This window comes from Carettochelys insculpta, chromosome 3 (genome assembly GCF_033958435.1).
Source record: "Carettochelys insculpta isolate YL-2023 chromosome 3, ASM3395843v1, whole genome shotgun sequence".
In the NCBI taxonomy this organism is placed as follows: domain Eukaryota; kingdom Metazoa; phylum Chordata; order Testudines; family Carettochelyidae; genus Carettochelys; species Carettochelys insculpta.
This window is the reverse complement of record NC_134139.1, coordinates 210,902,876-211,037,648: the sequence shown is the minus strand read 5'-3', so window position 1 is coordinate 211,037,648 and position 134,773 is coordinate 210,902,876. Positions and strand designations below refer to the sequence as shown.

Below are 134,773 nucleotides of genomic sequence, written 5' to 3'. Positions count from 1 at the left end.
GGGGGACCTGACTGTTCTAGTGAGTTTCTCGCTCTTCACTGCGCTCTGCTGGCCATGTAACCCCTGGTGGGGCCCGGTTGTACTAGCAAGGTTCTTCTCGCACCGCGCTCTGCTGGCCGCGTAACCCCTGGTGGGGCCCGGCTGTACTAGCAAGGTTCTTCTCGCACCGCGCTCTGCTGGCCGCGTAACCCCTGGTGGGGCCCGGCTGTACTAGCAAGGTTCTTCTCGCACCGCGCTCTGCTGGCCGCGTAACCCCTGGTGGGGCCCGGCTGTACTAGCAAGGTTCTTCTCGCACCGCGCTCTGCTGGCCGCGTAACCCCTGGTGGGGCCCGGCTGTACTAGCAAGGTTCTTCTCGCACTGCGCTCTGCTGGCCGCGTAACCCCTGGTGGGGCCCGGCTGTACTAGCAAGGTTCTTCTCGCACCGCGCTCTGCTGGCCGCGTAACCCTTGGTGGGGCCCGGCTGTACTAGCAAGGTTCTTCTCGCACCGCGCTCTGCTGGCCGCGTAACCCCTGGTGGGGCCCGGCTGTACTAGCAAGGTTCTTCTCGCACCGCGCTCTGCTGGCCGCGTAACCCTTGGTGGGGCCCGGCTGTACTAGCAAGGTTCTTCTCGCACCGCGCTCTGCTGGCCGCGTAACCCTTGGTGGGGCCCGGCTGTACTAGCAAGGTTCTTCTCGCACCGCGCTCTGCTGGCCGCGTAACCCCTGGTGGGGCCCGGCTGTACTAGCAAGGTTCTTCTCGCACCGCGCTCTGCTGGCCGCGTAACCCCTGGTGGGGCCCGGCTGTACTAGCAAGGTTCTTCTCGCACCGCGCTCTGCTGGCCGCGTAACCCCTGGTGGGGCCCGGCTGTACTAGCAAGGTTCTTCTCGCACCGCGCTCTGCTGGCCGCGTAACCCCTGGTGGGGCCCGGCTGTACTAGCAAGGTTCTTGCACCACGTTTTTCACTGATGATTGTGTGCCTGCTGGTGGTGGGTTGGGCAAAATGACTATGCAGCAACCTCAGGTTGGTTTGTGTGCTTTGCAGCATTTGGGTCGTGGTCATGATTTGTGGGTCTGTGTCCCCGCTGTCGGTTGTGTAGCCGAGCAGGGAGGTGAAAGCAAAGTGCTCTGCCCTTGCAGCAGAAGTGAGATGCTGCTGCTAACTTCATTCTGAGCTCAGCCCTGAAATGCTTCATCCCCTCTGGATGCTCCATGCATGTGCTCCACCATGTGGTAGCATGAGTGGAGGTGCTACTCCAGCCCTGATGCGGCTCCTGCCCTTGGACGGCTTGTGCAGCACATTACGACTCCAGCCCCCAGGGCGGCTCGCGCGGTGCGGTGTGGCACGGCTCCAGTGAGCGGGCATGGGGCAATCCATACTGTTTCTTTTGGACACCACTGCCGTAAGGGGTGGGGCAAGGCAAAGGGCAGACGGCGGCTGGCGTACGGATGGTGCTGCAGTCCTGTCATCTGACCAACTTGCCCAGAGGGAGACCCCGTCTTTGAGGCACCAGCAGGAAGGGGCCAGTCCCAGTGCTGCTTGTTGGGTTTGTCCCTCCAACCAGGACACAGCACACGCCAATGCATTACCTGGGCCTGAGGAGGCATCAGCACCTGCTGGTCGTCATGGGAGGTGATGCTGAAGGAACTCTGGGTGAGAATGGGGGTCTGGCCTCTGCCGGCTGACAGACAGGTGCCATCCCTCAACATCACTAGGATGTTTTGCTCCTTCTCTGAGCTGCCCTCACTGTGTACCGTGCACCCCCTTCCCGTGGGCAGAGGTCCTCTCCCTCCCCCTACACAGACTTGTCCCCAGGAGTGCCGGAGGAGGAAATTGACAAGTTGTGTGAGAAGCTGTGTAATGGTGCCGCCTGTCGTGTCTGAGCTGGCGGAGTGGGGGAAGGTGGGACAGACAGGGTGCAGCTGCTTAACTTGCTGATCTGACAGAGCGCCCATTCCTGCTGCCTCAGCCTTGGGGTGGGGTGCCTGCTGTACAGGACAGGTGCAGGAGGGGTCACAGGGCAGGCAGGCCAGGCTGGTGGGTGACTGGGAGACAGGCACAGGGCACGCTACCCGCTGGAAGAGTTGGAGGGCTGTGAAGATGTCTGCTGGACAGGTTGGTGCTGTGTGGCTGGGCCCAGTGGGCAGGCTGTGGGGGATGGGGTGGGCCCCTCAGTTCAAGTCAGTTGTCTGCTGGTGGCAGGACAAAAGCTGCACAGGCTTTGCCACTGCAAGGAAGGCCCAGGGCCTGGTCTCCATGGGTGGGCCCAGCCCCCCATCTGGGTTCTTGACCCTGTGGCCTCAGCGTCTCGGTAGCCTACAGGGACTTGAATGCCCTGTGCCCAGCCCAACAGTGTAGCTGCCATCCCAGCCGCACCTGCAAAACTGGGAAATTCTTGTGCTTTTAAGACTGGTGTGTGTGGTCGTGGTTCCCTGGGCTAGCCACTGCTGGGGCAGCGTGGGATACTGGGTGTCTGTGCCCTTGGACTCAGCCCCTGTCAGGGGAGGCTCCATAAAGGCTGTGGGAGGCCCAAGGACTGAACCTGTTCCTGGGAGGCTGTGGTGGCAGATGATGTGAACAGGACTGTGTAGGAGGGCAGTGGCCTGAGCAGCGGCAGGAGTCTGGCCTGAGCTCGGCCACCCCCAGGATTGACTGACAAAGCTTCCTACAGAGTTAGAGGAGGGTCATGGCTATCAGTGCGAGTTTGTGGGAAATGGATTCTGGCACACAAACTGGCCTGTAGGTGTTGAGAGGCACTTGCGTGCTTGGGTGATCTGGATGATAACATTGGCTTAATAGTCTAACAGTTCTCTGAGGCATTTCACCTGGTACCACACAACATGTTGATGAGAAAACAAGAACAGTATAACATGAACCTGGACCACAGGCAGTGAATGAAGAACAGGCTAATTGACAGGTGATTGTAAATGGGGATGCTTGTTGAGCAAGGGCATTTCCGGCAAGGTCCCACAGGGATGGTGTCTTGGCCTAGCACTAGTTAAGTTTTATCAATGACCTGAAGGAAAACAATCACCACCAAGAAAGTTTGCAGGTGATCCAGGGATTCGGGGGGTTGTAAATAGGGCGACATATTTCTCACAGTTTCTGTGATTTCTGCAGCAGCTGGCATGGCTGCCCTGAGGACTGCCTGAGCAGCAGCAGCTGGTGCCATAGAATCGTAGACTTCTAGGGCTGGAAGGGACCTCAGGAGGTCATCTAGTCCAGCCCCTGCTTCAAGCAGGATCAACCCCCACTAAGTCATCCCAGCCAGGACCTTCTCAAGCTGGGACTTAAAAACTTCTAGGGATGGAGAATCCACCACCTCTCTAGGCAACATGACGCCCCGAGACTACTCCCTCCACCCCCGATTCAGTCAGGAGTATTTATGGAGTAAGTCACGGACAGTCCGTGGGTGTTTCGTTCTTGCCCCTGATCTGTCAGTGAGTTTTGCAAAGCAGACTGGTGAAATTCTAGCCATGATTGTTGTGACGGGGTCCCCAAGCTCTGCCCCCCGTCCACAGGCAAGAGTGACTCTCACTCAGCAGGTAGCACAGCAAGTTTATTAGTCGACAGAGGCCCAGCTCAGCACAGAGGTGTCAGTGCAGCCGGCAGAGACGGTCATTCCAACCCGTCCTGGGGAGAGGAGCCCGAGGGGTGCCCCTCAGGGGTGTGGCTTCCCCCCTTGCCCGGCTGGCTGCCTTCCAGCTCCCTCTCCCCCCATCTTCCAACTGCTGCCTCTGATTCAAACCCAGCTGGGCTCCTCCCTGCTCTGTGTTCAGGGCAGAGGTGTTACCTCCCAGCTTAGGGTACAGCCCCAGGGGTCATCCTTAGCCGCTGGGAGCTGCTCTGCCTGTCACACACACATCCAGCCTGAGTGTCACACGCACCCCTCCCCTCCATCACAGTTGTACATATTGAAGAGGATGGGTCAGTGGCACAAAGTGGCCTAGACACCTGGGAAGGGGGCTCAGGCAGGCAGTATGTGGTGCAGTATGGCCACAGGTAAACGTGCAGCTCAGCACCAGGGGGGCAGGCCAGACACAGTCGGAGGGACTCTGAAAGACGTCTGGGGTCATGGCGGACAACCAGCTGGATGTGAACTCTCAACGGGAGGCTGAGGCCAAAAGGGCTGATGGCAGCCTGGGAGCAGACATGGGACTCTCACTGTTGGGCACTGCTTGGGTCGTGCATCCATCTGCATGTGGTGCCACAGTTCAGGAAGCGGGTTGGGAAGGTGGAGAGGGTAAGAGAAGAGAGGTGAGTGTGATGGAGGGGTTAGAAAGCTTGCCTTGAGTCAGTTCTGGAGTCGCATCAGCTTCAAGAGGTATAGATGCGAGACATGGCATACTGAAAAGTCTTCAAATCACAAGCGATGGACATTAACGGATGCCTGAGGTGCATCCTTCACATCAAGTGGCAACACTTTGTCACAGATGAGGAGCTTTGGAACAGAGCAGGACAAGAACCACTTGACGTTCAGATCAAGAGAAGAAAGAGGGATGGCCAGGGCACAGTCTCAGAAAACCATCATCCAGCCTAGTCCGTCAGGGTGTCACGTGGAACCCGCCAGGAAAATGCAAAAGAGGAAGACCTCAGACAAAGTGGAAAAGATCCGCTGAGGCTGAAGGACAAGAACTGGGGTACTCCTGGAGCCAGCTGGAAATTTTGTCCTGAGTTGGCATGGAGGAGGCTTGTAGATGACCTGTGCTCCACTCGGATTTAGTAGTAGTAAGGTATGACTTGCCTAGGCAATACCCCGGCCTGCGGGAGAAGATTCGGTAATGGACTCCTCAGTCCGTCAGGGAAAGGAAGCTGAAGCTTGACAAGTTCAGCTGAGAAACAAGTTGTGAATGGCGAGCAGTGAGAGCAACTAAGCACCGGAATAGCTTATGAAGGGCCTTCTGGGTGTTCAGTCAGTGCCGGCTGGTTTTATAAGATCTGCTCTGTGGGTCTTTGTGGGGTGCAGTGTCAGGTGAGCTTCTCACAAAGGCCTTTCAGGCCTCTTCGGGATCTAGGACAGAGGAATAGACACGGTAGTTTGGGGCAGCCTCCCAGCAGCCTGGCCCAAGGAAGCCCTGGGCCTGGCCAGGCTGGACCATGTCTTTCTTTTTGGGCCAAAGAAAGAGCTTCCTCACGTTGCACTTTGGGGACCGCTAGACCTGCTGCATCTGGAAAAGGCAGTCCCCTGTCCCTGCAGGCTGCATGAGTGCCTGAGCAGCCTGGCAATCTGACCAGGCGTTGCTGTGCAGAGCTCCTGGGGGAACTTAGAGAGCTGGAGCCCAGGGGCGGTCGTGGCCCTGTGAAGGCTGCAAGGCCTGTGTGCAGGGAAGAGGTGGGACTGAGCTGGTCCAGCATGTGGAAGGGGTTCCTCTGAAGAGCTGTTAACAGCTGGGAGTGGCACAGATCCTAGATCCAGAACGCCCCTCCGCCGCTTTCCCTGAAGGTACAGGAGTTCTTCAAATCAGAGTGCCTCAGCCTGAGCAGCCGCCATACCCTTGTCCTGGCTGGCAGGGTGAGCCTGGGGCCATCAGGAGTCCCATAGACGAAGGTGTGGGATCCCAGCCGCCCTTACATCTGCTCTCTTGGCTGGCTGGGGAGGCAGAGCTCCTGGCACAAGGGCCTGGCCTCAGTTATGGGGGTCTCCCCAGTGATCCCTGTAAGCTGGGTGCTTGTGCAGCCACTCGAGCGCCCACAGCTGGGTTTTGTTTCTTCTGGTGGTGCACATCCACACAGGCCTTGTTCCGTGCATGGGTGGAAACCATTAGAGAGAGCATTGGTTCTCCTCACTGCAGCCTGTGCTGGGCCAGCCAACCCTGTCTCAAGAGCAGAGTCCATGCCAGCCTGTGCGCCCTGGATTGGCATCTGCCCCCTGCTGGGGGTCCCACTGCCTTGCCTTTGAGCCCTGCCAAAGGGGCAGGCGGGCCCTGTCCGTGCTTTGGCTGGCTTGCCTGCTGCCAGCTAACCAGGCCCTGTGCCCAGCTCAGCCCTGGAGTAATTGGCCTTATGGGTCACTTGCCTGTCTAACAAAGCAGCCTAGTGACTAATAACGAAGTCAGAGCTCCCAGATTCATTGGCTCTGCGGCCAGAAGGGACCATGTAGTGTGACCTGCTGGATAACACAGTGTAGGGGAAGCAGGTGACTTTCTGTGGTCTGAGTCCCCTGCTTGTGCCTGGCCAAGGCTCCTTCCTGCGTGGCAGCCAGGCTCTGTGATGCCTTCCAGGGTGGCTTTGTCCCTCCTGGGTCAGACCTGGGGCTAGCTGGAGTCAGGTCCAGGTGCAGGACTCAGGCTCTTCTTGCCTGGAGCAACTGGGCTTCTCTCTGTGAGCAGGGGCTGGGACCCTGTGATCAACTCCCCTCTCTTTCTGCTCAGTGACCAGATTGGGTTCTACCCATCTCACTGCACAGCACTTCTCCAACCCTTGTATCCCAGGCCAGCCTGCCAGGTTTCTGGGGCCAGGGACAGCATGTGGCCCCATAGGGAATGGGGCAGCTTCCCATGGTTCAGGGAGCCTGTCCTGTCTGAGTGCTCTGCTCTCTCCTTTTTCCTAGGTGGGCCCTTCCCAAAGCACACTGTCTGCAAGGTGAGTTCTGCGGCAGCTGGTGCCAGCCGCAGGGCACAGTCAGTGCCCCTGTTTCCAGCAGCCTTCACCACGAGATTCTCCGTCTCTGTGGCCCCGGACTGCAGCTGGAATCTGGATCCCTTGGGGCACCAGTGCTGAGCCCCAGCAGGGCTCCTGGCCCCGGGGAGCATGGAGCCTGGAGGTGGAATGGGAGCGGTGCAGAGCATTGCTCTGTGGGGCAGCCCAGTCTAGTGGGGAAATGGGAGCTGGGTCCCACGGGGCACTAGCCCTGGTGGTTGTGCTGCCTGATGCCCGGCCCGTAGGACTGGTGCCAGGGGCTGAGGAAGCCAGCCAGGGGCTAATTCCAGGACCTTGCTAATCCAGGTTGTGTTCTCCACACACCCAGGTGCAGTGCGTTGCCACCCTGCAGGTTGGCTCTATCCAGGCAGGGAATGCTTCCGAGTGCGGCCAATGCTTCAGTCTCTCCTGGATGCCTTCCAAGCCCCATCAGTACCTGGCAGCTGGCTTCTATGATGGTGAGTCGGCCTCCTGCTCAGCACTGGGGCAGCAGGACAGGGTGCCCAAGAGGCTGGGTGTGCACTGAAGTTCCCTCTAAGCTTTTCCATCCATGTGCAGGATCAGTTTTGTTAATGCACCCAGGCACTACCAGGGCTGCCAGCTATCTGCTAATCCTCACAGGAATCTCTCCTGAGAGCTGCACCATCACCCAGCTGAAAGAGAGCACTGGTGGGCACTGGGCAGGGATCCCACCCTCAGGTGATACGTGCCTGGTCAGTAGGGGGATCCCTGGAGCACCTGTTGTTTTGGGTTTTCTGTAGCTTTGCTAATTGCCTGAGCGCTTCATAGTCTCCATCGTTGTCCTGGTCAGTAACAGATCCCTGCGTCTGTCTTCTGATTTTTCCTGCAGGGAATTTCCGTCCCTGTGCAGTGGCGCTGTTGGGTTTGCCTAAGGGCTTTGCTAGATTTGACTCTCTGCTCTCTTTCACATATAGTGCCCCCCCCGTGTGTATGGCACCCTGGTTTTACCATGTCCCATTGGGTATCCTTGTGCTAATGTGTTTGTTACATCAGTAGTCATCTCTTCTAGTACCAGGCACCCAGGTTCGCTCGGATTCGTAGTTCAACTTCTTGCATTTGTACCCCAGCACTTGCAAAAGCTGCCACTGTTCAGTTGTCTGCCTTCATGGGAGATAATTGAATGGGCCTCTCTCGACGGAACTGGGATGTGTCTGGCTGAGCCGTGTGCTCCTCACACCTGTTGGCTCCCCCAGCCCTTAGCTTCGAAATGCTCCTGTGACCTTTTTAATTTGATGTGCCAACGACCTGGCTCCATTTTGGTTTAGGTGGAACCCACCCTACCTGTAGAGGCTCCCGCTTCCCAAAGGTTCTCCAGTTTGTGTACCTCTAAAACGCTCCTCCCAACTTGGGACGTTTAATGGTTGACCTCACCTCCTAGGTGGCTGAGGCTTACCAGTGACAGTTAACTGGCAGGGCTGCAGCAGCCCCCTGCCCACCGTAGCAGGGCATGCCAGCTCAGCCGGAGCAGCCCTCCTTCACAGTGGGCCTGACTCTGTTAGTAACACTAGTGCAGGCAAGTCGGGTCGGGGGCGGTTTTGACTGTGTAGGTCAGAGTTCAGGTCTGACCTAGGGGCCTTGTAGGAGCCGGCATTTGATCTCTCAGCATCAGAGTAGCAGTGCCAGAGCTTAGTACTGAGTCCTACTGATAAATCATGAATTGGACAATTCCCCAGACCTTGGCAGGGTCAGGACTGCCCAGCTTGGTGTGTTGCTGTGTGGGGTCCCAGCACAGGGCTCATGGGCATCTCGGGGTGTTTCCCTAGGGACCGTGGCCATCTGGAACCTGCCCACCAAGTCTTTGCTGCAGCGCGTGCGCCAGCCTGATGGCTCCCTCAAGCTATACCCCTTCAGGTGCTTCCTTGCCCACGACCATGCCGTCCGGAGCATTGAGTGGTGCAAAGTGAACAGGTGAGGGGTGGGCAGCTGGTGCCGGAGGTTTCAGCCTGGCTACAAAAAGCCCTGCCCCCGTGGGGGGGAAGAGGAGGGTTGTTTACTTGGTTACCTGAGGGGGAAGTGTGTGGGCCAGGTGTTTGGGCTGGCCCCAGTGTGATGATTCCCAGGGGGACAGGGAGGTGTCCCAGGGTTCTTGGCCAGTGAGGGCACAGGCCAGTGACCCTGGCTCCTGAACACTGCTCCTCTTCTGGCTCTCAGCAACTTCCTGGTGACTGCGGGGAACGACCGGAAGATCAAGTTCTGGGATCTGCGGCGGGTTTATGAGCCCATCAACAGCATCAAGCGTTTCCTGACCACCGAAATCACCTGGCTGCTGCCCTACAACGGTGTCACTGTGGCCCAGGATAACTGCTATGCCTCGTGAGTGAGCCTCCCTGTGGGGTGGCCGTCCAGGTGGCTACAGTCCTTGGGGAGTGGCAGCCCAGCTGTGGCAAGCTCACTCCCACTCCCTGTCTTGCAGGTACGGACTTTGTGGAATCCACTATATTGACGCTGGCTACCTGGGCTTCAAGGCCTATTTCGTGGCCCCTCGCAAGGGGACGGTATGGGTAAGAGCTGGTGGGGTAAGGGGTCGCTGCTACTTCCAGGACAGGCAGAGTCCTGGGGTACCGGAGGCCAGCTGTGCCCTTGAGCCCTTGCAGAGCTGCCAGCTGCTGCACTCCGCTGGCTTTGCTGTGTTCCCTGGAGCAGGGCCCCTGACTCCCACTTGGTTCTGAGCCTGCAAAGCAGGGGCCCTGCTGCCCTTTTCAGGCCCTGCCCAGGTATGTCCCCCTCTGGTTGAAGAGCCTCTGGTGAACCCCAAGCACTCTGCGCTGGCAGGCTGCTGAGCACCCTCTTCCCCTGCAGAGCATCTCCAGCTCCGACTGGCTGAACACCGTGGCGGCTGGGGACATCACGGGGGAGCTGCTGGCAGCAGTACTGCCTGACCTGGCTACGAACCCACTCAACATCAAGCGGCCCTCGGAGCGCAGATTTGTATGTGCAGAGTATTCTGTGATTCCTGGGATTCTGAGTAGCCGGTGGGTGAGGACAGGGCTGTGGGGCAGTGGCTTGCAGGGACATGGCGCTTGAGGGCTGAATGGAGGCAGGACGCCACAGGGTAAATTACGGGGCAGATTGCTTAAACCTGGTCCCCTTACAGCCCAGGCTGCGGTTTCCTTCTCACGAAGGCAAACCCATCCGCCTCCACAGCACCTCTGCCAGCCCCACTGCCCAGCTAGAAGCTGCACAAGCAAACCCACAGACCTCTCAGCTGCTCCTAATGCCCAAGCCAGCAACCTCCTTCTCAGGAGACAGCCTATGAAAACTGATCTCACCAGATTCACACGGATCCCTCCAGGCCCCAAACCGTCTAGCCCAGGGTGGCCGATCTGTGTTTCATCGGGGGCCAAGGGTTAATTTTTTACGTGTTCCAGAGGCCGAACACAAAATAGCCCCCAACACCCCCCATGCCCATGTTTAACCCCTCTCAGCCACAAGCCACACCCCCTGGCCCCAGGCTTAACCCCCTAAGCCCCAGACTGCCCCCACCCCTTCCCCCTACTTAACTCCTAGCGGCCCCAAACCTAGGATTAACCAAACTCTCATGAGCTCTGTGTGCTGCTGCCCCAACTGCACCCTTGCTGGGCCACTGTCTCCTTCTCACAGTAGGTCCGTGGCTTCCCCAGCCCTCCTACTCCCTTCCCCCACTTACAGCACCTGTGGCGCTGACATAATGGGATTCAAGTCAGTTGGTGCAATGGACAGATCCTCCTGCTGGCTGTTAAACCAATTAAACTGAGTTCTACTCTCTCAGCGCAGCAGGGCAGGGAGCTGGAAGAGGAGTGAACAGCAGCAGTGTCTGGGGTCACAAGTGACTCCTTAAAGAGCCAGATGGGGCTTGGAGCCACCCAGTTGGCTTTCAGAGTGGTGCTGCTGCCAGCTCTGTGGGCTGGATTCTGGCCCGTGGGCCACGTGTTGGCTGTCCCTGCTCTAGCCCGTCTGAGTCAACACGGCACGCTGTGCCAGTCCTTCCAAATCTAAAATCTTAAAGGGTTATTAACAGTGAGAGAGAGAGAACGAACAAACAGGGTGAGAGAAAAATGTAGTGGTACATTACATAGATCAGTTAAAGCTGTTGATGCAGGATACAGCTGGTGCTATGAGCTGCTATTCTTGAGTCTCTGAAAATACATCCTCTGGGGGTGGTTCCCCAGTCCACGCAGGCTTAGTTCATGAAGACTCGAGAGCAAGATGGTCACTCCCAGGGTTGTACTTACAGATTTTTGCCTTCTGGAGGGAAAATCTCTCCCTTCGTGTAGGCAACGGAGGCTGATTGGGTCAGGGGCCTGTTGTGGCACTCTGTCATTGGCTGCATCCCCAATGACAAGTGCAAATTCCTGAGATGTGTGTTTCACTTCTGAGCCTATGTCCACCCTCCTGGCTGGCTGGAGACCGTACAGCTGTAGAGCCGATACCTAGAACTTCATGTACAGACATGGGACAGGTACACGCGTAGCATAACAGGATTCAGGGCACCACCAGCATTCATCAGGCATCCCCTTTGGCCCCCAGCACAAGGTTTGGTGCCGGCTTAATACAGGGGTTGCAGAAATGGCTTTATAATTGTTTAAAAACTCCAGTAACACGCAAAGGCGTCTGTCTGCGCCTCTGGCTCAGGGCAGTGCTCAGCCAGGCCCTGCTCCCAGCACAGAGGCCTGAGGGAATGGAGGAGCCAGAGGCCTTCAGCACCTCATCCAGGTTTAAACTGTGGGAACAAGGTCCCGCGCTTTGTATTCAGAGGCCTTGGCCTGCTACATCCATGTGCAGCCAGAGAGGCTCGGCACCATGGGGAAGTGTGGAAGGGAAAACCCTTGCCTAGTCTGGAGGCCTAGAAGTAACCTTTATCAAAGCAGCTGTGATGCGGGTGGAGGCCAGGGCTCAGCTGGAGTCCTTGGGGGCAGTGTGCTCTCAGCCCCTCTTGCCGGTTGCTCTGCTCAGAAATCCCACAAGGGGGAAGACAAGGCTGGGGCCCAGGAACCAGTCAAGCAGCGTCAGGACACTGCTCTTCTTTCCAGCGGCCTGCCCCATTCCTGAAGCTGCTCTGGTTCTCCATGGATCCCCCTAGGCTGCCCCACACCCTGGGAGGAACAGCCCACCCACCACACTGTGCTCCCCAGTGGGCCCAGTGCCTGCCAAGCCAATTTTGGCTGATTGCCTGCCGGCACCCCGGTGCCTCCTGTGGCCCTGTTCAGTGGGGCAGGCTGTGGAAGCGCTGGTGGCACTGTATTGAGTCTCAGCTAGGCCCCCTTGTCACCCAGGCCCTGCTCCCTTCGGGGCAGCAGCCCAAGGCTGGGAGCAGTGTGGCCCTGCCCTCAGGATGTGTCTTCTCCCCCAGCCCATCTACAAAGCTGATGTGCTGCCCTGCAGCTCTGCGGGAGGCGAGGCGGCATCGCGGCCCAAGGCCAGGACCTACAGCGAGATGGTGAAGGAGCATTACCTCTGCTTCCGGGACACGGACCTGGTACGGGTGTGCAGGCTGGGGAACTGGAGGACTCCAGCTCTGCAGACTAATAGCCCAGAGCATGACCTGCTAGGCCGCATGGCCTGCGGCTCAACGGCACTGCACAGTGCTCTGAGCTACGAGAGTGCAGCCTGCTGCGTTCTGACTAGCAGGGGCCCGGTGCTCCTGCCTGGAACGTAGCCCCTACCGAGAGCTGGGGAGGCTGTGCCACAGGGACCTGCCCATTTGCCCTTCCTGGAGCCCAGCCTCCGCAGCTCGCTCATGCTGTGCCCTTCCCCACCAGCGTAGCTTCCAGAACTTCTTCAGCCGGGAGCCCATGCGCAGGATGCACGAGCAGGAGGTGAAGGCTGAGCTGAGCCTGGACCGCATGCAGCTGGAGTCCATCCACAAGGTGAGCGCCAGCCTGTGCCACCAGAGACTTTTGCCATGAGACCAGCTGCCCCCGCCTGGTCCCCCCCCCTGATTTCCCCTTCACCCCCACTATGCCGGACTGCAGAAGAGGGTCCAGGTCTCCCTACACCTGCTTGATGCCGGGCAGGCCTGGGCCTGTCACTGGTCCCCCTTCTCCCCTGTGCCACTGCCAGCAGGTGCTCCACTCTGTCGAGTCTTGTGGGGCAGGGCTGTGAAGGCAGTTTGGCCACTGGCCTGTTCAGCCCTCCCGCCAGCCCCACAGAGTCTGGGTCTCTTGCAGCACACGGTGTCCCAGGACACGCCTCTGTCCCATAGGCCCTGGTGAGCAGCACTTCAGGCTGTGACACCCCCTAGCCTGATCAAACAGCTGCTGCTTAGACATGCTGGAGGGGCAGCTGGTGGCCCCCACCCCGAGACCCCCCCCCCCCCCCCATCAGGCCTCTCTTGACTCTCCTCTCCTGGCAGGTTCGTTTCAGCCCCAACCTGGACTCTCACGGCTGGCTGGTGTCAGGCGGCCAGTCGGGCATCGTGCGGGCGCACTGCTTGGTGGGGCTGACTTCCTCGGTGGGCTACAAGCTGCTCCAGGAGTGCAGGGCCCAGTTCAGTGCCACGTATGAGGACAGGCCGGAGAGCCCCAGCACTGCCGAGCACGGCCTCTCGCAGGACCAGTAGCCACCTGGCAGCTCCCTGGCCAGAGCCCTGCATGGGGTGACCAGTCCTGGATGCTCCAGCTGCAGCACATCCTGGGGGTCACTAGGCCAGGAGCAGACTGAGCAGCCCAGCTGTGGGGGGGGCCTTCCTCCAGATGCTCAGACGCCTGGCCTGTGTCCTGGGGCGTGGCTGAGTGCATCCTGGGGCCTGCCAGCTCCCAGGCCACTGGCTCCCATCCCCGCTGCCCCCCATTGGGGGCTGGGCCTGGAAGCAAGGGGGGCAGAGCAGTATGCTGGCTGGGTAGCTGATCGTGGATACCCCTTTGGCTGTCCACTGGCCCCTGCTCGCGAGCTTGGGTGGGGCCTGGGGAGGGGGAGGATAGGCCTGCTGTGCAGGGGCCCCCACCCTGCCCCAGTGCACTGTATGGTGTGGCAGATGCTCTGTGCGGGGGCCCCTCGCCCAGCATGGGGAATGGGCGAGGGACTGATCTCTGTACAGGGCCCCTTCGCCCCTCTGGGGATGGGCCTATGTGTGTAGTGTTGTGGTTTTGTGCCTGTTGCTGTCAGGTTGTGTGCTTGGCTCCCAGTGTCCAGGCCCTTCCTGCAAGCCCAGGCATGGGGTCCCTGCAGGTGCCCCACTGGGATTTCAAAGCAGCTGCTGGGCCGGGCCCAGGCTGTACAGGCCGAGAGCTCGCTCACATTGAGCCATTGTGATCTTACCTGTTCAATGAAGTCTCTGTTTTTAAGGGGGCGTTGTGGCTTTATTCCCCTTGCAGCAGGGTGCCATGGGCTCTGTGTGGGGCTGGGTGGGTTGCTGGCTGGTGCCACCTGGGGTGTGAGGCACTGTGTGGGTCTCTGGGTGCAGCTGGCCAGGCTTGTAAGGAGCAGTGGCTGCCGGCGGTAGGTGAGAAGGGCACTGGGTGGAGGCTGCCCAGCCCAGGCTGTAGGGAGCAGGGGCACAGCTGGTGTGGGGCCACATGGAGCTTGGCAGCATAGAACGGCTGGGGGCAGCAGTAGGTCCCAGGGAAGGGCACTTGGGGCCAGCCGCCGGCCTCATCAAAATCTCAGTGCCAGAGTCCCTTGTCCAGGACTCGGGGGTGGGGGGGTGGCTGTCTGGGGTCTTGGTCCTTGGTCCTTGGGCAGTGGTGCTGCTCAGGCTGGCAGTGGCTATTCAGCTGGCTGTGTCAGCTCCAGGCAAGGCATCCCCTAGGAACACAGCGCACCCTCTGGCCATGGCCTGCTTGCTGCCTTGTCCACAAGCAAAGAGCAAGGCTTGGGGACCCCAGTGCTCCGTCTCAGAGCTGGGGCCTAGCCCCTAGCCGGGACACAGCCTTTGTGTCCTCCCAGGCAAGGGTGAGTGAGCCTCTGTCCATGTCCTGTGGGGTGTGCAGCCAGCCCAGACAACAAACAGCAGCAAAGGGACAACCCTTTATTGAAGTCCTTGGGGTTGTTTCCACAGCCATAAAGTTTGGGCACAGGTTTCCTGACGCTAGACAGAGACAGACCCATGGACAGGCCACACAGGGTGACACACACAGATATCAGTACAGTACAGCGTGAACTCACAGGCCACGCAGGGTGACACACAGACATCGGTGCCATGCAAGGTGACAGCCGGGTCAGACACTGACATCGGTACAGGACAGGCTGATGAACTCACAGGCCACGCAGGGTGGCACATGGACGTCGGTACAGTACAGTGTGACAAACTGACAGGCCCCCCAAGTTGACAGGTAATGACATTGGTGCTATGTGGGCAGACTGAGACGGGGGTTACAGACACTGATGTTGGTACAGGACGGTGATGCTCACAGGCTACGCAGGGTGACACACGGACGTCGGTGCCATGCACGGTGACAGATGGGTGAGACACTGGCGTCGGTACAGGACAGGGTGATGAGCTCACAGGCTACGCAGGGTGACACACGGACGTCGGTGCCATGCAAGGTGAGACACTGGCGTCGGTACAGGACGGTGATGAACTCACAGGCTAGGCAGGGTGACACATGGATATCAGTGCAGTACAGTGTGACAAACTGACAGGCCCCCCAAGTTGACAGATAATGGCATTGGTGCCATGTGGGCTGAGACTGGGGTTACAGACACTGACGTCTGTACAGGACAGGGTGATGAGCTTACAGTCTACGCAGGGTGACACGTGAGACACTGACGTCGGTACAGGACAGGCTGATGAGTTCACAGTCTACGCAGGGTGACACACGGCCGTCAGTGCCATGCAAGGTGACAGGTGCGAGTGACGTCGGTACAGGACAGGGTGATGAGCTCACAGGCCACGCAGGGTGACACACGGTGCCATGCAAGGTGACAGAGTGGTGAGACGCTGGCGTTGGTACAGCACAGGCTGATGAGCTCACAGGCCACGCAGGGTGTCAGATGCATCAGTACAGCACGGGGCGGTGAACTCAGGCCACACGGTGTGACACACAGACCTCAGCGCCATGTGGCGTGACAGACACTGATCTGTTTAACATGAGGTGACGAGATGACAGGCCCTGTGGGGTGACAGACACTGACATGAGTACAGCACAGGGTGACGCTGACACAGCCAGGAACGGGAGGGGGCACTGCAGCAGGGTGCTCCCCCACTGGCAGTGCCTGGAGGGCGGCTGGGGAGCTGGGGGTGCTCCAGAGCCATCTCCCTCCTTGCTTCAGCCAGGGAAACACCCACCCAGGCCAGACCCCCATGGCAGGACAGAGCTGTGGGAAATGGTCAGTTACGGCGAATCCACCTGGACTCCCCCCAGGAACTTGGGTTAATTCCCCTCCCTGGTCAGCCTGCGCCTCTGCAGTCCAGTCTGAGGGGCTCTGGCTGCAGCTTCCTCTCGCTGTGAGACTGAAGAGCTGTTTTGCAAATGTTTGCGCCCCGGGTAGATGCTCACGGCCTGGGCTGAGGCTGGCCCTCCACCTGTCAGCTCCTGGAGCCTGCCACTGGCCGGCAGGTTTGCTAACCCTGCACTCGCTCCTGGCTCTTCTCTGATGTCCCAGCATCCCACCTGCGCTAGGCCCAGGCTCCTGGCAGCAGCTCCACTGGTGCAAAGACGACACAACCTCTCCCCTGCGAGGTGGGAGCTGTGTGCGCAAGGCAGGAGCCTGGCATCTGCTGGGGCGCTCCGGTTAGAACAGAGAACCTCCCAGGCACTCATAGCAGAGGCAGCCAGCCCAGCAGCCCTCTGGCGCCGGGGCCCAGGGTTGGGTCCCCCCGAGGGAAAGGACAGACTAGGGAATGGGCCAGTCATCCTCCCCTCTGGCTTGTTCCCAGCCTCTGGCCGGCAGAGGTTTCAGGACACCCCAAGCAGGGAGCTGCCTCCCTGCCCACCTGGGCCAATACCCCTTAACACCCCTGTCCTCTAGGAGCACAACAAGTTCCTTCTGAGCCCTCGCAGACCTTTGCCCCTGATCCCCTGACAGGCAGCTCCTCCTGGCGCTTCTGGGGTGTGAAGGAATACACCATCTGCCTGGGCATGCTGCTGGGGGGCCCAGTTTGTGTTGGGTGAAGGGGTAAATAACATTTCCTTAATCACTTTCCTCGTGAGCTGGGCAACCCAACGGCACAAGGCCTTTGTGGTGTGGGTGTGGCAAGGGCTCGTAGACAGGCAGTGTGAACAACGTTCCAGCCAATGCAGCGTGACCGTATCTCCCTGTCCCACATACAGGAGAGGGAGGTATGGGGGGAGAGGCGGCTCCACCGAGCCCCAGGGAGCTGGGAAGGAGGCGCCGGCTGGTGTTCCTCCCCAAACCTGCGGAAGCGGCAGGTGCCCCCACTTCTGCTTACCCAAGGCTCGGGGAAGTGACCTGCCTGCTCTCCAACCGGCAGCTGGGCCTGCGCAGCTGCTGGCAGAAAAGGTCCCTGGAGGGGGGCCCAAGTACGGGACAATTCATCCCTTTTAAAAGTAAGTCGGGATGTCTTTTGGGTATCCCAAATACGGGACATATGGTCACGTGCAGCTCTTGTGTCTCCGGCCTGAATGTTACAGGCTGCAGTATGGTGGTGATGGGGCTTGGGCTTGGGCAGAGGCTAAGGGTGGAGAGGGCAAGGCTCGCTGGGGTGCAGCTGCCCTGGGGCTAGGTGGGCGAGAGAGGACTCTGGGCAAGGCTCGCTAGGGTGCAGCTGCCCTGGGGCTAGGTGGGCGAGAGAGGACTCTGGCCAGGGCTGGGGAAGAGGTGCCTGTCTCCGCCACAGCCCTGAATACCTGCAGTTGCACGGCCTGGAGGGGCTGAGTCATGCTAGTTTCTCTGCTCTCTCGCCCCATGCTCCTCCTGCTCAGCTTCTGCAGCTGCTACCCTGTCTGCCCAGTGCCTGCTTCCGTGTGATCCCCTTGTGCTCTGCATGGCACAGAAGGGGGACGTTCTGTGTGCAAGGGACGTGAGCGGCTCCTGCAGCTGGTGGGATGGGTGGGGCCTGGCCCTTGCCCTGCCCCTGGGTAGGATGAGGGGCTGTCCTAACCTGGGCACTGAACAGCTACCTGCAGCTAAAATCCGGCTTCCTTTGCCCACTTCCCCTCCCCCTTGGCATGGGGTCATAGCCCGTGCCAGTGGCACTGGGATCGCCCATTTGCTGTGGGCGCGGGGCGGGGGGGTGACTGTGGCACACACCTTGCCCTTTCCAGCAGCATGGGGCTTTCAGCAAGGAGCTTGGGGCAGACCAGTCCCCGGGCTGGGCTGCAGGGGCCTAGGCTGCCCAGCTCCAACAGCAGCAGTGCCTGGGGCTGGCAGATGGGGGCAAGCCCAGGGCCCATGACCCAGCTTGGGCCAGGAGCTGCGTTTGCCCAGGCTGGGTGGGGGAGGGCGCCATGGGCCCAGCTCCTGTGTCCTAGACCGGCACTACGCCCCCCACCCTGTACGTGCTGTGCTCGTGCTACCAGCGAGCAGCTCCAAGCAGAGAGCCTGGCTGGCTGGAGCAAATCCCACCCCCCCTCCAGTCAGATGGGGTGGGGGCTGTCACACCTGTTCACCCCACACACTGCAGCAGGGCAATGGGACCCAGGGATGCCCCCCGCTGGCTCCCCAGCGCACCAAACCTGCTGCTTCCAGGGCTGTGGTCCTTCCAAAGCTTGCCATGAGCCCAGGAGCCTCCCCCCGGCCCGCGTGGGATGGGACAGGGCCATCCCAGGGAGCCTGCTACAAGGCTTGGGTGGTGGTGCACTAGGGATCCTGCAGCAGAGGCAGCTGCAGTAACTAGCAGCCTGCAGCGGGCCTGGGCCCCTGTCTCCCAGGCCTGGCACAGGGCCTGGGCCCCCCGGCTCCCAGGTCTGGCACAGGGCGTGGGCCCCTGTCTCCCAGGCCTGGCACAGGGTGTGGGCCCCCGTCTCCCAGGCCTGGCACAGGGCGTGGGCCCCCATCTCCCAGGCCTGGCACAGGGCATCTGTCTCACTGGCCTGGCACAGGGCCTGGGCCCCCCGGCTCCCAAGCCTGGCACAGGGCGTGGGCCCCCGTCTCCCAGGCCTGGCACAGGGCACGGGACCAGCTCCCAGGCCTGGAACAGGGCATGGCCCCCATCTCCCAGGCCTGGCACAGGGCATGTGCGCAGTGGCAAACAAGAGCTCGACTGGGCTTGGAAAAGGGCAGCAATCGGGGGAGAGGACAGGAGGTGCTGCTGCACGAAGAGAGACGAGACCAGGCCAGCTCGGCCGAGGGCCATGGAGGGGGGCTCTGCCGCAGGGCTGGGAAAGTGTGCCTGGGTGCGGGAAGCAGGCAGGCTTTGATGCTGAACACAGGTGCAAGGGGGTCACCCTGCCAGGATCAGGCGGTGGGCAAGCCCCAACCCGGGATCCCTCCACGTGGCGCAGTCAGGCCATGCTGTGATGGCCAGGGCTCGGAAAAGGCCGAGGACGTCCCTGGGGCTGGTCTGTGGGAGCCCGGCTGGGGGTGCCCGGGCTGTTGGCCAGACGCTGGGACCGGGGTTGGGAGAGGGATCACTAGCTCACGCCCTGTTCCGGCCCCTCCCCGGGGCTGCAGGGGCAGGCGGCGCTGGGCGAGGGGCTCGTGGCTCTTTCCACCTAAGGAGCCGGACAGAGCGGCAGTGACAATGTGCAGTGGAGGTGACGGTGGCACCGCTGCGCCAAGCCGCACCAGAGGAAAGAGCCCTGCCCGGGCCCTGGGTGCCGGGACTGTGCCGCACTCAGGCTGCAGGGGCGCTTGGCACCTCACCCCTGTGCGAAGACGGGTCCCGGTGCCGTGTGGGGCTGGGCAGCTGCCCCCTTTCTCAAGAGCTCAGCACAGGCAGCTGGGGCGAAGCGCCCAGCCTGGCCCCTCTGCCCAGCGTGGGGGAGGGGCTGCAGCAGGCTCGTGGCACTTCCCTCCCCGGGGGAGCAGCTGCTGCTCACGGGGGCCCGGGCACAGGGTACCTCGGCCCTTGTGCCCTGTTGGCAGTAGGAAAGGAAAGGCCGGGCCCGGTGGGGCACAGCCAGCAGCCGCTGCTCACGAGGGCTGGCCGGGCAGAGCAGCCGCTGGCAGCTGGGGCGTCTCCAGCCCTGGCTCCAAGTGTGGCGGCCTCAGTCGCGGGGGTCCTGGCACTGGCGGCAGGCAGCCACGTCCTCCAGGTACCGCTCCACCTGCACCGTGCAGGAGATGAAGCCGAAGGTGCTCTGCAGCCGGCTGGTGGCTTCCTGCAGCACAGCCTCCATGTCCACACCAGCCTCTGCAGGCAAAGGGCAGCCGGGCCATGTGAGCATCTCGTGAGCGCGGGCCCGCAAGGACCATGGCCCAGGGGCGGGGCCTGTAGGGACCATGTTACAGGGGAGGGGCCTGCAGGGACCGTGTTCCGGGGTCGGGGCCTGTACGTGCCATGTTACGGGGAGGGGCCTGCAGGGACCATGGCCCAGGGGCGGGGCCTGTAGGGACCATGTTACAGGGGAGGGGCCTGCAGGGACCGTGTTCCGGGGGCGGGGCCTGTAGGGACCATGTTACGGGGGAGGGGCCTGCAGGGACCGTGTTCCGGGGGCGGGGCCTGTACGTACCATGTTACGGGGGAGGGGCCTGCAGGGACCGTGTTCCGGGGAGGGGCCTGTACGTACCATGTTACAGGGGAGGGGCCTGCAGGGACCGTGTTCCGGGGGCGGGGCCTGTAGGGACCATGTTACAGGGGAGGGGCCTGCAAGGACCGTGTTCCGGGGGCGGGGCCTGTAGGGACCATGTTACAGGGGAGGGGCCTGCAGGGACCGTGTTCCGGGGGCGGGGCCTGTAGGGACCATGTTACAGGGGAGGGGCCTGCAGGGACCGTGTTCCAGGGGCGGGGCCTGTACGTACCATGTTACAGGGGAGGGACCTGCAAGGACCGTGTTCCGGGGGCGGGGCCTGTACGTACCATGTTACAGGGGAGGGGCCTGCAAGGACCGTGTTCCGGGGGCGGGGCCTGTACGTACCATGTTACAGGGGAGGGGCCTGCAAGGACCGTGTTCCGGGGGCGGGGCCTGTACGTACCATGTTACAGGGGAGGGGCCTGCAGGGACCGTGTTCCGGGGGCGGGGCCTGTACGTGCCATGTTACGGGGAGGGGCCTGCAGGGACCGTGTTCCGGGGGAGGGACATGCAGGGGAAGGGTTCCGGGGGGGGGCATGCAGGGGAAGGTGCCCCACAGGCGGGGGGGGGACATGCAGGGGAAGGGTTCCGGGGGGGGGGCATGCAGGGGAAGGTGCCCCACGGCCGGGGGAGGAGATGCAGGGGAAGGGTTCCGGGGGCGGGGGCATGCAGGGGAAGGTGCCCTACGGCCGGGGGAGGACTTGCAGGGGAAGGGTTCCGGGGGGGGGGGACATGCAGGGGAAGGTGCCCCACGGCCGGGGGAGGACATGCAGGGGAAGGGTTCCGGGGGGGGAGGACATGCAGGGGAAGGGTTCCGGGGGGGGGGCATGCAGAGGAAGGTGCCCCACGGCCGGGGGAGGACATGCAGGGGAAGGGTTCCGGGGGGGGGGGGCATGCAGGGGAAGGTGCCCCATGGCCGGGGGAGGACATGCAGGGGAAGGGTTCCGGGGGCGGGGGCATGCAGGGGAAGGTGCCCCACAGGCGGGGGGGGGGACATGCAGGGGAAGGTGCCCCACAGCCGGGGGAGGACATGCAGGGGAAGGGTTCCGGGGTGGGAGGACATGCAGGGGAAGGGTTCCGGGGGCGGGGGCATGCAGGGGAAGGTGCCCCACGGCCGGGGGAGGAGATGCAGGGGAAGGGTTCCGGGGGGGGAGGACATGCAGGGGAAGGGTTCCGGGGGCGGGGGCATGCAGGGGAAGGTGCCCCACAGGCGGGGGGGGGGGACATGCAGGGGAAGGTGCCCCACAGCCGGGGGAGGACATGCAGGGGAAGGGTTCCAGGGGGGGGGCATGCAGGGGAAGGTGCCCCACGGCCGGGGGAGGAGATGCAGGGGAAGGATTCCGGGGGGGGAAGACATGCAGGGGAAGAGTTCCGGGGGCGGGGGCATGCAGGGGAAGGTGCCCCACAGGCGGGGGGGGAGGACATGCAGGGGAAGGGTTCCGGGTGGGGGGGCATGCAGGGGAAGGTGCCCCACGGCCGGGGGAGGACATGCAGGGGAAGGGTTCCGGGGGGGGAGGACATGCAGGGGAAGGGTTCCGGGGGGGGGGGCATGCAGGGGAAGGTGCCCCACGGCCGGGGGAGGACATGCAGGGGAAGGGTTCCGGGGGGGGAGGACATGCAGGGGAAGGGTTCCGGGGGGGGGGGCATGCAGGGGAAGGTGCCCCACGGCCGGGGGAGGACATGCAGGGGAAGGGTTCCGGGGGGGGGCATGCAGGGGAAGGTGCCCCGGGGGCGGGGGTCACTCACCGACTGCCAGGTGCACAGACACCATGTGGTGGGTGAGGGTCAGCGCCCAGAGGTGCAGGTCATGGGCTCCCTTCACACCCTGCACAGCCAGGAGCACGTCCTTCACAGCGCCGAACTCCAGGCCCCGCGGCGCCCCTGGGCCAAGCAGTGAGGGTGGGGCCCAGCGCCTGAGACGGGCGGCAGCTCCCCCAGCCCGGCAGGGCCCCACCAGGGCTCAGGACGCCCCCAGCACTCTACAGCCCCCGCCTGCAGTGGGCAGCGGGCCTGGCGCTGGCAGGGCCGGGTGTACAGTGGCACCAGCTGGGCCCATGCCCAGGCGGGCCCCCGCCTGCTCCCCTTGCACTGCACCCAGACACTGCTGCCCCCCCCCCGCCCCCCTACACCGTGCTCCCCTCAGCCTGGCCTCCTCACCCTGCGCCAGGGCAGGGCACACAGGTGGTGGGAGACCCACAGCCCCCCCCCACCCAGGCCAGGCCCCCCCATGCCCCTCTGCCACGTGGTCGTCAGCTGCCAGCCACGGGGGGGGGGGGCCTGTTGCCTCTCCCTGGGCCGGACCCCTCCCCCCCAGGGCAGTCTGGGGCCCACCCCGGGGCAGCAGGGGCTAGTGGGGCTCCCCCCCCCAGGACGGAGGAAGACAGGTGAGTGGCAGCCCGAACATTGGCTCACACCTGCAGGGCGGGCACTGGGCTCACTGGGCCAGACTGGCTTTGCCCTTCACCTCCTGCGCTGCCCTGCAGGCGAGGGCCAGGGACTAACCCACCTGCCGGGTGATGGGCACTGAGCCCGCGGGGGGGAACCCACCTCGCCCGGTGCTGTGACACCGGGGGCGGTTTCACCTCCTCTGGCCCACGTCTCCGGCAGCTCTGGGGCACCAGGGGGGTGAAGGCGCCAGCCCAGCCGTGCTGGAGCGGGAGATTTGTGGGGCATGCAGAGGGTTGGCCGGGGGGGGGGGCGCGTGTGTGTAATCAGTGTCCCAGGGTTTGCGTGGGGGGGGAGGTAATCGGTGTCCCGGGGGTTGTAGGTGGTGGGGGGGAGGGGAATCGGTGTCCCGGGGGTTGCAGGCGGGGGAGGGGGCGGTAATCAGTGTCCCAGGGGTTGCAGGCGGGGGCGGGGGGAGGGGAAATCAGTGTCCCAGGGGTTGCAGGCGGGGGGGGGGGGCGGTAATCGGTGTCCCAGGGGTTGCAGGCGGGGGGCGGGGGAGGGGAAATCAGTGTCCCAGGGGTTGCAGACGGCGGGGTCGTTAATTGGTGTCCCAGGGGTTGCAGGCGTGGGGGGGAGGTAATCAGTGTCCCAGGGGTTGCAGATGGGAGAGGGGGTGGTAATTGGTGTCCCAGGGGGTTGCAGACGGGGGGGGGAGGGAAATCGGTGTCCCAGGGGTTGCAGATGGGGGGGAGGGGAATCGGTGTCCCAGGGGGTTGCAAACGGGGGGGGGGAGGGGAATCGGTGTCCCAGGGGTTGCAGATGGGGGGGGGAGGGGAATCGGTGTCCCAGGGGGGTTGCAAACGGGGGGGGGAGGGGAATCGGTGTCCCAGGGGTTGCAGATGGGGGGGGGGGGAATCGGTGTCCCAGGGGTTGCAAACGGGGGGGGGGAGGGGAATCGGTGTCCCAGGGGTTGCAGATGGGGGGGGGAATCGGTGTCCCAGGGGTTGCAAACGGGGGGGGGAGGGGAATCGGTGTCCCAGGGGTTGCAGATGGGAGGGAGGAATCGGTGTCCCAGGGGTTGCAAACGGGGGGGGGGGAGGGGAATTGGTGTCCCAGGGGTTGCAGATGGGGGGGGCGGTAATTGGTGTCCCAGGGGTTGCAGACGGGGCAGGGAGGGGAATCGGTGTCCCAGGGGTTGCAGATGGGGGGGGGGGGAATCGGTGTCCCAGGGGTTGCAGATGGGGGGGGGAATCGGTGTCCCAGGGGTTGCAAACGGGGGGGGGGAGGGGAATTGGTGTCCCAGGGGTTGCAGGCAGGGGAGGGGGAGGTAATCGGTGTCCCAGGGGTTGCAGATGGGGGGGGCGGTAATTGGTGTCCCAGGGGTTGCAGACGGGGCAGGGAGGGGAATCGGTGTCCCAGGGGTTGCAGACGGGGCCGGGGGGAGGCGGTAATCGGTGTCCCAGGGTTTTACTGGGCAATGAAGGGAGGGCTGAGGGAACTGGTTGTTACAGGGACCGGCACAGAACTGGGGACTGGGCCAGTGGCTGGCGATGGGAGCGCCAGCGACGGGTGCCCGGGTGCCCGGCCGACCCAGGGGTGGCACAGCCGGTTCTGGTGCTGGGAGGCCAGGGGGCTGCAGAACAAGGACCTGGTGCCCTGCCCAGCCGGTCCCGCCGGGGGACAAAGGCGGGAGAAGAGGTGGGCAGAGCAGAGAGGGGCCCAGGCGCCCCTGCTGACCTGTCCGGAGGACCGAGGCCAGGGGAGGCGCTGGGCTGGAAGCAGGGGCTGCAGACCGGGCTGGGCAGGGCAGAGGCCGGGTGGGCTCAGCCGGGCGGTGCTGGGGAGGCCAGGCCCATGGGCCCGAGAGCTCTGTGCTGGGGTCAGTGCTCAATAAACTTCCCGTGTGAGGCCGCTGGAGTCGCTCCCGGCTGGAGGACAGGGCTGTGCTGCTCCCTCGGGGAGTTGGGGCACCGGGGGCAGAGCGAAGGGACTCCCCGAGGGGCCAGAGCAGAGCCAGGCCGGCTGGGGGCTCCGAGCGGTGCAGCCCCCCAGGGCAGAGCCAGGCCGGCTGGGGGCTCTGAGCGGTGCAGCCCCCCCAGGGCAGAGCCAGGCCGGCTGGGGGCTCCGAGCGGTGCAGCCCCCCCAGGGCAGAGCCAGGCCGGCTGGGGGCTCCGAGCGGTGCAGCCCCCCAGGGCAGAGCCAGGCCGGCTGGGGGCTCCGAGCGGTGCAGCCCCCCCAGGGCAGAGCCAGGCCGGCTGGGGGCTCCGAGCGGTGCAGCTCCCCCAGAGCAGAGCCAGGCCGGCTGGGGGCTCCGAGCGGTGCAGCTCCCCCAGAGCAGAGCCAGGCCGGCTGGGGGCTCCGAGCGGTGCAGCTCCCCCAGAGCAGAGCCAGGCTGGCTGGGGGCTCTGAGCGGTGCAGGCCCCCCGCCTCTGGGGCAGAGCCAGGCCGGCTGGGGGCTCTGAGCGGTGCAGCCCCCCCCCACCCGCCCCCGGGCAGAGCCAGGCCGGCTGGGGGCTCTGAGCGGTGCAGGCCCCCCGCCCCCGGGGCAGAGCCAGGCCGGCTGGGGGCTCTGAGCGGTGCAGGCCCCCTGGGGCAGAGCCAGGCCAGCTGGGGTCTCTGAGCGGTGCAGCCCCCCCACCCCGCCCCCAGGCAGAGCCAGGCCGGCTGGGGGCTCCAAGCGGTGCAGCCCCCCAGGGCAGAGCCAGGCCGGCTGGGGGCTCTGAGCGGTGCAGGCCCCCCGCCCCTGGGGCAGAGCCAGGCCGGCTGGGGGCTCTGAGCGGTGCAGCCCCCCCCCCACCCGCCCCCGGGCAGAGCCAGGCCGGCTGGGGGCTCCGAGCGGTGCAGCTCCCCCAGAGCAGAGCCAGGCCGGCTAGGGGCTCCAAGCGGTGCAGCTCCCCCAGAGCAGAGCCAGGCCGGCTAGGGGCTCCAAGCGGTACAGCCCCCCCAGGGCAGAGCCAGGCTGGCTGGGGGCTCCAAGCGGTGCAGCCCCCCAGGGCAGAGCCAGGCCGGCTGGGGGCTCTGAGCGGTGCAGGCCCCCCGCCTCTGGGGCAGAGCCAGGCCGGCTGGGGGCTCTGAGCGGTGCAGCCCCCCCCCACCCGCCCCCGGGCAGAGCCAGGCCGGCTGGGGGCTCTGAGCGGTGCAGGCCCCCCGCCCCCGGGGCAGAGCCAGGCCGGCTGGGGGCTCTGAGCGGTGCAGGCCCCCTGGGGCAGAGCCAGGCCAGCTGGGGTCTCTGAGCGGTGCAGCCCCCCCACCCCGCCCCCAGGCAGAGCCAGGCCGGCTGGGGGCTCCGAGCGGTGCAGACCCCCTCCCAGGCAGAGCCAGGCCGGCTGGGGGCTCCAAGCAGTGCAGACCCCCCCGGGGCAGAGGGGCCACCCGCCCGAGTGGGGACCCCCCAAGAAGGGGCTGTCGCACTGAAGGGGGCTCCCCAGGGACCATATGGGCCAAGTGTAGGTGTGACCGGAGCCTGACACCCAGCCCAGCCTGTGCCCAGCAGCGGTGGTCCCTGGGCACAAGTGCCATCCCAGCTCCCCGTGCTCCACCCTCACCCCACGCTCCTGGTGGGCTGAGCGCGGGTGGCCACCCTGGAGCCCCCGGCTGGCAGCGTGTTCCTGGGGCGGGGGGTGGGGGGGCACGTCCGGACCGGCCTCGGGGCTCAGCACAACCATTAGTCTACCCATGGAAGGACATGGCCAGGGAAGGGCACTGCCCTCTGCCCGCCCCCGGGCTCAGCTGGGAAATGCTGTGCCGACCCCTGCAGCGGGACAAGGCAACCCCCACCAGGACCCACACCCTGGCAATTGGAGCTGCCCTTGGCATCTCACCAGCCCCACTGGGGGAGGTGGGGGGGGCTAAGGGCCCAGGCTGCACCAGTGGCTTCACCTGTCCCCAGAGCCCCAGCCTACGCCACCCGCCAGGGAGCAGTGCAGCATACAGGGGAAACTGAGGCACACACCGGAGTCACAAAACATGAGCTCCGTCCTAGTGCCCCAGTGCCAGAGGAGCTGTGAGCCCCCAGGGCTCAGTGTAACCTTGGCCTGATGCCGGGCCCAGGGCGGCAGTGCCTGGCCTGTTCTCGCAGGGGCAAGCAGCTGAGGGCCCCGCTAAGGTGTGGCGAAGTGTGGGGCAGGGTGAGGACTCCACCCCCCCACCCCCCACCCCCAGTTAGGATGCCTGTGGGCCCTGCAGTAACCCCAGGTGCATTTCCCTAGGCACAGCATCAGGGCATAGCGGGCAGGGGTGTTTCAATGGCCCCCCCATGGCCCTGTGTAATTCAGGCAACCAGGTGTCCCCCGCTTCTTCCCCTGGAAACAGGCCAAAGGCGCAGGAGGGGCCTGGCTGGTTTGAATTGGAGCTGGGCTGGGGAGTGGAGCTGGCTGGAGAGGGAGGGAGGAGGCCAGGGCCCGGCTCCAGGACCCCGCTGGGCCCGTCCCCGAGATGGAGGATACTGACGGCTGCTGGTCTGTTCCGCGCTGTCCCCCCGTCGGCTCATAACCCCGTTCTCCCTGCGAGGCGAGAGCCACGGCTGCCTGCGGGGCGGAGGGGGCGCAGGCCGGGGACCCCCATATGCTGCAATGTGAGGGTGGGCAGTCCCAGCACTGGCAGTGGCCCGGGTGAGAGGCCCCAGACGAGCCCACCTTGTGCCGCTGACAGACCCGGCGCCAGCTGAGCCCTGACCAGCTCGCTGCCGGGCCCCAGCCCCGCACTAAGCCCATTACAGGGCTGGCGCTGTGACGGGCGTGGCCATGCCAGCCGCTCCCCGCGGTCGCTCTCTGGCCAGGGGCTGTTCCAGGCTGTGCCATGCCCACGTGCCCAGCCCTGGGAGCGGTCCCCCCGCCCCGCCCCACGTGGTGCCATGCAGAAGCCTTGCGCCCCGCTTTGCATGGGCGGGAGGGCGGTCACAGCGCCCCTTGCGTGGGCGCTGAGCGCCGTGTGGTGCCCTGAAACCATGCAAAGTGAGAGCTCACCACTGCTCTGTCACGTGGGGGGGTTGCCAGCCACCCGCTGGCTGGTGCCAGGCCTGGCCGCGGTGCTAGCGCTGGGGGCAGCGTCAGGCAGCCGGGGCCAGTGACTGGCCTGGGAGCGAACCGACCAGGGCAGGAGGTCGGGTGTTGGTGACCACGGGCACCGTTCGCCAGGCACAGGGGGCGACTCCCGGGGCGGGTGGAGCAGCGCAGCACACGCTGCTACTGGCCCTGGCCGAGTGGGGCTTAGCCCAGGAGGTCCAGCCTCACGCCTCCCTTTGCAGCAAAGCCCCGACCCCAGCCCCCACCCTGCCCTGTCCAGCAGCAGTCTCTGCCCCGTCTGCCCCATGCGGCTGCCCGCTCGCCCCCCAGCCCCGCTCACCTTCCATGAGGACCCGGACGACGTCGCGGAAGATGGTGAGCGTGGAGCCCAGCACGACGATGGAGAAGAGGAAGGTGCTGATGGGATCTGCAATCTTGTACCGCGGCTGCGAGGGGCGGGGGGGGGTTACGCCCGGGCGGGATGCCCAGGGCCCCGGCTCCCCCCGCCTTGTCCTGGGCTCCAGCAGCTGAGGCCCATCCCCTCATGAGGGACAGCCAGTCGGGACGTGGCAGCAGAGGGCAGGGCCCACCATGGGGCTTGGTGTATGGGTCTTCCCTGGGTCTGGGCACCAGGGCTCCCTGGGCAGTGCTGCATCCCCCAGCCTAGGGTGACCATCTGGCCCATCTTTGGTGGTCCTTCAACACCAGGAGCACCCCCAGCCCCAGAGAACCCCAACTGCTCCACCGCCCAGGTGGGCCGGGCCAGGGGCCAGCCAGAGGCTCATGGGGGCAGAACAGTGAGCCCATGGGATGGGGGGCTTGGCCCCACGGTGAGCAGGATGTGGTGCAAGCCAGTGGGGGGCTCTGGTTAGGGGGTGCAGTGGTTAGGGGGTGCAAGGAAGCAGAGGGGCTGTGGTTGGGGGTGCAAGGCATGGGGGGGCCATGTTTAGGGGTGCCATGGTTGAGGGTGCAAGGCAGCGGGGGGCTGTGGTTAGGGGGTGCAGTGGTTGGGGGTGCAAGGCAGCGGCGGGGCGGCCATGGTTAGGGGATGCAGTGGTCAGGGGGTGCAAGGCAACAGGGGGGCCGTGGTTGGGGATGCAGTGGTCAGGGGGTGCAAGGCAACAGGGGGGCCGTGGTTGGGGATGCAGTGGTCAGAGGGTGCAAGGCAGCAGGGGGATGTGGTTAGGGGGTGCAAGGCAGCGGGGGAGCCATGGTTGGGGGTGCAGTGGTCAGGGGGTGCAAGGCAGTGGGCGGGCTGTGGTTGGGGGTGCAGTGGTTGGGGGTGCAAGGCAGCAAGGGGGATGTGGTTGGGGGTGCAAAGCAGCGGGGGCCCATGGTTGGGGGTGCAGTTGTTAGGGGGTGCAAGGCAACGGGGGGGCCGTGGTTGGGGGTGCAGTTGTTAGGGGGTGCAAGGCAGCGGGGGAGCCATGGTTGGGGGTGCAGTGGTCAGGGGGTGCAAGGCAGTGGGGGGGGCTGTGGTTGGGGGTGCAGTGGTTGGGGGTGCAAGGCAGCGGGGGCGGCCGTGCTTAGGAGATGCAGTAGTTAGGGGTGCAAGGCAGTGGGGGGGGCCGTGGTTGGGGGTGCAGTTGTTAGGGGGTGCAAGGCAGTGGGGGGGGCTGTGGTTGGGGGTGCAGTGGTTGGGGGTGCAAGGCAGCGGGGGAGCCATGGTTGGGGGTGCAGTGGTCAGGGGGTGCAAGGCAGTGGGGGGGGCTGTGGTTGGGGGTGCAGTGGTTGGGGGTGCAAGGCAGCGGGGGAGCCATGGTTGGGGGTGCAGTGGTCAGGGGGTGCAAGGCAGTGGGGGGGGCTGTGGTTGGGGGTGCAGTGGTTGGGGGTGCAAGGCAGCGGGGGAGCCATGGTTGGGGGTGCAGTGGTCAGGGGGTGCAAGGCAGTGGGGGGGGCTGTGGTTGGGGGTGCAGTGGTTGGGGGTGCAAGGCAGCGGGGGCGGCCGTGCTTAGGGGATGCAGTAGTTAGGGGTGCAAGGCAGTGGGGGGGGCCGTGGTTGGGGGTGCAGTTGTTAGGGGGTGCAAGGCAGCGGGGGCCCGTGGTTGGGGGTGCAATTGTTACGGGGTGCAAGGCAACGGGGGGGCCGTGGTTGGGGGTGCAGTGGTTAGGGGGTGCAAGGCAGTGGGGGGGATGTGGGTAGGGGGTGCAAGGCAGAGGGGGAGCCATGGTTGGGGGTGCAGTGGTCAGGGGGTGCAAGGCAGTGGGGGGGCTGTGGTTAGGGGGTGCAGTGGTTAGGGGGTGCAAAGCAGTCGGGGGCTGTGGTTAGGGGTGCAGGGAAGGGGACAGGGTCCCGTTTAGGGTCACCCATGCAGGCTGGCTCCCCCGGTGCTGGGCGCCCTACCGTACCTCCACGTAGATGATGGCGGCAGCGGTCAGCACCCCGAGGCTCTGCAGCAGGTCGCCCACCACGTGCAGGAAGGCGGCGCGCACGCTGGTGCTGCCGGGCACGGCGCCTCCCTGGGGCGCGCACCACCCAGGACTCTGCTCCATCTTCTCGTAGCCTTGGCTATGCCTGTGGCCCCTGGGTGACTGGTGCAGGATGAAGGCCATGCTGGGGGGAGGGGGGCAGCTGACTGGTGGGCGCAGAACAGGCGGGGACTGCAGCACATCCCATGCCCCCCCGCCCCCCCACCCCACTCGCACCCTGGAGTGCCAGCAGAGGACTGGCGAGGTGGGGTGTGATGCAGGCTGGGCAGGGATGGGGTGGGGATGCAGGGGTGCTGTGGGGCAGGGCGGGGGTGGAGCAGGACAGGGTCAGGGCGGGGATGCAGGGGTGCCGTGGGGCAGGGTTGGGGTGGAGCAGGACAGGGTCAGGGCGGGGGTGGGGATGCAGGGGTGCCGTGGGGCAGGGCAGGAGCGTGGGGATGCAGGGGTGCCGTGGGGCAGGGCTGGAGTGGAGCAGGACAGGGTCAGGGCGGGGGCGGGGATGCAGGGGTGCCGTGGGGCAGGGCGGGGGTGGGGATGCAGGGGTGCCGTGGGGCAGGGTTGGGGTGGAGCAAGACAGGGTCAGGGCGGGGGCGGGGATGCAGGGGTGCCATGGGGCAGGGCTGGGGTGGAGCAGGACAGGGTCAGGGCGGGGGCGGGGATGCAGGGGTGCCGTGGGGCAGGGATGGGGCCCACACGTACGTGATGTTAACACCCACGGCACAGGCAGATGTGGCCAGCATGGCTCGGCCTTCGATCTCGTAGTCGCCGCGGACGAGGCGGGCTGCAGCCAGGTACACCAGCACGCCGCTCACCACCCAGATGGACAGCACAGAGGCCAGGGCGCCCAGCGTCTCTGGGGGCACAGGGCGCTGGTGACAGCCGCCTGCCGAGAGGGCAGCTGGGCGCGGGGGGCCTGGCCTGGGGCAGGAGATGGGGGCCATGGGGCAGAACTGGCGCACAGCGGGGAGGCTCTGGCCGCACGAAGGGAGCTGGAGCCCTGGTGTCCTGGCCATGGGTGAGCCTGACGGAGGGGCTAGGCGCACTGCAGAGCCAGCAAAGGGCCATGGAGCTGGGCCCAGGCAGGTCATGGCTCCAGCGGCGCTGGTACGGCCAGCTGGCCGGATGCGAGCCCTTGTGCGGCACAGCCGTTCTGTGGGGAAAGGCTGCTGGTGGCACAGCAGGGACCCAGACACGCCGGGGTGAAACTTCAGGTGCAACTTCCACGGAGGGAGGCCTCCCCTGCCTGGCCCCAGTGGCGGCTCTGCACACCCGGTGTCACATGGAGAGGTTTTATATTGGCTGTGGAACCCATTGTGCGCCATTGTGTCTCTGGACCCCCCCCAGGTGCTGGGGGTGGAGGGTGGCTGATAACGCCCAGAAGCTGTGTGTGCTACCGCTGTCTGTGCTGTGTGTGTGGTAATCGCTCCCCAGCTGGATTAGCTGGCCTTTGCCGAGCTTCGCAGGAGGAGCTGCGACCTCCTCCCTATGCAGGACGAGGGGCTGGAGAAAGGTTCAGGCGGCCCATACACATCTCAGGAATGTGGGACCTCTCCTGGGACGCACCCAATGGCGACGCGCCACAATAGCCCACCGGGGTCGGGCGACATTGGGCTGAGCAACGGGCTGGCAATCAGATGCGCGACGTCCGTTCCACACATTATGGCTATGGACTGGGGTGCGCTGGCAAACTCAGTGCCCAACGGGAGCGTGCCACAGCGGAGTACCTGGGTCGGGTGCTCCTGACTGCCCAGTGCCTATGGGAGGGAGAAAGGGCTTCCCCCCTGCACAGGAGAGAACTATGAAATGGGCCTAGCTGTGCTCCTGTGCCAAGGACCCGTGTCCTGGTGCTGACCCCAGCTGGCCAGATCTCCTGCTCTCTGGGACCTAGGACTGTAACCTGGCATCTTACCCCTTACGGGCTGGACTTCAGAGACCTTGAAATCCCCTGATTCCTGAAACCACGTAGGAAGAAGGGGCTTTCAAAGACTGTGGGGGGGGGGTGTCCTTTTGAAAGGCTCCTGTCTATAAGGGCAGCGTCATTCGAAAGCGCCACTTCTGAATTGCTGCAGCTGCCATTATGCTAATGAGGCACTGCATAGTCATGATAGACCTTATTAGCATCTTCTGACCTCGCTCATTACCATACCCCTTTCAAAAGCAAGTGTAGCCGTAGCCATGATTATGGACTGGGTGCGCTGGCAAGCTCAACACCCGCCGGCAGCGTGCCACCGTGGAGTACCTGGCGCAGGTGCTCCTGACTGGCCGGTGCCTGTGGGACGGAGAAAGGGCTTTTCCCTACACAGGAGAGCCCTATAAAGCGACTGAGCAGTGTCCCTCTTGGCGAAAGTCTGTGTCTTTTGTCCCTGGCTTTATTCCTGTTCCTCTCCCAAATGCCATGTTCTGGCGTGCTGACCCCAGCTGGCTGGGTCCCCCTCTCCAGCAGCTACGACTGTAACCTGGAATCTCACCCCTTACGGCCTGGACTCAGAGACGTCCAAGGCTCAGCACAGAACAGCGCTGGCTGCACCGATAGCTGTGACTGATGTACGTAAAGTATCACCTCAGCCATTCTGCTCTCTAGCTTTGTTATTAAACCTTTAGCTGTTAGCTCTGAAGGCCTGGCCCAGCCGGCGGGTTTGGGTAAGGTCCAAGTATGTGTTAACCGGGGACTGCAGCTGGACCCTGGGTCCCGGAAGAATCTGTGTGCAGTTGGTGAGATAGGTTTTAAAAACCTCTCACCTTAGTTGGGTTTGTTGGGCTGGGCTGGTAGCAGCTGGGAAGTCTGTGGGTTTGCGTGTGTGGCTCTGGCTGGCCAGTGGGGCTGGCAGAGGTGCTGTGGTGGCTGGTTGCATTCGCCTTAGTGAGAAAGAAACGCCAGCCTGGGGCTGTGAGTGACCTGGATTTAAGCAAAGATTCCCTGGGTTGGTTTCCTTAGCCATGCCCAGAAACCCCCTCCTATTACACCCTGAGCCTGGGAGGGGGTACCACCAGGTGTCACCTTGGGCAAGGGAGCAGGACAAAGGCAGGAGATGGAGCCTGGCTGGGGGTGGGACCAGGCAGCTGGGAGTGGGGAAGTCGGGGCTGTCTTAGGGTACAGGACAGGAGCCAGGCCCTTGAGCTTCCAGCTCGCCTCTCCCTGAGATGGACGGTACTGACAGCTGCTGGTGTCTGTGCTGGCAGGTCTGTTCTATGCTGTGTCCCTGTCGCCCCATAACCCCCGTTCCCTCTGCTCAGCGAGAGTCGCGTCTGCCTGCAGGCGGGCGGGGGCAGCGCTGGGGGACCCCCCCGCTCAGTCATACTTTGCACCCCCAGCTCCACACAGGCCAAAGGGAGGGGGAGCACCTGCCCCCCGGGCTGTGTGGGGTCGGCTGAAATCAATGTCTCTTTGCAACCCCTGCCCCGTGGGGCCCTGGCAGAGCAGTGGGGGGGGAGGCACGTGGGGTGCTGCAGGGCTGCGTGGGTGTGATGCTACTGGATTTTAAACGGAACATGAGCGCATTGCCTCAAGCCCTGGCCTGGGTTTGCACCAAATCTTGTGCCAGGTGGGCCCAGGGAGGCGTCTGCCGAGAGCTGAGGACTCGCTGAACCTGCTCGTGCTGTGTGTGTGTCTGCACCATGTTTGTGTGCAAGGTTGGACACTTGCCTCGGCGCTTGTATTTGAAATGGTTGTTTCTGGGAGACCTTGGTAGGAGGCGCGGGAACCAACTGGGAAAGGGCCCCAGTCAGGGGACCCCTGAACCCCATCACACCACCACACAGGCCAGGAGATGAAGGGGCCCTGGGGCTCCTCCGTCTTTGTCTTCAGCCCAGCTCCTCCCTTCAGGAGCATCTCTGCTCTGAGCTGAGCCCGGAAGGACTGTTCACCCAGCCGAATACAGGCTGTACTCTCGAGAGACTTCTGAGCCAGCTGCCTGCCCCCCTCTGCTGCAGCCTGCGCCAAGACCTCTGTGACTGCTGTAGGGACTGGATTGCTCTAACCATTTCACTCTCTTAATACACCGTTAGGTGCTAAACGATCGGCCCCAGTGGGCTCTTTTTGGTAAGACCTGAGGCAGATACTGACCCGGCAGATTCTGACCCGGCGCTCTGGCTGGCCCTTTGGAACTGGAAGAGTCTGTGCTGGTCTGGTGTCATGTTGTGTCCCGGCGAGGCCCTTACCTGAGCGGTGCCAGCCGAAGCTCATGGTCTTGGTGGCCGGCCTGGCGGAGACCCACAGGGAGACCAGGCTGACTGCCATGCTGCCCACGTCTGCCAGCAGGTGAGCAGCGTCAGTCATGATGGCCAGGCTGTGTGCGAGGTACCCGCCTGCCGGAGCGGAGAGGGGCGAGCTCAGTCCCAGCGCCCTGGCAGGGTCCCCTCACCCCCCAGACACCCCTTGGCCCCCTTCTGTCTGCCAGCCCCTGGCTGCTGCCCCCGCCAACAACAAGTCCCCTGCACCACCAGGATTCAGCCAGGAGACTCCCCTGACTGGGGCACCCCAGTGATGGTGGTGGTGGCGGAGGAGCTGCCCCAGTCATACAGAGAGTGCTGGGCCTGCACCTGGCCCCTCCCGCCTGGCCCCCTGCAGCTGCCGGCCTGGCGCAGGTGGCTCTGTGGCATGAGAAGAGAGGGGTGCTGGGACCTGGCCCCTCCCGCCTGGCCCCCCGCAGCTGCCGGCCTGGCGCAGGTGGCTCTGTGGCATGAGAAGAGAGGGGTGCTGGGACCTGGCCCCTCCTGCCTGGCCCCCCACGGCTGCTGGCCTGGCGCAGGTGGCTCTGTGGCATGAGAAGAGAGGGGTGCTGGCCGCTCACGTTACCTATGACCTCGCCGACCATGAAGAGCAAGCAGACGGCACAGGCGATGCTCAGCTTCCGGCAGGCCTGCAGCTCGGCTCGGCTCCGGGTGGGGCCGGGGGGCACCTGGTGGCAGTGCCAGGCCAGGCGCTGTCGTAGCTGCAGGGCGAGGGTGGCTGGGCTGCTCACCGGGGGCCGGCCGGGGAAGGGAGTCTGATGTTCTGCGAAGAGACTGAGGCGAAGGGGTCAGCGCACCGGCCAGCCCCATCCCAACGCCCCCAGGACACGCAGCGGGCCACACCGCCGGCCTCCTGCCCACCGCCCCACTGGGGGAGTGGGACTGGGCACAGCTGCCCTCTTGTTCTGGCCCTTTGCTGTGGGGTAGAATGGAGCGAGCTCAGGGCACCTGCTGGCCCCTCGCCAGCCTGGGACTGGGCTGCCCAAGGCTGTGCCGAGCCTAGAGTGGCATAGCCGGGGGCACAGCAGACTTGGCAGCGTTCAGCCTGGTGGCCCCGGACATCACCCTGAGCCGGGGTTCCCTGCAGCGCCCAGGCCTGCAGCAGCTGGGAGGCGATGGGCAGATCTGGTGGGGAGGGAGACCAGGCTGGGACGGGGCATGGCCGGTGGGGGCTGAAGGACACTGTGATGTCGTGGGGGGTACGTGTGTGACAGGCCGAGCGGCTCCCACGGGCTGGGGGTGAGCCCTGGGCTGCACCCGGAGCTGGCAGGTAACACCTCTGGCGCAGAGGCGGGGGAGCCCAGCGGGGTTGGAAGCTGGGGAGAGAGAGGGAAGGCAGCCGCCTGGCTGGGGGCCGAGACCGCAGAGGGGCACCCCTCAGGCTCCTCTCCCCAGGGTGGGCCGGACGGCCTGTCCCTGCTGGCTGCGCTGAGCTGTGCTCTGGCGACTAACGAACTCCCTGTTCTCCTGCTGGCTGAGAGGCACCTCTGGCTGTGGCTGGGGGCAGGGTCTGGGGGGGCCCTGAACCCCGTCACACGCCAGGATAATTGGTGGGCAGCCTAGGGCTGAGCTAACAGGAGCTGCAGGGCACCACAGAGTCCAACGTGGGCTGGCAGGGGCTGCAGGTGTGAAGTGGGGGCACTGCAGGGCAGGGGAGGAGGGGAGCCTAGGGCTGAGCTAGCAGGGGGCTGCAGTTCAGGAGTGAGGGGCACCGGCAGGGCGGGGGGAGCCCAGGGCTGGGCTGGCAGGGGCAGGACGAGGGGCACTGCAGGGCGGGGGAGCCCAGGGCTGGGCTGGCAGGGGCAGGACGAGGGGCGCTGCAGGGCGGGGGGGAGCCCAGGGCTGGGCTGGCAGGGGCAGGACAAGGGGCACCAGCAGAGCCGGGGGGAGCCCAGGGCTGGGCTGGCAGGGGCAGGACGAGGGGCGCTGCAGGGCAGGGGGGAGCCCAGGGCTGGGCTGGCAGGGGCAGGACGAGGGGCACCAGCAAGGCTGGGGGAGCCCAGGGCTGGGCTGGCAGGGGCAGGACGAGGGGCACTGCAGGGCGGGGGGAGCCCAGGGCTGGGCTGGCAGGGGCAGGACGAGGGGCACTGGCAGAGTGGGGGGGAGCCCAGGGCTGGGCTGGCAGGGGCAGGACGAGGGGCACCAGCAGGGCGGGGGAGCCCAGGGCTGGGCTGGCAGGGGCAGGACGAGGGGCACCAGCAGGGCGGGGGGAGCCCAGGGCTGGGCTGGCAGGGGCAGGATGAAGGGCACCAGCAGGGCGGGGGAGCCCAGGGCTGGGCTGGCAGGGGCAGGGCAAGGGGCACTGCAGGGTGGGGGAGCCCAGGGCTGGGCTGGCAGGGGCAGGACAGAGGAGCACTGCAGGGTGCGGGGGGAGCCCAGGGCTGGGCTGGCAGGGGCAGGACAAGGGGCACTGGCAGAGTGGGGGGGAGCCCAGGGCTGGGCTGGCAGGGGCAGGGCAAGGGGAACTGCAGGGCGGGGGGAGCCCAGGGCTGGGCTGGCAGGGGCAGGACAAGGGGCACTGCAGGGCGGGGGGGAGCCCAGGGCTGGGCTGGCAGGGGCAGGACGAGGGGCACTGCAGGGCGGGGGGAGCCCAGGGCTGGGCTGGCAGGGGCAGGACAGAGGGGCACCGGCAGGGCGGGGGGGAGCCCAGGGCTGGGCTGGCAGGGGCAGGACAAGGGGCACTGCAGGGCGGGGGGGAGCCCAGGGCTGGGCTGGCAGGGGCAGGACAAGGGGCACTGCAGGGCGGGGGGGAGCCCAGGGCTGGGCTGGCAGGGGCAGGATGAGGGGCACTGCAGGGCGGGGGGGAGTCCAGGGCTGGGCTGGCAGGGGCAGGACAGAGGGGCACCAGCAGGGCGGGGGGAGCCCAGGGCTGGGCTGGCAGGGGCAGGACAGAGGGGCACTGCAGGGCGGGGGGGAGCCCAGGGCTGGGCTGGCAGAGGCAGGACAGAGGGGCACTGCAGGGCGGGGGGGAGCCCAGGGCTGGGCTGGCAGGGGCAGGACAGAGGGGCACCGGCAGGGTGGGGGGGAGCCCAGGGCTGGGCTGGCAGGGGCAGGACAGAGGGGCACTGCAGGGCGGGGGGGAGCCCAGGGCTGGGCTGGCAGAGGCAGGACAGAGGGGCACCGGCAGGGCATGGGGGAGCCCAGGGCTGGGCTGGCAGGGGCAGGACAGAGGGGCACCGGCAGGGTGGGGGGGAGCCCAGGGCTGGGCTGGCAGGGGCAGGACAGAGGGGCACTGCAGGGCGGGGGGGAGCCCAGGGCTGGGCTGGCAGAGGCAGGACAGAGGGGCACCGGCAGGGCATGGGGGAGCCCAGGGCTGGGCTGGCAGGGGCAGGACAGAGGGGCACCGGCAGGGCGGGGGGGAGCCCAGGGCTGGGCTGGCAGGGGCAGGACAGAGGGGCACCGGCAGGGCGGGGGGGAGCCCAGGGCTGGGCTGGCAGGGGCAGGACAAGGGGCACTGCAGGGCGGGGGGGAGCCCAGGGCTGGGCTGGCAGGGGCAGGGCGAGGGGCACTGCAGGGCGGGGGGGAGCCCAGGGCTGGGCTGGCAGGGGCAGGACGAGGGGCACCGGCAGAGTGGGGGGGAGCCCAGGGCTGGGCTGGCAGGGGCAGGACAAGGGGCACTGGCAGAGTGGGGGGGAGCCCAGGGCTGGGCTGGCAGGGGCAGGACAAGGGGCACTGGCAGAGTGGGGGGGAGCCCAGGGCTGGGCTGGCAGGGGCAGGGCAAGGGGCACTGCAGGGCGGGGGGAGCCCAGGGCTGGGCTGGCAGGGGCAGGACAGAGGGGCACCGGCAGGGCGGGGGGGAGCCCAGGGCTGGGCTGGCAGGGGCAGGACAAGGGGCACTGCAGGGCGGGGGGGAGCCCAGGGCTGGGCTGGCAGGGGCAGGACAAGGGGCACTGCAGGGCGGGGGGGAGCCCAGGGCTGGGCTGGCAGGGGCAGGACGAGGGGCACCGGCAGAGCTGGGGGGAGCCCAGGGCTGGGCTGGCAGGGGCAGGGCGAGGGGCACTGCAGGGCGGGGGGGAGCCCAGGGCTGGGCTGGCAGGGGCAGGACGAGGGGCACCGGCAGGGCGGGGGGGAGCCCAGGGCTGGGCTGGCAGGGGCAGGACAAGGGGCACTGCAGGGCGGGGGGGAGCCCAGGGTTGGGCTGGCAGGGGCAGGACGAGGGGCACCGGCAGGGCGGGGGGGAGCCCAGGGCTGGGCTGGCAGGGGCAGGACAAGGGGTGCTGCAGGGCGAGGGAGCCCAGGGCTGGGCTGGCAGGGGCAGGACAAGGGGCACTGCAGGGCGGGGGGGAGCCCAGGGTTGGGCTGGCAGGGGCAGGACGAGGGGCACCGGCAGGGCGGGGGGGAGCCCAGGGCTGGGCTGGCAGGGGCAGGACAAGGGGCACTGCAGGGCGGGGGGGAGCCCAGGGCTGGGCTGGCAGGGGCAGGACGAGGGGCACCGGCAGAGCGGGGGGGAGCCCAGGGCTGGGCTGGCAGGGGCAGGACGAGGGGCGCTGCAGGGCGGGGGGGAGCCCAGGGCTGGGCTGGCAGGGGCAGGACAAGGGGCACTGCAGGGTGGGGGGAGCCCAGGGCTGGGCTGGAAGGGGCAGGACAAGGGGCGCTGCAGGGCGGGGGGGAGCCCAGGGCTGGGCTGGCAGGGGCAGGACAGAGGGGCACCGGCAGGGCGGGGGGGAGCCCAGGGCTGGGCTGGCAGGGGCAGGACAAGGGGCGCTGCAGGGCGGGGGGGAGCCCAGGGCTGGGCTGGCAGGGGCAGGACGAGGGGCGCTGCAGGGTGGGGGGGAGCCCAGGGCTGGGCTGGCAGGGGCAGGACAAGGGGCGCTGCAGGGTGGGGGGGAGCCCAGGGCTGGGCTGGCAGGGGCAGGACGAGGGGCGCTGCAGGGCGGGGGGGAGCCCAGGGCTGGGCTGGCAGGGGCAGGACGAGGGGCACTGCAGGGCGGGGGGGAGCCCAGGGCTGGGCTGGCAGGGGCAGGACAGAGGGGCACCGGCAGGGCCAGGAGCAGGGTTGATAGCAGACACCCTCCCCCACACTGAGCCCTGTTCCCCTGGGAAGCGTCTGGTTATTTCATGCCTCGGTGCCCCCAAAATGGCTCTGCAATAAAGCAGGTGGTGATCCTGGCAGCAGAACAGGCCTTAGCCACATGTCCCTCCCCTCATGTTGCGCCCAGCCCCAGCGGCTTATCTCCCTCCCGCAGCCTGAGCGGCTTCTTGGGGCTTTGGGGGAGGGGGGCGGGTGAGCCAGCAAGGCCCCCTCAGAGCAGGCCAGCAGTGCTGGTATCCCCTGGTCTGGCTGGAGCCAGGAGCCCACGGGCTGGGCCCCAGGCTGGCTGCTCCAGGCAGCTGTCGCCAATGGGGCAGAGGGCAGGGCACTGCCAGGAGGTGAGCTGAGCCCCACTGCACCGTGCAGGCACCCGGCAGAGCCCGGCAAGAGCTGTGCTAACACAGGGGGGCCCCGAGTCTGACCCAGCCAGGCCCAGGCTGGGAGGGTAGGGGCAGGAAAGTGGGGCTGAGAAAGGCACTGGGGAGGGACAGCCTGCAGGGAGGAGAGGCAAGGGGTGCGGGGGAACCAAGGCAGGGCCATGGGCTGGGAGGAGGGGGATGGGAGAGCTGTGGGGCAGCCTGCGGAGGGGAGGTGGGGGGATGGGGGAGTCATGGGGGGTGCAGCCTGTGGTGGGATGGGAGAACAGCCTGTGGCTGGTGAGGTGTGGGGAGGATGGGAGGCAGCCCGTGGTAGTGGGGGATGGGGGGACAGCCCATGGTAGGGAAGTGGGGGAATGGGGGGACAGCCTGCAGGCGGGGAGTGGGGGGATGGGGGGACGGGAGGCAGCCCGTGGGGGGGGGATGGGGGGACAGCCTGCGAGCGGGGAGTGGGGGGACAGGGGGACGGGAGGCAGCCCATGGTGGGGGGGGATGGGGGGACAGCCCATGGTAGGGAAGTGGGGGGATGGGGGGACGGGAGGCAGCCCGTGGGGGGGGATGGGGGGACAGCCTGCGAGCGGGGAGTGGGGGGACGGGGGGACGGGAGGCAGCCCATGGTGGAGGGATGGGAGAGCCGTGAGGCAGCCTGTGGTGGGGGGGATGGGGGGACAGCCTGCAGGCGGGGAGTGGGGGGAGTGGGGGGACGGGAGGCAGCCCATGGTGGAGGGATGGGAGAGCCGTGAGGCAGCCTGTGGTGGGGGGGATGGGGGGACAGCCTGCGAGCGGGGAGTGGGGGGAGTGGGGGGACGGGAGGCAGCCCATGGTGGAGGGATGGGAGAGCCGTGAGGCAGCCTGTGGTGGGGGGGATGGGGGGACAGCCTGCGAGCGGGGAGTGGGGGGACGGGGGGACGGGAGGCAGCCCATGGTGGAGGGATGGGAGAGCCGTGAGGCAGCCTGTGGTGGGGGGGATGGGGGGACAGCCTGCGAGCGGGGAGTGGGGGGACGGGGGGACGGGAGGCAGCCCATGGTGGAGGGATGGGAGAGCCGTGAGGCAGCCTGTGGTGGGGGGGATGGGGGGACAGCCTGCGAGCGGGGAGTGGGGGGAGTGGGGGGACGGGAGGCAGCCCATGGTGGAGGGATGGGAGAGCCGTGAGGCAGCCTGTGGTGGGGGGGATGGGGGGACAGCCTGCAGGCGGGGAGTGGGGGGAGTGGGGGGACGGGAGGCAGCCCATGGTGGAGGGATGGGAGAGCCGTGAGGCAGCCTGTGGGGGGGGGGATGGGGGGACAGCCTGCAGGCGGGGAGTGGGGGGAGTGGGGGGACGGGAGGCAGCCCATGGTGGAGGGATGGGAGAGCCGTGAGGCAGCCTGTGGTGGGGAGGTGCGGAGGGGGCAGCCCGGGGGCCGGTAGCGAGATGCCTGCAGGCAGTTGCCGGTTCCCGCCATCGGGGGCTGGGGGAAGGACCAGTATCTCCAGCCAGAGGAACTCAGCAAGGCCCAGTTTGTGGGCCTTGACCCCGCGGCCCGGGGCACTAGCGGCAGCAAAGGGGATCTGGTGGGGCTGGGGCCCACTGAGCTGGGCCGGGCTGGGCTGGGGCAGCCCCACTCCTGCCAGCCTGTGCCACTGCCAATGGCTCTCCGCTCCTCCCCCAGCCCTGCCACTCCCATCATTCCCCAGGTTGCTGGAGACGTGTATGAGCCCGGCGTGTGCCTCAGTTTCCCCCGCACGCTGCACTGCTCCCCGGCGGCTGGGGCTCTGGGCAGCGAGGGCACCGGGGCGGACGCACCTGGCCCCATGGGCCCATCTCATATGAACAACAGCTGCACCGGGTCAGAGCAGAGAAGCCCCCAGCCCAGCGTCCTGTCCGCCCACAGGGCCAGGCGCCCGTGGGAGTGGACCCCGGAGGGAACCATGGAGCGGTGCCTCCCGCTGCCCCCGACAGAGGCTAGGGACACAGGGGCCCGGACGTGGCACCTCGCGCCCAGCGACACAGGGAGACAGGGACTTCTGTGGGGGGGCTGCGCCGCACCCCGCAGCAGGGGCAGGGGCAGGGGCCTGGATGGACTGGGGGAGTCTGGCAAAGCCGCTGGGCCGGGGGCGGGGCAGAGCTCGTCACACGGGAGTCACTGCCGCTGCCTGGGCCCCGGATCAGGCCTGGGCAGTGGGATGGGGGCAGAGGAGCTCACACGGCCCCCAGTGCTGTAGGCGGAAGGAGCAGCCGTGGGGAGCACCCCCAGTCACTCTGCTCCCCCGGCCGGGGGGTGGAGTGGGACCTTCTCCCCACTCGCGGCGGAGCCCCGCACCAGGGAGAGCAGAGTGAGCTGGGGTTGTGCTGCTGGTGGTGAGCGGGGGGCAGGCGGGGGGGCGCATGGGGGGTTGGCCCTGCCCATCCCTGGCTGGGGGGGAAGGGAACACACAGCCACTGGCACTCAGGTGTCCCCTCACCTGTCAGGCCGCCTGGCTGGTGCCCCACTGATGCTGGGGACGGGGGTCTCTCTGGGGGGCTGCCCGGAGCGGCGGGGGGGCTGCAGGCCCAGGAGGTCGCGGCTCCCCATGGGGGGAACGTGAGACCCGGGGGCCGTCCCCAGGTGGGGCCGGGCTCACACGGAGCCCGTCTGGGGCAGGGCTGGGAGCGGGGTGCCCAGCGCTGAGCGCACACAGCCCGGGCTGCGCTCCCTGCTGCTGGGAGCCGCGGCACTGGCGCACCGGCAGCCTGGAGCCCCCGCCCGCCCCAGGCCTGGGGGATCAGCCCATCCGTCTCCCAGGGCAGGACTGCAGCAGCGGCCCGGCAGGCGGGGGACAGTGATGGGCCTGGCTGGCTGGGGGCCCTGGCAGAGCTGACTCTGGCTGGTGCCCCCCACCCCACGGGACGTGCCCCAGTGCCGCGTGGCCACGGCCTCCCCCGCGGATCTCGCTTGCCGGCTCCAGCAGACGGGTGCCTCCTCCCCAGCCCCCGCTGTCCTCACACCCCCTGCCCAGAGAATGCCCCCGGGGCCCCCCGCCTGCTCTCCCTGCACAGGCATTTCGCCCCGCGCCTGCCGGCCCAGCTCCGGCGCAGCCCGGCGCCCGGCACACGCCTGCGCTTGCTGCAGTGGCCACCGGCAACGCTGTCCACACCGGGCGCCAAGCTCCGCAGTTCCCGAGCTCGGGGAGCACCCCAGTGCCTGGCTCCTGCCGCCCCGCTTCTCCCCCTGCCCCGGGAGCCCCGTGCCCCATGGGGCTCCAAAGTTCCCAGCGTCCCTCACAGCTTGGGTGCCCCGGAGAGGCCCCCCAGCAAGCCCCACAGGCCTGTTGCAGACAGTCACGAGGGGAAGAGGGACAGGTCCCCACAGTCGAGCCCCCCCCGGGCGCAAACAGGGAACAGAGCAACTGACACCCCCCAGACACACACGGGGGGCAGAGGGACCGACCCCCCCCGGCACGCGCACACACACACACACACACACACACACACACACACACACACACACGGGGTGGGGGCCGAGGGACCGGCCCCCCCGACACACACACACACACACACACACGGGGTGGGGGCAGAGGGACCGGCCCCCCCCGGCACACACACACACACGGGGTGGGGGCCGAGGGACCGGCCCCCCCGACACACACACACACACGGGGTGGGGGCCGAGGGACCGGCCCCCCCGGCACACACACACACACACACACACGGGGTGGGGGCAGAGGGACCGGCCCCCCCGGCACGCACACACACACACACACACGGGGGACAGAGGGACCGACCCCCCCGGCACGCACACACACACACACACACGGGGGACAGAGGGACCGACCCCCCCCGGCACACACACACACATACACACACACGGGGTGGGGGCCGAGGGACCGGCCCCCCCGGCACACACACACACGGGGTGGGGGCTGAGGGACCGGCCCCCCCGGCACACACACACACGGGGTGGGGGCAGAGGGACCGGCCCCCCCCGGCACACACACACGCACAGGGTGGGGGCAGAGGGACCGGCCCCCCCCGGCACACACACACGCACAGGGTGGGGGCAGAGGGACCGGCCCCCCCGGCACACACACACACACACACGGGGTGGGGGCAGAGGGACCGGCCCCCCCCGGCACACACACACGCACAGGGTGGGGGCAGAGGGACCGGCCCCCCCCGGCACACACACACACACACACACACACACACACACACACACACACACACACGGGGTGGGGGCAGAGGGACCGGCCCCCCGGCACACACACACACACACACACACACACACACGGGGTGGGGGCAGAGGGACCGACCCCCCCGGCGCACGCGCGCGCGCACACACACACACACACACACACGGGGTCGGGGCAGAGGGACCGGCCCCCCGGCGCACACACACACACACACACACACACACACACGGGGTCGGGGCAGAGGGACCGACCCCCGGCACGCACACGCGGGGTGGGGGCAGAGGGACCGGCCCCACCGCTCTGGGCTCTGCAGGGCCCGGGCAGTTCGGTGTCGGGGGCCGGGCTGGAACCGAGCCGGTGGCTGCGCGGGCGGCGGCGGGGTAGGGGCGGACGGGCCCGGCCGGGGGCAGGGGGTGCGGGCAGGGGGGCGGGAAGGGGCAGGTTGGGTGGGGTGGGGGCAGAGGGGCGGGGAGGGGCAGGTTGGGTGGGATGGGGGCAGAGGGGCGGGAAGGGGCAGGTTGGGAGGGGTCTGGGGGCGGGAAGGGGCAGGTTGGGAGGGGTGGGGGCAGAGGGGCGGGAAGGGGCAGGTTGGAAGGGGGTCTGGGGGCGGGAAGGGGCAGGTTGGATGGGGTGGGGGCTGGGGGCAGGAAGGGGCAGGTTGGAAGGGGGTCTGGGGGCGGGAAGGGGCAGGTTGGGTGGGGTGGGGGCAGAGGGGCGGGGAGGGGCAGGTTGGGTGGGTGGGTGGGGGCTGGGGGCGGGAAGAGGCAGGTTGGAAGGGGGTCTGGGGGTGGCAAGGGGCAGGTTGGGTGGGGTGGGGGCAGAGGGGCGGGGAGGGGCAGGTTGGGTGGGGTGGGGGCTGGGGGCGGGGAGGGGCAGGTTGGGTGGGATGGGGGCAGAGGGGCGGGGAGGGGCAGGTTGGGAGGGGGGCTGGGGGCGGGAAGGGGCAGGTTGGGTGGGGTGGGGGCAGAGGGGCGGGGAGGGGCAGGTTGGGTGGGTGGGTGGGGGCTGGGGGCAGGAAGGGGCAGGTTGGAAGGGGGGCTGGGGGCGGGAAGGGGCAGGTTGGGTGGGGTGGGGGCAGAGGGGCGGGAAGGGGCAGGTTGGGAGGGGGGCTGGGGGCGGGAAGGGGCAGGTTGGGTGGGGGTCTGGGGGCAGGAAGGGGCAGGTTGGGTGGGGTGGGGGCAGAGGGGCGGGGAGGGGCAGGTTGGGTGGGTGGGTGGGGGCTGGGGGCGGGAAGAGGCAGGTTGGAAGGGGGTCTGGGGGTGGCAAGGGGCAGGTGGGGTGGGGTGGGGGCAGAGGGGCGGGGAGGGGCAGGTTGGGAGGGGGGCTGGGGGCGGGAAGGGGCAGGTGGGGTGGGGTGGGGGCAGAGGGGCGGGGAGGGGCAGGTTGGGAGGGGGGCTGGGGGCGGGAAGGGGCAGGTGGGGTGGGGGGCGGCGGGGTAGGAGCGGACGGGCCCGGCCGGGGGGCACAGGAGAGGGGGCAGAGGGGCTGCAAGGGGCGGGGGACGGCGGCCGGGGGGCGGGGGGCGGATCTCACCTCTTGAGGCGCCTGGCGCCCGTGCCGCGGCTCTCCGGGGCGCTCACCAGGCGGGCGGTCTCCGGCTCCCGGGCCTGCGGGTCCATCGCGGCCAGGTGTGGGGGGCAGCAAAGCCCCGCCGGGTCCCGCCGCAGAACACAGCAGCGGCCCCTGGAGCTTGGCCCCGCCCACTGCAGTCAGGGCCCCGCCCACAGTGCTCCTGCCCTGCAGCCTATCAGAGCCAGAGCCCCAGCCAGACTCCCAGCGCCGGAGGGGACCTCAGGAGGTGATCGAGGGCAGCCCCCTGCCCAGAGCAGGACCGACCCCACTAAGTCATCCCAGCCAGGGCCTTGTCCAGCCGGGACTTAAAAACCTCTCGGGATGGAGAATCCGCCACCTCTCTGGGCAACGCATCCCAGTGCTTCACCTCCCGCCTGGGGAAGGAGTTTTTCCTAATATCCAACCTACTGTAACCCCCGCTGTAACTTCAGACCATTGCTCCTCGTTCTGCCACCTGACACCCCTGAGAACAGCCTCTCTCCACCCTCTTCAGAGCTCCCCTGCAGGAAGTTGAAGGCTGCTATTAAATCACCCCTCGGTCTTCTCTTCTGTGAGCTAAACAAGCCCAAATCCCTCAGCCTCTCCCCATAGGTCTTGTGCTCCAGCCCCCTAGTCATTCTGGCTGTCCTCCGATGGACTTTCTCCAATGCATCCACATCATTTCTTTACCGGGGGTCCCAGAACTGGGTGCAATACTGCACGTGTGGCTTCACCAGTACCAAATAGAGGGGAAAAATAACTTCTCTAGATCTGCTCGAAATGCTCCCCCTACTGCACCCCAGTGTGCCGTTAGCCTTCTTGGCTACACGGGCACACAGGTTACTCATATCCAGCCTTTCATCCACCATAACCCCTAGGTCCCTTTCCGTCATACTGCTGCTGAGCCAGTCGGACCCCAGCCTGTAACAATGCTTGGGATTCTTCCATCCCAAGTGCAGGACTCTGCACTTCTCCTTGTTGAACGGCATCAGATTTCTTTTGGCCCAATCCTCCAATTTATCCAGGTCCCTCTGGACCCTGTCCCTACCCTCCTGTGTATCTACCTCTCCCCCTAGCTTCGTGTCATCTGCAAACTAGCTGAGGATGGAATCTGTCCCCTTGGCCAAGTTGGTGATGAAGATGTTGAACAAAACTGGCCCCAGGACCGATCCTTGGAGTATTCTGCTTGATACCAGCTGCCAAGCAGAGGTGGAGCCATTGGCCATTACTCATTGAGCCTGATGATCTAGGCGGCTTTCGATCGACCTTACGGTCCATTCACCCCGTATGCACGTCTTTACTTGCTGCCAAGAGTGCTGTGGGAGACCATATCAAAAGCTTTGCTAAATCAAAGTATATTACATCCACTGCCTTCCCCACGTTCCCAGAGGCAGTTACCTCATCACAGACGCCGCAGTCAGGTGGGTCGGGCACAACTTGCTCCTGGTGGATCCATGCTGACTGTTTCTGGTCACTTTCCTCTCCTCCAAGTGCATCAGAATGAACTCCTTGAGGGTCTGCTGCCTGATTTTCCCAGGGACTGAGGTGAGGCTGACTGGTGTATAGCCCCTGCAGCCTCCTCCTTCCCTGCCCACAGTGCAGACCCCCTCATGCAGCAGTGAGGAAGGCAAAGGGAGGTGGGGGAGCTGGGAGTTATGTGCCTACCCTCTGGGGAAGAAGGGGCGGTGGGCATAGAAATCCAGGTGACCCGTGGTATTTGATGGGAGGGAGCTTGTGGGACAGGGCCCAAGAAATGGGGCAGGGACAGAGGTGGCGGGAGGTGCCCCTGGATGCGTATGAAGGGCACAGTTCTCTCTAGCTGCTGTGGGGGGTCCAGGCACCCCACAAAGGACAGTGGGGAGGGCGGGGGGCACAGTGCCAGTGAGTGTGAGGGACCACATGCCAGGCAAACAGGGGAACCGTAGATCTGCCATCTGGCTGGAGGGTCTGGCAGCCCTGGGGCTGGCTCTGAGAGGCCCCAATGAAGCCTGACTGGCCTGAGGGGCAGCGTTCTCTGTCAGCAGAGCACTGGAGCGGCTGCCCTGGGGAGACGGGGGCTGCCCAGCTGACGAGCAGAGCACCCACAGCCGGCAGCCTGTTCCTATGGGTGGTGCACAGCTGCTTACCCCTCGAGCACAGAAAAACATTTATTCCACACATGGATGGAGAAAATAGAGGAAGCCCTGATGCTGAGCCAGCCAAGCTGGGCCTGAGCCTGTGCTGCAGTGAGGATTTTAATCACCTTGCTGTGTTGCATGTCAGTTCCACTATCCTATCCTGACCCAGGGTGCCCGCCTCAGGTTCTCCATGCAAGTGCCTCAGTTTCCCTGGGCAGTACACAGGTGCCTAGATAGTGAGGGGAATTCACGTGTGACTTCCACTGAGTAGCTTGGCTGAAAGCCACTGTGGTTGCCAAGGCAAGGAGGAAGTGGGGACCTGTCCTCGGCTCTGGGGGACAATGGCGGGGGCAGAGCTCCAGGCCCCTTTGAAATGCTGGGCCCTGGGGAAACTGCCCGCATCCCCTCCCATCAGTGAGCCTACCACTGAGGGAGGATGCCCGAGGCCCTGCCCACACCCACTGGCCAATCCCTTTGCACCCTGAGCCCAGGAGCGAGTGCCACCAGGTGTCTCTTTTGGCCTGGGAGCAGGACAAAGGCTGAAGGAGCCTGTCTGGGGTGGGAGTGGGGCAGTTGGGGCTGTTTTGTGGCACAGGACAGGCGCCAGGCCCCAGCTCTGGGCCCTGCTCCCAAGGATAGGTTGCACTGCTGTGCTGGTGTCTGGCTGACTAGTCAGCTCTACGCTGTGCTCCTGTGGCCGAATGGCCCGCCTGCCAGTGGGCAGTCACATCTGCCTGCAGCTGGGGGCAGGGCCTGTCATTCCCCCACTCTTCAGCCACAGACTCATCTCAGCAGGGCCCCCCAGAGGGAGGGGCACACATGGCCTGGGGCAACCCCCTGCAAAGCAAGTTTTCCTCCACCCCCCCCCACTTCACCCCCCTCCCCACTCCATAGATCCATCCACAGTTCCTTAATGTTGTGGGAGACCGTATCAAAAGCCTTGCTGAAGTCAAGGTATATCATATCCACTGACTTCCCCATGTCCACAGAGCCTGTTACCTCGTCATAGAAGCTAATCAGATTGGTCAGGCAGGACTTGCCCCTGGTGAATCCATGTTGGCTACTTTTGATCACTTTCCCCTCTTCCAAGTGCTTCCAAATGGATTCCTTGAGGACCCCTCCATTATTTTCCCAGGGACTGAGGTGAGGCTGATGGGTCTATAGTTCCCTGGACTGTTGTTTCCTTTTTTAAACATGGGTGCTACATTTGCCTTTTTCCAGTCATCTGACACCTCTCCTGATTGCCACAAGTTTTCAAGATAACAGCCAAAGGCTCTGCAGTGACATCTGCCAATTCTCTCAGTACCTTTGGATGCATGAAATCCCGACCCATGGATTTGTGTGTGTCTCGCTTTTCTAAATAGCTCTTAACCCATCCTTGCCCCACCGAGGGCTGCCCAGCTCCTTCCCAGACTTCACTGCCCAGTGCCATAGCTGGGGAGCTGACCTTATCTGTGAAGACTGAGGCAAAAAATCATTGAGTACTTCAGCCTTTCCCACATCATCCTCCCTCCTCCAGTAACCGCCCCACATCCTCCCTCATAACCATCTTATTTTTAACCCTTCATTACCCTTCACATCCCTTGCCAGCTGCAGCTCCAATTGTGCTTTCACTTTCCTGATTACCCGCCCCGCCTCCGATATTCTCCAGCTGTATGTTTATACTCCTCCTTGGTCATCTGTCCATGTTTCCACTTCTCATTTTGAGTTTATGCTCTTGAAGGAACTGCCCCAATTCACACCTTGCAAACTGCTCTTTTCTGCACAGCACAAGCTCAGGCACCCACCCAGGCAGCTGATCAAACTGCCCTTCTCTGCAAAGTAACATAGCTGCACAGACAGACATTCACCCACCAGCTCACCACACAGCCCCCAAATCCCACACTCACCCAAGCTCCTCTAGGATGCTTTGCCCAGAGGCAAACACCCTTCCCTGTTCGCTGCTGCCCCCTGTTCGCTGCTGCCCCGTGTTCGCTGGGAGCTCCCTTCTTATAGAGAGAGCTGCTGGCTGGTCAGGCCTGGCTCAAAGCCTTGCCTCCAGTCTAATCAGCCCTTGAAGGCTCACCTGGCTGAACAGACTGCAGGCAAGGCTTTGAGCCAGGCCTGACCAGCCAGCAGCTCTCTCTATAAGAAGGGAGCTTTCAGCGAACAGGGGGCAGCAGCTAACAGGGAAGGGAGTTCGCCTCTGGGAGTTTGCCGAGGGAGGAGCCCCATGTTTGTTGTCCTTTTCAGGTATGGTGTTCCACCTGTGCCCTGCAAGGCACCACTGCCAGGAAAAGGAGTCTCTGAAGAGAAGAGCCTGAAGAGTGATGGGGGAAGGTGGACCTGGGGGCACTGAGAGCAGCTGGGGGGAGAGGGGCCAGTGCAGTGAGGAGGGCAGACATGGGAGCAGATGGGGGTAGTGGGTTGGGGAGGATCCTATGGTGATGGTAGCTGGGGGGGGAGGCGAAAGGTAGGGAGGAGGGTCCTGGGGATATGAGGTCTGTGATGGGGTTCTGGGGTCCCCCAAGCTCTGCACCCTGTCCGCAGGCAGGAGAGACTCTCACTCAGCAGGAGAACAGCAGGTTTATTAGCCGACAGGACACAGCATCCTACAGAGGAGTCAGTACAGCAGGCAGAGACAGCCAGTCCAATCCATGTTGGGGAGAGGAGGCCCCGAGGGGCCCCCAGAGCTGGGGCCTTGCCCCCTCCTTTGTCTCTCTCTCTCTCAGCCCAGACTCACTGCTTCCAACTCCCAGTTCCAATTCAAACCCCTCAGGCTCCACCTCCTCCTTTGTCTGCAGTACAAAGGTGTTACCTGGTCGTCAGGGTTACCCTCAGCAGGAGCCCCACACCCTCTGTGAGCCACTCACACACACGCAGTTATCCCCCACTCCATCACATCTCTCCCCCCTTCCAGACCGAACTGAGCGGGGTCACTCAACTGGTGACCTGGGGAAGTTTGGGGCTCTCCCCTTGTGACAGGGCATCGGCTGCACCCTCAGTGCTCCCCTTGATGTGCACCACCTCCATGTCATAATCCTGCTGGGGGAGGCTCCAACTCAGGAGCTTGGTATTGGCCCTTTTTATGTGATGCAGCCGGGAAAGTCCCTTTAGTTCCCTCAGGTTGGTCGGTCTCCCTGTTTCTGTCTCTGGTCCATCAGCCACGTTCTCAAGTCGGGCAGGCAGAGCCCATACAGCTGCTGCAGCACCAACAGATCAAATAGTTCTTTTCTGGTCTGGGCCCTGCCCTGTCTGACCACCAGTCCATACAGCTGCTGCGGCCAATGTTTGGAATTCAGTTACAGTCCAGTAAAGGAAGGTACAAATGCTTCCACCCTTGGCATTTAGCCAGACCACCAAAATGGTTGTGTGCCTCAGTTTCCCCTTCCATGCCACACAATAGGTTTGGAATGTTTCTCCTCATGTGAGAGGTTGCAAGACTAGTTACAGGGAACAATGGTGACATTTCAGAGTTACAGACTCCTTCAACATACAACTCATGCTTCTACATCAATGTCATCATGTCAAATGGCTCTTTTCAAACATTCAGTACATGGTACAATTGTACAGCTTTTGGTAGCAGCACCCCTTGGTTACAGCAGTCAGCGTGAGTTACAGAACAAACCCATTGCAACTGTACATTTACGTTGCTCTTTGGTAGACCACAACCTTTGTGCAACATCCTTGAGAATCTGGTATTTTGGGGATAAATGGCTGAGGCCTTTCTTAGCACCATCAAGTTCTAATCTTCTCTCTTGCCCCCTGGGGTGGAAATCTGAGCTCTCTGGCTGTGCCCTCCCTTCTAACAAGAGCTGGGCCATTGATGATCTCAGGGAGACGGCCCCCTTCCTGCCAGTCTGGAAATTTGCAAACCAAACTGCTTTCTGAGAGTTGTTTTGTGAGTCCCAGACGCAGAATCCACATGAAGGAATCCCTGTTTATCCCTTACTGGCCCACCAGGCCCTCAGCTCCTTCGTCCTTCCACCTCCAACTACTGCCTCCCCATGGAATCAGAAGTCGAATCCAGTATGAGAATATAAGTGTTTCCACCATCTGGAGATGGGGAATTGCTGGCCCTCTCCTGCATCCTACAGAGACTGACTGTGCAGCTGTTTTATTTGGTTCTCACAGGGCTGTTCACATTCCCTGATAGTTTTCACTTTACTTGCACCAACTTCCAGTTCCTGAGAAACTTTTACACTGCCTGCTTTGGACCCTTCCAGAGCACAGCCAGTGGTTTCATACTCAGGCAGGTCCTGGCCATCAGGAGCTGAAACAAACTTCTCCCCAGGCAAAGGGCTGCTCTGGCTCTAACAGACAAGCACCTTTCCTGTTCACTTTCCTTCACCTTACTCCCATTTTTTGCAGTCCCCACAGACGGGTCAGGAAAAGTTTCAGGGAAATTCTCTTCCTCAAGAGCTCCCCCAAACAATAACTCACCCCTGTTTGCCTCCACGGGGGCACTGCTCTCTTGAGCCACAACCAGCTCCTGGGTTTCACCTACGCCCAGGATCACTTCTGGCCCATTAGGCAGATTCCCACGTAATCCCCCTCCAGGCAGACAGCCAGTACCACCAGACAGAAGGTTAGGATCCCTTTCCTCCCTTCTGCTACCAGCTCCTTTATCTTCATCAGTCAGCGTAACTCCATTGCCCGTCTGTTCTTGTGTCCTGGCGAAAGGATGACTCTGGTAGGACAGAGTCCTCTCACCCCCTCCCAGTAACACCTCAGCATCAGGCAAAGAACAAGTACCAGAATCGTCTGGTCTCTGGGATTCCCTGATGATACTAACTGGATTAGACCAAGTTAAAGCATCATCCTCCCTGACAGACACAGAGGTAGGCCCACTTCCCATCTGGGCTTCAGCTGCCCTCAGATCCAGCTCTGGGATCTTGGCTCCATCTCGAGCCCCCACAGGCTCAGGCAAAAGATTCACTTCCCCAGAAGCAGAAGCACTTTTCTTGCACCAAGGACCAGTGCCCTTAGCAGGGATACCACTGCCCATCCCAGAGCCATTCCCTCTGCTCCAGCCCCCATGGCTGGATTCAGAGACACACCTGGAATGCTCTTTTCTGGTGGATCCTTCTCCAGCCACCCCAGGCTGGGGAATCTTCCACAGACAATGGGCTAGTTTCCTCATTGGCACCTTTTCCAAACGCAGGCTCTGCTCTCTCCCCAGGCTGCTGCTGCTGTTCAACACAGACAGACAATGGGAGAGACTCTCTCCTTTGTCCCAGCCCCCCGGCTGGTCTCCACACACACACAGAAGGTGAAGCAGCTTCTCTCACAGACAACTTGCCATTCCCAGTGGATCAGCTGCTTTCCTGCACAGACACACAGGCACCTTCCTCTGCCCAGGCCTGGAAAACTCTTCGCAGGTCTGTCTTGGCCACTAGTAGATGATGGGTTGGAATCGCTCCTTCCCTCCTTGAGCTGTGGCAGGCCACTTGGTTCAGAGCTCCAGGCAGTCCAGGGTTCCCTGCCCCGATCCGGGCTCACCTCTGCAGGATTCTCCCCAGCCCTCAGCTCCGCCACTGCACATCCATGCTGCCTTGTCCAGCTTCTCTAATCTCGATTCGGTTTCCAGGTGCTGCCACTTCACAGCGGAGTTGCTCAGCGTGGTTGCAGGCTCTCAGCCTGATGCCCTCTGCACTCCACGATTCCTGGAAGAATCCCTTCAGTGTGCCAGGCTTCTTGCGGGTCACAAGCTCCCTGGGGTTAGGCCGTAGGCCCCTCTGCCCTCTGGGACCGAATCCAACAGACTCTCAGAGGAACCCCTTCTTCAGTGTGACACCCGCTCTCAAGGACCACGACCACCCTGTCTTGGGAAGAACTCATTCAGCATCAGCCTCCTTGTGGGTCACTTGTTTCTGGGGGTTGGGCCCTCGGCCCCTCCACCTTCTGCGACCGACTCCAACAGATTCCCAGGAGTAACCCCTCCTCGGGTGTGACACCCCCTCTCGAGAACCACGACCACAGTTGCTTGGGTTCGGCCGCAGGCCCCTCCGCCTTGGGAAACTGCACCTCACTACCCATCAGCACACCTGGGTCTCACAGGCCCCTCTTCTTCTTCCGTGGCACCCGTCAATTACTACTGGATGCTCCATCCTCGGGGTGCAGAACATCCCACTCCTGACACCAGTGTGATGGGGTTCTGGGGTCCCCCAGGCTCTGCACCCTGTCCGCAGGCAGGAGAGACTCTCACTCAGCAGGAGAACAGCATCCTACAGAGGAGTCAGTACAGCAGGCAGAGACAGCCAGTCCAATCCATGTTGGGGAGAGGAGGCCCCGAGGGGCCCCCAGAGCTGGGGCCTTGCCCCCTCCTTTGTCTCTCTCTCTCTCAGCCCAGACTAACTGCTTCCAACTCCCAGTTCCAATTCAAACCCCTGAGGCTCCACCTCCTCCTTTGTCTGCAGTACAAAGGTGTTACCCGGTGGTCAGGGTTACCCTCAGCAGGAGCCCCACACCCTCTGTGAGCCACTCACACACACACACACACACACACACGCAGTTATCCCCCACTCCATCACAAGGTCATTGCTCCACAGGGAGCTCTGGTGACTCGTGGTGACAGGGAGGTATGAAGTAGTGGGATCCTTAACCACATCCTCCACACCCCACTGCCTTGTGGGTTATCCTGGGAAGGAGCAAGGCTAAGGGAGTAAACCCTGACAGAAAACCCAGAGTGGAGTCTGAAGGCGGTTCGGTGTCAACTTCTGGCACTGTCCTGGCAACTCCTGCAGCTGAGCTGGTACCAGACGTGGAGGTTATCCTCTCCTTTGGACTATATCAGTAAAGCCGAGAGGGAGACACTGGTGTCTGGGCAGCCCAGAGTCTCCATAATAAGTGCCCAGGCTCGCGCCCGGAGAGGTGCTCCGGCATCGCTGAACAGCGTTGCGTCAACACGGGAGGCAACAGATACCGGTTATAAGCTCTTGCTCGATTGGCGTAGAGAACGAGCGCCAGGGGTTGCCTTCGACGGTGGGAGAGATCCTCGCATCTCACTGGACAGTCACCGCCCGCCTCAAGCTGGGCAGCCCCCAGCCAATAGGGTACTGCCCCCCGCCACAGTTCACCTGCCTCGCTGGGTGCGTGAGGCTTAAGGTTCCTGAACCCGACAAGTGACTGAAATTTGGGCACCAGGCAAACCAATAAGAAAATCAACAAGAAATGAGAAACATCAACAATTTAAGCTTGCTTGCTGGAATGTGCGGACCGTGCTGACCGGCTTGACTGAAGATCTTCAGGCCATCAGTGACACCCGAAAGACAGCTGTCATCAACGAGGAACTGAAGAGGCTCCGAGTTGATATCACTGCACTGCAAGAGAAGCGACTCGCAGATTCGGGATCTCTAAAGGAAAAGGACTACACCTTTTTCTGGCAGGGTAAAGCCCAAGAAGAACCCAGAGAGCATGGTGTTGGCTTTGCTGTCAGAAACACCCTTCTACAAATAGTGGAATTAGTCATGGGCAGATCAGAAAGACTTCTTCAGATCACGCTTCAAACTTGCCCCGGTCCTGTCCACCTGATCAGCGCTTATGCTCCAACCCTGTACGCCACACCAGAAGTAAAAGACAAGTTCTATGACGTGCTTAGTGCTGCTGTAGCGCAAATACCTGCTCGTGAACAACTGTACATCTTGGGTGACTTCACTGCACGAGTTGGAGCTGATTGGGCCTCATAGCCTTCCTGCTTAGGACACTTTGGTGTGGGAAAAATGAATGACAATGGACAGCGTCTCCTTGAACTGTGCACGTACCACAATCTGTGCATCACAAACACATTCTTCCAAACGAAGCCACAGCGCAGAGTGTCATGGAGACACCCACGCTCAAAGCACTGGCATCAACTAGACGTGGTCATCACTAGGTGTAATAACCTCAAAAACGTCCTTCTGACACGCAGCTGTCATAGTGCTGACTGTGATACAGATCACTCGCTAGTTTGCTCCAAGCTCAAGCTGAGACCCAAGAAGCTGTACCGCTCTAAACCTGCTGGAAGGCCCCGCATTGACGCCAGAAAAATGGCAAACTCGGAGAAAGCTGAAAAGTTCAGAGAGACCCTCCAGGAAAATCTGCGCAGCAGCCCCGGGGGCACCGATGCGACATCCAAATGGCAACATCTGAGGGATACAGTTTACAACACGGCCTTGTCGGTGTTTGGAAGAAGAGCTAGAAACACGAACGACTGGTTCGAAGCTAACTCCGATGAGATGATTCCAGTCATTGAAAAGCAGCGCGCTGCACTCCTGGAGTACAAACGCTCACCAAGCCAGAGTACCCAGCAAGCACTTAGAGCAGCCAGAAGAACAGTACAGCAGACAGCCAGGCGCTGTGCCAACAACCACTGGCTCCAGCTATGCAGCAGCATCCAGACCTGTGCTGACTTTGGTAATCTCAGAGGAATGTACGAGGGTATGAAGAAGGCATTAGGACCCACCCAGAACAAGATGGCACCTCTGAAATCCAAATCTGGTGAAGTCATCGCTGACAAAGCCAAACAGATGGAGCGCTGGGTCGAGCACTACTCCGAGCTGTACTCACGCGAGAACGTTGTGGTTGACGCAGCCCTCGATGCCCTCGAGCTCCTACCAGTAATGGACGAACTGGATCAAGAACCAACTGTGGATGAACCGAAGAGAGCCATTGACAGCATTGCAGCAGGAAGGGCCCCTGGCCAGGATGGTAAACCACCAGAGGTGATCAAGTGTGCCGCGGACACACTCCTGGAACCCCTGCATGAGCTGCTGTGCCTGTGCTGGAGAGAGGGAGAGGTTCCACAGGATATGCGCGACGCTAACGTTGTAACGTTGTATAAGAACAAAGGAGACAGAAGCGACTGCAACAACTACCGTGGAATCTCCCTCCTAAGCGTCACTGGTAAACTGTTCGCTCGCGTCATCCTTGGCAGACTCCAGAAGATTGCTGAGAGGGTGTACCCCGAATCGCAGTGCAGATTCCGCGCAGAGAGGTCTACCGTTGACATGGTCTTCTCTCTAAGGCAGCTGCAGGAGAAGTGCAGGGAGCAGAGAAAGCCACTCTACATAGCCTTCATCGACCTGACCAAGGCCTTTGACTTGGTCAGCAGGGATGGTCTGTTCAAACTGCTCCACAAGATAGGTTGTCCTCCACGGTTACTCAAGATGATCCAGTCGTTCCACGAAGACATGAGAGGAACCATCCAATATGACGGCGCTGTGATGGAGTGGGGGATACCTGTGTGTGTGTGAGTGGCTCACAGAGGGTGTGGGGCTCCTGCTGAGGGTAACCCTGATGACCAGGTAACACCTTTGTACTGCAGACAAAGGAGGAGGTGGAGCCTGAGGGGTTTGAATTGGAACTGGGAGTTGGAAGCAGTTAGTCTGGGCTGAGGGAGAGAGAGACCAAGGAGGGGGCCAGGCCCCAGCTCTGGGGGCCCCTCGGGGCCTCCTCTCCCCAACATGGATTGGACTGGCTGTCTCTGCCTGCTGTATTGACTCCTCTGTACGATGCTGTGTCCTGTCGGCTAATAAACCTGCTGTTTTCCTGCTGAGTGAGAGACTCTCCTGCCTGCGGACAGGGTGCAGAGCTTGGGGAACCCCAGAACCCCATCACACTGGTGTGAGAAGTGGGATGTTCTGCACCCCGAGGATGGAGCATCCAGCAGTGAGTGACCGGGGCCCTGGAAGAAGTGGGGCCTGCGAGACCCAGGTGTGCTGAAGGGCAGTGAGGTGCAGTTCCCCAAGGCGGAGGGGCCTGCGGCCGAACCCAAGCAACTGTGGTCGTGGTCCTCGAGAGGGGGTGTCACACCCGAGGAGGGGTTACTCCTGGGAATCTGTTGGAGTCGGTCCCAGAAGGTGGAGGGGCCGAGAGCCCAACCCCCAGGAACAAGTGACCCCTGAGGAGGCTGACGCTGAATGAGTCCTTCCCAAGACAGGGTGCTCATGGTCCCTGAGAGCGGGTGTCACACTGAAGAAGGGGTTCCGCTGGGAGTCTGTTGGAGTCGGTCCCAGAGGGCAGAGGGGCCTACGGCCTAACCCCGGGCAGCTTGTGACCCGCAAGGAGCCTGGCACACTGAAGGGATTCTTCCAGGAATCGTGGGGTGCAGAGGGCATCAGCCTGAGAGCCTGCAACCACGCTGAGCAACTCCGCTGTGAAGTGGAAGCACCTGGAAACTGAATCGAGATTAAAGAAGCTGGACAAGGCAGCGTGGATGTGCAGTGGCGGAGCTGAGGGCTGGGGAGAATCCTGCAGAGGTGAGCCCGGATGGGGGCAGGGAACTCTGGACTGCCTGGAGCTCTGAACCAAGTGGCCTGCCACAGCTCAAGGAGGGAAGGAGCGATTCCAACCCATCATCTACTAGTGGCCAAGACAGACCTGCGAAGAGTTTTCCAGGCCTGGGCAGAGGAAGGTGCCTGTGTGTCTGTGCAGGAAAGCAGCTGATCCACTGGGAATGGCAAGTTGTCTGTGAGAGAAGCTGCTCTACCTTCTGTGTGTGTGTGGAGACCAGCCGGGAGGCTGGGACAAAGGAGAAAGTGTCTCCCATTGTCTGTCTGTGTTGAACAGCAGCAGCAGCAGCCTGGGGAGAGAGCAGAGCCTGCGTTTGGAAAAGGTGCCAATGAGGAAACTAGCCCATTGTCTGAGGAGGATTCCCCAGCCTGGGGTGGCTGGAGAAGGAACCACCAGGAAAGAGCATTCCAGGTGTGTCTCTGAATCCAGCCATGGGGGCTGGAACAGAGGGAATGGCTCTGGGATGGGCAGTGGTATCCCTGCTAAGGACACTGGTCCTTGGTGCAAGAAAAGTGCTTCTGCTTCTGGGGAAGTGAATCCTTTGCCTGAGCCTGTGGGGGCTCGAGATGGAGCCAAGATCCCAGAGCTGGATCTGAGGGCAGCTGAAGCCCAGATGGGAAGTGGGCCTGCCTCTGTGTCTCTCAGGGAGGATGATGCTTTAACTCGGTCTGATCCAGTTAGTATCATCAGGGAATCCCAGAGACCAGACGATTCTGGTACTTGTTCTTTGCCTGATGCTGAGGTGTTACTGGGAGGGGGTGAGAGGACTGTCCTACCAGAGTCATCCTCTCGCCAGGACACAAGAACAGACGGGCAATGGAGTTACGCTGACTGATGAAGATAAAGGAGCTGGTAGCAGAAGGGAGGAAAGGGACCCTAACCTTCTGTCCGGTGGTACTGGCTGTGTGCCTGGAGGGGGATTACATGGGAATCTGCCTGATGGGCCAGAAGTGATCCTGGGTGTAGGTGAAACACAGGAGCTGGTTGTGGCTCAAGGGAGCAGTGCCCCTGTGGAGCAAGACAGGGGTGAGTTGTTGTTTGGGGGAGCTCTTGAGGAAGAGAATTTCCCTGAAACTTTTCCTGACCCGTCTGTGGGGACTGCAGAAAATGGGAGTGAGGTGAAGGAGAGTGAACAGGAAAGGTGCATGTCTGTAAGAGCCAGAGCCAGCCCTTTGCCTGGGGAGAAGTTTGTTTCAGCTCCTGATGGCCAGGACCTGCCTGAGTGTGAAACAACTGGCTGTCCTCTGCAAGGGTCCAAAGCAGGCAGGGTAAAAGTTTCTCAGAAATTGGAAGTTGATGCAAGTAAAGTGAAAACTATCAGGGAATGTGAGCAGCCCTGTGAGAACCAAGTAAAACAGCTGCACAGTCAGTCTCTGTAGAATGCAGGAGAGCACCAGCAATTCCCCATCTCCAGATGGTGGAAACACTCATATTCTCATACTGGATTCGACTTCTGATTCCATGGGGAGGCAGTAGTTGGAGGTGGAAGGACAAAAAAGCTTTGGGCCTGGTGGGCCAGTAAGGGATAAACAGGGATTCCTTCATGTGGATTCTGCGTCTGGGACTCACAAAACAGCTCTCAGAAAGCAGTTTGGTTTGCAAATTTCCAGGCTGGCTGGGAGGGGGCCGTCTCCCTGAGATCATCAATGGCCCAGCTCTTGTTAGAAGGGAGGGCACAGCCAGAGAGATCAAATTTCCACCCCAGGGGGCAAGGGAGAAGATTAGAACTTAATGGTGCTAAGAAAGGCCTCAGCCATTTATCCCCAAAATACCAGATTCTCAAGGATGTTGCACAAAGGTTGTGGTCTACCAAAGAGCAACGTAAATGTACAGTTGCAATGGGTTTGTTCTGTAACTCATGCTGACTGCTGTAACCAAGGGGTGCTGCTCCCAAAAGCTGTAAAATCGTACCATGCACTGAATGTTTGAAAAGAGCCATGTGACATGATGACATTGATGTAGAAGCATGAATTGTATGTTAAAGGAGTCTGTAACTCTGAAATGTCACCATTGTTCCCTGTAACTAGTCTTGCAACCTCTGACATGAGAAGGAACATTCCAAACCTATTGTGTGGCATGAAAGGGGAAACTGAGGCACACAGCCATTTGGGTGGTCTGGCTGAATGCCAAGGGTGGAAGCATTTGTACCTTCCGTTACTGGACTGTAACTGAATTCCAGACATTGGCTGGAGCAGCTGTATGAACTGGTGGTCAGATGGGGCAGGACCCAGACCACAAAAGACCTGTTTAATCTGTTGGTGCTGCAGCATCTGTATGGGCTCTGCCTGCCCAACTTGAGAACGTGGCTGACGGACCGGGGCCGAAGCAGCGAGACCAACCAACCCGAGGGAACTAAAGGGACTTGCCCGGCTGCATCACATGAAAAGGGCCAAGACCAAGCTCCTGACTTGGAGCCTCCCCCAGCAGGACTATGACGTGGAGGTGGTGCACATCGAGGGGAGAACAGAGGGTACAGCCGATGCCCTGTCACAAGGGGAGAGCCCCAAACTTCCCCAGGTCACCAGTTGAGTGACCCCGCTCAGTTCGGTCTGGAAGGGGGGAGAGATGTGATGGAGTGGGGGATACCTGTGTGTGTGTGTGTGTGTGGCTCACAGAGGGTGTGGGGCTCCTGCTGAGGGTAACCCTGACAACCAGGTAACACCTTTGTACTGCAGACAAAGGAGGAGGTGGAGCCTGAGGGGTTTGAATTGGAACTGGGAGTTGGAAGCAGTTAGTCTGGGCTGGGAGAGAGAGAGAGACAAAGGAGGGGGCAAGGCCCCAGCTCTGGGGGCCCCTCGGGGCCTCTTCTCCCCAACATGGATTGGACTGGCTGTCTCTGCCTGCTGTACTGACTCCTCTGTACGATGCTGTGTCCTGTCGGCTAATAAACCTGCTGTTTTCCTGCTGAGTGAGAGACTCTCCTGCCTGCGGACGGGGTGCAGAGCTTGGGGGACCCCAGAACCCCATCAGAGGCGCATTATCGGATGCTTTCAGAATCAGGAGCGGTGTCAAACAAGGATGTGTGCTTGCTCTGACATTGTTCGGGATCTTCTTCGCACTCCTCCTGAAGCATGCCTTTGGATCTTCAACAGAGGGCATCTTGCTGCACACAAGATCTGATGGGAAACTGTTTAACCTTGCAAGGCTGAAAGCTAAGTCTAAGGTGCGAGAAGTCCTCATCAGAGACATGCTGTTCGCAGACGATGCTGCTGTAGTGTCTCACACAGAAGACCAGCTTCAAAAACTGCTGGATCGGTTCTCCAAAGCGTGCAAGGACTTTGGGCTTACCATCAGCCTGAAGAAGACAAACGTACTCGGTCAGGATGTTAGAGGTCGTCCATGAGTTCGTTTACCTCGGGTCCACCATCACTGACACGCTGTCGTTGGACACTGAGCTAAATAGGAGAATCAGAAAAGCAGCCACAACTGTGTCCAGACTCAGCAAGAGAGTGTGGAATAACAACAAGCTGTACACTCACACCAAAATGCAAGTCCACAGAGCCTGCATCCTCAGCACCCTCCTTTATGGCAGCGAGACTTGGACCCTGTATGCCCGCCAGGAAAAGAGGCTGAACGTCTTCCACTTGCGCTGCCTCAGGTGCATCCTTGGAATATCATGGAAGGACAGAGTGACCAACACCGCTGTCCTCGAGCAAGCTGGAATCCCAGCCATGCACACCCTCCTCAGGCAGCGGCGGCTCTGCTGGCTTGGCCACGTACACAGGATGAACGATGGAAGGATTCCAAAAGACATCCTGTATGGTGAGCTAGCCTCTGGCGAAAGACCTCCCGGATGCTCCCAGTTGCGCTACAAAGATGTCTGCAAGAGAGACCTCAGAGAGGTAGACATCGAGCTGGACAACTGGGAAGATCTAGCAGATGATCGCAGCAGATGGAGGCAGGGGTTACACAAGGGCCTTCAGAAGGGCGAGATGAAGATCAGACAGCTAGCAGAGGAGAAGCGAGCGCACAGAAAGCACAATAAGGACTTGCCAGACACCCACCACATCTGCAAGAGATGCAACAAGGACTGTCACTCTGGTGTGGGTCTTCATAGTCACAATAGACGCTGTAGATGAAGTCCTCAATTGGAACTTTAAAGGGTGCGATCCATAGTCTATGCAGACTGAAGGATGCCTACCTACCTGAGCTCTTGAAGGATTTCCCTTGTAAGCCAAGCTGGTTGCCTACCATATTTGCTTTTCTTACTGCGCATCGGGATGGTTTGTTCCTGTTCCTCCAGTAAGACCTCTTTAAAATACTGCCAGTTCTCCTGAACTCCTTTCCTCTTCATATTACCTCCCCAGGGCATCCTGCCCATCAGTTCTCTCAGGGAGTTGAGGTCTGCGCTTCTGCAATCAAGGGTCTGTATTTTACTGCTTATCCATTTCCACTCTTCTGGGCAGTGTCCACTGACTCTCTCGCCACTAGTAACAGAGTGGGAGCTGTGCTAGTTTATGTGCTATCAAAACAAAAAAGCAGTCCAGTAGCACTTTAAAGACTAACAAAATAATTTATTAGGCGATGAGCTTTCGTGGGACAGACCCACTTCTTCAGACCATAGTCAAACCAGAACAGACTCAATATTTAAGGCAGAGAACCAAAAATAGTAACCAAAGTTGACAAATCAGAAAAATTTTTATCAAGCGGAGCAAATCGGAGAGCAGAGGGGCAGAGGAGGGTGGGGAAGTCAAGAATTAGATAAAGCCAAGTATGTAAAAGAGTCCTTATAATGAGCTAGAAAATTGCCGTCCTGGTTCAAACCATGTGTTAATGTGTCGAATTTGAATATCAAAGAGAGTTCAACAGAATTCCACAGAGACTTTAAGAATCTGCACCCCACCACACTCTGCCGGAAACCCACTGACCGCTGTCCTTACCTACACGCTTCTAGCTTCCATCCTGCACGCACAACTAGATCTGAAAGCTCATCACCTAATATACTATTTGTTAGTCTTTAAAGTGCTACTGGACGGCATTTCCAGAAAGCAGTTTGGAATGCAGATTTCCAGGCTGGCTGGGAGGAGGAGGTCTTCCTGAGCATCACTAATGGTTGACCTATTGCTAGAAGAGAGGGCACACCTGACAGATCAGATTTCTACCCCAAAGGGCAAGGGAGAAGATTAGAACTTGATGGTGTGATGGGGTTGCACTGCACCCCGTCTGCTGGCAGGATTGACTCTCACTCAGCAGGTACAAAAGGAGGCTTATTAGGCAACAGATGCCCAGTTTCTCACAGAAGCGACAGGACAGCAGCCAGAGACAGTCCTTCCAACCCGTCCTGGGGAGAGGAGCCCGAGAGGTGCCTCTGTGTTCAGGGCAGAGGTGTTACCGGCCAGCCTAGGTTATAGCCCCAGGGTCATCCTTAGCCACTGGGAGCTGCTCTGCTTGTCTCTCACATCCAGCCTGAGTCTCACACAGGCACCCCCCCACTCCATCACATCTCTCCCCTCTTCTAGACCGAACTGAGCGGGGTCACTCAGCCAGTGACCTGGGGAAGTTCGGGGCCCTCCCTGCGTGACAGGGCATCGGCTATGGTGTTGTTGTTCCCCTTCACATGGACCAACTCCATGTTGTAGTCCTGCAGGAGCAGACTCCACCGCAGGAGCTTGGCATTGGCCCCTTTCATGTGATGCAGCCAGGTCAGGGGTGAGTGATCGGTGTACGCGGTGAAACGCCGTCCAAACAGGTACGGCTGCACCTTCCCCAGCGCCCACACCATGGCCAGACATTCCTTCTCTATGGCTGCGGAGTTCTGCTCCCAGGGCAGCAGCTTCTTACTCAGGTACACGATGGGGTGTTTCTCCCCCTTGTCATTCACCTGCATTAGCACCACCCCCAGCCCCACGTCTGAGGCATCGGTGAACACCAGGAAGGGTTTGTTGAAGTCTGGATTTGCCAGCACTGGGGCCCTGACCAGAGCCTCCTTCAGCGTGCAGAGGGCCTCTTGGCACTGCTCGGTCCAGACCACCTTGTCAGGCTTTCCCTTTTTACGTAGCTCCGTGAGGGGGGCTGCGATGGAGCTAAAGTGGGGCACAAACCTCCGGTAGTACCCCGCCATCCCAATGAAGGCCTGGACCTGCTTCTTAGTCTGGGGTGTGGGCCAATCTCTGACAGCCTCCACTTTAGCCGGCTCTGGCTTTAAGCAGGCGCTGCCCACCTTGTGGCCCAGGTAGGTCACCTCAGCCATTCCCACCTTGCACTTCCCTGCCTTGATAGTCAGACAAGCCTTCTGGAGTTGGTCCAGCACCTGCTTGACTTGGGACACATGGTCCTCCCACGTCTGGCTGAAGATGCAAATGTCGTCCATGCAAGCCAGGGCAAAGCTCTCCATCCCTTTCAGTAGATGGTCCACCAGACGCTGGAAGGTAGCGGGTGCTCCCTTGAGGCCGAAGGGCAGGACCAGGAACTCGTAGATCCCCACAGGAGTGATGAAAGCCGACTTGAGCTGGGCATCTTGGTCTAATGGCACTTGCCAGTACCCCTTGGTGAGGTCTATGGTGGTAAGGTAACAGGCTCCCCCCAGCTTGTCTAAAAGGTCATCAGGCCTGGGCATGGGGTAGGCGTCCGATACAGTGATGGCGTTAAGCTTGCGATAGTCCACACAAAACCGAACAGACCCATCTTTTTTAGGGATTAACACCACGGGCGAGGCCCAGGGGCTGGACGAGGGTTGGATCACCCCCAGAGCCAGCATGTCTTCAACCTCCCGCTCTATGTCCTGAGCCATCTTCCCTGTGGCTCTGAATGGCACACACTTGATAGGGGCGTGGGTGCCTGTCTCTATTCGGTGGACAGCTAGGTCAGTGCGTCCGGATCTGTCCGAGAACAGCTGTTGGTGCGAATGCAGCACCTCCTTGATCTCCGTCTGCTGGGCAGGGGTCAGCTGGTCTGAGAGGGGAATAGACTCCAGCAAGGAGCCGGCTCCAGTCCTTGTGAGCAAATCCACCAAGGGATCATCCCCCTACCCCTCCCAGTGTCTGCACACGGCCAGCACCAAATTCTCTCTGTCCCAGTAAGGTTTCATCATGTTCACATGATAGACCCGGTGGCTGTGGGCCCGGTTCGACAGTTCCACCATATAATTCACGTCATTTAGCTGTTTGATGACCCTGAAGGGCCCATCCCAGGCCGTTTGCAGCTTGTTCCACTGCACAGGTACAAGGACCATCACTTGGTCCCCGGTGGCATAGGCTCGGGCCCGGGCGTTACGGTCACACCAGACCTTTTGCTTCCTTTGGGCCATGGAGAGGTTCTCCCTGGCCAGGCCCATGAGCTTGGTGAGTTTTTCCCGGAGGCTCAGAACATACTGTACCACTGACTCCCCTTCAGGAGAGGCCGTCCCCTCCCACTCTTCTCTGAGCAAGTCCAAGGGTCCCCGTACCCTCCTTTCGTATAGCAGCTCAAACAGGGAGAACCCCATGGATTCCTGGGGCACCTCCGTGTATGCAAACGGCAGGTGGGGTAAGTACTTGTCCCAGTCATGGGGGTATTGATTCATGAAGGTTCTCAGCATCTGCTTTAGAGTCCCATTGAACCTCTCCACCAGCCCATTGATTTGTGGGCCAGGGGAGCCTCTCTCTTACTGTCCCCCAAACTCTGCCCCATCCTCCTCATGCCCAAGAGGGGGCGGAGCCACAGGCAGTCAGCCTTTAGCACCACTCAGACTGGGGTGCTGCCCTGCGGCCTTGGAGCAGCAGAGTATTTCAAAGGGGCCCAGAGCTCTGGCAGCCACCTCTGCAGGAGTAGCAGCAGAGGTGGCCAGAGCTCCAGGTCCCTTTGAAATGCAGGGCCCCATGGCCATTGCCCCCCTAGTCATCCATCTGTCCGTCCGTCCCCATCAGCGGTGGCCAATGCCGCGTGCCCGCGGGATGAGATGCCATGGGGAGAGAGGCGTGGTAAAGGCAGGAGAGGGTGGGGCTTTGGGGGTTGGTAATGGAGAGGTGCCCCAGGCCCACATCGTGCAATCGCTCTGGCCAGGGCCTGCGCCCCCCATCTCCCTGGTCACACATTAACGAGAAAGCTTCAGGCTGGGGCGGGGAGGCGCCTCGCTGCCATGTGCCGTGCGGGGGAGAGAGCCCGGCAGTCTGGCCTGCCGGGGCTCAGCCCCCACCCCAGCACTGCCGGCCTGCTGTCGCTCTGCGCCCCCGGGCACCGCCCGCGCCCTTGTGCCCACCCAAGGCAGCGGGACCTGGCGGCTCAGCAGTTCCACCCCGGCGGCTCGGGACACCACGCGGGGCTGCGTCCCAGAGACGCCACCCCACGGTGTCCTGAGCGGAGCCGGGTCCCGGGAACCACCGGTGGGCCCGATCCCACACGACGGGCACAGCCGCCGGCGCTTGGCGTGAGCGCTGGGCTGCCGCACCCCGGCTCCGCAGCTCCTTCCCTGCGGAGGCCGCCTCGGGACCTGGGCGGGCCGGGGCCGGGGCCGGGGCCGGGGACGTGCACCCGCATCCGCGCCCCCCCGCGCCCCGGTGCGGCTCCCGCAAGCCGCTGGGCTCGGCTGCCCCGGCACGGGGGAGAGGGCCCCGTGTGCCCGGCCCCGGGGCTGCCCCCCAGCGCTTCGCCTGCGGGGGCAGAGAACCGGCCCGGCCCGGCCCGGCGGGGTCTGCCCGACACTGCCGCGGGGCACGCGGGGCACCCCCGGCCAGGAAGCACGTGCCCCGGCCCAACCTCGGGCCGCCCCCGGCCAGGGACGAGCTTGGCACTCTGGGGCGGGGCCATGGGGCGGTGGGCGGCCCGTGGGGGCGGGGAGGCCGGGGGCGGGGCCGAGGAAACTCCGCGCGCAGGGGTTGCCGGGAGTTGTAGTTCCCAGGCGAGGCCCCGCCCACAGCAGCCACGAGACAGGGCCCTGGGCAGCGCAGCTCCCGGCAGCCCCCGCGACGACGGGGCGCGCAAGATGGCGGCGGCAGCGGGCGCGGACGAGTGGTCTGGCTCGCGGCGGGACAGGTGGGGGCGGGGCCGGGGCCGGGGCCGGGGCCGCGTCGGAGCGCGCGGTGGGGCGGGTGCTCTAGGGGCGGGGCCTCGGGAGAGCGGCCTGGCAGGGGTTTGGGGGTGGGGCCTTGGGAGGGCGGGGCCTGGCAGGGGTTTGGGGGTGGGGCCTTGGGAGGGCGGGGCCTGGCTGGGGTTTGGGGGTGGGGCCTTGGGAGGGCGGGGCCTGGCAGGGGTTTGGGGGTGGGGCCTTGGGAGGGCGGGGCCTGGCAGGGGTTTGGGGGTGGGGCCTTGGGAGGGCGGGGCCTGGCTGGGGTTTGGGGGTGGGGCCTTGGGAGGGCGGGGCCTGGCTGGGGTTTGGGGGTGGGGCCTTGGGAGGGCGGGGCCTGGCTGGGGTTTGGGGGTGGGGCATTGGGAGGGCGGGGCCTGGCTGGGGTTCAGAAGGGGGGGTCTGGGAGGTGGGCTGCCTTGTTGGGGTTGGGGTGTGGCTCTGGGGGTAGGGCTGAGGATCCCCACATGTGCTCTTGGCCAGCCCTGCCCTGGCGCTGGCGCTGGCCAGGCTCTGACTCAGTGGGTCCTGCAGTGGCAGCGGTGAGGACTCCCTGGACACGTTGCTGAGTCGCCTGCCGCTGACCCCTGCGCTGTCCCCCCGGAAACGAACCACGAGCCAGTCGAAGACTGAGCCCCCGCTGCTGCGGACCAGCAAACGGACCATCTACACGGCAGGGCGGCCGCCCTGGTACACTGAGACGGGCACGCCCTTCAAGGAAGCCTTTGTGATAGGTGAGGCCCAGCCCCAGCAGTAGCTGGGCCAGGTGTGGGACCCTCTGGGAGAGGCCTGCCCCAGCCAACAAGCACCTCTGGGCTCCTTCATTGTGCTCTTTGCCCCCACCAGCAGCTTAGCCCCCCCCAGTTGCCTGCCTGCCTGTGCTCTGGCGCAGTGTGCTTTTGTGGCAGAGCGCCTGTGTGATGGAGTGGGGGGAGGGCCTGTGTGAGTCAGGCTGGATGTCTGAGGCAAGCAGCAGCTCCCAGTGGCTAAGGATGACCCTGGGGCTACAACCGGCAGGTAACACCTCTGCCTGAACAAAGAGGAGGGAGGAGCCGAGCTGGGTTTTGAATCGGGGGTGGCAGTTAGAGGCTAGGAAAAGGGAGAGCTGGAAGGCAGCCAGCCTGAGGAGGGGGAAAGCTACACCCCAGAGGGGCACCCCTCGGGCTCCTCTCCCCAGGACAGGTTGGAAGGACTGTCTCTGGCTGCTGTGCTGTCGCTTCTGTGAGAAACTGGGCATCTGTTGCCTAATAAACCTTCTGTTGTACCTGCTGAGTGAGAGTCACTCCTGCTAGCGGGCGGGGTGCAGTGCAGGGGGACCCCGGAACCCCATCACACTGGTGTCAGAAGTGGGATGCACTGCACCCACGGATGAGCTCCCAGCAGTGGCTGACTGAGCACCAGAGAAGGAAGGAGTCTCACAAGAGCCAGAGGGGGAACAGAGCCATTCCTGCAGCTGCTGCTGGTGAGTGGATACCCCAGGAGATAGCGGGGAGATGGATTATACCCGACTCCTGAAGGCAGAGCTAGCGGGGCTGTGCAGAGAGAGGGGCCTGACGGTGGGGAAGGCGACCAAGGCCCAGCTGATTGCACAGCTGGAAGAGAATGACCGATCCGGGGGGGCAGAACCTGTCCTGGCAGAAAGTGGCCGGTCAGCCTCGGGAAGCGTTTCGGATTCTCCGACAGGAGCAGGGGCTCGACGCCGTCAGACAGACGCGGTGCCCGCCAGGTCGCGCTCAGCTAGCGGTGGTCCATCGCGGGCAGAGTCCCCCGCTGCAGAGCTGCGACGGCTGGAATTCGAGGTGAAATTAAAGGAACTGGAAGCCCAGGAACGGCAGAGGGAGCACGAGCGCCAGGAATGGGAAAGAGAGCGTGAGCACGAGCGCCAGCTACAAGAGAGACAGCGGGAGGAGAGAGAGCGAGAGCGGGAGCGTGAGCAGGCCATGGGAGAGGCGAGATGCCAAGAGGCCCCAGCTGCAGTAAGCGGGGAGAGGGCCTGTGATGGAGTGGGGGGGTGCATGTGTGAGTCAGGCTGGATGTCTGAGGCAAGCAGCAGCTCCCAGTGGCTAAGGATGACCCTGGGGCTACAACTGGCAGATAACACCTCTGCCTGAACAAAGAGGAGGGAGGAGCTGAGCTGGGTTTTGAATCGGGGGCGGCAGTTAGAGGCAAGGAAAAGGGAGAGCTGGAAGGCAGCCAGCCTGAGGAGGGGAAAGCTACACCCCAGAGGGGCACCCCTCGGGGTCTTCCCCCCAGGACAGGTTGGAAGGACTGTCTCTGGCTGCTGTGCTGTTGCTTCTGTGAGAAACTGGACATCTGTTGCCTAATAAACCTGCTGTTGTACCTGCTGAGTGAGAGTCACTCCTGCCAGCGGACGGGGTGCAGTGCAGGGGGACCCCTGAACCCCATTACACTGCTGTCAGAAGTGGGATGCACTGCACCCACAGATGAGCTCCCAGCAGTGGCTGACTGAGCACCAGAGAAGGAAGGAGTCTCACAAGAGTCAGAGGGGGAACAGAGCCATTCCTGCAGCTGCTGCTGGTGAGTGGATACCCCGGGAAATAGCGGGGAGATGGATTATACCCGACTCCTGAAGGCAGAGCTAGCGGGGCTGTGCAGAGAGAGGGGCCTGACGGTGGGGAAGGCGACCAAGGCCCAGCTGATTGCACAGCTGGAAGAGAATGACCGATCCAGGGGGGCAGAGCCTGTCCCGGCAGAGAGTGGCTGGTCAGCCTCGGGAAGCATTTCGGATTCTCCGACAGGAGCAGGGGCTCGACGCCGTCAGACAGACGCGGTGCCCACCAGGTCGCGCTCAGCTAGCGGTGGTCCATCGTGGGCAGAGTCCCCCGCCGCAGAGCTGCGACGGCTGGAACTCGAGGTGAAATTAAAGGAACTGGAGCGCCAGGAACGGGAAAGAGAGCGTGAGCGCCAGGAACGGGAAAGAGAGCGTGAGCACGAGTGCCAGGAACGAGAAAGAGAGCGTGAGCACGAGTGCCAGCTACAAGAGAGACAGCGGGAGGAGAGAGAGCGAGAGCGGGAGCATGAGCGAACCATGGCAGAGGCGAGACGCCAAGAGGCCCCAGCTGCGGTAAGCGGGGAGAGGGCCAGACGGCTCGGGGTGGCCAGTCACTTGGAGACGCGTGTGCTGGCCCAGTGTCCGGACACAGGAGAAATGGACGAGTTCCTTACCGCCTTCGAGCGAGCCTGTGAGTTGCATGAGGTTCCCCCAGATGAGTGGCTCCGGCACCTCACCCCCTTGCTGGGCCGGAAGGGCGCAGCGGTGCTCAGCTAGCTGGTGGGGCTGCAGCCTGGGGACTATGAACGGTTCAAACAGGCCCTGCTGCATAAGTTCGGGCTGACTCCGGAGATGTACAAGAAGAAGTTCCAGGAGGCGCAGAAGAGGCCAGAGGAAACCCATGTAGATACAACCGCCCGCCTGAAGCAATACTACCAGAAGTGGGCGATCGGAATGGGAGTCCAGTCCGTAGAGGACCTGATCGAGTTGGCGGTTGTGGAGCGATTCTACGAGATGTGCGCACCTGACCTGAGGGTGTGGCTCGTGGACCGGAAGCCGGGGGACTCACATGATGCAGGGAAACTGGCAGATGACTTCACAAACAGCCGGGCCAGGTTTGAAAGTGAGCCCCACAAGGAGAGGGAGTCTCGGAGAGAGAGGGAGTCCCGGAGGGAGAGGGAGTCCTGGAGAAACCGAGAATCTCAGAGAGACCGGTCCCTAACTGTACGACAGAGGGGACCACCTCTTGGGCAAGCCCAGGAAAGAGGGGCCAGCCACGCCCCCCCCAGAGAGCCAAACAGAGCCCGGACAGAGCAGCCGGCCCGAGGGACACAACCAGACCCAGGCTGTTACCGCTGTGGGCGAAAGGGGCATAGAGCAGCCCAGTGCCCCAGGCTCCCAGACAGGTTGAGCAGGCCGGGGGGTCATGGAGTCAACTGGGTGGGGTCCCAGAAGTCAGAGGGGCTGGCGGCCAAGGCGGGTGGTGCTGACAATGGGCACTCGGATTGGGCCGAATCCGCCCCACAGACCAGCTCCTCAGGGGGACCAAATGCTCAGAGGCCAGTTTACAGAGTGGGGGCAGCGCTACCTCTGTGGAGCAAGTGTCTCAAACACCTCGAGGTAGACGGGAAAAAGGTCACGGGGTTCTGGGACACAGGCGCTGACGTGACGCTGGCCCGACCCGGGGTGGTGGCACCGGGCCGCATGATACCCGATTCCCACCTGACGATAACAGGAATTGATGGGACCCCTTTCAAGGTGCCCATGGCGAGGGTGCACCTGAAATGGGGGAAGAAGGAAGGCCCCAAGGAAGTGGGCGTGCACAGCCATTTGCCGGCGGATGTACTGATGGGGGCTGACCTGGAGAACTGGCAAGGTGAACGCCCTCGTGCCCTGGTCCTGACCCGTAGCCAAAGAAAACGAGGGGTGCGCTCCCCAGATTCAGGGGTACAGGCCTAGCCAAAGCCACAGGGGCCAACCCTGAGAGAAAGGGGGCCCCCAAAAACCAGATCTCACAGGCCAGGGATGCTGGAGCCAGGCAGGGATGGGGAAGTAGCATCCGCTCCTGCCCGAGCGGAAGAATTCCAGGCAGAGCAGCAGAGAGACCCCTCCTTGCAGAAGCTGAGGGAACTGGCCAGTCTCAGCCCAGCTCCACAGCTGGGGGAGGGCTGCAGGGAGAGATTCCTGTGGGAAAAGGGATTCCTGTACCGGGAATGGGCTCCCAGACGCAAACGGAGCCATGGAAGGTCCAGAGGCAACTGGTGGTTCCCCAAAAGTACCGGCGCAGGCTGCTGTACCTAGCCCATGATGTCCCGCTCGCAGGACACCAGGGGATCCACCGCACCAGGAGAAGGTTGTTACAGAACTTTTTCTGGCCAGGGATCTTTGCAGCTGTTCGTCTGTATTGCCTGTCCTGCGATCCCTGCCAGAGGGTGGGGAAGAGCCGGGACAAGGGGAAAGCTGCCTTGAGGCCACTGCCCATCATAGAGGAGCCTTTCCAGAAAGTGGCTATAGACATAGTGGGCCCCTTCAGCAAGGCAACGCGTTCGGGGAAGAAATATATTTTGGTAGTGGTAGATTTTGCCACGCGATACCCAGAAGCAGTGGCCTTGACCTCTATCGACGCTGACACCGTGGCAGATGCACTGCTGTCCATTTTCAGCAGAGTGGGGTTCCCCAAGGAGGTCCTCACAGATCAGGGGTCCAACTTCATGTCGGCCCTACTGCAAAGCTTGTGGGACAAGTGTGGGGTCCGGCACACCTGGGCCACAGCCTACCACCCGCAGACCAATGGGCTGGTGGAGAGGTTCAATGGGACTCTGAACCAGATGCTGAGAACCTTCATGAATCAATACCCCCATGACTGGGACAAGTACTTACCCCACCTGCTGTTTGCATACAGGGAGGTGCCCCAGGAATCCACGGGGTTCTCCCCGTTTGAGCTGCTGTATGGAAGGAGGGTACGGGGACCCTTGGACTTGCTCAGAGAAGAGTGGGAGGGGACGGCCTCTCCTGAAGGGGAGTCAGTGGTACAGTATGTACTGACCTTCCGGGAAAAACTCACCGAGCTCATGGGCCTGGCCAGGGAGAACCTCTCCATGGCCCAAAGGAAGCAAAAGGTCTGGTATGACCGTAACGCCAGGGCCCGAGCCTATGCCACCGGGGATCAAGTGATGGTCCTTATACCTGTGCGGCGGAACAAGCTGCAAGCGGCCTGGGATGGGCCCTTCAAGGTCGTCAAACAGCTAAATGACGTGAATTATGTGGTGGAACTGTCGAACCGGGCCCACAGCCACCGGGTCTATCATGTGAACATGATGAAACCTTACTGGGACAGGCAGAACTTGGTGCTGGCCGTGTGCAGACACTGGGAGGGGCAGGGGGATGATCCCTTGGTGGATTTACTCACAAGGACTGGAGCCGGCTCCTTGCTGGAGTCTATTCCCCTCTCAGACCAGCTGACCCCTGCCCAGCAGACGGAGATCAAGGAGGTGCTGCATTCGCATCAACAGCTGTTCTCGGACAGACCCGGACGCACTGACCTGGCTGTCCACCGAATAGAGACAGGCACCCACGCCCCTATCAAGTGTGTGCCATTCAGAGCCACAGGGAGGACGGCTCAGGACATAGAGCGGGAGGTTGAAGACATGCTGGCTCTGGGGGTGATCCAACCCTCGTCCAGCCCCTGGGCCTCGCCCGTGGTGTTAGTCCCTAAAAAAGATGGGTCTGTTCGGTTTTGTGTGGACTATCGCAAGCTTAACGCCATCACTGTATCGGACGCCTACCCCATGCCCAGGCCTGATGACCTTTTAGACAAGCTGGGGGGAGCCCGTTACCTCACCACCATAGACCTCACCAAGGGGTACTGGCAAGTGCCATTAGACCAAGATGCCCGGCTGAAGTCGGCTTTCATCACCCCTGTGGGGCTCTACGAGTTCCTGGTCCTGCCCTTCGGCCTCAAGGGGGCACCCGCTACCTTCCAGCGTCTGGTGGACCAGCTACTGAAAGGGATGGAGAGCTTTGCCCTGGCTCACATGGACGACATTTGCATCTTCAGCCAGACGTGGGAGGACCATGTGTCCCAGGTCAAGCAGGTGGTGGACCGACTCCAGAAGGCCGGTCTGACTATCAAGGCAGGGAAGTGCAAGGTGGGAATGGCTGAGGTGACCTACCTGGGCCACAAGGTGGGCAGCGGCTGCTTAAAGCCAGAGCCAGCTAAAGTGGAGGCTGTCAGAGATTGGCCAACACCCCAGACTAAGAAGCAGGTCCAGGCCTTCATTGGGATGGCGGGGTACTACCGGAGGTTTGTGCCCCACTTTAGCTCCATCGCAGCCCCCCTCACGGAGCTGTGTAAAAAGGGAAAGCCTGACAAGGTGGTTTGGACCGAGCAGTGCCAAGAGGCCCTCTGCGCGCTGAAGGAGGCTCTGGTCAGGGCCCCAGTGCTGGCAAATCCAGACTTCAACAAGCCCTTCCTGGTGTTCACCGATGCCTCGGACGTGGGGCTGGGGGCGGTGCTAATGCAGGTGACTGACAAAGGGGAGAAACACCCCATCGTGTACCTGAGTAAGAAGCTGCTGCCCCGGGAGCAGAGCTACGCGGCCATAGAGAAGGAATGTCTGGCCATGGTGTGGGCGCTGGGGAAGCTGCAGCCGTACCTGTTTGGACGGCGTTTCACCGTGTACACCGATCACTCACCCCTGACCTGGCTGCATCACATGAAAGGGGCCAACGCCAAGCTCCTGCGGTGGAGTCTGCTCCTGCAGGACTACGACATGGAGGTGGTCCACGTCAAGGGGAACAACAACACCATAGCCGATGCCCTGTCACGCAGGGAGGGCCCCGAACTTCCCCAGGTCACTGGCTAAGTGACCTCGCTCAGTGCGGTCTGGAAGGGGGGAGAGATGTGATGGAGTGGGGGGGTGCATGTGTGAGTCAGGCTGGATGTCTGAGGCAAGCAGCAGCTCGCAGTGGCTAAGGATGACCCTGGGGCTACAACTGGCAGATAACACCTCTGCTTGAACAAAGAGCAGGGAGGAGCTGAGCTGGGTTTTGAATCGGGGGCGGCAGTTAGAGGCGAGGAAAAGGGAGAGCTGGAAGGCAGCCAGCCTGAGGAGGGGGAAAGCTACACCCCAGAGGGGCACCCCTCGGGGTCTTCTCCCCAGGACAGGTTGGAAGGACTGTCTCTGGCTGCTATGCTGTTGCTTCTGTGAGAAACTGGACATCTGTTGCCTAATAAACCTGCTGTTGTACCTGCTGAGTGAGAGTCACTCCTGCCAGCGGACGGGGTGCAGTGCAGGGGGACCCCTGAACCCCATCACAGGGCCAGACGGCCCGGGGTGGCCAGTCACTTGGAGACGCGTGTGCTGGCCCAGTGTCAGGACCCAGGGGACATGGATGAGTTCCTTACCGCCTTTGAGCGAGCCTGTGAGTTGCATGAGGTTCCCCCAGCTGAGTGGCTCCAGCACCTCACCCCCTTGCTGGCCCAGAAGGCCGCAGCGGTGCTCAGCCAGCTGGAGGGGCTGCAGCCTGGGGACTATGAACGGTTCAAACAGGCCCTGCTGCATAAGTTCGGGCTGACTCCGGAGATGTACAAGAAGAAGTTCCAGGAGGCGCAGAAGAGGCCAGAGGAAACCCACGTAGATACAACCGCCCGCCTGAAGCAATACTACCAGAAGTGGGCGTTCGGAATGGGAGTCCAGTCCGTAGAGGACCTGATAGAGCTGGCGGTCGTGGAGTGATTCTGTGAGATGTGCGCACCTGACCTGAGCGTGTGGCTCGTGGACCGGAAGCCAGGGGACTCACACGATGCAGGGAAACTGGCAGATGACTTCACAAACAGCCGGGCCAGGTTTGAAAGTGAGCCCCACAAAGAGAGGGAGTCTCGGAGAGAGAGGGAGTCCCGGAGAAACCGAGAATCTCAGAGAGACCGGTCCCTAACTGTACGACAGAGGGGACCACCTCTTGGGCAAGCCCAGGAAAGAGGGGCCAGCCACCCACCCCCCAGAGAGCCAAACAGAGCCTGGACAGAGCAGCCGGCCCGAGGGACACAACAAGACCCAGGCTGTTTATCGCTGTGGGCGAAAGGGGCATAGAGCAGCCCAGTGTCCCAAGCTCCCAGACAGGTTGAGCAGGCCGGGGGGTCATGGAGTCAACTGGGTGGAGTCCCAGAAGCCAGAGGGGCTGGCGGCCAAGGCGGGTGGTGCTGACAATGGGCACTCGGATTGGGCCGAGTCCGCCCCACAGGCCAGCTCCTCAGGGGGACCAAATGCTCAGAGGTCAGTGTACAGAGTGGGGACGGCACTACCTCTGTGGAGCAAACATCTCAAACACCTCGAAGTAGACGGGGAAAAAGGTCACGGGGTTCTGGGACACAGGCGCTGACGTGACCCTGGCACGACCCGGGGTGGTGGCACCGGGCTGCATGATACCCAATTCCCACCTGACGGTAACAGGAATTGACGGGACCCCTTTCAAGGTGCCCATGGCGAGGGTGCACCTGAAATGGGGGAAGAAGGAAGGCCCCAAGGAGGTGGGCGTGCACAGCCATTTGCCGGCGGATGTACTGATGGGGGCTGACCTGGAGAACTGGCAAGGTGAACGCCCTCGTGCCCTGGTCCTGACCCGTAGCCAAAGAAAACGAGGGGTGCGCTCCCCAGATTCAGGGGTACAGGCCCAGCCAAAGCCACAGGAGCCACAGGGGCCAACCCTGAGAGAAAGGGGGCCCCCAAAAACCAGATCTCACAGGCCAGGGGTGCTGGAGCCAGGCAGGGATGGGGAAGTAGCATCCGCTCCTGCCCGAGCGGAAGAATTCCAGGCAGAGCAGCAGAGAGACCCCTCCTTGCAGAAGCTGAGGGAACTGGCCAGTCTCAGCCCAGCTCCACAGCTGGGGGAGGGCGGCAGGGAGAGAATGGGCTCCCAGACGCAAAGCGGAGCCATGGAAGGTCCAGAGGCACCTGGTGGTCCCCCAAAAGTACCGGCGCAGGCTGCTGTACCTAGCCCATGATGTCCCACTCGCAGGACACCAGGGGATCCACCGCACCAGGAGAAGGTTGTTACAGAACTTTTTTTGGCCAGGGATCTTTGCAGCTGTCCGTCTATATTGCCTGTCCTGGGATCCCTGCCAGAGGGTGGGGAAGACCCGGGACAAGGGGAAAGCTGCCCTGAGGCCACTGCCCATCATAGAGGAGCCTTTGCAGAAAGTGGCTATAGACATAGTGGGACCCTTCAGCAAGGCAACGCATTCGGGGAAGAAATATATTTTGGTGGTGGTAGATTTTGCCACGCGATACCCAGAAGCAGTGGCCTTGACCTCTGTCGACGCTGACACCATGGTGGATGCACTGCTGTCCATTTTCAACAGAGTGGGGTTCCCCAAGGAGGTCCTCACAGATCAGGGGTCCAACTTCATGTCAGAACTGCTGCAAAACTTGTGGGACAAGTGTGGGGTCCGGCACACCTGGGCCACAGCCTACCACCCGCAGACCAATGGGCTGGTGGAGAGGTTCAATGGGACTCTGAACCAGATGCTGAGAACCTTCATGAATCAATACCCCCATGACTGGGACAAGTACTTACCCCACCTGCTGTTTGCATACAGGGAGGTGCCCCAGGAATCCATGGGGTTCTCCCTGTTTGAGCTGCTATACGAAAGGAGGGTACGGGGACCCCTGGACTTGCTCAGAGAAGAGTGGGAGGGGATGGCCTCTCCTGAAGGGGAGTCAGTGGTACAGTATGTTCTGAGCTTCCGGGAAAAACTCACCGAGCTCATGGGCCTGGCCAGGGAGAACCTCTCCATGGCCCAAAGGAAGCAAAAGGTCTGGTATGACCGTAACACCAGGGCCTGAGCCTATGCCACCGGGGACCAAGTGATGGTCCTTGTACCTGTGTGGCGGAACAAGCTGCAAGCGGCCGGGGATGGGCCCTTCAAGGTCATCAAACAGCTAAATGATGCGCATTATATGGTGGAACTGTCGAACCCGGCCCACAGCCACCGGGTCTATCATGTGAACATGATGAAACCTTACTGGGACAGAGAGAATTTGGTGCTGGCCGTGTGCAGACACTGGGAGGGGTAGGGGGATGATCCCTTGGTGGATTTGCTCACAAGGACTGGAGCCGGCTCCTTGCTGGAGTCTATTCCCCTCTCAGACCAGCTGACCCCTGCCCAGCAGACGGAGATCAAGGAGGTGCTGCATTTGCACCAACAGCTGTTCTCGGACAGATCCGGACGCACTGACCTAGCTGTCCACCGAATAGAGACAGGCACCCACGCCCCTATCAAGTGTGTGCCATTCAGAGCCACAGGGAAGATGGCTCAGGACATAGAGCAGGAGGTTGAAGACATGCTGGCTCTGGGGGTGATCCAACCCTCGTCCAGTCCCTGGGCCTCTCTCATGGTGTTAGTCCCTAAAAAAGATGGGTCTGTTCGGTTTTGTGTGGACTATCGCAAGCTTAACGCCATCACTGTCTCGGACGCCTACCCCATGCCCAGGCCTGATGATCTCTTAGACAAGCTGTGGGGAGCCCGTTACCTCACCACCATAGACCTCACCAAGGGGTACTGGGAAGTGCCATTAGACCAAGATGCCCGGCTGAAGTCGGGTTTCATCACCCCTTTGGGGCTCTACGAGTTCCTGGTCCTGCCCTTTGGCCTCAAGGGGGCACCCGCTACCTTCCAGCGTCTGGTGGACCAGCTACTGAAAGGGATGGAGAGCTTTGCCCTGGCTTACATGGACGACGTTTGCGTCTTCAGCCAGACGTGGAAGGACCATGTGTCCCAGGTCAAGCAGGTGGTGGACCGACTCCAGAAGGCTGGTCTGACTATCAAGGCAGGGAAGTGCAAGGTGGGGATGGCTGAGGTGACCTACCTGGGCCACAAGGTGGGCAGCGGCTGCTTAAAGCCAGAGCCAGCTAAAGTGGAGGCTGTCAGAGATTGGCCCATACCCCAGACTAAGAAGCAGGTCCAGGCCTTCATTGGGATGGCCCTTGTGTAGCTGAGGCAGGTCATTCTCTGCAATGCCGGGGGGGGTGTCTCTAGCTGTGGCAGCGGCAGCCTGTATGATTGTTGGCGTCGCTGAGTGAGGAATCCAGTGGATTGTGCTGTCTGCTTGTGAGTGTGAGCCTGCTGCCAGAGAGGACGGCAGCAGGCAGGGCTGTGCACCCCCATCCCCACGCCTGCCCAGTGAGCCACGCCGCCACGTCCTGATTTGCTCCAGCTCTGCTGCACAGGAGCTTTTCAGGGGAGATTAGGCAACGCCGTGTCAATCGGAAACGCATTTATCAGTCGCTCCTTTGACGTGCAGAGTCCCAGGCATGTGCTCTCAAGCAGACTCTCTTGTTCTTGCTTCCAACCAGATGCTCCTCCTAACTTCACTGCCCAGGGTGGAGCCGGGCTCCTGCTGGTCCCGATCAGTGCAACGATGTTGGCAAGACACTGTCGATTTACAGTGACCTCTGTGTGCTGCGCATGTACATCAGTCAGTCACCCCAGCCCCAAGCACTTGAAATACAAGCTCAGAGCCAGTCCTGGTAACTTCCACTCCGAAAGCGATAGATGCCTGTGAAGAGCATGAGCAGACGCAGCGGCTCGGCAGCTTTTCCTAGACCCTCTCGCTTGGCCCACTTGGAGCGAGATTTGAAACAATGTGGAACAGTGCTTGCAACAGTGGTTTCTCTGTCCCTCCCACGGTCCAGCAGTGCCCCACGTGGGGTGACAGGAAGCAAGTGGGAGGCTTTACAATGAGCAGGAGGAAGTGGAGGGGAAGCTGAGTGATGAGGGGCTAGGGACTGGTGAGGCTGTGCCAGGGCCTGAGCCCACGGTGGGTGGCAGGGGTAGGGCCAGTGGCAAGGGGAAATGGTGAGCCGGAGGGGTCGGTGGCTGCTGGAGCATTGTGGAGGGGAGAGCCGGGTGAGGGAGGGTAATTGAGGGGCACTAGTAAGCCAGGGCGGTCAGTGGCCGTGTTCCCTGCAGGCTCGGTGTGTGTGGTTGCCCAGGAGAGGTTCAGGTGCTGCCCATCTGACCAGCAGAGCGCCCACAGCTGGGTTTGTGTAACACATGGAGAGACACCTGTCTCATAGAGCTGGGAAGGTCATCGAGCCCAGTCCCCTGTCCTCCCAGAGGACCTAGCACCATCTGTGACAGGGGTTTCTTTTCAGTCTATTTGCCTCAACCGTGGGTGTAACAGGCCACTGCTCAAAGCACTGAGCTGTGCCTGCCCCACAGTCACATTTGCAGGTGTGGAAAGATGTCTCCAGGCAGCATATCCGGTAGCCGTGAGTCCAGCCGAGCTCTAGCCTGTCCCTGGCCGCTGAGCGGGGACCAGCAGCCACGAGGCCAGGCATGCCTCCCCTTTCTCTGACGTTCCCCGCGCATTGCCCCAAGGGTGTCCAGGGCCAGCAGCCGTCCTGCGGGCAGGCCTTCTCCAAACTCGTGGCTGTGGCTTAGCAGGGGCCATGCCCTGCTCTGAGGAGGGGTGGCTGAGTGCCGTGGCCAGGAGCCCTGGCTAGCTGGCCCAGTGTGTTCCCTCTGGGGCCTTGTTGGGGAAGTGTAGGGCACAGACCTGGGGGCTGCTGGTGATGGCTGCTGCCACCATCTGGGCCCTCGCCAGATGGCAGGTGGGCTGTGGTCTTGTTTTCTCACTGACCCCCGTGACTCTCTTGGTGGGGCTGGGGAGGCAGCAGCTGTGGCTAACCCTGAGTCCTGGGTGGATCTCTCTCCCCAGGCCTGTGTGGAGGGAGTGCGTCAGGCAAGACCACTGTGGCCAATAAGATCATTGAGGCTCTGGATGTGCCCTGGGTGGTGCTGCTGTCCATGGACTGCTTCTATAAGGTGAGCCTGGGCACCCTGGGCTGAGGTGGAGAGCTGCCCGGGCCCTGCCCCGAGACTGAGCTGCTGCTGCCAGGGGGGGAGGGTGGAGGGGCTGGCTGCCCACCAGTGGGGCAGCTGCTCAGGGCCCATCCTGAGTGGGGAATCTGGGCTCAGTCTGAATTTCAGCAGACCTGAGGGGTTACTCCATTTTCATCAGCCTGTCCTGTGCCCCTCCCGCTTCCCTCCGCATGCCGGGCCTGGGCCTCTCCCCTGTTTGCTGCTCCGCCCACACAGGTGCTAAATAAAGAGCAGCAGGAGCTGGCTGCCCACAACGAGTACAACTTCGACCACCCCGATGCCTTCGACTTAGACCTGCTGACCAGTGTGCTGCGCAAGCTGAAGAAGGGCAAGAGTGTCAAGGTGCCGGTGTATGACTTCACCACGCACAGTCGCCGCAAGGAGTGGGTATGTGGGGTGCAGGCGGGGAGCCCCCCGGGTGGATGGCGCTGCTGTCCACAGTTGTGGGCTGGGACCCTGGGATCTGTATGTGTAGAACGGGGTGTGTGGGGACAGGGTTTGGGTAGGGCTTTGGTGGGGAAAGAACAGGTTAAGAGCTATGTAGCAAAGCTAGATGTACACAAGTCCATGGGTCTGGATTTAATGCACACAAGGGTACTGAGGGAATCGGCAGAGGTCCTTGCAGAGCCTGTGGTCATTATCTGTGAAGACTCTTGGAGATCAGGGGAGATCTCTGATGACTGGAAGAAGGCAAACGTAGTGCCCAGCTTTAAAAAAGGAAAGAAGCACAATCCAGGGAACTACAGACTGATCAGTCTTACTTTAGTACGTGGGAAAATAATGGAGGGGATCCTCAAGGAATCCATTCTAAAGCACTTGGAAGAGGGGAAAGTGATCAGAAGTAGACAACATGGATTCACCAGGGGCAAGTCCTGCCTGACCAATCTGATTAGCTTCTCTGAGGAGGTAACAGGCTCTGTGGACATGGGGAAGTCAGTGAATGTGATATACCTTGACTTCAGCAAAGCTTTTGATACAGTCTCCCGCAGCATTCTTGTCCATAAGTTAAGGAAGTGTGGCTTGGATACATGGACTGTAAGACAGATAGAAAACTGGCTTGGTGAAGGGGCCCAAGAGGGAGCGATCAATGGCTCAGTGTCTGGTTGGTGGTTGGTTTCAAGTGGAGTGTCCCAAGGACTGGTTCTAGGGCCGGTACTGTTCAGCATCTTTATTAGTGACCTGGATGAGAGGATGGATTGCACCCTCAGCAAGTTTGCAGATGAGACTAAGGGGGTCAGGAAGGTACACTGGAGGGCAGGGTTAGAGTCCAGAGTGACTTAGATAAATTGGAGGATTGAGCCAAAAGAAATCTGATGCGGTTCAAAAAGGAGAAGTGCAGAGTTCTGCACCTGGGACGGAAGAATCCCAAGCATTGTTATAGGCTGGGGACTGACTGGCTCAGCAGCAGTGCAGCAGAAAAGGACCTGGGGATTACAGAGGATGAGAGGCTGGCTATGACTCAGTAGTGTGCTCTGGTAGCTAAGGCTAACGATATACTGGGGTGCATTAGAAGAAGCATTTCGAACAGATCTAGAGAAGTGGTTGTTCCCCTCTATTCAGCTCTGGTGGGGCCACATCTGGAATATTGCATTCAATTCTGGGCCATCTGCTATAGAAAGGATGTGGATGTGCTGGAGCAGGTTCAGCGAAGGGCAACAAAAATGATTAAGGGTCTGTAGCACAAGACCTATGGGGAGAGGCTGAGGGATTTGGGCTCGTTTAGCTCACAGAAGAGAAGACTGAGGGGTGATTTAATAGCAGCCTTCAACTTCCTGCAGGGGAGCTCTGAGGAGGATGGAGAGAGGCTGGTCTCAGTGGTGTCAGATGGCAGAACAAGGAGCAATGGTCTGAAGCTGAGGAGGGAGAGGTGTAGGTTAGATATTAGGAAAAACTACTTCCCCAGGCGGGAGGTGAAGCACTGGAATGTGTTGCCTAGAGAGGTGGTGGATTCTCCATCCCGAGAGGTTTTTAAGTCCCGGCTTGACCAGGCCCTGGCTGGGATCACTTAGTGGGGTTGATCCTGCTCTGGGCAGGGGGCTGCACTTGATGACCTCCTGAGGTCCCCTCCAGCGCTGGGAGTCTGTGATTGTCGGGTGGGGTTGTTGGGCTGTGATGAAGTGGGGGGGGTGCATGTGTGAGTCAGGCTGGATGTCAGAGGCAAGCAGCAGCTCCCAGTGGCTAAGGATGACCCTGGGGCTACAACTGGCAGATAACACCTCTGCCTAAACAAAGAGCAGGGAGGAGCTGAGCTGGGTTTTGAATCGGGGGCGGCAGTTAGAGGCGAGGAGAAGGGAGAGCTGGAAGGCAGCCAGCCTGAGGAGGGGAAAGCTACACCCCAGAGGGGCACCCCTCGGGGTCTTCCCCCCAGGACAGGTTGGAAGGACTGTCTCTGGCTGCTATGTTGTTGCTTCTATGAGAAACTGGACATCTGTTGCCTAATAAACCTGCTGTTGTACCTGCTGAGTGAGAGTCACTCCTGCCAGCGGACGGGGTGCAGTGCAGGGGGACCCCTGAACCCCATCACACTGGTGTCAGAAGTGGGATGCACTGCACCCACGGATGAGCTCCCAGCAGTGGCTGACTGAGCACCAGAGAAGGAAGGAGTCTCACAAGAGCCAGAGGGGGAACAGAGCCATTCCTGCAGCTGCTGCTGGTGAGTGGATACCCCGGGAAATAGCGGGGAGATGGATTATACCCGACTCCTGAAGGCAGAGCTAGCAGGGCTGTGCAGAGAGAGGGGCCTGACCGTGGGGAAGGCGACCAAGGCCCAGCTGATTGCACAGCTGGAAGAGAATGACCGATCCGGGGGGGCAGAGCCTGTCCCGGCAAAAAGTGGCCGGTCAGCCTCGGGAAGCATTTCGGATTCTCCGACAGGAGCAGGGGCTCGACGCCGTCCGACAGACGCGGTGCCCACCAGGTCGCGCTCAGCTAGCAGTGGTCCATCGCGGGCAGAGTCCCCCGCCGCAGAGCTGAGACGGCTGGAACTCGAGGTAAAATTAAAGGAACTGGAGCACCAGGAACGGGAAAGAGAGCGTGAGCGACAGGAACGAGAAAGAGAGCGTGAGCTTGAGCGCCAGGAACGAGAAAGAGAGCGTGAGCACGAGTGCCAGCTACAAGAGAGACAGCGGGAGGAGAGAGAGCGAGAGCGGGAGCATGAGCGAACCATGGCAGAGGCGAGACGCCAAGAGGCCCCAGCTGCGGTAAGCGGGGAGAGGGCCAGACGGCTCGGGGTGGCCAGTCACTTGGAGACGCGTGTGCTGGCCCAGTGTCAGGACACAGGGGACATGGACGAGTTCCTTACCGCCTTCGAGCGAGCCTGTGAGTTGCATGAGGTTCCCCCAGATGAGTGGCTCCGGCACCTCACCCCCTTGCTAGGCCGGAAGGGCGCAGCGGTGCTCAGCCAGCTGGTGGGGCTGCAGCCTGGGGACTATGAACGGTTCAAACAGGCCCTGCTGCATAAGTTCGGGCTGACTCCGGAGATGTACAAGAAGAAGTTCCAGGAGGCGCAGAAGAGGCCAGAGGAAACCCACGTAGATACAACCGCCCGCCTGAAGCAATACTACCAGAAGTGGGCATTCGGAATGGAAGTCCAGTCCGTAGAGGACCTGATCGAGCTGGCGGTTGTGGAGCGATTCTACGAGATGTGCGCACCTGACCTGAGGGTGTGGCTCGTGGACCGGAAGCCAGGGGACTCACATGATGCAGGGAAACTGGCAGATAACTTCACAAACAGCCGGGCCAGGTTTAAAAGTGAGCCCCACAAGGAGAGGGAGTCTCGGAGAGAGAGGGAGTCCCGGAGGAAGAGGAAGTCCTGGAGAAACCGAGAATCTCAAAAAGACCGGTCCCTAACTGTACGACAGAGGGGACCACCTCTTGGGCAAGCCCAGGAAAGAGGGGCCAGCCACCCACCCCCCAGAGAGCCAAACAGAGCCCGAACAGAGCAGCCGGCCCGAGGGACACAACCAGACCCAGGCTGTTACCGCTGTGGGCGAAAGGGGCATAGAGCAGCCCAGTGCCCCAGGCTCCCAGACAGGTTGAGCAGGCCGGGGGGTCATGGAGTCAACTGGGTGGGGTCCCAGAAGTCAGAGGGGCTGGCGGCCAAGGCGGGTGGTGCTAACAAGGGGCACTCAAACTGGGCCGAATCCGCCCCACAGACCAGCTCCTCAGGGGGACCAAAGGCTCAAAGGCCAGTTTACAGAGTGGGGGCAGCGCTACCTCTGTGGAGCAAGTGTCTCAAACACCTCGAGGTAGATGGGAAAAAGGTCACGGGGTTCTGGGACACAGGCGCTGACGTAACGCTGGCCCAACCCGGGGTGGTGGCACCGGGCTGCATGATACCCGATTCCCACCTGACAATAACAGAAATTGATGGGACCCCTTTCAAGGTGCCCATGGCCAGGGTGCACCTGAAATGGGGGAAGAAGGAAGGCCCCAAGGAAGTGGGCGTGCACAGCCATTTGCCGGCAGATGTACTGATGGGGGCTGACCTGGAGAACTGGCAAGGTGAACGCCCTCGTGCCCTGATCCTGACCCGTAGCCAAAGAAAACGAGGGGTGCGCTCCCCAGATTCAGGGGTACAGGCCCAGCCAAAGCCACAGGGGCCAACCCTGAGAGAAAGGGGGCTCCCAAAAACCAGATCTCACAGGCCAGGGATGCTGGAGCCAGGCAGGGATGGGGAAGTAGCCTCTGCTCCTGCCCGAGCGGAAAAATTCCAGGCAGAGCAGCAGAGAGACCCCTCCTTGCAAAAGCTGAGGGAACTGGCCAGTCTCAGCCCAGCTCCGCAGCTGGGGGAGGGCTGCAGGGAGAGATTCCTGTGGGAAAAGGGATTCCTGTACCGGGAATGGGCTCCCAGACGCAAAGCGGAGCCATGGAAGGTCCAGAGGCAACTGGTGGTTCCCCAAAAGTACCGGCGCAGGCTGCTGTACCTAGCTCATGATGTCCCGCTCGCAGGACACCAGGGGATCCACCGCACCAGGAGAAGGTTGTTACAGAACTTTTTCTGGCCAGGGATCTTTGCAGCTGTCCGTCTGTATTGCCTGTCCTGCGATCCCTGCCAAAGGGTGGGGAAGAGCCGGGACAAGGGGAAAGCTGCCCTGCGGCCACTGCCCATCATAGAGGAGCCTTTCCAGAAAGTGGCTATAGACATAGTGGGCCCCTTCAGCAAGGCAACGCGTTCGGGGAAGAAATATATTTTGGTAGTGGTAGATTTTGCCACGCGATACCCAGAAGCAGTGGCCTTAACCTCTATCGACGCTGACACCGTGGCAGATGCACTGCTGTCCATTTTCAGCAGAGTGGGGTTCCCCAAGGAGGTCCTCACAAATCAGGGGTCCAACTTCATGTCGGCCTTACTGCAAAGCTTGTGGAACAAGTGTGGGGTCCGGCACACCTGGGCCACAGCCTACCACCCGCAGACCAATGGGCTGGTGGAAAGGTTCAATGGGACTCTGAAGCAGATGCTGAAAACCTTCATAAATCAATACCCCCATAACTGGGACAAGTACTTACCCCACCTGCTGTTTGCATACAGGGAGGTGCCCCAGGAATCCACGGGGTTCTCCCCGTTTGAGCTGCTGTATGAAAGGAGGGTACGGGGACCCTTGGACTTGCTCAAAGAAGAGTGGAAGGGAACGGCCTCCCCTAAAGGGGAGTCAGTGGTACAGTATGTACTGACCTTCCGGGAAAAACTCACCGAGCTCATGGGCCTGGCCAGGGAGAACCTCTCCATGGCCCAAAGGAAGCAAAAGGTCTGGTATGACCGTAACGCCAGGGCCCGAGCCTATGCCACCGGGGATCAAGTGATGGTCCTTATACCTGTGCGGCGAAACAAGCTGCAAGCGGCCTGGGATGGGCCCTTCAAGGTCGTCAAACAGCTAAATAACGTAAATTATGTGGTGAAACTGTCAAACCGGGCCCACCGCCACCGGGTCTATCATGTGAACATGATGAAACCTTACTGAAACAGGCAGAACTTGGTGCTGGCCGTGTGCAGACACTGGGAGGGGCAGGGGGAAAATCCCTTGGTGGATTTACTCACAAGGACTGGAGCCGGCTCCTTGCTGGAGTCTATTCCCCTCTCAAACCAGCTGACCCCTGCCCAGCAGACGAAGATCAAGGAGGTGCTGCATTCGCATCAACAGCTGTTCTCAAACAGACCCGGACGCACTGACCTGGCTGTCCACCAAATAGAGACAGGCACCCACGCCCCTATCAAGTGTGTGCCATTCAGAGCCACAGGGAGGACGGCTCAGGACATAGAGCGGAAGGTTGAAAACATGCTGGCTCTGGGGGTGATCCAACCCTCGTCCAGCCCCTGGGCCTCTCCCGTGGTGTTAGTCCCTAAAAAAGATGGGTCTGTTCGGTTTTGTGTGGACTATCGCAAGCTTAACGCCATCACTGTCTCGGACGCCTACCCCATGCCCAGGCCTGATGACCTTTTAAACAAGCTGGGGGGAGCCCGTTACCTCACCACCATAAACCTCACCAAGGGGTACTGGCAAGTGCCATTAGACCAAGATGCCCGGCTAAAGTCGGCTTTCATCACTCCTGTGGGGCTCTACAAGTTCTTGGTCCTGCCCTTCGGCCTCAAGGGGGCACCCGCTACCTTCCAGCGTCTGGTGGACCAGCTACTAAAGGGAATGAAAAGCTTTGCCCTGGCTTACATGGACAACATTTGCATCTTCAGCCAGACGTGGGAGGACCATGTGTCCCAGGTCAAGCAGGTGCTGGACCAACTCCAGAAGGCCGGTCTAACTATCAAGGCAGGGAAGTGCAAGGTGGGAATGGCTGAGGTGACCTACCTGGGCCACAAGGTGGGCAGCGGCTGCTTAAAGCCAGAGCCAGCTAAAGTGGAGGCTGTCAGAGATTGGCCAACACCCCAGACTAAGAAGCAGGTCCAGGCCTTCATTGGGATGGCGGGGTACTACCGGAGGTTTGTGCCCCACTTTAGCTCCATCGCAGCCCCCCTCACGGAGCTGTGTAAAAAGGGAAAGCCTGACAAGGTGGTTTGGACCGAGCAGTGCCAAGAGGCCCTCTGCGCGCTGAAGGAGGCTCTGGTCAGGGCCCCAGTGCTGGCAAATCCAGACTTCAACAAGCCCTTCCTGGTGTTCACCGATGCCTCGGACATGGGGCTGGGGGCGGTGCTAATGCAGGTGACTGACAAAGGGGAAAAACACCCCATTGTGTACCTGAGTAAGAAGCTGCTGCCCCGGGAGCAGAGCTACGCGGCCATAAAGAAGGAATGTCTGGCCATGGTGTGGGCGCTGGGGAAGCTGCAGCCGTACCTGTTTGGACGGCGTTTCACCGTGTACACCGATCACTCACCCCTGACCTGGCTGCATCACATGAAAGGGGCCAACGCCAAGCTCCTGCGGTGGAGTCTGCTCCTGCAGGACTACGACATGGAGGTGGTCCACGTCAAGGGGAACAACAACACCATAGCCGATGCCCTGTCACGCAGGGAGGGCCCCGAACTTCCCCAGGTCACTGGCTAAGTGACCCCGCTCAGTGCGGTCTGGAAGGGGGGAGAGATGTGATGAAGTGGGGGGGGTGCATGTGTGAGTCAGGCTGGATGTCAGAGGCAAGCAGCAGCTCCCAGTGGCTAAGGATGACCCTGGGGCTACAACTGGCAGATAACACCTCTGCCTAAACAAAGAGCAGGGAGGAGCTGAGCTGGGTTTTGAATCGGGGGCGGCAGTTAGAGGCGAGGAGAAGGGAGAGCTGGAAGGCAGCCAGCCTGAGGAGGGGAAAGCTACACCCCAGAGGGGCACCCCTCGGGGTCTTCCCCCCAGGACAGGTTGGAAGGACTGTCTCTGGCTGCTATGTTGTTGCTTCTATGAGAAACTGGACATCTGTTGCCTAATAAACCTGCTGTTGTACCTGCTGAGTGAGAGTCACTCCTGCCAGCGGACGGGGTGCAGTGCAGGGGGACCCCTGAACCCCATCACATGGGCGCAGTGGGGGTGTGGGTCTGCGGGTTGCTGGTGAGGAGCCCCTTGGATGTCTGGCGTCACTGCCCATAGCTGCCAGTGGGGGCAGAGCAGGAGTGTGGCACAGGGGGCGTAGATGGAGGCAGGGGAGCGATACCAGTTCTTGAAGTGGGGTGTGGCTCTCTCCCTGCAGAAAACCATCTACGGGGCCAACGTTGTAGTGTTCGAGGGGATCTTATCTTTTGCCAACAAGGAGCTGCTGAAGGTAAGAAGTGCCTGCTGGGGTGGGGTGGCAGTGGTGGGACAGCAGGGGCTCGGCTAGCGCCTGCTGAGGCCGGTCACACGACGGTGCTGGAGTGGAGGGGCTGGGCTGGTGTCTGCTGGGGCTGGGCGCAGGATGGTACTGGGGGAAGAGGGGCTGGGCCGGTGCTCGCTGAGGCTGGTCACACGACGGTGCTGGGGGTGGAGGGGCTGGATGGTGCCCCTGGGGCCGGGCGCAGGGCGGTGCTGGGGTGGAGGGGCCGGGCGGTGCCCCTGGGGCCGGGCGCAGGGCGGTGCTGGAGGTGGTGGGGCTGGGTGGTGCCCCTGGGGCTGGGCACAAGGCGGTGCCGGAGGTGGTGGGGCTGGGCGGTGCCCCTGGGGCCGGGCGCAGGGCGGTGCCGGAGGTGGTGGGGCCGGGCGGTGCCCCTGGGGCCGGGTGCAGGGCGGTGCCGGGGTGGAGGGGCTGGGTGGTGCCCCTGGGGTGGAGGGGCCAGGCGCAGGGCGGTGCTGGGGTGGAGGGGCCGGGCGGTGCTGGGGTGGAGGGGCTGGGCGCAGGGCGGTGCCGGGTTGGAGGGGCCGGGCGGTGCCCCTGGGGCCGGGTGCAGGGCGGTGCCGGGGTGGAGGGACCGGGCGGTGCCCCTGGGGTGGAGGGACCGGGCGGTGCCCCTGGGGTGGAGGGGCCGGGCGCAGGGCGGTGCCCCTGGGGTGGAGGGGCCGGGCGGTGCCCCTGGGGCCGGGCGCAGGGCGGTGCCGGGGTGGAGGGGCCGGGCGGTGCCCCTGGGGCCGGGTGCAGGGCGGTGCCGGGGTGGAGGGACCGGGCGGTGCCCCTGGGGCCGGGTGCAGGGCGGTGCCCCTGGGGTGGAGGGGCCGGGCGGTGCCCCTGGGGTGGAGGGGCCAGGCTCAGGGCGGTGCTGTGGTGGAGGGGCCGGGCGCAGGGCGGTGCCGGGGTGGAGGGGCCGGGCGGTGCCCCTGGGGCCCGGCGCAGGGCGGTGCCGGGGTGGAGGGGCCGGGCGGTGCCGGGGTGGAGGGGCCGGGCGCAGGGCGGTGCCGGGGTGGAGGGGCCGGGCGCAGGGCGGTGCTGTGGTGGAGGGGCCGGGCGCAGGGCGGTGCCGGGGTGGAGGGGCCGGGCGCAGGGCGGTGCTGTGGTGGAGGGGCCGGGCGCAGGGCGGTGCCGGGGTGGAGGGGCCAGGCGCAGGGCGGTGCCGGGGTGGAGGGGCCGGGCGGTGCCCCTGGGGCCGGGCGCAGGGCGGTGCCGGGGTGGAGGGGCCGGGCGGTGCCCCTGGGGCCGGGCGCAGGGCGGGGCCGGGGTGGAGGGGCCGGGCGGTGCCCCTGGGGCCGGGCGCAGGGCGGGGCCGGGGTGGAGGGGCCGGGCGGTGCCCCTGGGGCCGGGCGCAGGGCGGTGCCGGGGTGGAGGGGCCGGGCGCAGGGCGGTGCTGTGGTGGAGGGGCCGGGCGCAGGGCGGTGCCGGGGTGGAGGGGCCAGGCGCAGGGCGGTGCTGTGGTGGAGGGGCCGGGCGCAGGGCGGTGCCGGGGTGGAGGGGCCGGGCGCAGGGCGGTGCCGGGGTGGAGGGGCCGGGCGGTGCCCTTGGGGCCGGGCGCAGGGCAGTGCCGGGGTGGAGGGGCCGGGCGGTGCCCCTGGGGCCGGGCGCAGGGCGGGGCCGGGGTGGAGGGGCCGGGCGGTGCCCCTGGGGCCGGGCGCAGGGCGGTGCCGGGGTGGAGGGGCCGGGCGCAGGGCGGTGCCGGGGTGGAGGGGCCGGGCGCAGGGCGGTGCCCCTGGGGCCGGGCGCAGGGCGGTGCTGTGGTGGAGGGGCCGGGCGCAGGGCGGTGCCGGGGTGGAGGGGCCGGGCGCAGGGCGGTGCCGTGGTGGAGGGGCCGGGCGCAGGGCGGTGCCGGGGTGGAGGGGCCGGGCGCAGGGCGGTGCTGTGGTGGAGGGGCCGGGCGCAGGGCGGTGCCGGGGTGGAGGGGCCGGGCGCAGGGCGGTGCTGTGGTGGAGGGGCCGGGCGCAGGGCGGTGCCGGGGTGGAGGGGCCGGGTGCAGGGCGGTGCCGGGGTGGAGGGGCCGGGCGGTGCCCCTGGGGCCGGGCGCAGGGCGGGGCCGGGGTGGAGGGGCCGGGCGGTGCCCCTGGGGCCGGGCGCAGGGCGGTGCCGGGGTGGAGGGCCCGGGCGGTGCCCCTGGGGCCGGGCGCAGGGCGGTGCTGGGGTGGAGGGGCCAGCCGCAGTGCCTGGGGCCTGGTGGGGGGGCTGTTCGGCGAGCTCTCTGGGGGGCAGGTGCGCGTGGGGCGGGCAGTGGCTGGCTGCCCGCTCCTGCGAGGCCCCAGGTGCTCTGTGCGGTCGGGGCGGCAGAGGGCACAGCCTGGCAGCCGGGTGCTCCTCTGCTGGCCCCCAGCTGCTGGACATGAAGGTGTTTGTGGACACCGACTCGGACATCCGGCTGGTGCGGCGCCTGCAGCGGGACATCCTGGAGCGCGGGCGGGACGTCGTGGGGGTCATCAAGCAGTACCACAAGTTCGTGAAGCCGGCGTTTGAGCAGTACATCGAGCCCACCGTGCAGGTCGCCGACATCGTGGTGCCCAGAGGTGAGGGGCACCAGGCAGGGCTGGAGCCGCTGGTGTCTCTGGGCGAGAGCCCTTCCCCTGCCCCAGCTCCTCCCATGCTCACAACCCCTTGGCCCCAGCTGGGCCCCTCCAGGGGGTGCAAATGTGGGGTGGGGGCTGGGCTCAGCTCAAAAGGAGGAATGGGCAACAGGGCTTGGGCCCGACTCTGGGGGGTGGCAGGGGGGGCCTGGCTCTGGGGGGAGGTGGGAGGCGGAAGGTGGGGGCCCGGCTCTGGGGGGAGGCAGAAGGTGGGGGTCTGGCTAGGGCGGGGGGCAGGAGGTGGGGGGCCCGGCTCTGGGGGGAGGCGGAAGGTGAGGGGCCTGGCTAGGGCGGGGGGCAGGAGGCGGGGGCCCGGCTCTGGTGGGAGGCGGAAGGTGGGGGGCCTGGCTAGGGCGGGGGGCAGGAGGCGGGGGCCCGGCTCTGGGGGGAGGCGGAAGGTGGGGGGTCTGGCTAGGGCGGGGGGCAGGAGGCGGGGGCCCGGCTCTGGGGGGAGGCGGAAGGTGGGGGGCCTGGCTAGGGCGGGGGGCAGGAGGTGGGGGCCCGGCTCTGGGGGGTGGTGGGGGCCCAGCTCTGGGGGGAGGTGGGAGGCGGAAGGTGGGGGCCCGGCTCTGGGGGGAGGCAGAAGGTGGGGGTCTGGCTAGGGCGGGGGGCAGGAGGTGGGGGCCTGGCTCTGGGGGGAGGCGGAAGGTGGGGGGCCTGGCTAGGGCAGGGGGCAGGAGGCGGGGGCCCGGCTCTGGGGGGTGGTGGGGGCCCAGCTGTGGGGGGAGGCGGAAGGTGGGGGGCTGGCTAGGGCGGGGGGCAGGAGGCGGGGGCCCGGCTCTGGGGGGTGGTGGGGGCCCAGCTCTGGGGGGAGGCGGAAGGTGGGGGGCTGGCTAGGGCGGGGGGCAGGAGGCGGGGTCCTGGCTAGGGCGGGGGGCAGGAGGTGGGGGCCCGGCTCTGGGGGGTGGTGGGGGCCATTACCCCCTCACAGTCCCGCTCTCCGGTCAGGTGGGGAGAACTTCGTGGCGCTGGACCTGATAGTGCAGCACGTGCACAGCCAGCTGGAGAAGGTGAGGACTCTGGGCCTGGGCTCGGCTCGGCTGCTGCCCTTGGTCACTGCGCACTGGGGGCCGCTGCTGCCCCAGGCTTGTCCCAGGTCAGGGCGACGGGCCGGGTGAAGGCACCGGCTCTGGACCAGGAGGCAGAGGGCACCACATGGCACATCTAATGCTCTGTCTCCTTCTCACTGCACCTAACTGGTGATCGGCCCTCCTGGGTCCTGACCTGCAACTCCAGCCCTGGGCTCCCCCGCCCTGCAGTGCCCCTCGTCCTGCCCCTGCCAGCCCAGCCCTGGGCTCCCCCGCCCCCGCCCTGCAGTGCCCCTCGTCCTGCCCCTGCCAGCCCAGCCCTGGGCTCCCCTGCCCTGCAGTGCCCCTCGTCCTGCCCCTCCCTTCCAGCCCAGCCCTGGGCTCCCCCGCCCTGCAGCGCCCCTCGTCCTGCCCCTCCCTTCCAGCCCAGCCCTGGGCTCCCCCCCGCCCTGCAGTGCCCTCGTCCTGCCCCTGCCAGCCCAGCCCTGGGCTCCCCCGGCCTGCAGCGCCCCTCGTCCTGCCCCTGCCAGCCCAGCCCTGGGCTCCCCCCGCCCTGCAGTGCCCCTCGTCCTGCCCCTGCCAGCCCAGCCCTGGGCTCCCCTGCCCTGCAGTGCCCCTCTGTGATGGGGTTCAGAGGTCCCCATACACTGCACCCCATCTGCTGGCAGGAGTGACTCTCTCACTCAGCAGGTACTACAGGAGGTTTATTAGGCAACAGAGGCCCAGCTTCTCACAGAAGCGCCAGTACAGCAGTCAGAGACAGTCCTTCCAACCCATCCTGGGGAGAGGAGCCCGAGGGGTGCCCCTCTGGGGTGTAGCTTCCCCCCTCCTCAGGCTGGCTGCCTCCCAGCTCCCTCTCCCCCCAGCCTCTAACTGCTGCCTCCGATTCAAACCCAGCTGGGCTCCTTCCTGCTCTGTGTTCAGGGCTGAGGTGTTACCTGCCAGCCTGGGGTACAGCCCCAGGGTCATCCTTAGCCACTGGGAGCTGCTCTGCTTGTCTCTCACATCCAGCCTGAGTCTCACATGCACTCCCCCCGCTCCATCACACCCTCGTCCTACCCCTGCCAGCCCAGCCCTGGGCTCCCTCGCCCTTTAGCGCCCCTCCATCCCACCCCTGCCAGTCCAGCCCTGGGCTCCCCCGCCCTTTAGCGCCCCTCCGTCCTACCCCTGCCAGCCCAGCCCTGGGCTCCCTCCCCCTTTAGCGCCCCTCCGTCCTACCCCTGCCAGTCCAGCCCTGGGCTCCCTCGCCCTTTAGCGCCCCTCCGTCCTACCCCTGCCAGCCCAGCCCTGGGCTCCCTCTCCCTTTAGCGCCCCTACGTCCTACCCCTGCCAGCCCAGCCCTGGGCTCCCTCGCCCTTTAGCGCCCCTCCGTCCTACCCCTGCCAGCCCAGCCCTGGGCTCCCTCGCCCTTTAGCGCCCCTCCGTCCTACCCCTGCCAGCCCAGCCCTGGGCTCCCTCGCCCTTTAGCGCCCCTCCTTCCTACCCCTGCCAGCCCAGCCCTGGGCTCCCTCGCCCTTTAGCGCCCCTCCGTCCTACCCCTGCCAGTCCAGCCCTGGGCTCCCTCCCCCTTTAGCGCCCCTCCGTCCTACCCCTGCCAGTCCAGCCCTGGGCTCCCCCCCGCCCTTTAGCGCCCCTACGTCCTACCCCTGCCAGCACAGCCCTGGGCTCCCCCGCCCTTTAGCGCCCCTCCGTCCTACCCCTGCCAGTCCAGCCCTGGGCTCCCTCCCCCTTTAGCGCCCCTCCGTCCTACCCCTGCCAGTCCAGCCCTGGGCTCCCCCCCGCCCTTTAGCGCCCCTCCGTCCTACCCCTGCCAGCCCAGCCCTGGGCTCCCTCTCCCTTTAGCGCCCCTACGTCCTACCCCTGCCAGCACAGCCCTGGGCTCCCCCGCCCTTTAGCGCCCCTCCGTCCTACCCCTGCCAGCCCAGCCCTGGGCTCCCTCCCCCTTTAGCGCCCCTCCGTCCTACCCCTGCCAGCCCAGCCCTGGGCTCCCTCGCCCTTTAGCGCCCCTCCGTCCTACCCCTGCCAGTCCAGCCCTGGGCTCCCCCGCCCTTTAGCGCCCCTCCGTCCTACCCCTGCCAGCCCAGCCCTGGGCTCCCCCGCCCTGCAGCTCCCCTTGTCCTGCCCCTGCCAGCCCAGCCCTGGGCTCCCCCCCGCCCTGCTGGTGCCCCTCGTCCTGCCCCTGCCAGCCCAGCCCTGGGCTCCCCCCTCCGCCCTGCCGGTGCCCCTCGTCCTGCCCCTGCCAGCCCAGCCCTGGGCTCCCCCGCCCTGCCGGTGCCCCTCGTCCTGCCCCTGCCAGCCCAGCCCTGGGCTCCCCCGCCCTGCCGGTGCCCCTCGTCCTGCCCCTGCCAGCCCAGCCCTGAGCTCCCCCCCCGCCCTGCCGGTGCCCCTCGTCCTGCCCCTGCCAGCCCAGCCCTGGGCTCCCCCCCCGCCCTGCCGGTGCCCCTCGTCCTGCCCCTGCCAGCCCAGCCCTGGGCTCCCCCGCCCTGCCGGTGCCCCTCGTCCTGCCCCTGCCAGCCCAGCCCTGGGCTCCCCCCTGCCCTGCAGTGCCCCTCGTCCTGCCCCTGCCAGCCCAGCCCTGGGCTCCCCCCTGCCCTGCCGGTGCCCCTCATCCTGCCCCTGCCAATGTCTGTCCCTGCCCTTTCCCTGCTAGCGCAGTGCTGGCCTCCCCCCATGCGCACTCCAGCCCCATCCCTTGCTGGTATTCATGCCCCCCACTGACGGCTGTGCTGGGGGTCTGCTCGCTCGGGGTTAGCGACGACGGAAGGTGCTTGGCTGGAGCAGGGCAGGTGTAGGCGAGGGCGGCTGGGCTGCCGTTGGCTGGGGCTGGCTGGCTCTCGGCCAGCTGCGTGCAGTGACCAGATGTTCTGTGTTTCTCTCCCCACCCCCCGCCCTGTACTCACCTTCTTGCCTCCCGGCGTGGGCTCTCGCCGTCGCAGCGCGAAATCACGGTCAGGTACGATGGCTGCAGGAACGGCCGCTGTCTCCTCCCCTGCCCGCCCACTGGCTAGGGAGCCCCCCGCCCCGCCCCAGGGCTGGCAGTGGCCCCCCGGCCCTGGCAGATGAGCTGGGTGTGGAGCCCTGCCCCAGGGCTGGCAGTCCTAGTGGCCCTGGCACGTGGGCACTGGGGCTGCCATGTAGCCGGCTCCCTGGGAGGCCCTGCTCCTGGCTCTGGGCCTCCCACGTGCCAGGTCTCCCAGGGAGCTGCTGCCTGGGGGCGCGGCCTAGCGTGGCTGCCCAGGAGCTGTTGTGGCCGCGGGCAGCTTGTCGCACGGCGCTCGGGGACTGGGCTGCCGTGCTGTGCCCTGCTTTGGGGCAGCCAAGCGGCGCGTGGGGCTGAGCGCTCAGCTTGCCTGCTCTCTCAGGGCGCAGCTGCCGGGTGGGGGGCTCGCGTGGGGACTGGAAAAGGGCAGCAGCCTCAGCCCTGGCCCACGGTGCCCTGCAGGGGTGCTGGGCGCGTGCCTCTTGCTGCCGCTGTGGTGTGGCAGGGCCAGGCCTCTAGGGCACGGCACTGCTTGGGCAGGGCAGCACCAGCCCCCTCCTGTCCTGCAGTGCGGTGGGGCCGGGCCGGGCTGCCTCCCTCTTCCAGGTGCTTTGGGCAGCTCAGTGCTCTTGCTGGGGCTGGGCCAGGTGCCTCTCCTTCCTGGCCCCCTGGCAGGAAGCTGCAGCCCCCTGCTGCCCTCTAATGCCCGTTTGTCTCTCTTTTGTCCCCTGCCCCTGCCGGCCTGCGGTGTCTGCACCAGAGGAAGCTGCGCTGGGATATGTGAGGACAGTTTGTCTCCGTTCCTTCCCTGCCACGCTGGCCGCTCTGTGTGTGTTGCTTGGCTGGAGGGGTGTCTTGTGGGATGGTGACTTGCTTGGTTTGCCTCTGAGCTGCACCCTGCCAGAGCAGCAGACCCTTCCCCAGTGCTGTGTGTGTGTGAGACCTGCAGGCTGGTGCTGTCACCCAGCTGGGCTCCAGGCCTCTCCGCAGCTTCTTGGCGTGAACCCTCTGCCAGGCAGGGCTTGGTCGCACACGCACCTGGCGCACAGCGGGTGGGCTCCCTGCTGCAGGAGGAAGGCGGTGGTCCCTGGGGGAAGGTGCAGATAGGTCAGGGGGCATCCCCACTCAGTAGCTGTTAGTCCTGCCTGCGGAGGAGCTGGGGGACAGTGCAGCCAAGCACCCCACACAGCAGGAGCTTTGCAGCTGGGCATTGCCTGGGGAGCACGGGGGCCACTGCTCCTGCATTTCTTCCAGCGAGAGACACCGTTTCTAAGCCTCAAAGTGCCACAGCCACGAGACAGCTGGGCTGAGGTGTCGTGGGTCCCACAGCCCCACAGGGGTCGATGCCTCCGACCCACCTGGGAACAGTTTCTGGGAGGTTCCCTTTCAGTGGGCCCAACCCCCAGGGCTTTCACTGTTCCTTCCTGGTGCTGCATGGTCAGGCTCCGGCGCCTCTGCTTCAGACTAGGAGCTCGGGCCAGCGAGTCCCACTGAGCCACCCTCTCAGACAGGCTGGTGCGCTTGCCTTGCCAGGCATTGCCAGGACACACGTGGCTTTTTTGCATTGCCTGGAACCCAGCGCAGGGCGCTCCAGGCTGGCCGGGGAGGGGAGGGTGGGAGACTGGACCGTTCGGGTCAGTCCAGAGCCCAGCCCGGCTGCAGCGAATGCCATATTCGTGCCTGCTCGTGCCTTCTGGCCTTGGCAGTAACCCTTAGTTAACCACACTGCGCCCGGGGGGAAGAGCCCTGCAGCGGAGAGGTGTAGGTACGCCGCCCTGTGCTCCTGCTCGGCAGAAGGCTTTCCGGCGACCTGGCTCCTGCCTCTCCGAGAAGTGGATTGTCTGCGCCGGCGGGAGGCGTTCTGCTGGTCACGCTTGGCTGCTTCCATGGAGCAGCTGCACTGTTTAGCCGTGACTGAGCTTGGATGGTCCAGCCCGCACTAGAGGTGTCGCTTTGATTCGGCCATGCTGCCGGCAAGGCCATGGTGAGAGGCAGGAGCCGCGCCAGCGGGAGCCCCTCCTGCTGCCAGCGCTTCGGTCGCTGCCATGGGTGTCGCAGGGGCCTGGCCTTTGTCATCGCTTCGAGATGAGCCCCACTGCAGACCTACTCAGCTCCTAGGTGACCTCCTCCTCCCACCCACTCGCTTGTCCTCTCTGGGGGCGTGGAACCAGGAGTCTCTGCAGCTGGCCTTGTCTCACCCGCTTCTTCCTCTGGGTCAGTGGCAGCTCTTCCCCAGTGACTGGTTATGCCTCCCAGACAGGGAGGTGACACCCTCCCAGGGCCCGTCCTGCTTGGAGAGCCGGCATAGCCCCTTTCCCCAGTGAGTAACAGTACAGCACCTGGGGAAACTGAGGCACAGCTGGGCTCATAGTAACTCGTGATTCCCTTTCGCGGCAGGCCGTGAGGGCTGTCTGCACCACGGTCCTTGCGTCGGATTGCAGCACGCCTGGTGCATCTGAGTTAGCTTCTGTCTGAGCTGGTCTGAGTCGAGCTAGATCCGAACGAGCTTGAGTGCCAGGCACATCCCGGGGGGGCAGAGCCAGCTGTGCCACTGCGGAGCGTCACTCCCGCCCTGGGGCAAGGGCTGGCTCAGTGGTGTGAGCGCTGGGCTGCTAAACCCAGGGTTGTGCGTTCAGCCCTTGAGGGGTCTGGGGCAAATGGATCAAAAGCCCAGCCTGTCAGGGATGCTGCTAGGCCCTGCTGGGAGGGCAGGGGGCTGGACCCGATGGCCTCTCGAGGCCCCTTCCAGGCCTAGGAGATAGGTATAGCTCCGTATTTTAGTCCAGCTCCATGGAGGGAGTGGGGGGCGGGGTGGAGCCCTCCCTGGTGTGCTGGTGCAAGGCTGTGTCCATGCGGCGGGCGGGTGTTTGGGCCCTGTGTCGGGCCTCAGGAGGAGCAGGGCGTGAGGTTGCCTGGCAGACGGAGTTGCTGTGCAGGTGTCAGACGCACACCTGCCCCGGGAGTCTCCTGGGGTGGGGCGGGGCGGGGCGGGGGCGAATGCCGCAGAGAGCTGACATGCCACTGGCACTTCCCTGCATGCGGTAGTGATGGGCTGTCTGGTGCATGCCTGTGCAAGCCCTGGCAGAGGCTGCTTGGCCACACTCACTTGTGTGTCCCTGCAGAGCGGCCCTGGCCTCTGCCCACCAAGGACAGCCACTGCCCAAGTCGCTGAGCGTCCTCGAGAGCACGCCGCAGGTTCGTGGCATGCACACCATCATCAGGTACAGCTCCCCAGCTAGTTCTTCTCTCCCCGGGGCTCTCCTTCATGTGGGGGCTCGACTCTCCTGTCTCTTGCCTTCCACCCAAAGCGGGGCCCCGCCTCTCCGGGGCGCTGGCTTAGATGCAGTCCTGAAGCACGGGCCTTGGGGCATAGCATGGCACTGCAGCCTGCTTGCCTCAGGGTCCCTCCCTGCTAGGCCTAAGTCAGGCCTCCCAAACGTCCACCCTCATTCAGGCCCTGGAGCTCTCTGCTCCCCATTCATGAAGTGGGCTGTGGCTGTGGGTCTGTCACGGGCTCACGGGATGAGGGTTATCCCCAGCTTGGGACCGTCTTGGAGGGGCTGGGCCTTCTGGCAGTCGCTCTCTTCTTTCAGGGTCATCTGTGTGTCCTCACTGCCTTGCAGGATAGCCCGTGGGCTCCAAGCTGCGCTAGACCTGGCAGAGGTTGCTTCCCTCCCTGGTATTCAGGGACAGGCAGTTCCCAGCAGTCGGGTTTGTTGGGCTGCACACCTGTGGCAGAGCAGCTGGAAGGGCCCCTGCCCTGTAGTTGCTCTGTGGGAGTTGCTGTGTCTGCCAGACGCTCTCCTGCTGCTCTTCACACACTGGCTTGTGTCACATGGGCGTGTTGTTTCACACTCCTGCGCAGCTGAAGTTACACAACAAGGGATAGAGCAGACCTGGCCCACAGCACACACAGCCCTGGGTTAGCCCAGAGCCATGCAAGGTAAAGCATGGCTCAGGTCCATCCAGGCCAGGCCAGGCCAGGGCCCAGCTGCGCAGTAGGAACCACTTGGGTCAAGCCCTGTCTCAGACACGGTTGGTCAGACTCCAGGTGAGAGTCCTCACTGCCTCCAGCTCAGCTCCCCCACCCCACCCCTGCAGCTGGCTTCCCTCGGGGGAGTGTGGGAATAGTCTTCCCACATGGCCATGGGTGCCCTGGTGGTGGCCTTGTCTTGCTTTCCTGGATTTGCTATTGCTGCGGTCTAGCCGTGGTCTGTCCTGACTCAGCCAGGTGGGCACCATTCAGACCCTTGTCTGCAGGCTGCCCCTAGGTAGTCATACCAGATACAGGGGAAACCGAGTCACAGATGGGCTCCATATAAACTTACTGGAAATTCCCACTGTGTGACTGGTCCCTGGTGTCCCTGCAGAGCCCTTTCTGGTCCAGTCCTGGGCTCAGGCAAGGCCTTTCCTGGCGCTCAGCAGCAATGTTCCCTCTGCGTTTTGCCCCTCCTCGGGCAGAAATCACCCAACAGTCTGGGGCCCCATTCCTAGCCTGGGACCTGCTCTGCAAGGAGAGGAGGCTTGGCAGGCCCGAGGTGCACGGCCGTTACTGGAAGGGGATGGAGCACCCGCCTGCTGTCCCGCTGCTGGGGGCGCCCGATGCGCCCAGGGCAAATAAGGGGCTGGGCTGGGCTGGGCTAACCAGAGCCCTGTATCCCATTCCTGCCCCTGTCAGCGTGTCTCAGGCCCCTAAGGAAAGAGCAGGAGACACCTTCCATCATGTGGCTTGTGACAAGGGTCTTTCTGGGGACACTGCTGAAGGTCAGTTCTGGGAGCATTGCTTAGGGACAGGCCTATTTACAGCCCAGACCGGGGCGTCCACTGTACGGCACCAAACTGGTCACATGGAGCACCGCCCGGCCAGACGTTGCACCAGCAATTCCCTCCCACGCTACAGCTCCTTGTCGGGGCGAGCGGTTATGAGAACCAGTCGCACCAAATTAATCAACAGGCTCTTCTGATCGCAAAGGAGCAGCCCCGTCCCAAGCCCATTTGTAACTGAGGTCAGGTTAAAAGGTTACAGACATGCACCAGTTTGAACATAAGAATGGCCATTACTGGGTCTGCCAACAGTGACCAGTGCCAGGTGGGCCGAAGACAATGATCAAGCGACTTGTCTCCTGCCATCCATCTCCAGCCTCTGACAGTCAGAGGCCAGGGACACCATTCCTACCCCTGGCTAACAGCCTTTTATGGACCGAAGCTCCATGAATTTATCTAGCTCTTTGAACTCTTCTAGTCCTGGCCTTCCCAGCCGCCTCTGGCGAGGAGTTCCCCAGGCTGACTATGCGCTGTGTAAAGAAGAATTTTCTTTGATTAGTTTTAAACCTGCTGCCCATTAATTACATTTGTTGTCCTCTGGTTCTTGTATTATGGGAACAAGTAAATAACTTCTTATTCACCCTCTCCACATCGCTCATGATTTTATATATCTCTATTATATCTCCCCTCAGTCTCTTCTTCTCTAAACTGAAAACTCCCAGTCTCTTTAACCTCTCCTCCTATGGGACCGGTTCCAAACCCCTCATCATTTTAGTTGCCCTTTTCTGAACCTTTTCTAATGCCCAAGTGTCTTTTTTTTTGAGGTGAGGAGACCACATCTGTATGTGGTGTTCACGATGTAAGCGTACCATAGTTTTATATTGAGGCAGTAAAATAGTCTTTGTCTTATTTTCTATCTCTTTTTTTTTTTTAATAATTCCTAACATCCTATTTGCCTTTTTGACTGCTGCTGCACACGGCATGGACGTTCTCAGAGAACTCTCCACGATAATCCCAAAATCTCTTTCCTGATTAGTTATGGCTAAATTAGCCCCCACCATACTGTAAGCACAGCTGGGGTCATGTTTTCCAGTGTGCGTTACCTCACACTTACCCACATTACATTTCATTCGCCATTTTGTTGCCCAGTCGCTCAGTTTGATGAGATCTTTTTGGAGTTCTTCACAGTCTGCCTTTGTCTTGACTATCTTGAACAGTTTCGTGTCATCTGCAAACTTTGCCACCTCACTGCTCACCCCCTTCTCCAGATCATTTATGAATAAGTTGAACAGGATTGGTCCTAGGACTGACCCTTGGGGAACACACTCATTACGCTTCTCCATTCAGAAAATTTACCATTTATTCCGACCTTCTGTTTCCTGTCTTTTAACCAGTTCTCAATCCATGAAAGGATCTTCTGTCTTCCACGACAGCCTAATTTACACAGTTGCAAGTTCTTTGGTGCAGGCTTGTAGCAGAGATGAAACAACCTGCTGGCTGAAGTCTTTGGGGGTACACCTGTTGTTAAAGTGGGTCAACAGTCCTTTTAGGCTTAAGGTTGCAGCAAAGACCCCCGTGCTGAGAAGCTGGGCTGAAGACAAACGGGAGGGATTTCCAGGGCCTTTTCTAGCTCCTCGGCCACATGGTCTTGCTGTGTAAAAGTCTGTCCAGCGCTGGGGAAGCCCATTGTTCTTCCTGTGTAAAAGTCTAGCCAGGGCTTTTTTTGTGGTGGAACAGAGTTCCAGCACGTTTTTTTCAGTTAGAACACCAGAAAAAAATTCCCACCACGCCCTGCAGCAGCGCGGGTACTGGGGCATTACAACCGAACGCTCGATCCCTACGAGGAATCATCAGACCTGAGTTCCAGCACCTTTTTCCCTGGAAAAAAAAAAACTTGAGTCTATCCTAAGATGAGTTTGGAGTCACACGAGCAAGCCCCTGTTTGTGGCCCTCATGGCCACAGAAGAGCCCAACAGATGCGGATTGGCACCTCCCCAGGCCCATCTACAGTCAAGTACTTCTGGATGGGCCCTTCAGCTTGACTAGCCTTTGCCAGTCATGCCGGCTAGTTACTTTGTGTGTCTCGCTCCAGGTGAGAGAGATCGGCACAGAGCCGGGAGTCACAAGTACAAATACAAAAACGATACAGGCACTTGAGCAGCATGAACGGGAGCAGTGACCCATCGCTTCCCACAGGTGCCTCCCTGCACCCATGCTGCAGATGATTTGTTGCAAGCAGAGAATGGTGGGGAGGGGACAGGCTGCGGGGGGCGCATGGCTCTGCCCTGGCGGTCACCTGCCAGGACCTGGCTCACAAGGGCAATGACCGGATGCTCTGCCCCATCCCCTCCCCTGCACTGTGGTCTTTCTCCCCACTTGTGGGATGGGGCTGGTGTTGGTGTGGGGGAACGCAGGGGCCCCAGGGCCTGGCATCTGCTCTCACGTTTCTGTCTCGCTGAGCCAACAGGAACAAGGACACGTCCAGGGACGAGTTCATCTTCTACTCCAAACGCCTGATGAGGCTGCTGATTGAACACGCCCTCTCCTTCCTGCCGCTCCAGGTGTGTGACCTGCCCCTCCTGTGGCACGCCCCGCCCTCACCCCCTGTCAGTCACAGCACAGCCCCGCCCCTTCCCCAGTGACCTGCCCCTCCTGTGGCACGCCCCGCCCCCGCCCCCTGTCAGTCACAGCACAGGCCCCGCCCCTTCCCCAGTGACCTGCCCCTCCTGTGGCACGCCCCGCCCCCGCCCCCACCCCCTGTCAGTCACAGCACAGCCCCACCCCTTCCCCAGTGACCTGCCCCTCCTGTGGCACGCCCCGCCCCCACCCCCTGTCAGTCACAGCACAGCCCCGCCCCTTCCCCAGTGACCTGCCCCTCCTGTGGCACGCCCCGCCCCCACCCCCTGTCAGTCACAGCACAGCCCCCGCCCCTTCCCCAGTGACCTGCCCCTCCTGTGGCACGCCTCGCTCCTCTTCCTTCTGCACGCCCCGCCCCCGCCCCCTGTCAGTCACAGCACAGCCCCGCCCCTTCCCCAGTGACCTGCCCCTCCTGTGGCACGCCTCGCTCCTCTTCCTTCTGCACGCCCCGCCCCTGCCCCCTGTCAGTCACAGCACAGCCCCACCCCTTCCCCAGTGACCTGCCCCTCCTGTGGCACGCCCCGCCCCCACCCCCTGTCAGTCACAGCACAGCCCCGCCCCTTCCCCAGTGACCTGCCCCTCCTGTGGCACGCCCCGCCCCCACCCCGTCAGTCACAGCACAGGCCCCGCCCCTTCCCCAGTGACCTGCCCCTCCTGTGGCACGCCTCGCTCCTCTTCCTTCTGCATGCCCCGCCCCTGCCCCCTGTCAGTCACGGCACAGGCCCCGCCCCTTCCCCAGTGACCTGCCCCTCCTGTGGCACGCCCCGCCCCCTGTCAGTCACGGCACAGGCCCCGCCCCTTCCCCAGTGACCTGCCCCTCCTGTGGCACGCCCCGCCCCCGCCCCCTGTCAGTCACGGCACAGGCTCCGCCCTTCCCCCTGTCAGTCACAGCACAGCCCCGCCCCTTCCCCAGTGACCTGCCCCTCCTGTGGCACGCCTCGCTCCTCTTCCTTCTGCACGCCCCGCCCCTGCCCCGTCAGTCACGGCACAGGCCCGCCCCTTCCCCAGTGACCTGCCCCTCCTGTGGCACGCCTCGCTCCTCTTCCTTCTGCACGCCCCGCCCCTGCCCCCTGTCAGTCACAGCACAGCCCCGCCCCTGCCCCCTGTCAGTCACGGCACAGGCTCCGCCCTGCCCCCTGTCAGTCACGGCACAGGCCCCACCCCTTCCCCAGTGACCTGCCCCTCCTGTGGCACGCCTCGCTCCTCTTCCTTCTGCATGCCCCGCCCCCTGTCAGTCATGGCACAGGCCCCGCCCTGCCCCCTGTCAGTCACAGCACAGGCCCCACCCCTGCCCCCTGTCAGTCACGGCACAGGCCCCACCCCTTCCCCAGTGACCTGCCCCTCCTGTGGCATGCCTCGCTCCTCTTCCTTCTGCACGCCCTGCCCCTGCCCCCTGTCAGTCACGGCACAGGCCCCGCCCCTTCCCCAGTGACCTGCCCCTCCTGTGGCACGCCTCGCTCCTCTTCCTTCTGCACGCCCCGCCCCCTGTCAGTCACGGCACAGGCCCCGCCCCTTCCCCAGTGACCTGCCCCTCCTGTGGCACGCCTCGCTCCTCTTCCTTCTGCACGCCCCGCCCCCTGTCAGTCACAGCACAGCCCCGCCCCTGCCCCCTGTCAGTCACGGCACAGGCTCCGCCCTGCCCCCTGTCAGTCACGGCACAGGCCCCACCCCTTCCCCAGTGACCTGCCCCTCCTGTGGCACGCCTCGCTCCTCTTCCTTCTGCACGCCCCGCCCCCTGTCAGTCACGGCACAGGCCCCGCCCCTTCCCCAGTGACCTGCCCCTCCTGTGGCACGCCTCGCTCCTCTTCCTTCTGCACGCCCCGCCCCTGCCCCCTGTCACTCACAGCACAGCCCCGCCCCTTCCCCAGTGACCTGCCCCTCCTGTGGCACGCCTCGCTCCTCTTCCTTCTGCACGCCCCGCCCCCGCCCCCTGTCAGTCACGGCACAGGCCCGCCCCTTCCCCAGTGACCTGCCCCTCCTGTGGCACGCCTCGCTCCTCTTCCTTCTGCATGCCCCGCCCCCGCCCCCTGTCAGTCACGGCACAGCCCCGCCCCTTCCCCAGTGACCTGCCCCCCCTGTGGCACGCCTCGCTCCTCTTCCTTCTGCATGCCCCGCCCCTGCCCCCTGTCAGTCACGGCACAGCCCCGCCCCTTCCCCAGTGACCTGCCCCTCCTGTGGCACGCCTCGCTCCTCTTCCTTCTGCACGCCCCGCCCCCGCCCCCTGTCAGTCACGGCACAGCCCCGCCCCTTCCCCAGTGACCTGCCCCTCCTGTGGCACGCCTCGCTCCTCTTCCTTCTGCACGCCCCGCCCCTGCCCCCTGTCAGTCACAGCACAGCCCCGCCCCTTCCCCAGTGACCTGCCCCTCCTGTGGCACGCCTCGCTCCTCTTCCTTCTGCACGCCCCGCCCCTGCCCCCTGTCAGTCACGGCACAGGCCCGCCCCTTCCCCAGTGACCTGCCCCTCCTGTGGCACGCCTCGCTCCTCTTCCTTCTGCACGCCCCGCCCCTGCCCCCTGTCAGTCACAGCACAGCCCCGCCCCTTCCCCAGTGACCTGCCCCTCCTGTGGCACGCCTCGCTCCTCTTCCTTCTGCACGCCCCGCCCCTGCCCCCTGTCAGTCACGGCACAGGCCCGCCCCTTCCCCAGTGACCTGCCCCTCCTGTGGCACGCCTCGCTCCTCTTCCTTCTGCATGCCCCGCCCCTGCCCCCTGTCAGTCACGGCACAGGCCCGCCCCTTCCCCAGTGACCTGCCCCTCCTGTGGCACGCCTCGCTCCTCTTCCTTCTGCACGCCCCGCCCCTGCCCCCTGTCAGTCACAGCACAGCCCCGCCCCTGCCCCCTGTCAGTCACGGCACAGGCTCCGCCCTGCCCCCTGTCAGTCACGGCACAGGCCCCACCCCTTCCCCAGTGACCTGCCCCTCCTGTGGCACGCCTCGCTCCTCTTCCTTCTGCATGCCCCGCCCCCTGTCAGTCATGGCACAGGCCCCGCCCTGCCCCCTGTCAGTCACAGCACAGGCCCCACCCCTGCCCCCTGTCAGTCACGGCACAGGCCCCACCCCTTCCCCAGTGACCTGCCCCTCCTGTGGCATGCCTCGCTCCTCTTCCTTCTGCATGCCCCGCCCCTGCCCCCTGTCAGTCACGGCACAGGCCCCGCCCCTTCCCCAGTGACCTGCCCCTCCTGTGGCACGCCTCGCTCCTCTTCCTTCTGCACGCCCCGCCCCTGCCCCCTGTCAGTCACGGCACAGGCCCCGCCCCTTCCCCAGTGACCTGCCCCTCCTGTGGCACGCCTCGCTCCTCTTCCTTCTGCACGCCCCGCCCCTGCCCCCTGTCAGTCACAGCACAGCCCCGCCCCTGCCCCCTGTCAGTCACGGCACAGGCTCCGCCCTGCCCCCTGTCAGTCACGGCACAGGCCCCACCCCTTCCCCAGTGACCTGCCCCTCCTGTGGCACGCCTCGCTCCTCTTCCTTCTGCACGCCCCGCCCCCTGTCAGTCACGGCACAGGCCCCGCCCCTTCCCCAGTGACCTGCCCCTCCTGTGGCATGCCTCGCTCCTCTTCCTTCTGCACGCCCCGCCCCTGCCCCCTGTCAGTCACAGCACAGCCCCGCCCCTTCCCCAGTGACCTGCCCCTCCTGTGGCACGCCTCGCTCCTCTTCCTTCTGCACGCCCCGCCCCCGCCCCCTGTCAGTCACAGCACAGCCCCGCCCCTTCCCCAGTGACCTGCCCCTCCTGTGGCACGCCTCGCTCCTCTTCCTTCTGCATGCCCCGCCCCTGCCCCCTGTCAGTCACAGCACAGCCCCGCCCCTTCCCCAGTGACCTGCCCCTCCTGTGGCACGCCTCGCTCCTCTTCCTTCTGCACGCCCCGCCCCCGCCCCCTGTCAGTCACAGCACAGCCCCGCCCCTTCCCCAGTGACCTGCCCCTCCTGTGGCACGCCTCGCTCCTCTTCCTTCTGCACGCCCCGCCCCCGCCCCCTGTCAGTCACGGCACAGGCCCCGCCCCTTTCCTCATCACCGCCACCTGTAGTACAAACCTGGCCGCTGACCCTGGCTCCGTGCCCCCCCCCCCCCCAGTCTGCTGTGAAAGGCCCAGGCCCTGCTCCTCTACCTTCCAGATGAAGTTGCTGTGCCAGGGCTCAGGGTCTGCCCCCATGTTACTGACTCTCTTCTCCTGCAGCCAGTGACAGTGGAGACGCCCCAGGGGACTGTGTATGAAGGGAAGCGGTTCCACCGGCAGCGGGTGAGACTGGCCAAGACCTCCCTGGGGTGGTTGGGAACGGTCCCAGCACACCTCTGAGGGGAAGGGTGGCCATTCTGCACCGCAGGCCTCAGGAGAGCTGGGTTCCATTCCCAGCTCCGTGCAGATGGCTTGTGTGACCTGGGGCCAGTTGCAGCCTCTGTGAGGTCAGTTCCGTGTCCCTGTCCTGTCTCGCTGCACAGAAGATGGTGAGACTTTCAGGTGCCGGGCTGATGGGGGCCCGAGGAGTGTCCTAGACAGGTGGGGACACCCCGAGGGGCTCCAGCGTGCGTTGGGGAATGGGAAGGGTGGCTGGTGGGCTCTTGTGGCAGGGTGAGGGCTGGTGGTTGGGAGGTGCCTGGTGTGGGAAGCGGGGAGCAAGAGGGAATGCTGCTGGGGGTGGGCTCTGAGAGGCAGCAGGTTGTTATTGCACAGCCTGCTCCAAGGTGGATGTTGTCTTGGCCCTGCCTCAGATCACAGGCGTATCCATCCTGCGGGCAGGGGAGACCATGGAGCAGGCGCTCACTGCCGTCTGCAAAGACATTCGATTGGGCAAGATTCTGATCCAGACTAACCATGACACTGGGGAGCCTGAGGTGAGCAATGCCCTGTCTGTCCCTTGTCTGCCCCAGCCCTTGGGGAACACTGACGTCCCTCCCCTCCACCACGAATGGCATGAGAGCCCTTGTTCTCGCAGCAGGCCCCTGCCCCACCTGGGGGAGGGCTGTGCAAGGGGCTGCTGGCGGGGGGTGGTTGGAACATGGCCACACTGGGTTAGACTGAAGGTCCATCCAGCCCAGCGCCCTGTCTTCTGACAGTGGCCGATGCCAGGCGCTCCAAGGAGAATGAAGAGAACAGGGAATCATCAAGTGATCCCTCCGCTATGTTTCATTTCCAGTTTCTGGCAAACAGCGGCTGGGACACCAGCCCTGCCCAGCCTGGCCAGCAGCCATTATGGACAACCCGTCCTCCATGGATTTATCTAGTTGTGTTTTCTTTTGAACCCTCTTATAGCCTTGGCCCTCTCAACAAGGCAAGAAGTTCTGCAGCTTGGCTGCTTTGTTTGTTCTAAACTTCCTACCTGTTCATTTCATTTGTTGACCCCCAGTGCTTGTGCTATAGGAAGTAGTAAAGAACTCTTCCTTATTCACTTTTGCCACACCAGTCACAACTGCATAGACCTTTAGCATATCCTCCTTAGTCATCTCTTTTGCAAGTTGAAGAGTCCCAGGTTTACTAGTCTCTGCCTATGAGGCAGCTGTTCATTTTTGTTGATCTTGTCTGAATTCTTTCCAATGCCAGAGTATCTTTTTTGAGATGAGGTGACCACACCTGTACGCAGTATTCAAGATGTGGGCGTACCATGGTTTTATATAGAGGCAATAAGATATTCTCTGTCTTATTCGCTGTCCCTTTTTTAATGATTCCTAACACTGTTTGGTTTGTTTGACTGCTGCTGCACATTGAGTGGATATTTTCAGAGAACTACCTACCACTCCAGGATTTCTTTCTTGGGTGATAACAGCTTATTTAGTCCCCATTGTTTGTGTGTAATTGGGATTGTGTTTTCCAGTGTGCATTACTTTGCATTTATCAACATTGGATTTCATTTGCCATTCTCTTGCCCAGGCACCTAGGTTAATTGAGACCCAATTGAAGCTCTTTATGCATATTCTTTTCACAGTCTGCTTTGGACTTAACTATCTTGAGTAGTCGTGTATCATCTGCAGATTTTGCCACCTAGCTGTTTACCCCTTTCTCCAGATGGTTTGACTCTGAATCGGTTTAGTCCCACTATTGGTTCACAATCTGCGGCTGCCCAAGGAGATCATTGGGGACTTCTGGGGGATACCACGAGTTATCTCTCTCCCTGTCTGAAAAATGGAAATGGAGGGCATCTCAGGGTCTGGACCCCTTCCGTAAGAAGAGAAATTAGTGAAACTGAGTCTTTTCAGCTTGGAAGAGGGTGACTAAGGGAGAGTACAAGTGAGGTCTGTGAAACCATAACTGGCTTAGAGAAAGCTGATAAAGTGTGATTCAGTCCTCGCAGCACAAGAACTAGGGTTCACCCAACGAAAGGAATAGGCAGCAGGGTTAAACAAATAAGGGGAGTCTGTCTCCACCTGACACACCGTGGAACTCTGCCAGAGAAGGTTGTGAAAGCCAAGACTTTGAAGGGGGTTCAGGAAAGCGCTAGATGAGTTGGTGGAGGTCAGGTCCAGCGATGGCTGTTAGCTAGACTGGGCAGGAATGGTGTCCCTAGCCTCTGTTTGCCAAGAAGCTGGGAGTGGAAGAGGGAATGGATTGCTGCTTCGTCTGCTCCCTCTGGGACACCTGGTGTGATGGGGTTCAGGGGTCCCCACATGCTGCACCCCATCTGCACTCAGCAGGAGAACAGGAAGTTTATGAGGCAACAGATGCCCAGCTCAGCACAGGGGTGTCAGTGCAGCTGGCAGAGACAGTCATTCCAACCCGTCCTGGGGAGAGGAGGCTGAGGGGTGCACCTCTAGGGTGTAGCTTCCCCCCGCACCAGGCTGGCTGCCTTCCAGCTCCCTCTCCCCCCCAGCTTCTAACTGCCTCCAATTCAAACCCAGCTCGGCTCCTCCCTGCTCTGTGCTCAGGGTAGAGGCGTAACCTGCCAGCTTAGGGTACAGCCCCAGGGGTCATCCTTAGGCGCTGGGAGCTGCTCTGCCTGTCACACACACAGCCTGACTCTCATACCCTCCCCTTATCACACCTGGCAATGGCCATGGTGGGCAGACAGGGCCTGTGGTCTGTCCTAGTGTGGCTGTTCTTATGTTCTCACCCCTCTCCTCAGCTTCACTATCTGCGGCTCCCCAAGGAGATCAGTGAAGATTATGTTATCCTGATGGACAGCACCGTATCCACAGGGGCTGCAGCCATGATGGCCATCCGTGTCCTGCTGGTGAGCCTCTGGGCATTGGGGGGGTGGCTGGGCTTTCCAGAATGGCCCCAGAGAGGTTACTGCTCTGAGGGCAGGGGGCACATGGACCCGGGGGTGTATCGTAGGCCGGGGGAGGCTAAGCTTCCCTGGCACAGCCGCTGCCGCTGGCCATACAGGGAGGTGGTGGCGTGGGCTCAAGGCCCTGGCCAGCCTGCCCAGGGCTTCTCTGGCTGCGGGGAGGCGGGGCAGAGGCGTGGCATCAAGGCTCTGGCTGGCCTGGGACTCCTCTGGCTGTGCATGGCATGGGGCATCTATGGGGATGCCGGCAGAAGGGCTAAGTCTGAGGAAGCGGGAGGTCCAGCTACTGCCCACACACTTTGCTCTGGGACCAGGCTGGTCACCGCTGTCTGTGCTGCAGGACCATGATGTCCACGAGGAGAAGATCTTCCTATTGTCCCTGCTGATGGCAGAGATGGGGGTTCACTCCGTGGCCTACGCCTTCCCCCGTGTCCGCATTATCACCACGGCGGTGGATAAGAGAGTCAGCGAGGAGTTCCACATAGTCCCTGGCATCGGTAGGGGCAGCATGCCTGGCATGGACGCCTGCCTGTGCCCCCACACGGCTGTGCCACAGTAGGGCTGGGCCGGGCTGCAGAGTGGGGCACTGGGGAAAAGGGGCTGGCAGGCTGAGGCTGCAGAGGTCACCTTACCTGTTCCTTTTGTGCCTAGGTAACTTTGGAGACAGGTACTTCGGCACTGATGCTCCCTCAGCCTGGTGTGAGAGTGAGAGCACACGCTACTGAGCGGATCTCCCTGGCTGCCAGCCCTGCCCCTGCGGCCTCCTCCCTGCGTCACAGGATGGTCCCCTCCCTCCAGCCTGACCCCTTCTGCTCCTTCCCTGCTGGCCTGCCAGCGTGCCGGGGGACTTAACAGGACGCTACTCTCCTCTGTGCGGTGGACGCTGGGCGGCAGGCCTTTGGAAATTGCCAGCAGTGTCCTGTGGTGTGCGTGCAGGGCACAGGGGGCCTGGGACCTATGGTGTGTGCATGCTGGGTGCACATTTCCAAGGGGTGGGGGGCAGCTTTTCCCTGTGGCTCCATGTGAATGTGGGTGCACATGGTGGAGCCAGGGCAGGGTCTCTTGCTTGGCCCTCTCCCTGCCACCCAGGGTGGGGGGGTAGATGCAGGTGGGGCATTGGAGGGACTAAGAGACTCCCTGTCCCCCTGGAGGGGCTGTGGAAAGGCATGTACAGGTTGGGCTGGCTCTCTGAGGGAGTTCCAAGCCAGCAGTCTCACTACGCAGTTGCTCCACACACACACACACAGGGGGCATCTACTTGAAAAAGGGTCAGGGACAAAGGATCAAATGGAAGGGAAGAGCCCCATTATCCTCAGTGCACCCTGCAGCCCTCCTCCTCTCCTCCAGTGCCTTGACTACCCTGAAAAGCAACGAGGGGTCCTGTGGCACCTTAGAGACTAACAGAAATGTATGAGCATAAGGTCGTGCATCTGACGAAGTGGGTCTTTGCCCATAGAAGCTTATGCTCATACATTTGTTAGTCTATAAGGTACCCCAGGACCCCTCGTTGCTTTTGCAGATCCAGACTAACACAGCTACCCCTCTGATACTTGACTGCCCTGAGTTTGGGGCAGAGCCCCCCAGGGCATGGAGCCGTCTGGGTTTAGAGCGGGACTAGGTCTGTGGGGCTGGTGCAGTCCCTCACCTCTCACAGTGGGTGTTGCAGCCCAGTGCCTGGGCCCAGGTGTCGAGCAGGTTTCCCTCTTTGTGTTGCTGGCCTCGGCTGGGGACCAGGGCCAGCTCGGCGGGTCTCACAGAGACTCTCAGCCTGTCGGGGAGGTGGGTGGGGACTGCAGTTCGTCCCTCCTCTGGGTGTTGGTTTGCAAGGAGCGGGGGTGGCCCGAGCTCCCGTCCGTGCTCAGGTGGAGGGCAGGACGCGGGCTGTGGGGGGGGCGCAGACCGAGGGGGGCTCTGTTTCAGCCTGCCCGGCTGAGGCCCCCGGGCGATGCTGCCGCTGCCTGCCTGGCCTGGGCGCACAGCGGCTGTGCAGCTCTGGCTGGTCAGGGCCATGGGACCGGACCGGGGCCTTCTCCTGGGAGAGCTGGTTTCCGGGGCATCTCCCGTGGCGCAGGGCCCCGCGTCCCCTCCTGCTGGGAGCCAGCTGCTGCCGTGGGCCTGCGGGGGCCCTGGGCCAGCGCCGGAACGGCACCAGCGGCCCATTAGCAGGGGCCTCGCAGGGCAGGAGCCACTGGCCCCCAGAGGCGGCAGCGGCCCCTTCCCCAGGCGCGGGGCTGCTCGGTGCTGTATGCGGCTGCGCCGCCGGACCCCCAATAAAGGCCTGCAAGGGCTCGTGGCCTCCCTTCCCTGGGGCGGGGGGAACGAGCCCTGCCCGCAGGGGGCGCAGCGCTGGCCCACCGGCCGGGGCGGGGCCGAAGAGGACTAAGGGGCGAGCTGGTCGGGGGCGGGGAGCAGGGCATGCTGGGAGCGGTAGTGCTGGGCGGGGAGCGGGGCGTGCTGGGAGCGGTAGTGCTGGGCGGGGAGCGGGGCGTGCTGGGAGCGGTAGTGCTGGGAGCGGTAGTGCTGGGCGGGGGCGGGGAGCGGGGCGTGCTGGGAGCGGTAGTGCTGGTCGGGGGCGGGGAGCAGGGCGTGCTGGGAGCGGTAGTGCTGGGAGGGGGCGGGGAGCGGGGCATGCTGGGAGCGGTAGTGCTGGGCGGGGAGCGGGGCGTGCTGGGAGCGGTAGTGCTGGGCGGGGGGGGAGCGGGGCGTGCTGGGAGCGGTAGTGCTGGGCGGGGGCGGGGAGCGGGGCGTGCTGGGAGCGGTAGTGCTGGGCGGGGGCGGGGAGCGGGGCGTGCTGGGAGCGGTAGTGCTGGGAGGGGGCGGGGAGCGGGGCATGCTGGGAGCGGTAGTGCTGGTCGGGGGCGGGGAGCGGGGCATGCTGGGAGCGGTAGTGCTGGGCGGGGAGCGGGGCGTGCTGGGAGCGGTAGTGCTGGGCGGGGGCGGGGAGCGGGGCGTGCTGGGAGCGGTAGTGCTGGGCGGGGAGCGGGGCATGCTGGGAGCGGTAGTGCTGGGCGGGGGTGGGGAGCGGGGCGTGCTGGGAGCGGTAGTGCTGGGCGGGGGCGGGGAGCGGGGCGTGCTGGGAGCGGTAGTGCTGGGCGGGGAGCGGGGCATGCTGGGAGCGGTAGTGCTGAGCGGGGAGCGGTAGTGCTGGGAGGGGGCGGGGAGCGGGGCGTGCTGGGAGCGGTAGTGCTGGGAGGGGGCGGGGAGCGGGGCATGCTGGGAGCGGTAGTGCTGAGCGGGGAGCGGGGCCTGCTGGGAGCGGTAGTGCTGGGCGGGGGCGGGGAGCGGGGCATGCTGGGAGCGGTAGTGCTGGGCGGGGGCGGGGAGCGGGGCATGCTGGGAGCGGTAGTGCTGGGCGGGGGCGGGGAGCGGGGCGTGCTGGGAGCGGTAGTGCTGGGCGGGGGCGGGGAGCGGGGCATGCTGGGAGCGGTAGTGCTGGGAGGGGGCGGGGAGCGGGGCATGCTGGGAGCGGTAGTGCTGAGCGGGGAGCGGGGCATGCTGGGAGCGGTAGTGCTGGGCGGGGAGCGGGGCATGCTGGGAGCGGTAGTGCTGGGAGGGGGCGGGGAGCGGTAGTGCTGGGAGGGGGCGGGGAGCGGGGCGTGCTGGGAGCGGTAGTGCTGAGCGGGGAGCGGGGCATGCTGGGAGCGGTAGTGCTGGGCGGGGGGGAGCGGGGCATGCTGGGAGCGGTAGTGCTGGGCGGGGGGGGAGCGGGGCGTGCTGGGAGCGGTAGTGCTGAGCGGGGAGCGGGGCGTGCTGGGAGCGGTAGTGCTGGGCGGGGGCGGGGAGCGGGGCGTGCTGGGAGCGGTAGTGCTGGGCGGGGGCGGGGAGCGGGGCATGCTGGGAGCGGTAGTGCTGAGCGGGGAGCGGGGCATGCTGGGAGCGGTAGTGCTGGGCGGGGGGGGAGCGGGGCATGCTGGGAGCGGTAGTGCTGGGCGGGGGGGAGCGGGGCATGCTGGGAGCGGTAGTGCTGGGCGGGGAGCGGGGCGTGCTGGGAGCGGTAGTGCTGGGCGGGGGCGGGGAGCGGGGAGCGGGGCATGCTGGGAGCGGTAGTGCTGGGCGGGGAGCGGGGCATGCTGGGAGTCGGCTCTCTCGGGACAGGACCCGGCCCTGTCATCCCAGAGTTAGAGCTGCGCTTGCGCAGGGGCCGGTCCGCGCATGCGCAGTTGCGAGGCGGTGCTGGTGGTGCCGGGTTAGTGCCCGCGCCGGAGCGGGGCCGCGGGGGGCGATGTTCGGTCTCGGGGGCTGCAGGCGCTGAGCGGGGCCCCGCCGGTGACCCCGGTAACCCCCCCCCCCGCCCCCGGTCACCTCCCCGGTACCCCCCCTCCCCCCGGTCACCCCGCGGCCGGCTCCCGCCCTCTCCTGTCACCCACCCCGCCCCCCCCGGGTAACCCCCGGTTCCACCTGCGTCTGGTCCCCGCTCCCTGGTGTCACCCCGCCTCCCCCGGTCACCCCGCCCCCTGGTACCCCCGCGGCCGGCCCCCGCCTCCTGGTACCCCCCCTCCCCCGGTCACCCCGCCCCCTGGTGTCACCCCGCCTCCCCCGGTCACCCCGCCCCCTGGTGCCCCCCCTCCCCTGGTCACCCCGCCCCCTGGTACCCCCGCGGCCGGCCCCCGCCTCCTGGTACCCCCCCTCCCCTGGTCACCCCGCCCCCTGGTACCCCCGCGGCCGGCCCCCGCCTCCTGGTACCCCCCCTCCCCCGGTCACCCCGCCCCCTGGTACCCCCGCGGCCGGCCCCCGCCTCCTGGTACCCCCCCTCCCCTGGTCACCCCGCCCCCTGGTACCCCCGCGGCCGGCCCCCGCCTCCTGGTACCCCCCCCTCCCCCGGTCACCCCGCCCCCTGGTACCCCCGCCTCCTGGTACCCCCCCTCCCCCGGTCACCCCGCCTCCTGGTACCCCCCCTCCCCTGGTCACCCCGCCCCCTGGTGTCACCCCGCCCCCTGGTCACCCCGCCCCCTGGTACCCCCGCGGCCGGCCCCCGCCGCCCCAGCACTGCGCGCTGCCCTCGGCTGTGTCTCGGCCCCACCCTCGCCACTTCCTTGTTGCTTGGCTGCCGCACCTCGTCTGCAGCCCTGGGCTGGGGAGCGGAGGGATGGGGGGACAGGGACGGGAATGGGGGGAACAGGGACGGGAATGGGGGAGCGGGGGAATGGGGGGACAGGGATGGGAATGGGGGGATGGGGAGCGGGGGAATGGGGGGATGGGGGCAGGGAGCAGAGGGATGGGGAGCGAGGTAACGGGGGGAACAGGGACAGGAATGGGGGGACGGGGGCAGGGAGCAGAGGGATGGGGAGTGGGGGAATAGGGGGACAAGGGCAGGGAGCGGGGCTGGCCCTCGGCAGCAGCTGCCGGGAGGGAGCCCCACGTGCCGCAGCGGTGGGTGCCCTGGTGCGGGGCGGCAGGGGAGGTGCCCGGGTGGTGCTGGGGTACAGGGCACGCGCCCTGTGAGGTGGGGGAGGGGCGTTTCAGTACCAGCCCTGGTGTTCCTCTGGCAGGCGCTCCCCTGCTTTGCTGTGCTCAAGTTCCGGCTGGGAAAGCAGCTGCGCTTTTACTCGAGTAACGCTGGGGGCACTTTCCCCATCTTGGGGGGGCGTGTGGGGGGCACTGTAGGCACTGCTGGCCTGGCCCTGCTGCCTTGCATGTAGGGCCTGCTGGGAATCTGCCCTCCCCTGCCTGCTCGCTGGGGAGCCTGGGGCTTGGTCCTCTGCTAGAGAGCTGGCATCTGCCTGGTTCCATTGCCCCCAGGGCCCTGTGACAAAAGGGGGACCTCTCACTCCTCAGGTTTCTGTCCCAGGCAGCTGTGAGCTGCCACCTGCCTGCGCAGCTTCCTGTCTGGCATGCGGTCGCTCTGCAGGGGACGGCCAGCCACTGCCTCTGGCTCTGGGGACTTGGAATAGCCGGCGTGCCAGGCCCTGCTCCCAGCCCCTTGTGTTCTCACCAGTCCGGCCCCACAAAGTGATGGTTGCAGCTTGCAGCTCCCAGGCACAGCGACTTTACCTGCCCATTGTCCTCCAATACAGAGCAGCATGGCGGAGCCCAGCCGACCCCAGCGGAAAATGTCTCGGGCAGGGGAGAGTTTGTACAGAGTCCTGGGCCTGGAGAAGGGGGCTTCCTCGGAAGAGATCAAGAAGGCATACAGGTAGGGGTCCCACCTGCTGGGCCCAGCTACCCCAGCCTTTCCTGCAGGCCCCTTGGTGCTGCATCCCTGCTGCTGGACCCACTGGCACAGGGCAAGCCCAGCCAGCTACCCAGGCAAGTGTCTCTGTGCACACACTGGGTCCTGGCCCAGTGTCTGGAGAGGGGTGTACGCCTTAGAAGTGCAGGGCACAGTTATACCGTGCCGTCTGCAGAGCAGGTGTTGCACCGTCCTGTCCCCATAGTCTACCGAGGGCTTCAGGATCTCCCAGTCCCTGGGAAAAGGGAGGGAGGATTCTTCGGGAGCTCCCCAGAGGTCTGGCAGGAGCTGCTTGGGACACCTGCTCAGCTCTGCAGCTTTCCCACACCTTGCAGGAAGCTGGCCCTGAAGTACCATCCGGACAAGAACCCCGAGAACCCCGAGGCGGTGGAGAAGTTCAAAGAGATCAACAACGCCAACTCCACGCTGAGCGACGAGAACAAGCGGCGCATCTACGACGAGTACGGCTCCATGGGGCTCTACGTGGCCGAGCAGTTTGGCGAGGAGAGTGTCAAGTACTATTTCCTCATGTCCAAGTGGTGGTTCAAGGTGAGCTCTGTTGGGTGCAGTTCTCAGCCTTAGCCACACTGCTCGGGCTGCCAGGCGGGGTGGTGCGCAGAGGTCTCTTGGGCTCCGAGCTGCCCCAGCCGGGGTAGTGGGGTGCATGTGCCCAGTGCCCGGGCCTGAGCCGCCCACTGTGCGAGAGCTGGGCTTTTGCAGTCAGTCTGAACATCAGAGCAAGTGGGGCATGACCTAAGGCTAAAGTGAGGAAGGAACAGCAATTACGGAGATCGGCCGGGCCTGAGCAAGTACATCCTCGATTTCAGGGCCACACCACTAACCGTTACCTTTGTGAGCTCCTGCAGGCTGGGAGGAATCCCAGAGGTCTGGGAAAGGGTAAACTTAACACTCGTTGCTAAAAAGGGGGATAAGGACAAACCAGGGAATTGTACCCTAGTCAGTTGAAGTTTGGTACTTGGAAAGGCAATGGAGCAAGTACTCCCACAGCCGCTTTGTAAGCACAGTAAACCCCTGATTGTGCAGGGGCTGCGTTCCTGCAACCTCAAGATAACTCAAATTTTCACTCAAGTCAAGGGGAGCCGGGAACCAGGCTGCTGCCTGGATCCTGGCTCCCCTGGGCTTGCAGGAGCCAGGAAAGTGACCAGCCATGGTGGGCTGGTCGGTTTCCTGGCTCCCGGGACCTGGGAACCAGAGGGCAGCCTGCTTCCCAGCTCCCTGCTGCTCGTGGGACCCAGGAAGCTGCCCAGCTTGCAGCTAGTAAGTTTCCAGGTACCACCAGCACCAGGGAGCTGGGAACCAGATTGCCACTTGGTTCTCGGCACCCTGCCAGCCATGAGCCGGTCAGTTTCCTGGGTCCCGCAAGTGGGGAGCTGGGACCCAGGCTAAAGAGCCTGCTGCCTCCCTTCCCCCAGCCACATGGCTGTTAGACACCCATGTGGCTGGGGGAAGGGAGGGAGAAGGCTCCAGCTGCTGGGCTGTGGGGTCTCCCCGCCCCCCAGCTGGGGACCCCACAGCTGGCTCTGTGGGGTCTCAGAGCCCCTGTACTCCACCCCACATCCCTTTTGCGTAAAAGCAAAATCCACACATCTTGAGGCATTACTGTAGTTACAATGAGTAACAATGAACGTGGATTTTTCAAGAACAAGTCATAGCAAACTAACCTAATATTCTGCTTTTGAGAAGGAGGGTAACAAGCCTTGGAGATGGGAGAAGTGGCAAATGTGATAAAAGCCTTGCTGAAGTCGAGCCATGGTATTCTCTCACCTGAGTGTCTCACAAATGAAGTAGGGAAGTGTAACCTAGGCCAGCTTGCTGTGTAATGGGTGCACAATGGGTGGGAAAGCCATGTCCCAAGAGATGCTGTCAGTGGTTCAGGGCCAAGCTGCAAGGGCACGTGGAGTGGGATTCTCCAAGGATGAGGCCTGGGTCTGCTTCTGTTCACCCTCTTGTGCAGCCATTCAGACAATGGCACCGAGAGATGGTGATGAAGTTTGCGGATAACGCCAAGCTGAGAGATGTTGCCAGCGCTTTGGAGGGTTGGATTGTAATTCGTAAGGCTCTGGAGAAATGGCGTGAGTTAAACGACCAAATTCAGTTAGGAGAAATGCACAGTGCTCTGCTTATGGAGAAACAATCAGGTGCGTACATGCAGTATGAGATGCGGCTACAGGACTGAGCGCTGCAGAAAGAGATGTAGGGGTCAGTGGACCACAAGCTGAGTGAGTCAGCAGTGTGACGCGGTTGCAAAAGAGGCAAAGGTCGTTCTGGGATGTGCTAGCAGGAGAGTCGCAGGTGAGATGTGAAAAGTAATTCTTCCGCTCCATCCAGCCCTGATAGGGCCTCAGCTGGAGCATTGTCTGGTTCTGACTGAGAGAAGTTCTGGGAAATGAGAGTCCAGAGAGGAGCAGCAAACCAGACTGAAGGTCTGGTGCACACGGCCCTCCGGGGAGAATGGACGAGGGGTGTGTGTAGCTGGGAGACGAGAAGACTGGCCGGGGTGGTACGTCTCTGGGTACCGCAACGGTGGCTTTCGAGAAGGGGGAAAGGATTCTGTTCCTTGTCCCTGGAGGAAGCAGTGGCCCTGGACTGCAGCAAGCAGAGTGGGGTTTGGCACCAGGAAAAGCTCCCTGTCGGGGCGGTCGAGCACTGGAACATGCAGCCCGGGAAGCTGTGGAATCCACACGCTCCACTGGGGAGGGTCTGGACATCAGCCAGACATTGGCCTGGGGAACCGCGTAAGGTCCTTTCAGCCCCTGTGTTTCCATGACGTGGCCGCTCCCTTCCACGCAGGCCGCGGCCATATGCTGTGGTGTCTTGACCTGCTGCTGCTGCTGCTGCTGCTGCTGCTTCTGCTGCGGGAAGTGCCGCCCGCCTGAGGACGAGGACTCCTACAAGTGTGTCAGCCCCGAGGACTTGGAGGCGCAGATCCAGGCTGAGGCCAAAGGTGAGGAGGAGCTGCCCAGTAGCGTGCTGGTGTCGCCTGAGGGTCGCTCTCCCAGGGAGAGGGCAGCGAGGGGCATGGGTGGGGGCGCTGAGGCTGCAGGTGCCCTGGGCTGAGCAGTGCTCAACAGGTGCTGGGGCTAGGAGGGGGTTTGCCTCTGGCCAGGTCCCAGCTCTGCTGAGGTTTGCTGTGTTGTCAGGGTAGGTCTCTCCCCTGCGCCCTGAACCCTGCAGGGAGGCTCACCTGCCTGTAGCAGCCTGTGGCTGCCTTGGCCTGGCCCAGCGGGGGGCCGGGCAGAAGTTCACCCCAGTGCCTGTGCTGTGAGCGAAGGCAGGTGGTGTTGGGACTTGGCTGACGCCCTGGGCTCCTTCTGGGCTAGTGAGCGGGGGCTGGGCAGACCGTGCTGGCCCTGAGTGCTTGGAGCGTGGGCGAGGAGCGTGCAGCCCCTGTGCAGGGAGGGACGCAGCAGCCTGAGCTCGGTCCAATGTGGCCAGTGCAGGGGATGGCTGGGAGCCGGGTGTCTGGAGGGAGCTGAGCATCCCTGGGGCCTGTCCTGCACGGGGGCCGATCCTGCTCGTGCTCTGGCAGGCTGCAGGCTGGGAGCCGGGTGTCTGGAGGGAGCTGAGCGTCCCTGGGGCCTGTCCTGCACGGGGGCCGATCCTGCTCGTGCTCTGGCGGGCTGCAGGCTGGGAGCCGGGTGTCTGGAGGGAGCTGAGCAACCCTGGGGCCTGTCCTGCACGGGGGCCAATCCTGCTCGTGCTCTGGCAGGCTGCAGGCTGGGAGCCGGGTGTCTGGATGGGGCTGAGCATCCCTGGGGCCTGTCCTGCACGGGGGCCAATCCTGCTCGTGCTCTGGCGGGCTGCAGGCTGGGAGCCGGGTGTCTGGAGGGAGCTGAGCATCCCTGGGGCCTGTCCTGCACGGGGGCCAATCCTGCTCTTGCTCTGGCAGGCTGCAGGCTGGGAGCCGGGTGTCTGGATGGGGCTGAGCGTCCCTGGGGCCTGTCCTGCACGGGGGCCAATCCTGCTCGTGCTCTGGCAGGCTGCAGGCTGGGAGCCGGGTGTCTGGAGGGAGCTGAGCATCCCTGGGGCCTGTCCTGCACGGGGGCCAATCCTGCTCGTGCTCTGGCGGGCTGCAGGCTGGGAGCCGGGTGTCTGGAGGGAGCTGAGCATCCCTGGGGCCTGTCCTGCACGGGGGCTGATCCTGCTCGTGCTCTGGCGGGCTGCAGGCTGGGAGCCGGGTGTCTGGATGGGGCTGAGCATCCCTGGGGCCTGTCCTGCACGGGGGCTGATCCTGCTCGTGCTCTGGCGGGCTGCAGGCTGGGAGCCGGGTGTCTGGAGGGAGCTGAGCATCCCTGGGGCCTGTCCTGCACGGGGGCCAATCCTGCTCGTGCTCTGGCAGGCTGCAGGCTGGGAGCCGGGTGTCTGGATGGGGCTGAGCGTCCCTGGGGCCTGTCCTGCACGGGGGCCAATCCTGCTCGTGCTCTGGCAGGCTGCAGGCTGGGAGCCGGGTGTCTGGAGGGAGCTGAGCGTCCCTGGGGCCTGTCCTGCACGGGGGCCAATCCTGCTCGTGCTCTGGCGGGCTGCAGGCTGGGAGCCGGGTGTCTGGATGGGGCTGAGCGTCCCTGGGGCCTGTCCTGCACGGGGGCCAATCCTGCTCGTGCTCTGGCAGGCTGCAGGCTGGGAGCCGGGTGTCTGGAGGGAGCTGAGCGTCCCTGGGGCCTGTCCTGCACGGGGGCCGATCCTGCTCTTGCTCTGGCAGGCTGCAGGCTGGGAGCCGGGTGTCTGGATGGGGCTGAGCGTCCCTGGGGCCTGTCCTGCACGGGGGCCAATCCTGCTCGTGCTCTGGCGGGCTGCAGGCTGGGAGCCGGGTGTCTGGATGGGGCTGAGCGTCCCTGGGGCCTGTCCTGCACGGGGGCCAATCCTGCTCGTGCTCTGGCAGGCTGCAGGCTGGGAGCCGGGTGTCTGGAGGGAGCTGAGCATCCCTGGGGCCTGTCCTGCACGGGGGCCAATCCTGCTCGTGCTCTGGCAGGCTGCAGGCTGGGAGCCGGGTGTCTGGAGGGAGCTGAGCATCCCTGGGGCCTGTCCTGCACGAGGGCCAATCCTGCTCGTGCTCTGGCAGGCTGCAGGCTGGGAGCCGGGTGTCTGGATGGGGCTGAGCGTCCCTGGGGCCTGTCCTGCACGGGGGCCGATCCTGCTCGTGCTCTGGCGGGCTGCAGGCTTGGAGCCGGGTGTCTGGATGGGGCTGAGCATCCCTGGGGCCTGTCCTGCACGGGGGCTGATCCTGCTCGTGCTCTGGCGGGCTGCAGGCTGGGAGCCGGGTGTCTGGAGGGAGCTGAGCATCCCTGGGGCCTGTCCTGCACGGGGGCCAATCCTGCTCGTGCTCTGGCAGGCTGCAGGCTGGGAGCCGGGTGTCTGGATGGGGCTGAGCGTCCCTGGGGCCTGTCCTGCACGGGGGCCAATCCTGCTCGTGCTCTGGCGGGCTGCAGGCTGGGAGCCGGGTGTCTGGATGGGGCTGAGCGTCCCTGGGGCCTGTCCTGCACGGGGGCCAATCCTGCTCTTGCTCTGGCAGGCTGCAGGCTGGGAGCCGGGTGTCTGGATGGGGCTGAGCGTCCCTGGGGCCTGTCCTGCACGGGGGCCAATCCTGCTCGTGCTCTGGCAGGCTGCAGGCTGGGAGCCGGGTGTCTGGAGGGAGCTGAGCATCCCTGGGGCCTGTCCTGCACGGGGGCCAATCCTGCTCGTGCTCTGGCAGGCTGCAGGCTGGGAGCCGGGTGTCTGGAGGGAGCTGAGCATCCCTGGGGCCTGTCCTGCACGAGGGCCAATCCTGCTCGTGCTCTGGCAGGCTGCAGGCTGGGAGCCGGGTGTCTGGATGGAGCTGAGCGTCCCTGGGGCCTGTCCTGCACGGGGGCCGATCCTGCTCGTGCTCTGGCGGGCTGCAGGCTGGGAGCCGGGTGTCTGGATGGGGCTGAGCGTCCCTGGGGCCTGTCCTGCACGGGGGCCGATCCTGCTCGTGCTCTGGCGGGCTGCAGGCTGGGAGCCGGGTGTCTGGAGGGAGCTGAGCGTCCCTGGGGCCTGTCCTGCACGGGGGCCAATCCTGCTCGTGCTCTGGCGGGCTGCAGGCTGGGAGCCGGGTGTCTGGATGGGGCTGAGCGTCCCTGGGGCCTGTCCTGCACGGGGGCCGATCCTGCTCGTGCTCTGGCGGGCTGCAGGCTGGGAGCCGGGTGTCTGGAGGGAGCTGAGCATCCCTGGGGTCTGTCCTGCACGGGGGCCAATCCTGCTCTTGCTCTGGCAGGCTGCAGGCTGGGAGCCGGGTGTCTGGATGGGGCTGAGCGTCCGTGGGGCCTGTCCTGCACGGGGGCTGATCCTGCTCGTGCTCTGGCGGGCTGCAGGCTGGGAGCCGGGTGTCTGGAGGGAGCTGAGCATCCCTGGGGTCTGTCCTGCACGGGGGCCAATCCTGCTCTTGCTCTGGCAGGCTGCAGGCTGGGAGCCGGGTGTCTGGATGGGGCTGAGCGTCCCTGGGGCCTGTCCTGCACGGGGGCTGATCCTGCTCGTGCTCTGGCGGGCTGCAGGCTGGGAGCCGGGTGTCTGGAGGGAGCTGAGCATCCCTGGGGCCTGTCCTGCACGGGGGCTGATCCTGCTCGTGCTCTGGCAGGCTGCAGGCTGGGAGCCGGGTGTCTGGATGGGGCTGAGCGTCCCTGGGGCCTGTCCTGCACGGGGGCTGATCCTGCTCGTGCTCTGGCGGGCTGCAGGCTGGGAGCCGGGTGTCTGGAGGGAGCTGAGCATCCCTGGGGGCTGTCCTGCACGGGGGCTGATCCTGCTCGTGCTCTGGCAGGCTGCAGGCTGGGAGCCGGGTGTCTGGATGGGGCTGAGCATCCCTGGGGCCTGTCCTGCACGGGGGCCAATCCTGCTCTTGCTCTGGCGGGCTGCAGGCTGGGAGCCGGGTGTCTGGATGGGGCTGAGCGTCCCTGGGGCCTGTCCTGCACGGGGGCCGATCCTGCTCGTGCTCTGGCGGGCTGCAGGCTGGGAGCCGGGTGTCTGGAGGGAGCTGAGCATCCCTGGGGTCTGTCCTGCACGGGGGCCAATCCTGCTCTTGCTCTGGCAGGCTGCAGGCTGGGAGCCGGGTGTCTGGATGGGGCTGAGCGTCCCTGGGGCCTGTCCTGCATGGGGGCCAATCCTGCTCGTGCTCTGGCAGGCTGCAGGCTGGGAGCCGGGTGTCTGGATGGGGCTGAGCGTCCCTGGGGCCTGTCCTGCACGGGGGCCAATCCTGCTCGTGCTCTGGCGGGCTGCAGGCTGGGAGCCGGGTGTCTGGATGGGGCTGAGCGTCCCTGGGGCCTGTCCTGCACGGGGGCCAATCCTGCTCTTGCTCTGGCAGGCTGCAGGCTGGGAGCCGGGTGTCTGGATGGGGCTGAGCGTCCCTGGGGCCTGTCCTGCACGGGGGCCAATCCTGCTCGTGCTCTGGCAGGCTGCAGGCTGGGAGCCGGGTGTCTGGAGGGAGCTGAGCATCCCTGGGGCCTGTCCTGCACGGGGGCCAATCCTGCTCGTGCTCTGGCAGGCTGCAGGCTGGGAGCCGGGTGTCTGGAGGGAGCTGAGCATCCCTGGGGCCTGTCCTGCACGAGGGCCAATCCTGCTCGTGCTCTGGCAGGCTGCAGGCTGGGAGCCGGGTGTCTGGATGGAGCTGAGCGTCCCTGGGGCCTGTCCTGCACGGGGGCCGATCCTGCTCGTGCTCTGGCGGGCTGCAGGCTGGGAGCCGGGTGTCTGGATGGGGCTGAGCGTCCCTGGGGCCTGTCCTGCACGGGGGCCGATCCTGCTCGTGCTCTGGCGGGCTGCAGGCTGGGAGCCGGGTGTCTGGAGGGAGCTGAGCGTCCCTGGGGCCTGTCCTGCACGGGGGCCAATCCTGCTCGTGCTCTGGCGGGCTGCAGGCTGGGAGCCGGGTGTCTGGATGGGGCTGAGCGTCCCTGGGGCCTGTCCTGCACGGGGGCCGATCCTGCTCGTGCTCTGGCGGGCTGCAGGCTGGGAGCCGGGTGTCTGGAGGGAGCTGAGCATCCCTGGGGTCTGTCCTGCACGGGGGCCAATCCTGCTCTTGCTCTGGCAGGCTGCAGGCTGGGAGCCGGGTGTCTGGATGGGGCTGAGCGTCCGTGGGGCCTGTCCTGCACGGGGGCTGATCCTGCTCGTGCTCTGGCGGGCTGCAGGCTGGGAGCCGGGTGTCTGGAGGGAGCTGAGCATCCCTGGGGTCTGTCCTGCACGGGGGCCAATCCTGCTCTTGCTCTGGCAGGCTGCAGGCTGGGAGCCGGGTGTCTGGATGGGGCTGAGCGTCCCTGGGGCCTGTCCTGCACGGGGGCTGATCCTGCTCGTGCTCTGGCGGGCTGCAGGCTGGGAGCCGGGTGTCTGGAGGGAGCTGAGCATCCCTGGGGCCTGTCCTGCACGGGGGCTGATCCTGCTCGTGCTCTGGCAGGCTGCAGGCTGGGAGCCGGGTGTCTGGATGGGGCTGAGCGTCCCTGGGGCCTGTCCTGCACGGGGGCTGATCCTGCTCGTGCTCTGGCGGGCTGCAGGCTGGGAGCCGGGTGTCTGGAGGGAGCTGAGCATCCCTGGGGGCTGTCCTGCACGGGGGCTGATCCTGCTCGTGCTCTGGCAGGCTGCAGGCTGGGAGCCGGGTGTCTGGATGGGGCTGAGCATCCCTGGGGCCTGTCCTGCACGGGGGCCAATCCTGCTCTTGCTCTGGCGGGCTGCAGGCTGGGAGCCGGGTGTCTGGATGGGGCTGAGCGTCCCTGGGGCCTGTCCTGCACGGGGGCCGATCCTGCTCGTGCTCTGGCGGGCTGCAGGCTGGGAGCCGGGTGTCTGGAGGGAGCTGAGCATCCCTGGGGTCTGTCCTGCACGGGGGCCAATCCTGCTCTTGCTCTGGCAGGCTGCAGGCTGGGAGCCGGGTGTCTGGATGGGGCTGAGCGTCCCTGGGGCCTGTCCTGCACGGGGGCCAATCCTGCTCGTGCTCTGGCGGGCTGCAGGCTGGGAGCCGGGTGTCTGGATGGGGCTGAGCGTCCCTGGGGCCTGTCCTGCACGGGGGCCAACCCTGCTCGTGCTCTGGCAGGCTGCAGGCTGGGAGCCGGGTGTCTGGAGGGAGCTGAGCATCCCTGGGGCCTGTCCTGCACGAGGGCCAATCCTGCTCGTGCTCTGGCAGGCTGCAGGCTGGGAGCCGGGTGTCTGGATGGCGCTGAGCGTCCCTGGGGCCTGTCCTGCACGGGGGCCAATCCTGCTCGTGCTCTGGCGGGCTGCAGGCTGGGAGCCGGGTGTCTGGATGGGGCTGAGCGTCCCTGGGGCCTGTCCTGCACGGGGGCCAACCCTGCTCGTGCTCTGGCAGGCTGCAGGCTGGGAGCCGGGTGTCTGGAGGGAGCTGAGCATCCCTGGGGCCTGTCCTGCACGAGGGCCAATCCTGCTCGTGCTCTGGCAGGCTGCAGGCTGGGAGCCGGGTGTCTGGATGGCGCTGAGCGTCCCTGGGGCCTGTCCTGCACGGGGGCCAATCCTGCTCGTGCTCTGGCGGGCTGCAGGCTGGGAGCCGGGTGTCTGGATGGGGCTGAGCGTCCCTGGGACCTGTCCTGCACGGGGGCCAATCCTGCTCTTGCTCTGGCAGGCTGCAGGCTGGGAGCCGGGTGTCTGGATGGGGCTGAGCGTCCCTGGGGCCTGTCCTGCACGGGGGCCAATCCTGCTCGTGCTCTGGCAGGCTGCAGGCTGGGAGCCGGGTGTCTGGAGGGAGCTGAGCATCCCTGGGGCCTGTCCTGCACGAGGGCCAATCCTGCTCGTGCTCTGGCAGGCTGCAGGCTGGGAGCCGGGTGTCTGGATGGAGCTGAGCGTCCCTGGGGCCTGTCCTGCACGGGGGCCGATCCTGCTCGTGCTCTGGCGGGCTGCAGGCTGGGAGCCGGGTGTCTGGATGGGGCTGAGCGTCCCTGGGGCCTGTCCTGCACGGGGGCCGATCCTGCTCGTGCTCTGGCGGGCTGCAGGCTGGGAGCCGGGTGTCTGGAGGGAGCTGAGCGTCCCTGGGGCCTGTCCTGCACGGGGGCCAATCCTGCTCGTGCTCTGGCGGGCTGCAGGCTGGGAGCCGGGTGTCTGGATGGGGCTGAGCGTCCCTGGGGCCTGTCCTGCACGGGGGCCGATCCTGCTCGTGCTCTGGCGGGCTGCAGGCTGGGAGCCGGGTGTCTGGAGGGAGCTGAGCATCCCTGGGGTCTGTCCTGCACGGGGGCCAATCCTGCTCTTGCTCTGGCAGGCTGCAGGCTGGGAGCCGGGTGTCTGGATGGGGCTGAGCGTCCGTGGGGCCTGTCCTGCACGGGGGCTGATCCTGCTCGTGCTCTGGCGGGCTGCAGGCTGGGAGCCGGGTGTCTGGAGGGAGCTGAGCATCCCTGGGGTCTGTCCTGCACGGGGGCCAATCCTGCTCTTGCTCTGGCAGGCTGCAGGCTGGGAGCCGGGTGTCTGGATGGGGCTGAGCGTCCCTGGGGCCTGTCCTGCACGGGGGCTGATGCTGCTCGTGCTCTGGCGGGCTGCAGGCTGGGAGCCGGGTGTCTGGAGGGAGCTGAGCATCCCTGGGGCCTGTCCTGCACGGGGGCTGATCCTGCTCGTGCTCTGGCAGGCTGCAGGCTGGGAGCCGGGTGTCTGGATGGGGCTGAGCGTCCCTGGGGCCTGTCCTGCACGGGGGCTGATCCTGCTCGTGCTCTGGCGGGCTGCAGGCTGGGAGCCGGGTGTCTGGAGGGAGCTGAGCATCCCTGGGGGCTGTCCTGCACGGGGGCTGATCCTGCTCGTGCTCTGGCAGGCTGCAGGCTGGGAGCCGGGTGTCTGGATGGGGCTGAGCATCCCTGGGGCCTGTCCTGCACGGGGGCCAATCCTGCTCTTGCTCTGGCGGGCTGCAGGCTGGGAGCCGGGTGTCTGGATGGGGCTGAGCGTCCCTGGGGCCTGTCCTGCACGGGGGCCAATCCTGCTCGTGCTCTGGCGGGCTGCAGGCTGGGAGCCGGGTGTCTGGATGGGGCTGAGCGTCCCTGGGGCCTGTCCTGCACGGGGGCCAATCCTGCTCTTGCTCTGGCAGGCTGCAGGCTGGGAGCCGGGTGTCTGGATGGGGCTGAGCGTCCCTGGGGCCTGTCCTGCACGGGGGCCAATCCTGCTCGTGCTCTGGCAGGCTGCAGGCTGGGAGCCGGGTGTCTGGAGGGAGCTGAGCATCCCTGGGGCCTGTCCTGCACGGGGGCCAATCCTGCTCGTGCTCTGGCAGGCTGCAGGCTGGGAGCCGGGTGTCTGGAGGGAGCTGAGCATCCCTGGGGCCTGTCCTGCACGAGGGCCAATCCTGCTCGTGCTCTGGCAGGCTGCAGGCTGGGAGCCGGGTGTCTGGATGGAGCTGAGCGTCCCTGGGGCCTGTCCTGCACGGGGGCCGATCCTGCTCGTGCTCTGGCGGGCTGCAGGCTGGGAGCCGGGTGTCTGGATGGGGCTGAGCGTCCCTGGGGCCTGTCCTGCACGGGGGCCGATCCTGCTCGTGCTCTGGCGGGCTGCAGGCTGGGAGCCGGGTGTCTGGAGGGAGCTGAGCGTCCCTGGGGCCTGTCCTGCACGGGGGCCAATCCTGCTCGTGCTCTGGCGGGCTGCAGGCTGGGAGCCGGGTGTCTGGATGGGGCTGAGCGTCCCTGGGGCCTGTCCTGCACGGGGGCCGATCCTGCTCGTGCTCTGGCGGGCTGCAGGCTGGGAGCCGGGTGTCTGGAGGGAGCTGAGCATCCCTGGGGTCTGTCCTGCACGGGGGCCAATCCTGCTCTTGCTCTGGCAGGCTGCAGGCTGGGAGCCGGGTGTCTGGATGGGGCTGAGCGTCCGTGGGGCCTGTCCTGCACGGGGGCTGATCCTGCTCGTGCTCTGGCGGGCTGCAGGCTGGGAGCCGGGTGTCTGGAGGGAGCTGAGCATCCCTGGGGTCTGTCCTGCACGGGGGCCAATCCTGCTCTTGCTCTGGCAGGCTGCAGGCTGGGAGCCGGGTGTCTGGATGGGGCTGAGCGTCCCTGGGGCCTGTCCTGCACGGGGGCTGATCCTGCTCGTGCTCTGGCGGGCTGCAGGCTGGGAGCCGGGTGTCTGGAGGGAGCTGAGCATCCCTGGGGCCTGTCCTGCACGGGGGCTGATCCTGCTCGTGCTCTGGCAGGCTGCAGGCTGGGAGCCGGGTGTCTGGATGGGGCTGAGCGTCCCTGGGGCCTGTCCTGCACGGGGGCTGATCCTGCTCGTGCTCTGGCGGGCTGCAGGCTGGGAGCCGGGTGTCTGGAGGGAGCTGAGCATCCCTGGGGGCTGTCCTGCACGGGGGCTGATCCTGCTCGTGCTCTGGCAGGCTGCAGGCTGGGAGCCGGGTGTCTGGATGGGGCTGAGCATCCCTGGGGCCTGTCCTGCACGGGGGCCAATCCTGCTCTTGCTCTGGCGGGCTGCAGGCTGGGAGCCGGGTGTCTGGATGGGGCTGAGCGTCCCTGGGGCCTGTCCTGCACGGGGGCCGATCCTGCTCGTGCTCTGGCGGGCTGCAGGCTGGGAGCCGGGTGTCTGGAGGGAGCTGAGCATCCCTGGGGTCTGTCCTGCACGGGGGCCAATCCTGCTCTTGCTCTGGCAGGCTGCAGGCTGGGAGCCGGGTGTCTGGATGGGGCTGAGCGTCCCTGGGGCCTGTCCTGCACGGGGGCCAATCCTGCTCGTGCTCTGGCGGGCTGCAGGCTGGGAGCCGGGTGTCTGGATGGGGCTGAGCGTCCCTGGGGCCTGTCCTGCACGGGGGCCAACCCTGCTCGTGCTCTGGCAGGCTGCAGGCTGGGAGCCGGGTGTCTGGAGGGAGCTGAGCATCCCTGGGGCCTGTCCTGCACGAGGGCCAATCCTGCTCGTGCTCTGGCAGGCTGCAGGCTGGGAGCCGGGTGTCTGGATGGCGCTGAGCGTCCCTGGGGCCTGTCCTGCACGGGGGCCAATCCTGCTCGTGCTCTGGCGGGCTGCAGGCTGGGAGCCGGGTGTCTGGATGGGGCTGAGCGTCCCTGGGGCCTGTCCTGCACGGGGGCCAACCCTGCTCGTGCTCTGGCAGGCTGCAGGCTGGGAGCCGGGTGTCTGGAGGGAGCTGAGCATCCCTGGGGCCTGTCCTGCACGAGGGCCAATCCTGCTCGTGCTCTGGCAGGCTGCAGGCTGGGAGCCGGGTGTCTGGATGGCGCTGAGCGTCCCTGGGGCCTGTCCTGCACGGGGGCCAATCCTGCTCGTGCTCTGGCGGGCTGCAGGCTGGGAGCCGGGTGTCTGGATGGGGCTGAGCGTCCCTGGGACCTGTCCTGCACGGGGGCCAATCCTGCTCTTGCTCTGGCAGGCTGCAGGCTGGGAGCCGGGTGTCTGGATGGGGCTGAGCGTCCCTGGGGCCTGTCCTGCACGGGGGCCAATCCTGCTCGTGCTCTGGCAGGCTGCAGGCTGGGAGCCGGGTGTCTGGAGGGAGCTGAGCATCCCTGGGGCCTGTCCTGCACGAGGGCCAATCCTGCTCGTGCTCTGGCAGGCTGCAGGCTGGGAGCCGGGTGTCTGGATGGAGCTGAGCGTCCCTGGGGCCTGTCCTGCACGGGGGCCGATCCTGCTCGTGCTCTGGCGGGCTGCAGGCTGGGAGCCGGGTGTCTGGATGGGGCTGAGCGTCCCTGGGGCCTGTCCTGCACGGGGGCCGATCCTGCTCGTGCTCTGGCGGGCTGCAGGCTGGGAGCCGGGTGTCTGGAGGGAGCTGAGCGTCCCTGGGGCCTGTCCTGCACGGGGGCCAATCCTGCTCGTGCTCTGGCGGGCTGCAGGCTGGGAGCCGGGTGTCTGGATGGGGCTGAGCGTCCCTGGGGCCTGTCCTGCACGGGGGCCGATCCTGCTCGTGCTCTGGCGGGCTGCAGGCTGGGAGCCGGGTGTCTGGAGGGAGCTGAGCATCCCTGGGGTCTGTCCTGCACGGGGGCCAATCCTGCTCTTGCTCTGGCAGGCTGCAGGCTGGGAGCCGGGTGTCTGGATGGGGCTGAGCGTCCGTGGGGCCTGTCCTGCACGGGGGCTGATCCTGCTCGTGCTCTGGCGGGCTGCAGGCTGGGAGCCGGGTGTCTGGAGGGAGCTGAGCATCCCTGGGGTCTGTCCTGCACGGGGGCCAATCCTGCTCTTGCTCTGGCAGGCTGCAGGCTGGGAGCCGGGTGTCTGGATGGGGCTGAGCGTCCCTGGGGCCTGTCCTGCACGGGGGCTGATGCTGCTCGTGCTCTGGCGGGCTGCAGGCTGGGAGCCGGGTGTCTGGAGGGAGCTGAGCATCCCTGGGGCCTGTCCTGCACGGGGGCTGATCCTGCTCGTGCTCTGGCAGGCTGCAGGCTGGGAGCCGGGTGTCTGGATGGGGCTGAGCGTCCCTGGGGCCTGTCCTGCACGGGGGCTGATCCTGCTCGTGCTCTGGCGGGCTGCAGGCTGGGAGCCGGGTGTCTGGAGGGAGCTGAGCATCCCTGGGGGCTGTCCTGCACGGGGGCTGATCCTGCTCGTGCTCTGGCAGGCTGCAGGCTGGGAGCCGGGTGTCTGGATGGGGCTGAGCATCCCTGGGGCCTGTCCTGCACGGGGGCCAATCCTGCTCTTGCTCTGGCGGGCTGCAGGCTGGGAGCCGGGTGTCTGGATGGGGCTGAGCGTCCCTGGGGCCTGTCCTGCACGGGGGCCGATCCTGCTCGTGCTCTGGCGGGCTGCAGGCTGGGAGCCGGGTGTCTGGAGGGAGCTGAGCATCCCTGGGGTCTGTCCTGCACGGGGGCCAATCCTGCTCTTGCTCTGGCAGGCTGCAGGCTGGGAGCCGGGTGTCTGGATGGGGCTGAGCGTCCCTGGGGCCTGTCCTGCACGGGGGCTGATCCTGCTCGTGCTCTGGCGGGCTGCAGGCTGGGAGCCGGGTGTCTGGAGGGAGCTGAGCATCCCTGGGGTCTGTCCTGCACGGGGGCCAATCCTGCTCTTGCTCTGGCAGGCTGCAGGCTGGGAGCCGGGTGTCTGGATGGGGCTGAGCGTCCATGGGGCCTGTCCTGCACGGGGGCTGATCCTGCTCGTGCTCTGGCGGGCTGCAGGCTGGGAGCCGGGTGTCTGGAGGGAGCTGAGCATCCCTGGGGCCTGTCCTGCACGGGGGCTGATCCTGCTCGTGCTCTGGCAGGCTGCAGGCTGGGAGCCGGGTGTCTGGAGGGAGCTGAGCATCCCTGGGGCCTGTCCTGCACGGGGGCTGATCCTGCTCGTGCTCTGGCAGGCTGCAGGCTGGGAGCCGGGTGTCTGGATGGAGCTGAGCGTCCCTGGGGCCTGTCCTGCACGGGGGCCAATCCTGCTCTTGCTCTGGCAGGCTGCAGGCTGGGAGCCGGGTGTCTGGATGGGGCTGAGCGTCCCTGGGGCCTGTCCTGCACGGGGGCCGATCCTGCTCGTGCTCTGGCGGGCTGCAGGCTGGGACCTCAGGAGGCGGTGGGGGAGAGGTCTCCTGCTGCTGAGAAGAACAGATGTCTTGGAGCCTGGTGATGGTGCTGGTGTCTAGCAGGCGCCCCACAGCAGGGGTTTCTCTCCACGCTGGGAACCCCCCCACGCTCACCAGCTCGGTGTCCCCCGGCGGTGACCCTCAGCCTTCCCCCGCCCACCTGTGCAGACAGGGACCACAGCAGGGGCCTGTCAGCTGGGGCCGCAGGAGCTGGCTGGGGCGCACCTGGCATCCCCGAGTGCCTGCTGGGCCCAGCCCTTTGTCATGGGCCCGCAGGGCCTGCGGTGCATCCTGGATCTCACTGGTCCGCTGGAGGAGTCTGCTAGTGGGCAGAGCCCCAGGGACCTGCTGTGCTGTTAGGTGCCTGACTCCGCTGGGCTCCTGCCCCAGCCCATAGCTCTGCCCAGCAAGTCTAGCACAGCCAAATACGCCTGAGCACCGGCCCTGCTGCCACCCCAGCAGCCCATACCACAGCGGGGCTGGGCCCTGCCGCCACCCCACAGCGGGGCCGGGCCCTGCCCCCCGGCCCTGCCGCCACCCCACAGCGGGGCCGGGCCCTGCCCCCCGGCCCTGCCGCCACCCCACAGCGGGGCTGGGCCCTGCCCCCCGGCCCTGCCGCCACCCCACAGCGGGGCCGGGCCCTGCCGCCACCCCACAGCGGGGCCGGGCCCTGCCCCCCGGCCCTGCCGCCACCCCACAGCGGGGCCGGGCCCTGCCCCCCGGCCCTGCCGCCACCCCACAGCGGGGCTGGGTCCCGTAGTGCGGTGAGCTCTCGGGTTGAGTTGGGTCCAGCTGGCCAGGTCAGCACAGGGGGCAGCTGCACTGCTGTGGGCTCTGCTTCTGCTCTCTCCTGCTGCTTGTCTGTCTGTCCATCCATCTGTCCCAGGCAGCCCCCAGTCTCCCCGTAGGCCAGCTCCTGGCCCTGCCTGCTGGAGCCTGTCGTGTGCTGGCACCCCCGTGGTCTGGCACAACCCTCCAGTGGGTCGGGACAGGGTTGGCTCAGCCCTCCCTCCCCAGACTGGCCTGAGACGCCCTCATGCTCCTGCTCTGCCCCAGGAGCGTTCAGCCCGCTGGGGTTTCGGCATCAGCGAAGTACGTGGCGCAGGGGGCTGCGGGGGCTCTGCCCCTGGGATCAGCAGATTTTGCTGGGTCCCTGCTTCCTCCTGGGTAACAGCAGGAAGGGGGCGGATGGGGGGAAGGGGGGTCAGATCCCTCGGTGCTCCCTTGTCCCCCTAGCCCTGCCCTCTGTTACTGAGCCTCCCAGCCTGGGCGCCCCCGCTCTGGCTGCCGGTGCCCTTCCCCCGGGCCCGCAGGCCAGGGCTGGCTAGGTCCACACCCTCCCGGGGTGCCTGTGGTCTCTGCTTGTCTCGAGCAGCAGGCTGGAGCCCTGAGCTCCCATTCCCTCAGGCTGCGGGGTTCTCTGCTGAGGGGCCAGCCTGGGCCGGGGTGGGGCGGCTGGAAGTGGGGTGCTCTGCTGGGACAGTACGTGTGGCCCCTGCAGGCCCTGCCCTTACCGAGCCTGTCACCCTCAGAGACCCAGACACCCATAGCGGTGCAACCCTTGCCTGGAGCAGCTGGAGTGGAGCCGCCGTTGGATGCCAGCCCCAGGACTGATGCATAAGGCTGGTCTCATCCTGCCCACAGCAGCGTGGGTGGGACCCCCACTGGAACTGTGCTGCCAGGGTGCTGTGCCCCGTGCTGGGGCAGCCAGGCCCGCTCTGCGGTTCAATCTCAGGTAAACTGGCCGGCACCTACAGGGAGGTTGTTCCTGCCTCTGCCTGGGCCCTGCAAAGACTCATTCCTGCAGCCTGTGCCTGCCCAGGGCTCCTCTGGCTGCTGCAGCCTGGTGACCAGCCACGCTCCCTGGGCTGCATTGTGGCTTGGGCTACTCTGCAGAAGGACCTGAGACTGGAAAGCTATGGGCACGCCCCCTGGAGCAGGCTGCGTGGGTGCCCCGGGCCCCATCCCTCCCTTGGCCGGCCATTCACCAGCACTGTGTCTTCCCCCGGTCTGGTCCTTCCCTTGTGAACTCAGCAGTGAGTGCTGCGCGGATGTCAAGCTTGCCGGGCCCTTGGCTGGCCGAGCTGTTTTGGGCTGCTGCCTGCGAGGCACAGCCTTGAGACCATCCCCACTGTAATTGGCCCCTGGAGACAGGGCAGCTGCAGGCGGCGCCTGCCAGGCATCGTGCTGCTTCCGGGGGATGTCCTTCCCCTGTGACAGGTGCCAAACGCTGCCCTCTGGGCAGGGCATGGGCCGGGCAGGCTGGGCTCCCTGCTTGCACTGTGCTTTGCTCCCCCTCCCCTGCTCCTGTTCTGGTCCCTCCCTGGCCCAGGCAGAGCATCAGTCACTGTGTCTGAGCCTCATGGCTGTCCCTGCACCGCTGCCATGGGGCTCAATGGGGAGTAAAGGAATCTGTTTGTATGACTTTGATGGCACCATTAAAGGCTGCTGGAGGGCATCTCTCACCATGGTCTCTTCCCTGCCCACGCAGCTCTGAGCCCACAGCTTGAACCATTGCTGCACAGCTTCTTGCCCAACCTTGCTCTGGGTCACGTCCTCAGGAGCATGTCCGGGCCAGGCTACGTACAGCTACGCTTCCTGTGCCCCCTAACTGACAACACTAGCCAGCTAAGCACGGTGGTGTTTGCCTGCCCAGTGCCAGCCAAGGACACGTGGTCACAGCTGGCCCTGCACGTGTTGTGCTTATAAGAAGCATGTGGGATCTTTCTCAGGGCAGAAGACAGAGCGCCGTTTGAGAATACCATAGAAAACCAGCATGTGTTTGCGCACACTCACCGTCTTGCCAGCCGGTGTGATTGGTGCAGGTCTGTCGCTCTTTCCATTAGTCAGCTAAGCTAACGAAACAGGAGGCTGGATGGGGACCAGGTTCCTTTCAGCCGGGCTGAGGTCCCAGGGGAAGTGACAGACAAACTCGAAGTCTGTGGCAGAGCAGCCACCTTCTCACAGCCATTTTCTAGCACTGGGATCAGTGGGTTTTGCATGTCATGTTATAAATATTTTCTTAAGTTGTCATCCTCACCCCTTACCTGTTGTCATCAACATGCCCCTTCTCATGTTTTGGTGAGGATACGCAACCGTCCCAGCTCCAGCACCTTCTCATCTGGTGATGGCCTTGGACTATCCCACTCATTCCTCATTCACACAACGGGGACTTTTATTGACCTGGAGCCAATACAAGCACTGAGCCAGAACATTGTTACACTCTTAGCAAACACCCTGCTTTTTCACAGTATTTCCGTCAAGTCTGACTTCAAAGAATAATCGTAAGGACCTGTTCTTGCTTTAACATCAGATACGGATAGAAGCAAATACGGCCTGTCACTTGCACTTCCCTTTCACTTCTTTCTGTCTTCCTGTTAAATTCTTGTTGTGCCAGTTTATTCTCATCAGAATTTCCAGATCTCAAGAAGTGGGTCTGTCCCATGAAAACTCATCACCTAATTATTTTGTTAGTCTTTAAAGTGCTATGTGACCGCTTTTTGTTTTAAGCAAATGCAAGTAATTTGTCTAATCTAAACGACTGAGGCATTCTTTTTCCTATCTTTCAGTCTATCCCCTTTTGCACCCTCAAGAACGGTTCTTGAGCAGGTCATGCTTTATATCAGTTTTGTGGCAGCGTACCAGGAAGCAATTGGCGCTTGTGGTTGCGACTTAGCAAACATTTTCTTT

The 134,773-nt window shown here is 64.0% G+C and overlaps 4 protein-coding genes across 16 annotated transcripts in view; 3 read left to right on the top strand and 1 right to left on the bottom strand.

The window, feature by feature from the left end:
- The window catches only part of GTF3C2 (general transcription factor IIIC subunit 2), a 37,168-nt gene extending 23,267 nt beyond the window's left edge, over positions 1 to 13,901 (top strand). For all 4 annotated transcript variants that reach the window (XM_074991588.1, XM_074991587.1, XM_074991589.1 and 1 more), the window contains exons 10-18: positions 6,530 to 6,561; positions 6,947 to 7,076; positions 8,403 to 8,547; positions 8,791 to 8,952; positions 9,053 to 9,140; positions 9,439 to 9,567; positions 11,969 to 12,094; positions 12,378 to 12,485; positions 12,971 to 13,901. In XM_074991588.1, coding sequence (XP_074847689.1) covers positions 6,530 to 6,561; positions 6,947 to 7,076; positions 8,403 to 8,547; positions 8,791 to 8,952; positions 9,053 to 9,140; positions 9,439 to 9,567; positions 11,969 to 12,094; positions 12,378 to 12,485; positions 12,971 to 13,177 — 1,127 coding nt within the window. In that variant the 3' untranslated portion in view covers positions 13,178 to 13,901. The remainder of the gene's footprint in view (positions 1 to 6,529; positions 6,562 to 6,946; positions 7,077 to 8,402; positions 8,548 to 8,790; positions 8,953 to 9,052; positions 9,141 to 9,438; positions 9,568 to 11,968; positions 12,095 to 12,377; positions 12,486 to 12,970) is intronic.
- Positions 13,902 to 14,570: 669 nt separating this feature from the next.
- Positions 14,571 to 45,463, bottom strand: SLC30A3 (solute carrier family 30 member 3). 4 transcript variants are annotated; one of them, XR_012644861.1, is made up of 9 exons: positions 45,336 to 45,463; positions 34,809 to 35,017; positions 34,172 to 34,318; positions 30,713 to 30,866; positions 29,933 to 30,137; positions 27,924 to 28,029; positions 21,939 to 22,073; positions 19,598 to 19,813; positions 14,571 to 15,668 (listed from the first exon to the last, which is right to left on the bottom strand). XR_012644861.1 is itself a non-coding variant. In XM_074989086.1 (8 exons), exons 1-8 carry the CDS (start codon positions 45,419 to 45,421, stop codon positions 19,668 to 19,670), a joined length of 1,188 nt encoding a protein of 395 aa, XP_074845187.1. In that variant the 5' UTR covers positions 45,422 to 45,463; the 3' UTR covers positions 14,571 to 19,667. The 4 variants fall into 4 exon arrangements, 3 of the variants coding, with proteins under 3 accessions (XP_074845187.1, XP_074845188.1, XP_074845189.1); XM_074989086.1 differs by having other exon boundaries at positions 14,571 to 19,813; XM_074989087.1 differs by lacking the exon at positions 19,598 to 19,813.
- A 21,099-nt stretch (positions 45,464 to 66,562) lies between these two features.
- LOC142011685 (uridine-cytidine kinase-like 1) lies at positions 66,563 to 111,827 on the top strand. Of its 5 annotated transcripts, none has more exons than XR_012645169.1 (16): positions 66,563 to 66,670; positions 67,236 to 67,435; positions 79,935 to 80,041; positions 80,315 to 80,485; positions 88,220 to 88,291; positions 90,672 to 90,861; positions 91,867 to 91,928; positions 94,883 to 94,899; positions 95,687 to 95,755; positions 98,049 to 98,147; positions 102,158 to 102,251; positions 106,496 to 106,558; positions 107,029 to 107,151; positions 109,374 to 109,481; positions 109,853 to 110,035; positions 110,190 to 111,827. XR_012645169.1 is itself a non-coding variant. In XM_074991579.1 (16 exons), exons 1-16 carry the CDS (start codon positions 66,621 to 66,623, stop codon positions 110,261 to 110,263), a joined length of 1,656 nt encoding a protein of 551 aa, XP_074847680.1. In that variant the 5' UTR covers positions 66,563 to 66,620; the 3' UTR covers positions 110,264 to 111,827. The 5 variants fall into 5 exon arrangements, 4 of the variants coding, with proteins under 4 accessions (XP_074847680.1, XP_074847681.1, XP_074847682.1 ...); XM_074991579.1 differs by having other exon boundaries at positions 109,879 to 110,035; XM_074991580.1 differs by lacking the exon at positions 94,883 to 94,899 and having other exon boundaries at positions 95,687 to 95,706; positions 109,879 to 110,035.
- Positions 111,828 to 113,605: 1,778 nt separating this feature from the next.
- On the top strand, positions 113,606 to 134,557 carry DNAJC5G (DnaJ heat shock protein family (Hsp40) member C5 gamma). 3 transcript variants are annotated; one of them, XM_074991584.1, is made up of 5 exons: positions 113,606 to 113,724; positions 115,553 to 115,671; positions 116,043 to 116,256; positions 118,519 to 118,672; positions 132,616 to 134,557. In XM_074991584.1, the coding sequence occupies exons 2-5, from the start codon at positions 115,559 to 115,561 to the stop codon at positions 132,702 to 132,704; spliced, it is 570 nt and encodes a 189-aa protein (XP_074847685.1). In that variant the 5' UTR covers positions 113,606 to 113,724; positions 115,553 to 115,558; the 3' UTR covers positions 132,705 to 134,557. The 3 variants fall into 3 exon arrangements, with proteins under 3 accessions (XP_074847685.1, XP_074847684.1, XP_074847686.1); XM_074991583.1 differs by having other exon boundaries at positions 113,705 to 113,813; XM_074991585.1 differs by lacking the exon at positions 113,606 to 113,724 and adding an exon at positions 114,949 to 115,088.
- Positions 134,558 to 134,773: the final 216 nt, after the last annotated feature.

Excerpts from the sequence above, each read along its gene's own strand:
- SLC30A3 (XM_074989086.1), bottom strand. The coding sequence starts at position 45,421 with ATGGACCCGCAGGCCCGGGAGCCGGAGACCGCCCGCCTGGTGAGCGCC. Across the intron at positions 28,030-29,932 it reads CCGCCATCATCTACGTGGAG|CCGCGGTACAAGATTGCAGA; the intron begins GTACGGTAGGGC and ends CGCCCCTCGCAG. Across the intron at positions 19,814-21,938 it reads GTCTGTGCACCTGGCAGTCG|AGGCTGGTGTGGACATGGAG; the intron begins GTGAGTGACCCC and ends CTTTGCCTGCAG.
- LOC142011685 (XM_074991579.1), top strand. The coding sequence starts at position 66,621 with ATGGCGGCGGCAGCGGGCGCGGACGAGTGGTCTGGCTCGCGGCGGGAC. Across the intron at positions 80,042-80,314 it reads CCATGGACTGCTTCTATAAG|GTGCTAAATAAAGAGCAGCA; the intron begins GTGAGCCTGGGC and ends CCGCCCACACAG. Across the intron at positions 95,756-98,048 it reads TGCCACGCTGGCCGCTCTGT|AGCGGCCCTGGCCTCTGCCC; the intron begins GTGTGTTGCTTG and ends GTGTCCCTGCAG.
- DNAJC5G (XM_074991584.1), top strand. The coding sequence starts at position 115,559 with ATGGCGGAGCCCAGCCGACCCCAGCGGAAAATGTCTCGGGCAGGGGAG. Across the intron at positions 115,672-116,042 it reads GAGATCAAGAAGGCATACAG|GAAGCTGGCCCTGAAGTACC; the intron begins GTAGGGGTCCCA and ends CACACCTTGCAG. Across the intron at positions 118,673-132,615 it reads GATCCAGGCTGAGGCCAAAG|AGACCCAGACACCCATAGCG; the intron begins GTGAGGAGGAGC and ends TGTCACCCTCAG.